General features: G+C 31.6%; 19 protein-coding genes, 1 non-coding gene and 1 pseudogene across 29 annotated transcripts; 10 read left to right on the forward strand and 11 right to left on the reverse strand.

Annotated features, from left to right (window-relative positions):
• Positions 1–3131: 3131 nt before the first annotated feature.
• LOC114419183 lies at positions 3132–7518 on the forward strand (annotated as a pseudogene).
• A 2500-nt stretch (positions 7519–10018) lies between these two features.
• LOC114417914 (telomere repeat-binding factor 4-like) lies at positions 10019–14247 on the forward strand. Of its 2 annotated transcripts, XM_028382971.1 has the most exons (6): positions 10020–10240; positions 10312–10526; positions 11711–11795; positions 12349–12435; positions 13544–13832; positions 13935–14247. In XM_028382971.1, exons 1-6 carry the CDS (start codon positions 10091–10093, stop codon positions 13964–13966), a joined length of 858 nt encoding a protein of 285 aa, XP_028238772.1. In that variant the 5' UTR covers positions 10020–10090; the 3' UTR covers positions 13967–14247. The 2 variants fall into 2 exon arrangements, with proteins under 2 accessions (XP_028238774.1, XP_028238772.1); XM_028382973.1 differs by lacking the exon at positions 12349–12435 and having other exon boundaries at positions 10019–10240.
• A 1167-nt stretch (positions 14248–15414) lies between these two features.
• On the reverse strand, positions 15415–18678 carry LOC114417915 (glycylpeptide N-tetradecanoyltransferase 1-like). 2 transcript variants are annotated; one of them, XM_028382975.1, is made up of 2 exons: positions 18529–18678; positions 15415–17056 (listed from the first exon to the last, which is right to left on the reverse strand). In XM_028382975.1, the coding sequence occupies exon 2, from the start codon at positions 17030–17032 to the stop codon at positions 15728–15730; it is 1305 nt and encodes a 434-aa protein (XP_028238776.1). In that variant the 5' UTR covers positions 17033–17056; positions 18529–18678; the 3' UTR covers positions 15415–15727. The 2 variants fall into 2 exon arrangements, with proteins under 2 accessions (XP_028238776.1, XP_028238775.1); XM_028382974.1 differs by lacking the exon at positions 18529–18678 and adding an exon at positions 18434–18466.
• Positions 18679–23318: 4640 nt separating this feature from the next.
• LOC114417916 (eukaryotic initiation factor 4A-10-like) lies at positions 23319–26621 on the forward strand. The gene is made up of 5 exons (XM_028382976.1): positions 23319–23474; positions 24187–24256; positions 24349–24455; positions 24961–25391; positions 25783–26621. Exons 2-5 carry the CDS (start codon positions 24189–24191, stop codon positions 26416–26418), a joined length of 1242 nt encoding a protein of 413 aa, XP_028238777.1. The 5' UTR covers positions 23319–23474; positions 24187–24188; the 3' UTR covers positions 26419–26621.
• LOC114420825 lies at positions 23850–23970 on the forward strand. Its single transcript, XR_003668456.1, has one exon. It is a non-coding gene; the product is annotated as a small nucleolar RNA snoR98 (small nucleolar RNA).
• A 2318-nt stretch (positions 26622–28939) lies between the features above and the next one.
• On the forward strand, positions 28940–29758 carry LOC114418543. Its single transcript, XM_028383958.1, has one exon. It carries the CDS (start codon positions 29108–29110, stop codon positions 29471–29473), a length of 366 nt encoding a protein of 121 aa, XP_028239759.1. The 5' UTR covers positions 28940–29107; the 3' UTR covers positions 29474–29758.
• A 2431-nt stretch (positions 29759–32189) lies between these two features.
• On the reverse strand, positions 32190–36329 carry LOC114417917 (casein kinase 1-like protein 1). 2 transcript variants are annotated; one of them, XM_028382977.1, is made up of 14 exons: positions 35920–36327; positions 35779–35819; positions 35312–35381; positions 35052–35200; positions 34874–34969; positions 34711–34781; positions 34090–34151; positions 33929–33992; positions 33768–33852; positions 33554–33680; positions 33362–33444; positions 33217–33280; positions 32867–33009; positions 32190–32744 (listed from the first exon to the last, which is right to left on the reverse strand). In XM_028382977.1, exons 1-14 carry the CDS (start codon positions 35993–35995, stop codon positions 32451–32453), a joined length of 1425 nt encoding a protein of 474 aa, XP_028238778.1. In that variant the 5' UTR covers positions 35996–36327; the 3' UTR covers positions 32190–32450. The 2 variants fall into 2 exon arrangements, with proteins under 2 accessions (XP_028238778.1, XP_028238779.1); XM_028382978.1 differs by lacking the exon at positions 32867–33009 and having other exon boundaries at positions 32557–32744; positions 35920–36329.
• Positions 36330–37133: 804 nt separating this feature from the next.
• Positions 37134–43859, reverse strand: LOC114417918 (probable phospholipid-transporting ATPase 4). 5 transcript variants are annotated; one of them, XM_028382982.1, is made up of 11 exons: positions 43590–43859; positions 40939–42875; positions 40686–40796; positions 40188–40464; positions 40015–40103; positions 39802–39889; positions 39497–39727; positions 39077–39202; positions 38480–38578; positions 38104–38295; positions 37134–38011 (listed from the first exon to the last, which is right to left on the reverse strand). In XM_028382982.1, the coding sequence occupies exons 2-11, from the start codon at positions 42756–42758 to the stop codon at positions 37349–37351; spliced, it is 3696 nt and encodes a 1231-aa protein (XP_028238783.1). In that variant the 5' UTR covers positions 42759–42875; positions 43590–43859; the 3' UTR covers positions 37134–37348. The 5 variants fall into 5 exon arrangements, with proteins under 5 accessions (XP_028238783.1, XP_028238780.1, XP_028238785.1 ...); XM_028382979.1 differs by having other exon boundaries at positions 40939–42954; positions 43590–43770; XM_028382984.1 differs by having other exon boundaries at positions 39497–39706; positions 40939–42954; positions 43590–43769.
• A 4488-nt stretch (positions 43860–48347) lies between these two features.
• LOC114417919 (tuberous sclerosis 1 protein homolog) lies at positions 48348–51086 on the reverse strand. 2 transcript variants are annotated; one of them, XM_028382986.1, is made up of 6 exons: positions 50988–51086; positions 50281–50390; positions 50033–50167; positions 49881–49949; positions 49614–49676; positions 48348–49427 (listed from the first exon to the last, which is right to left on the reverse strand). In XM_028382986.1, the coding sequence occupies exons 1-6, from the start codon at positions 51004–51006 to the stop codon at positions 48453–48455; spliced, it is 1371 nt and encodes a 456-aa protein (XP_028238787.1). In that variant the 5' UTR covers positions 51007–51086; the 3' UTR covers positions 48348–48452. The 2 variants fall into 2 exon arrangements, with proteins under 2 accessions (XP_028238787.1, XP_028238786.1); XM_028382985.1 differs by having other exon boundaries at positions 50030–50167.
• A 1600-nt stretch (positions 51087–52686) lies between these two features.
• On the reverse strand, positions 52687–55783 carry LOC114417920 (disease resistance protein RPP2B-like). The gene is made up of 3 exons (XM_028382987.1): positions 55394–55783; positions 52978–54049; positions 52687–52879 (listed from the first exon to the last, which is right to left on the reverse strand). The coding sequence occupies exons 2-3, from the start codon at positions 53890–53892 to the stop codon at positions 52766–52768; spliced, it is 1029 nt and encodes a 342-aa protein (XP_028238788.1). The 5' UTR covers positions 53893–54049; positions 55394–55783; the 3' UTR covers positions 52687–52765.
• Positions 55784–58753: 2970 nt separating this feature from the next.
• On the reverse strand, positions 58754–62225 carry LOC114417921 (coatomer subunit zeta-1-like). The gene is made up of 6 exons (XM_028382988.1): positions 62111–62225; positions 60816–60975; positions 59776–59923; positions 59606–59683; positions 59440–59524; positions 58754–59053 (listed from the first exon to the last, which is right to left on the reverse strand). Exons 1-6 carry the CDS (start codon positions 62120–62122, stop codon positions 58994–58996), a joined length of 543 nt encoding a protein of 180 aa, XP_028238789.1. The 5' UTR covers positions 62123–62225; the 3' UTR covers positions 58754–58993.
• Positions 62226–65504: 3279 nt separating this feature from the next.
• On the reverse strand, positions 65505–66969 carry LOC114417652 (polygalacturonase-like). Its single transcript, XM_028382753.1, has 3 exons — positions 66449–66969; positions 66111–66163; positions 65505–66009 (listed from the first exon to the last, which is right to left on the reverse strand). Exons 1-3 carry the CDS (start codon positions 66528–66530, stop codon positions 65773–65775), a joined length of 372 nt encoding a protein of 123 aa, XP_028238554.1. The 5' UTR covers positions 66531–66969; the 3' UTR covers positions 65505–65772.
• Positions 66970–70458: 3489 nt separating this feature from the next.
• LOC114417922 lies at positions 70459–71957 on the reverse strand. Its single transcript, XM_028382989.1, has 2 exons — positions 71825–71957; positions 70459–70999 (listed from the first exon to the last, which is right to left on the reverse strand). The coding sequence occupies exons 1-2, from the start codon at positions 71862–71864 to the stop codon at positions 70740–70742; spliced, it is 300 nt and encodes a 99-aa protein (XP_028238790.1). The 5' UTR covers positions 71865–71957; the 3' UTR covers positions 70459–70739.
• A 5628-nt stretch (positions 71958–77585) lies between these two features.
• LOC114419371 (IQ domain-containing protein IQM1-like) lies at positions 77586–82810 on the forward strand. Its single transcript, XM_028385023.1, has 9 exons — positions 77586–77703; positions 78195–78611; positions 79593–79710; positions 79971–80036; positions 80144–80232; positions 80341–80428; positions 81163–81393; positions 81631–81732; positions 82116–82810. The coding sequence occupies exons 2-9, from the start codon at positions 78205–78207 to the stop codon at positions 82512–82514; spliced, it is 1500 nt and encodes a 499-aa protein (XP_028240824.1). The 5' UTR covers positions 77586–77703; positions 78195–78204; the 3' UTR covers positions 82515–82810.
• Positions 82811–85858: 3048 nt separating this feature from the next.
• LOC114417923 (protein IQ-DOMAIN 1-like) lies at positions 85859–88800 on the forward strand. The gene is made up of 5 exons (XM_028382991.1): positions 85859–86127; positions 86211–86447; positions 87194–87409; positions 87519–87632; positions 87731–88800. The coding sequence occupies exons 1-5, from the start codon at positions 86062–86064 to the stop codon at positions 88397–88399; spliced, it is 1302 nt and encodes a 433-aa protein (XP_028238792.1). The 5' UTR covers positions 85859–86061; the 3' UTR covers positions 88400–88800.
• An 11635-nt stretch (positions 88801–100435) lies between these two features.
• Positions 100436–102403, forward strand: LOC114419195 (transcription factor MYB24). Its single transcript, XM_028384844.1, has 3 exons — positions 100436–100887; positions 101035–101164; positions 101308–102403. Exons 1-3 carry the CDS (start codon positions 100755–100757, stop codon positions 102101–102103), a joined length of 1059 nt encoding a protein of 352 aa, XP_028240645.1. The 5' UTR covers positions 100436–100754; the 3' UTR covers positions 102104–102403.
• Positions 102404–108557: 6154 nt separating this feature from the next.
• On the reverse strand, positions 108558–110545 carry LOC114417925. The gene is made up of 3 exons (XM_028382993.1): positions 110146–110545; positions 109691–109790; positions 108558–108997 (listed from the first exon to the last, which is right to left on the reverse strand). Exons 1-3 carry the CDS (start codon positions 110366–110368, stop codon positions 108925–108927), a joined length of 396 nt encoding a protein of 131 aa, XP_028238794.1. The 5' UTR covers positions 110369–110545; the 3' UTR covers positions 108558–108924.
• A 470-nt stretch (positions 110546–111015) lies between these two features.
• LOC114417924 (5'-nucleotidase SurE-like) lies at positions 111016–115214 on the reverse strand. Its single transcript, XM_028382992.1, has 10 exons — positions 114889–115214; positions 114699–114793; positions 114073–114140; positions 113933–113976; positions 113698–113775; positions 113460–113613; positions 112482–112631; positions 112259–112369; positions 111570–111635; positions 111016–111474 (listed from the first exon to the last, which is right to left on the reverse strand). Exons 1-10 carry the CDS (start codon positions 115113–115115, stop codon positions 111376–111378), a joined length of 1092 nt encoding a protein of 363 aa, XP_028238793.1. The 5' UTR covers positions 115116–115214; the 3' UTR covers positions 111016–111375.
• A 1977-nt stretch (positions 115215–117191) lies between these two features.
• On the forward strand, positions 117192–121234 carry LOC114417927 (protein MAIN-LIKE 2-like). Of its 2 annotated transcripts, XM_028382996.1 has the most exons (7): positions 117192–117438; positions 118702–118879; positions 119043–119150; positions 119254–119889; positions 119980–120144; positions 120222–120614; positions 120707–121234. In XM_028382996.1, exons 3-7 carry the CDS (start codon positions 119061–119063, stop codon positions 120914–120916), a joined length of 1494 nt encoding a protein of 497 aa, XP_028238797.1. In that variant the 5' UTR covers positions 117192–117438; positions 118702–118879; positions 119043–119060; the 3' UTR covers positions 120917–121234. The 2 variants fall into 2 exon arrangements, with proteins under 2 accessions (XP_028238797.1, XP_028238796.1); XM_028382995.1 differs by lacking the exon at positions 118702–118879.
• A 591-nt stretch (positions 121235–121825) lies between these two features.
• Positions 121826–126719, reverse strand: LOC114417926 (beta-fructofuranosidase, cell wall isozyme-like). The gene is made up of 7 exons (XM_028382994.1): positions 126517–126719; positions 126307–126315; positions 124823–125679; positions 124341–124499; positions 122868–123103; positions 122696–122786; positions 121826–122202 (listed from the first exon to the last, which is right to left on the reverse strand). The coding sequence occupies exons 1-7, from the start codon at positions 126677–126679 to the stop codon at positions 122023–122025; spliced, it is 1695 nt and encodes a 564-aa protein (XP_028238795.1). The 5' UTR covers positions 126680–126719; the 3' UTR covers positions 121826–122022.
• A 5825-nt stretch (positions 126720–132544) lies between these two features.
• Positions 132545–137432, forward strand: LOC114417928 (putative F-box/FBD/LRR-repeat protein At1g78840). Its single transcript, XM_028382997.1, has 4 exons — positions 132545–132862; positions 133739–134970; positions 135113–135302; positions 137154–137432. The coding sequence occupies exons 2-3, from the start codon at positions 133798–133800 to the stop codon at positions 135287–135289; spliced, it is 1350 nt and encodes a 449-aa protein (XP_028238798.1). The 5' UTR covers positions 132545–132862; positions 133739–133797; the 3' UTR covers positions 135290–135302; positions 137154–137432.
• The last annotated feature ends 3002 nt before the right edge of the window (positions 137433–140434 follow it).

A 140434-nucleotide genomic window follows, 5' to 3' on the forward strand; every position in this document is an offset into this window, starting at 1 on the left:
AGTAATGAAATCATTGAATCAATCAAATTCCAGCAAACACATAAGTTAAATAAATAATTATAGGTTTTAGAAATCAGATGAATTTATCCCAACCAAGCCATCAATGATCTAACACACAAAATCACGTTAATCAATTCTATAAAAACAATAATAACATTAAATCTAGATATATTTAAAAAATAGAAGAAAAATATGTATAATTTTTTAAATCTCAAAAGAAATTTGTATATATTTTTAGAAAAAGAAAAATATGTAATTTCATTACATCTCATGAAAAATCTGACAGGAAAGCTAAATTTTAACAGCGGATACAGTCACTATGAAAATCATTCCTTCTTTAATTCGATTACATGAACAAATGTGGTAACCTAAAAATATTATTGCTATAGGAATAGGAGCCATGTAGAATTACGGGCGAATTTTTAGAACCGAGGTCTGCTAGAAAGCCTACCCGGAAAGTCCTTCATAAAGGAGAAGTCTTAAAATTATCATTTCTTTATTTTTTTTATTTGTCTACTATAGAATATAATATATAGATTAAGAAATGTAATCACTGCTATAGTTTATGATAAAACTACTTTTAACTTTTTAATTAGCGTGATATTTACTATTATTTTTCTCCTGTTTTTATGATAAATATGAAAAATATTTAATAATTAAGAAAATAATAATTCAAAAGATAATTCTTAATGTTATCTTAAACTGTTTAAAAAAATGAGAAATATTTTTTTATAAAGTAAAAAAATAGAAAGAAATAAGTGATAAATAATTAAATAAATTATAGTTTTTAGTTTTAAAATCAACAATTATATATATATTTTTCCAAAATACGCTCTTCACTTTAATAAACTAAATCCTTATTTGAGAAAGCATTCATGCAAGCCTATTAATCAAATGGAAACTCTATGTTAAGCAGACAATTAATATTGTGGCTGTGCTCATTTGACCAACAGAAAAAAATCTTATTTCCAAACCATGACGGGGTCATTAATTAATAATTCTCCCACGCTAATCTTATGTTGGAAAAAATGTATTTAAAAAATGCAGTAGACTAAATAATAATTCAAAGTGAGCTCATTAGTGAGGTTTTCTTAATTTTATATTGTCATGAATACGCTCGAAATTTACTAGATTACGCGTTCGAAATTTTGATCTTATCCATCGATAAACTATATAAAATCCACACCCTAAAAGACACAGCTAGTTAAAAAAATATATTTTATCTGCAGCCCAATGAATGATCCTCTTCATGTGATCATATATTCAAATTCATGGTTGTAAGAACATGAAGTTAAAAAATATATCACCTGCAAATCTGAATAGGTAATTTATGGGAAAAAAACACCACGATCATATACAGTTTTGTTTATTACAAAATCGTACAGGATGTTTAACTTTTGAAGATTTGTGTTCTATAATAAAATATGAGGTTAAAAAATCTAACCAATACGCATGAGGTATAATTCCTTTTGTTGACCGCTTCTAATCGATATTTATATTGTATCACAAGAGCTTTTGGCACACACACGTCATGACACGTGTATTATGTATATAGTAGTAAATGTTAGATTAAAGAAATAGTTGGGCCAGAGATTCGAAGATTGTTGTCCATCTTGTCCAATAAGATTGTAATCCGGCCCAATATATTGTGAGAGAGATCTTTGGATCTCTCAATTCTTAACGAGCCTTTGTTCATATAACATTAAGCTTACTTTTAGAAAGGTAGTTGCTTGGGGCACCCATCATTTTTGTTGGAACACCCAGAAATTTCTGAAAATGCTGAAAATATCCTTATGGTATTTTCGGTTGTAAATATCAGGTTCAATTTTTTATTTCTGTAACGTCATTTTTTTACGTAAAATTTTTGTGACTTAATGTAAGCTGCTTCCGTTAAGGGTGGTTTGTAAACATATTTGATCTCTCGTGGTGTACATGCGTTTGTAAGGAGTATATAATGAATTTTGGTCGATTTTCGTCGTCGGAAAAGGAAATGAGTGCAAAAAAGAATTTGACGTGCGTACGGATTGACAATCTGTATGGTCATACGGATTGACAATCTGTATGAACCATACGAATTGACAATCTGTACAGCCAAATCATTTTTAATTTTTTTCTTTTAAATTTTACAATGATAAATTAAATCAATTAAACAAATTTAATTCAGTTATTGCTTAAAGCAAATCAATTAAAAAAATTTAATTCAGTTATTGCTTAAAACAAATCAATTAGAAAATTTTAATTCAGTTATGGTCATACAGATTACAAAATTTTGCATTGATAAAAGAAAACAATTTAAAAAATATTTTAATGATTAATTTAGTAATTGGTTAAATTTAACAATGATAAAAAAATTCATTTAGTCATTAATTAAAAATAATTTATTTCAAAAACATGACCAAATGTTTTCAAAAACAATGGGATAATATTGTACACGACAAAACAACTATTATATATAAGAATATTGTTGCAACAAATTTAGAATCAACACATGATAAAAAAAATTATTATAAAACAACTAATATATAATTAAAATGCTCATAATAATTAAAATGTTTAAAGTAATTAAAATCCTAAATTGCTCATAAATACGACCAATAAAGCACACGGTTAACATTGGGATCAATGAATTCAAAAACTATTTCCATGTCAGCAGTTAACGACAAGGTCTTGCAAAAATATTTCCATCCGGTTCTAATTTTAAGTATCTTCCTAAAATGATTGAACACGAGCCGACTTTCTGCAACGTCCTCCAAGTACAAATGCGTTCAGCCTTTGTCTATAAGAAAATAATACATGCTACTTGAAACGTCCTGACAAATAAAAAAAATGTTATGTCAACAATTTATGTTATGAAACTTAAAACTTGAAAAATAAAGAAATGTTGACAACTAAATTAGGAAGTTGCTTACCAAACTGCTACAGATAACTTTATACTCAGTGAGATAAACCTTTAAGGTGACAAAACCTAACACTTGATGGTATAAAGAGTGTCATCTTGGGAATGATCTGGGCAGGCAACTGGTCTTGAATATGGTAAGAAAAAAAATGCATTTTTCCCATAATGATGCAAGGATACTAGATGATCTCCGGTCAGCTGGTAAAAATTTCGTAGTGCTTTCCACCCTGCTACAATGGCTGGTTGGTCCAAATTTTTATTGTATACAACGTTATGATAATTTCCGTCTCTGTCAACCAACTGTCATACACCATCCAATACGTCATTCCACTTGACAGCATATACCTTACCAATTTCATCGAAAATCTACATGTCATATCACAAAATAAGGTTGATTAGTTATACAAAATGACAGAAAAATCAAATGTTAATTAAATCAAAATGAACATGACCTAGTCCTTGGCGTGAATGGTTTGGAAAAAGCCTCTGATGGAGCCGCGACATTCTGCATCATGTTTTCCATTTCCCTCCACTCTCTATGCTCTTCAATGGTTAATTTTGACATAATCAAGCAATTAACAAGCATTCAAACACAAAACAAAATTAACATTCAAGTAACTATATGTTAATTCTTACTAGGCACATTCGCCAGAAGCTGTTCCAGTTCCTTGTTGAGGTTGGTCCAACGTGATGACGACGCACGAGAGTGTGACATTCTGAAATATATTTGACAAAATAATATTTTAGTATTTTTGTTCTACTAACATTTTCCTGTTTTTAATCTAATTTTTCTTTCTGAAATCTAATATAATATAATCTAAATTGTAATCTAATCCTACTAACATTTCTTAGATAAACTGAATAAATAAATAAATCATTCATAAACAAACTAAAATGAATATAAATATTTTTCGTTATTCCTATTTTTTTTTTAAAAAATGATTTTTTTTTAAAAAAAACTCTTACAGATTAACAATCCGTATGATTCATAGACAGGATTTTTTTTATAAAAAAAAGTCATATGGAATTCGTATGACAATTTTTTTTTAAAAAAAAAAACTATACGGATTGTCAATACATATGACGAATTTTTTTTTTAAAAAAAAGGCATACGGATTGGCAATCCGTATGACAATTTTTTTTAAAAAAAAAGCTATAAAGATTGGCAATCCGTGTGACGGAAATTTTTTTTAAGAAAAAGCCATATAGATTGCCAATCCATATGACATAATGTTTTTTTTAAAAAAAAACAAGCCATACAACAATCTGTATGGCTTTTAACTAACAAAAACCACAATTTTTTTTAAAAAAATCATATACGAATTGGCAATCTGTATATGATTTTCGCAGAACACAAAAAAAAACGCAGTGAACACACGCATAAAACGCCAATGAAGGAGAAGACAAACTCAATGAACACCAAGAAAAACACAATCAATAAGGAGAACAAGCAGTAACAACCACAAAAAAATAACAACAACAAAAAAAAAGGATAACTTACCTCGAAGGAGAAGAAGAAGGAAGAAGCAGCAACAACACAACACGGTCACAGCGGCAGCAACAACGGAACCACGAATGGCACAATCACGGAGGCACGAAACGGAGGAAGGAGGAAGAGCACAAAAAAAAAGAAGTTGAATAGTGACTCTGTATGGACGAGTCACTATTTGGCTTTTATATGAAAGGGTGAAGGGCATTTTCGCCCTTTCACCCGGGTTGCTGAGTATCCCAACAAAAAACGCTAGGTGTCCCAAGCAACAACCTTTTAAAAAATATGATATTTTTTTCTTATCAGATTTCTCATTTGGTGTACTTTTTCTCTTTCTTCTTTTTACAATGTGCTGGATTCACTAGTAAGATAAGAAATTTTATGGTAAAAGAAAAATAAAGGAGAACGTATTTTTATTAGGTTTATTTAAAGAAAATATAAGAGGAAAAGTCACCTTACTTGTGTTGATTACTAAAGAATTGATGAGTGCAAATTTTCTTTATCTTATTTTCTGTAGGAAGTGGAAAAGGGAAAGTTGGAAAGCAAACATTTTTGGAAGGTCTTGTTACCTCCCTTCCAACCTTGGGAGCAGGCCAATCTGCATTCAATGTTCATTTTGAATGGGACAGTGACATGGGAATTCCTGGAGCATTTTACATTGAGAACTTTAAGCAAGTTGAATTCTTCCTTGTCAGTTTGACTCTTGAAGACATTCCTAACCATGGATCCATCCACTTCCTTTGCAACTCATGGGTTTACAATTCCAAAAAATACAAAAGTGGCCGCATTTTCTTTGCAAACAAGGTAATAAACCGTTTACCTAGTAAAGTAGTTAGTTTGTTGAATTTAAATCAATGAGAAAATTTGTTAAATATGTATAAATAAATGTAGACATATCTTCCAAGTGAAAAACCGGGTCCACTAGTGAAGTATAGAGAAGAAGAACTGAAGACTTTAAGAGGAGATGGAACAGGAGAGCGCAAAGAACATGAAAGGATCTATGACTATGATGTCTACAATGATTTAGGTGATCCTGACTCCAATGCCAGATTGGCTCGTCCAGTTCTTGGAGGATCCACCACCTTGCCTTACCCTCGAAGGGGAAGAACTGGTAGAAAAAAATCCAGGAAAGGTAAGGCTTCTGTTCTAATACTTAAACATTTTTTTAGTTCTTTTGCTGTGATGTTTACTTTATGGTATTTTATAGAACGAATGAAATTTTAAAATGTGATTAACATGTAATAAATTGTTTATTGGAAATTCGGTTTCTATTTTGTAGTTGAAAATGTCTTTTGTTGATCTAAACATTTTCCTTGCTATGATTAAAAAATTATTACTATTAACTTTTAATGTTACTCTTATAATCTTACCAGATCCTAAAAGTGAGAGTCGCAGTGACTTTTGTTTACCTTCCAAGAGATGAATCATTTGGTCACCTGAAGTCATCAGACTTTCTTGTATATATACTCAAGTCTGCATCTCAAAATGTCATACCTCAATTACAATCTGCACTTAGCCTGCAATTCAATCAGCCTGAGTTTAATAGCTTCTATGACGTGCGCGGACTCTATGATGGTGGAATTAAGTTGCCTACTAATACACTTAGCCAGCTTAGCCCTATACCATTGTTCAAAGAACTCTTCAGAACTGATGGTGAACAGGCCCTTAAGTTCCCAACGCCTAAAGTGATTCAAGGTATATTTGAAACATACTAATATTTAATTTCAAATAACAAAATAGGCTGATTAGTAGATCTTTTGGAATGTTCTTATTTGGAGCAGTGGAGCAGTCTGCATGGATGACTGATGAAGAATTCGCAAGAGAGATGACTGCTGGTGTGAATCCACACATTATTAAAAGACTTCAGGTAAATTTACTATTTTGCTGTTAAGCAAGTACCAAAAACTAAATATTTTATCACTTGTTAAATTTGCAGTTGATAACCTTGCCTCGTTGCAAGTTAAATTTATTGCTGGAGTTCCCACCAAAGAGCAAACTAGATAGCCAGCTCTACGGTGATAATACCAGTACAATAACCAAACAACACTTGGAGCCAAACTTTGGTGGACTCACTGTAGAACAGGTAAATCCACATTCTTTTTATCTTATGCAGAAACATTACTTCGAAAAATTCTCTGCAACATCCAAATGGGTCGCAAGGACTAAAATATTTTTAGCATGTTAAGAGGTAATCCTTACTATACAAGTTAACAAAATGCTCCTAAAAATAATTATTTTTAGCATAAAATGTGTTTCAAGTATGGTCAAAATTGGTTGCAGTCCCTACTTTTTAAAGATGCTGATTTTATTCCTCATATTTCTGAAATATGATGGATTTAATCCATAACTCTCTATGCTTCATTTTGACCCGAGGAGGGACCAAATCCATCACATTTCATAAAATACAAGAACCAAAACCATGGTTTTTAAAATACAAGGACTAAGATCAATGTTAAATTGAGGAATCTAAAACACATTTTGCCTTTATTTTTATGTTAATATAATCTTCCTTGCATTTTATCCAGAGGAGTGGCAGTTGAGGATCCAGCTTCCCCGCATGGGCTTCGCCTTCTGATAAAGGACTATCCTTATGCTGCTGATGGACTAGAGATATGGGCTGCTATCAAATCCTGGGTCCAAGAATATGTGTCTTTCTACTACAAGTCAGATGCTGCTGTTGCACAAGATGCTGAACTCCAAGCCTTTTGGAAAGAGCTTGTAGAGGTTGGTCATGGTGACAAGAAAAATGAGCCATGGCGGGGAAAGATGAAAACTCGCCAAGAGTTGATTGATTCTTGCACAATCCTCATATGGACTGCTTCAGCCCTCCATGCAGCTGTTAATTTTGGACAGTATCCATATGGAGGTTACATCCTTAACCGCCCAACTCTTAGCAGGCGATTCATGCCTTAGAAAGGATCCCCTGAGTATGATGAGCTTGCTAAGAACCCTCAGAAGGTGTATTTGAAGACAATTACAGGGAAGAGTATCAATATTTATTTTCTCACAACTTTTTTTCGTAACTTAGACCTATGAGAATCAAACACCTTTTTTATTAGTTTTATTTCCAAGTTTTGTATTTAACTCATTGCCTAGTAAGCAAAAAGTGTGTAAATTGCCAAAGATTGAATAAGTCCCTTGCAAAAACAATATTTGGTACACTTGTCAGTGACATAACACAATTTTCCTTTTTCATGCTTCAATCAAAACAAACATAGTCTTAGACTCTTAGGGATTATGATCGTGGTTTGAATTTTATTAATTAGATTATAGATGAGTTGAATTTGAATTGACAATGATGTATATTTTTTTTTGAACAAAGACAATAATGCATATTAATTATGCGAAAAACAAAATACAATCAATGTAATGATTCACGATGATCCAAAATGAGATAATATATTGAAAAAAATTGTTTGCACATAATTTTAATTAACTTTGGAAAGATAATCATTTATCAACTGAAATTGTTTTGAGATTTTTATTAAGTGTGAGGGTACTTGTGAGATTTGTGAATCTAAATTAATCCAAATCTGAACCAAACTGTCATGTTTAAGAAGTTCAATTATTTATTAACTCTATTAGATTTTGTTAATTTATCGTTATAAACTTTACCATATGTCAACTAGAACTTAGAAAATTCATAAAAGATATCAATAATTTTCATATTTTTTTCCTTATACGATATTGTATAATCTATTTTTGCAAATTAATAAATACAAGACAAAAATATCACTTTAATAAGACATCATTATAAACAATTTTTTTCTTATTATGCATAGTTATTAAGCATAATTTATTTTCCTCAATGAAAATATTCTATAATTTAAAACATATTTTTATACTTTTAGGTTTTGAGTTTAATCTTTGGCCATGTTCAAAATTTTACAATCAACTAATTATAAATTATTTAAAGCATTATGAATTTTACATTAATATTATAAAAAGTAGTATCTTCAATCCTATAAGAAATAAATTGTAATATTTTTTTAAGCCCTTTTATAAGAAACATATTAACACTTTTAAAATATATTAAGTACTAATTTCCTTTAATACTCTTAATTTATTGTAATCTATATTAATGAAATATTACATTTTTTTATGAAAATGGATGTATTTATTAATCTATTAACAATATAACTTATACTTATTAGTTGAAAAAATATTTCTTAAATTACGAGTAATGTTAATATATTTAACCATCACTCAAGTCAATTAATTTTATATGTAGTTTTAGAATAAAATTTAAATTTATAATAATATTAATATTAATTAAAATAGTTTAATTTAACAATTTGTATTGATTTTGATTAATTAAGTATTTATTTTTTATACGTAGAAGTAGAGGTAATAACTATTTTATCATATATGACAATATATGATTGAATCACAATATATACTATTAATAATTATAATTAAATTCTTAAGTTTTTATTTCCTTTTTACTTATTTACAATTTTTGCATTAAGAGTGTGTTTGGTAAGTTATTTTAATAGTTTAGAGCATCTCTAACATAGGTGTTTCATAACTTGTTTAAAATTAAGTAACACTAACTAACAATATTTTTACCATTGCAACGAATGACTTAACACTATATTGTTTAAGTGAATTTCTTGTATAAGCAATTGTTGCTTAATCATTCTTACCAATTGAATAACCATTTTTTAATTACAAAATTTGAAGTAACTTTGTAAAATTCTAACAAGTTAAATACTCATTCTAGTAACTTTAACATTGAAGTAAATTTTTGTGTAAATTTTTTAAATTTATATGACATTGTAAGACTCACAAATTTAAAATAAATAATCCATTTAAGCAATCACATTATAGATACTCTTATAAGTTATTTTGACTAGCTTATAAACTAGTTTCACTAAAATAATCAAGGTTACAACTTATAAATTAGCTTATGTTAGTTAAATTGACTTATAAGTTAGTTGAAGTCACTTACACATAGAGTGATTTATTAAATATATTTCACAATTTTCATATATGTGTAATAATTTATTTATTTTTGTTGGCAAATGTGTGTAATAATTATTTTTAATGAAATATTATTATTTTTATTTTATTATTAATTTGAAATATAAGAATTTAATCATCATGACAATATAAAATATTTTTACACTATCGTTTAATCATAATTCATTATTAATATAATTTTTAAAGTAATTATTATAAAAGTTAAAATTTATCATCATGGTAGGTTACAATTGAATGATAATGTAAATTTTTTACACTATGTATATTATCTTTTTTCTTGTATTATATTATTATTGTGTAAGTGAAAACCTAAAATGTAGAAAACCCGGAAATTTGTGGATGTGGTAAGATTAATTTTAAAGAGAAAAATCATGGGATATATTTTTTTAATTAATCACCATATGGGTTTGATTTAAAATGTAAATAAAATTCGATTCAATCTAAAGTGGTTCGAATTATATATTAATTTTCGACTTTACTCTTATTTTTTTTATAAATGTTAGATAAATGAAAGTAATATATTTTAATGAACATACTAAAACAAAATCACATGACAAATGAACTTAAAAAAAAAAAAATCACACGACAAGTGTTGGGAAATGGCAATGCAATAAAATTCAATTTAATAAAACGTATATATACAAGGGAGTTAGTAACTGAGTGATGAAGAATATCTGAAACTGAAAGCGAAGAAAGAAACAGAGTTAGAGAATTGAATGTGAATGGGGAATCAGAAGCAGAAGTGGACGCAGGACGAAGAAGACGCTCTCATAGCCGGCGTTGAAAAGCACGGCCCCGGAAAGTGGAAGAACATTCTCAAGGATCCCCAATTCGCCCCTTTCCTCACTTCCCGTTCCAACATCGACCTCAAGGTAACACCTTTCCCCCCCTCTTTCTCATTACATTAGGGTTAGGGTTCTTACAAATCCCCCCCCGTCTTCAGGATAAATGGCGCAATTTGAGCGTCAGCAACGGTGCTCAAGGCTCCAAAGAAAAATCTAGGGTTCCCAAGCCTAAAGCCTTCTCTGCTCCTCCTGCTACTACCGCCACCACCGCCACTCCTCAGAACGCTTCTCCTGCTCCTCAAAGCGCATCGTCTGATGCTGCTGTTGCCCCTGACGCTTCTCAGAATGACCAAGATGCCAAAAACCCTCCAAGGTATGCCAGTAATACTGTATATGTATTGTGCCCTTTGTACATTCACTCCAATTAACAGAAATTTGTTGTTGTATTACCAATTTACAGAATTTCACTGTTCTTCACATTCATTAACCCTCCAAAAATGAAATTTTGATTCTTAGGCTGCTTTGCTTTGGCTTATAGGTTGATAGACAGTTTACTTGTTGAATCCTTTTTGCCCTGTCTATGATGATGATGATGAGGACTATGTTGCGTGCGGTTTTGGCATCAGATATGAAAATTCCATATTTTTTTAAGGTTTAACGAAAAATCTTTTGTCCCTATGTATGCCGCTCGTTTTCAATCTCCCGACACCCTGTACAAAAAACTTTACCAATCAAGTCAGTATTGGTTACGTCGTGAATTGTGGTGTATTTGTGCATCATAAACGATGATAACCGATTTAGGATTTTTGTACTTCCTTCTCTTCGGGACAACTACAAAAATTTTTTTGGTCTGTATATATGGCGGCCGTTTTGAGCCCCCTACACAAAAAGCTTTACAAATCGAATCAGTATTGGTTATGTCACGAATTGTGCCGTATCTGTGCATGATAAATATTGATAACTGATTTAGAGTTTTTGGATTTCCTTTTCTTTTGGACCACTGTAGAACTTCTATCTGAAGGGAAGAATTGAAGAAGTTACAAAGGGACAAAAAGGATATGTTGATTAAACCAAATGTAAAACATAAAACTGTATAATGATATTAATGACAAAAAAACTTAATCTCTCTACCCGACATGTCTACCAAATAAAAGCCTTGGACGAATCCACATGCTGAGCAAAGAGATGCTATAAAACATTCTCATCTAATAACAAGTCAAAGGAGAGAGGTCCTAACTCCAAACTCTGGCATTCCACTGACTGCAGTGAAAAACATCAAATTTCAGATGACTGCTGAAGTTGAAATTTGAATAGAATAAATTACCAATTATTATAAATGTATGTGCAGAGATTTGTTATCCACTTATCAACTTTATTTTTTGATACAGTAAAATGTGATGTTGTAGAACTATTCATTTAGTTATTGTTTACACTTCAGCATTTCTATTTGACTACCATTAGTTTTTTTTGTTATAAATTTGATAACATGACAAGCTATTTGTTCCATTAATTAAGATCATATTATGAGGGGCTGTTGTACTTTCAATCTTTTATCAGGTATAATGCATTGATTTTTGAAGCTCTATCAGCACTGAAAGATAGTAATGGATCCGACATGAATGCCATTATTAAATTCATGGAGGTGAGATGAAGATCTTTATTACCTTTATGTTTCCATAATATTTTTCAGTGATATATTATAAGGATTTTACGTATCAACACCAAGAATGGAAATGCAGTTCACTTTCCATATATAATTCTGTGATCATTATTAAGCTTTATAGATCTGGGATTGAGTTTCAGCTGTTCATTAGGTTTTCTGATTTACCAGAGCTGTCTTATTTGAGAGTAATAAACAATTTTTTCTCTCTAAAGATAAATAGTTCCGGCTGGTAACAACAGACATTTTTGTAACTTTGTAACTTATCCATTTGCCATCTCCACTTTACATTTGGGTATTTAAGATCAATTCTTCAACTCCAAGACCCTCTTAGTGTTTTTTATGATAATGGTTCCATTATGATCTTGTAAAAGTAGTATGTGGAAGCCCTGCACCTTTTTTTATGGGGGTGAGGGGAGTTGGAAGATTAACTTGATTTGGATTGTCTATTGTTCATATTGTTCTTTATATTTAGTATTGTCATTTTTATTTTAGAATTTTAGAACTATAACAACCACTATGTGTAATACTGCAGCAAAAAAATCATCAGGTAAACCAAAATTTTAAAAGGGCATTAAGTACACGGTTGAGGAGGCTTGTTAGTCAAGGGAAACTTGAAAAGGTAATTTAGTCCTTCTATATGGTGATTTTACAGATGTATTGTATATTATAGTTGAGGGTGAGCCTTGGGACAATGGTGAAGTTGTTGTCTTATGACCTAAAGGTTACTTACTGTTTTAAATCCTGGAAACAATCTCTCTGCTTGTGAGAGTAAAACTATGTATATCTAACCTCACCACTCTTAAACCCAATCAGGTGGGAATCTCATGCATTGGGCTTTCTATTTTGTATATTATATTTATTTATTCATTTTTATTATTTCAACTTGTAGACATCATGCTAAGTTTTATCATTGAAGCACGCTACTTGGTTAACATGGCTTTAATGCATGTGTAATTAGTTATTGAATCATTGTTGTTCTTTTTTCTTCTTCAAGAGTAAGCACCCTCCTCTCCCGATTTCAACTAGTAGGCATCAATTTTATTTTCTTATTTCTAAGTTGCTATTCCCTTCTGACCTTTTGTTAGTTCATAAATTATCCTTATTCAAACTTGTAAATGTATTGTCGCTCTTTACTACATATCTGTATTCAAGAATCCAATTGGAGTTCCTCAAAAGGAAATTATATATTTTGTGACATGTTCATAGTAGAAAAAATACGTTCTAATATGGGTGGGGTAAAGATGATTACAACTTTTTGTTTTTTTTTTGCAAATTGTGGTTGTCATTTATAGACTATTGATGTGTTTATGTATTACCGAACCATTAGTATTTTTCTCCATACACATTAACAAATATTGTGCATTTATGTTTTTTTTTTTTTAAATTTACACATATTGATATTGTGCACATGCACACACACAAACACATATGCACACACTTTTGTAAATTGTAATAATCATTTATTGACTATTGAAATGTTTTTGTATTAACGAGCAATTAGTAATGTGAATGTCTATATATGTTGCACATTTATGTTTTTTTACACACATCACTTTGTTTTACTATGTATCTGGGCTTCCATTTTTAGTACTCTTTCTGTTCCTCTACTTCCAAGGCCCACCTTTCTATCGGGGGACATGGCACACAAGCTGAAATTTAACATTTAAGTTGAATGATGTTGAAGGTTGTTTTCATTCTAGGATTTCTCTTCTCTTTACCACCTACAGGTACCAAATGGTTACAAGGTGAAAAAGGAAGCCTCCTCGGGGACAAAGTCACCTTCACCAAAAGCAAAGGATGTCCGGCCTCCACAACCACAACGGCAATCTCCAGCTTCTCTCTTTATGACTAATGACACATTAAAGGAAGCTGCGGATACTGCAGCCTACAGAGTTGCTGATGCTGAAAGTAAATCATATCTGGCTGCAGAAGCAGTAAAGGAGGCAGAAAAAATATCATTGCTGGTTGAACATAGTGATTCAATGTTACAGCTAGCAAAAGATATATATGAACAATGTACTATAGATAAACGATCCTTCCTGCCTCTTATTTGTGAATTTTTCAATCTTTTATTGATTATTTTTAACTACCATTGATCTTGTGGGTCTATTCATGCAGGTTCCCGTGGTGAAATTATCCTCTTGGCTTAAGATGGTCGAAGTAAGGTCTATAAATAGATTCGTTCTGATGTTGGTTTCTAAATGTAAAATTTTGTTGATCCAATGAAATACTATTTTTACATATTTTTTTTGTATTTTATCAGATTCCTTTAACATTTTTATTCCTTAAAAGTGCATGGAAAGTCATGTTTATAGTAATATCATCGGTCCACCAAATCTTTCCGGATTTCGGATCCAAAGTGTAAGCAATAGAAACTCATTTGTGTTTTTTGGCGATGTAATATAGATCATTCATGTGTCTTGAGTCTTGACTCTAGTCTAGAACTCGATCCTTCCTATCCAATTCTTTTAATTAAAAGTGAAATCTTAACGTAACTGAGGGCGATATTAAAGATGAAATATAAATCATCAATGTGTTTTTTATCTAACAGTTTGAGCCATTGAGGTAAGGCTCAATGTTATTTTTGGTAGTGTTCTTCTGCTTTGGTCCATTACGTTTGTGAACGGTTTCGTTTTGCACTTTTTTTAGCCGAATTGTTAAATATGTTAACAGAAAAATGTGAAATGTTTGATAATGTTGTTTTGATCTTTTAAGATTTTAAAATAATTTCAATTCAGTTCATTTCCATTTACACATTTAATGTTTACTTCTGGTAACAGCCATTGGTAAATTCAACAACTTAAACATTAGAGTACTAATTATCCCCATCATGACAACAAATTCCATGACAAACATCTTTAACGATCTCCTACTACATATTAAAGAGTGTTGCAGAGTCAATTCTTCGTCTCTGCCTCGTAATAATCATGTATTTGAAACAGTAGATCAACACTGTATTAGAAATCAAAAATAGGTTGTGGTGTCAAGTGTATTGGTGTAATTTGACAATTAATTATCCAAATTGGTGGCTTAGCCTGGATTATGAATGTATTGGTCTAGTATTAAGTTTCTTGATATTCTGTGTTATGGTGATTGTACCTAAATTTGAAGTTATCTTAAGTAAATTGAAGTATTTTGAAGTAATGTGATAGTTTTGGTAGATCATCTTATACCAATAGTAGACATTGAGTATGTGTATATAAAATTGGCAGTACTGATATAAAACTTTTTGTAAGCTTAAATGACCAAAATAGAACCATTTAAAAACTTAAACTTAATTAGTATTAACAAACACATCATACTTTTCTGTTAATATACTTACATTCTGCTAAAAAAAACAAAATTCTTCAAAAATATAAAAAGATTAAAACAAGACTATTAAAACTTAATGGATCAAACAAAAAAAAAAATTACTAAAACATAAGAGGGAAATACTACGACGTTGTTGGCAATCATATAGGTCACAAGCTCAAAGATACACCAATACATACATTCAAACTTAATGCTACGACGTTGTTGGCAATCATATAGGTCACAAGCTCAAAGATAAACCAATATACACCATTACATACATTCATACTTAAAAGGCATCATCATTGTCAGCACACAAAAAAAAGGGAACACAATCATATACTTTGCAGAAAAAGAATGTTAGAAGACAAACATTCAAACTTAAAAGGACATCATCCAAAATTTGTAAACAGGAATTACCAATCTGTAAGTTATACCAGTTTGGGGCATTACTGACATTCCAGAATTGCCAGCGAGGACTATGTAAAACTTGTTTGTTCGAAAGGTAAAACAAAATTTAAGGTCTAACCGGGGATCACCACATAATTTGCAACCATACAATGTCTATAGCAAAACCATAATGAATCCCAATATAGCAAGACAAATTTCCAAAATTTAGACTACAGAAGCACAAGCCCAAGCTCTGATGGCTTCAATGCATGCCTTATTCGGTAGTTGTAAAGATAATAATGAAGTTTCCCATCACCTGGTCCAAACTTCAGTTCCCTCAAGAAGGTCTCATTCTGCATGACATCCAATGCATTGAAAACATCATAATCCTTGTGTTTTGCGACAATGAGAGCATCATTCATCAGCTGAAGCAAAGGAGTGACTGTGGAAACATTATAAAATGAATATGCTGCTTTCAAAATTTTATAATTTTGGTGGCCAAGGATAGAAGAAGGAAGTGTGTAAAAACTACAAAAGTCAGTGACCTCATGAGTCTCAGGACTTGCAACCAGATAGCTATCAATAACGCCATCCCTTGGAAGAAGCCAATGCTCGACATCATTTTCATCAAAATCAGGTGCAACAACAAAATGACTCAAATAATTCCTAATTAGCCTTGTAACTGCAGGAACATCATGAATTTCCATCTTCCTAAACCCTGGGGTGATTGTTGATTCTGGTAGCTTGTAAAGCTTGATGGTTCGACTCATTGTCATTCGTGCACCAAGCCGAGAAAAACCAACATCAATTAGCTTCTTGGGATTCAAAGATCTGTGCCAGTATTGACAAGTTGCTATAGGTGTAGGAAGAACTACTCCGGCAGTGTAGGCTGCCTGCCACATATTTTCCAGATGCACCCTCCTGGTGACCTCTTTGATCATGACAGGAGCAAGCCTCTTTGTTCGAAGCTTTTTATGGACACACAGAAAATTGATCTCTGCCATATGAACAACCTCATCATGAACTCGGATTCTAGCAGGAACACCTGTTATAAAGGCAACCATCTTTTTGGAACTTTTAACACGGACACCAATATGCCAACTCTTGAAATAACCAGGAGGTTGCAGAGCCCAGCGCAGAAATTCCTTTGAGTAGTTAAATCGAAACATGTTCTCATCATCCTCAACATAATTATGAGCAAGAAGGTTGTATACCTCATCACACGTCTCCTCAGAGTTGATGTCACAAGTAACCCATTCATAGTGGTCAGGAAGGTTGTATGGTTCTTGTTTGACCTCAGATAAGGGGATTGGAAGTTCAATCGGGCCTTCTGGCAAACTGGAGTCCCCTATATCCTTGAACTGCCCAACAGGTTGGGTTTCCCAGAATTTGTGTCTTTTTTCCAGAGAGAGAGATTCTTGAACTTTTTGGGCTAGATTCTCCAATGCAAGATCACTTTCAACAGGTGCATTCCCATCTGGGTTGGGATTTTGTGTTTCTTCAGGTGATCCAGAGGAAGGATTGCTATCAACCATTTGAAATGCTTTCAGAAAAGTAGTCTGAAATAAAAAATAAAGATTTTTCAGTAAACAATTGGTGGAAGAAAGCAAAATTTTTTCTCTTAATCCACACAAGTTCAGCCATAACTAGATCAACGCCTTGCGGCCACCTATGTCTACTTCTATTCACATCAATGAGAAGAAACCAATAGTGTATATTATATGAAACCAAACTTGATCTTTATGATACAATTATAAGCCAAGATTTTTGCAGGCTATCTCAACGAAAAGAAATACAAATATCTACAGGCTATGTCACATTCTTATTTCAAAAGGACTAAACATACAACTCAATTCTTATAGAAACTATGGTTATTGCTACAGTGTTCTTTAAAATGCAAGATACATTTTGAAACTGTATTTTTAGGTTAAACAAGCTACCAAACTATGAAATGCATATTGGATGGAATAAGAGTTGGACTAATTGATAATTATAGGTATTGATTTCCATATAACCAGTTAATTACTTCTGCAAATATTAAACAGCATGGGCTGTTATTAATTTACTTTGCACAGCCTCTATACACGGTTCTTTGAAGCAATGCTTACATTGACCTATTCTAGTAGGAGAACGGCTACTTCAGTGAAACCAGTACAGAATTAGCTTTGGCCTTTGGTATTCAGAGGATAACATAGTCAACTTGAAATTCAGCAAGTGAAATCTAGTACAGACCACAAATAGAACTAAGTGTATGATAACAGAATGCAAAAAAAAGAGAGTAAAATCTCCACTAATCATGTTATCAAACAGAATTAATATTTCCAACATTCAGCACTAGAAAACAAGATCCCTTAATCCAAAGAAAACTGGGTTTGGGATTTCGAGTTTGTTCAGGTGATCTAGAGGAAAGATTGCTGTCAACCATCTGAAATGTTTTTTAGAAGGGTAGTCTGAAATACAAGATGGAAATAAATTTGATAGAAAAAAGAAATTTTTTCCTTAGCCACTGGGTGGCTGCAAAAATTTTAGAAGTGATATTCATCTATATTTCCTCAGGGGGCAAAACACCTAGCCAAAATTAACCTAACTAAACCATATTTAATCTGTTGAATTTCGAAACAAGTTCATTCCATTTGTAATTCTTAGAATTTGGGTTTGTGCTTAATTCAACCAACCCTACCCTAAAAGTTAACTTATAGGATGAGAGTTGTCACTTTCCCTTACTTATTTTAGCTATATCATTAGTCAAAATGGGATCTCCAACACAATTATTCTATAAGGCAACCTGGTAACCACTCCTTTGGGGGCAAGAAACAAAAAAGCATGTTAAGGAAACATAGCCAAACAATGAAGTTTCGTTATCTACGTGCATCTGATATCTAAGCAAGTTTCAAGAAGTGAAAGGGAGTGAAAACGAGAGAAGCCACAGATCCAACCGTAATAATTATGCGCATCTGGTATATAAGGAACTTTGAATGAGTTTTGAAATTGAAAGAAATAGGGTTTGATGCTTAAGAGTGATTTTACTTACCTGAGACTCTGAGAGCGAGAGAGTGAAGAAGAAGAAGAAGATGGAATCAGTGAAACTGCGGGCGATCCGATGTTCTCTCTCACAATTCACAAAGGGCTTCTGTACGTTGGGCCATTGCCATACCTGTCCAACCGGCCCGGCCCATTGTCAACATGTCCAAACTAATGAAATAAGAATGTTTAAAACCTTTGGGTAGTAACAAATAGGATGCCACTTTTTTTTGACAGAAAATAAATTTATTTCATTTCAATTCATCAGAATGAATATTAGTAGAAATACAATTATAACATATGATCTTGCTACCCTCAGGGAACCCAGCTTCCAAATATGCAAGCTAATCATGGATCAATATCCTTGTTTTCGAAAATCTTGTCATTTCTGATTTTCCATATAGCGTACGTGATAGCAACATGGTTCAAAGGTGAGCTCCTTGAAACCTTCTGCAGAATCTACTTTGGACTCAATTAGGTGTCATAATTTTGCTTTCCTCCAATACTCCTTGGCTTTGTCAAAGGCATAGAATAGGTGCCACTCATTTTCGAAATGGTTAGAGCAATAACAACAATTCTCGTGATAAGCTTGTTTCTGGTTGGAAACATCCTCTAAGTGCCCTCCAAAGGAAATGCTTAATTTTTGGAGGGATGTTGAGCTTCCAAATTGCCATCCAATTTCCTTCAACTTTCAGGTGAGAGACATCCAAGATTTCTTCCATTATACTGTGGTAAGCATAGCGCACATTGTACATGCCATTATGAGTAAATTTCCTGATCTTTTTATCACTGTCCAGCAGATTCAACAATGGTGTTTCTTTAATAGCCACGACATCACATTATATGAAAATAGGATCTTACTTGATGTATTACAAAACAACATGATATCATGTAAAATAAGAGTAAACATAAATGGTGCGACATAATATTATGTGTATGACTTATATTCATTTGAATTGACAATAATTAAAAGAAGAAAAATTAATTTAAAGCTTATAGCTAGTTTGTAATGAATTAAATTAACTCATCTATCTTAAACAAATACTCATGTCCGGAATAAATATAAGATTGGTTATTTGTGGGAACTATTATATAACAGCTACGCCTGAAAAAATGTTATTGATTTTGACAAAAATGAAGATCATGGTAGAAAAAATGAAATTTAATGTAGATTTTATAATAAAGTAGCTCTTAAGATTTAACTTGTTCTCATCTTTATCCACTAAAAATGACTACTATAACAATATAGTTGTACATAATATTTTTGTTTAAATTTAAATTTAAAAATAATTTAAGATGTCATTAAAATGAATAAGCCATAAAAATGCTATGATTTATAATGAACTTGCCCATTATAATAAAAAATGTTAACTCATAAAAATGAAATAAATAAGAAAAATATAATAAATATATCCTTTAGGGATGGTGACAAAGCTAGTAGTTATGTATCCATCCTTGTCCGTCCTCATTTTGAAAAGTCAAGTAATATTCATACTCATACACGGTTAAAGTAAATATTCTCTGTCAAAGCTATAAAAAATTGACACAAAAAAAAAATCAATTTGAAACACAAAATATATTTATATTTTTAGAATACACTCTTGCATATAATCTTTTAGTAGTTGATGAATTTCTTTAATTTTCTTCATAGGAAATTAAAATCTTTAAATTTGATTTGTTTTTCACTCATGAAATTATAACATATGAAAAACTCACTTTTTGTCTTTTTTTTAATATATTGAAAAAAAAATAGAATGATAAAAATAAAATAACTTGGTCAAGAAATAATTTTTGTTTGTTAGCGATCAAGAAATAATTTTTCTTTTTTGAAAGCAAAGCCCAACTTATTATTGATTTGAGTATAGCACAAGATGTGCACATCACTTGATTAAAAAATAATAACCCATGTGTTGTGTCTAAGCCCCCCAATATGCTAAAGGAAAAACACCTCCCTATACAAACATCAACTACCATATTCGAGACTTCAACAAAAAAATAAAATAGTCATTGTCATATAGATGTATGGTTTGTTGCTGCATCATTCTGCATCAGTCTCTCATGCTTGTTGACTCTTCGCCTAATCTTTAAAATAACACCAAAATATTTCCAACCAATATGGGTTTAGTAACATGAAGTTCCACTTGTCTTGCCAGCTTGAAAACTTACACAGTAGCACCCAATAGATTTTTTACCTGATATTAAGCAACCAAGAAATAATGACACAATGCCTCTTAACATAATCAAAGGTTTTAAATATATCAATCACTGAGTCAAATATATTACTCACAAAATGAACTCCAATTGATAATTTTTTTTTGGTGAATAGTTGATATATTCAATCACCAGGTAATGCATATTCAACCCAATGTTTTTACTTTTGTTTCTTAGATACTGCATTTAAAAGTATATACTTTCAAAGTGTCAATTCGATATAATGCATAAGACAAATAGCGTTTAAATAAAACAAAATACATAAAATGACATATGACCCAATACATATGTGTGGCTAGAGTAAAATTCTTTATTCTCTAACTTGGTTTTTTTTTTTGGTAACCAATACATAGAACCGAAAGAATAATTCACTACAAGAGGGTATTCTTAACAATAGCTTAAAAGAAGATTTCATAGGGGAAACAAATGAAAGTTGCCTTATTAGACAAAAAAAATTAAATTAACTGTCTATACAATTAATGCTACATCAGTCTTCCTACCACAAATTGCTTTAAGTGGGAAAAATGAGTTTAAAAACAAAGGAAGAAACAAATGGTAAAACTCCTTGAGTTGTTCCAATAATTCAGATACTGCATCTCACTTTAATAAACTCCTTGGTATAAACGTGTATGTAGTAGTACAATTTCAAGCTTGCAAAAACTCACTCCAATTTAAAAACATGATACATATACAATATGCTATATATATATATATAACATGCAAGTCCATAGATTAACATACCCCCTACAAGTACAACACAAAGCTATAAATAGCATATGTAAATCCAGAACACAACTACACTTTACCACTTTTAACCATTATATCATGATCATGAAAACATCATAATGGTAAATGTGCCTTCATCTCAACAGTTTGGAAATACACACACCAAAATATCTCCTCGATGCAAGCCCTTCAAACCAGAGAAAAGCACACACACTTGGCTTCCAACGAAATATATGTTAATATTTCATATAAATTACTACTTCTTTATAATGCTTAAAGAATCCTTATTTCCAAGAACTGGATGTCCAAAACTTAGAATGAATTTATGAAGCCCAGATGTGTCCATATAAGAATACATAGATGAGCACTTCCAAAAAACTGTGCAAAACCTAGAACTTGTAAATAGAAATCAATTAAAGCACATGCCAATAAAATAAACTATGATTCAAGATTATATTGGTCTCTTATTATATAGCATAAGAATGCTCTCAAATTAAGTGATATGATAATATAATGTTGAAGAGGTTACTGGTAATAGGTTGAAGAGGTTGGAAGACTGTCTGGGAACAGTTGGCACAGTAGGATTCTGCTGTTATGATATAGATGGATCCTGTTGTGGTGTAGTGCAGCAGTGCTGACATAGGGAGTGGGGAAAGGAGGAAGAAGGAGTGGGTCTAGGGGGGAGGGAAGAAAAGAGAGGAGAAGAAGCAACTAAGAGAAAGTGATTATAAATGTAATCTCATTATTAGGGGTTTGGATTCTTATATTGATATTCATTCACAGTAGATTCTTGATTATTTATGTATCTTAATGATCATATACTATAATAAGTGATCTTTAACATAATTATCATAAGTTAATAAATTTATCTTATATGATTGAATATCATATATAATAATTTTTTTCTTCTTAATTATATTGTAATTTTGTTTTATTTACTTGGTTTATCCTTTTTTTATCATTTAAACTTTTGTTCTATCTTATTATTTTATTTATCAACCTAAGTTGGTATGAGTGGTAATAGACTCTTGCCTCGTAGAGTGAAAAAAGTAGATGGGAGTTCATATCTTAACTCTTTATTGTATGTTAAAAACAAACCTAATTAAGAGGAAATATTTTTATTTTATCACTTTTATTTGTTATTATTCATTAAAATTTATCTTTCAATATAAAAAATATATCTTTGGTTTTCAATTTAAAAGTTATTTTTTATAATCTTCTGGAATAATTGTGTTAAATGATAGTGTTTTTTTATATAGAAATGTTTTTTTTTTGAATTTTTTCTTTAACGAAGATATCTTTAACTTTTTTTTTTATCTCTTTCAATCTATTATTTTATTTCTATTTTTGAATTAAATTTTAATATTTTTTAAAAGATTATCAATAATTAAAATAATTTTATATTACAATAGTATAAAATATTTATCATTAATCTAAAATATAATTTATATACTTAAAATATTAATTTACTATGAAATTTGATTATAATATAATTTCTTTGTTTAAAAACATTTTTTATTTATTATAAATTTTATTTAAATAAAATAAAAACCTTTATGGATCGTGCATGATTCCATTGTGCTAGATTATAGGATTAGATTGTTAAAAAAAAAAGATTAGACTAGAGATTGTAAGAATATTCATACGAACTGCCAAGGAAAATTACCAAAAAAAATATATAAGTTTCCTTATCTTTTTGTTGTGCAAAAAAATTTCCTTAAATTTTCCTATCATATCAATATCATGTTATTTCATTATCAAATCAAAATAAAAATACAAAAAAGGAATAGGAAAGGATGTATTATATATTTGAATACCATAATTGATCCCATAAGGCATCTGAAAGGGTAAACGTGGAAACCTTTATTAATTGTTTTTGGTCCCTTTTTTCCTATTAGCCTTTCGAATATAACACTCCCTCTTCCTCTCTATTCGCCTCCCTTTAACTCCACGGTGCAGATCCGAGGAGTTACCCCTTAGCTTTTTCTCTTTCCTTATTCTATTTCAAACTTCCACCAGGTATGTCTCGTTTTTTCCTTTTCAATTTCGTAAATCACTGATTCTATTTCTCTTCTATGAATCTGGGCTTGATCTAAATTTTTTCCATATCAAATCGACCCAGAAGTTTTTGATTCGTTATTCGGTGGTATGTTTAGTTTCCCGTTAAAAGATCGTATTTTTAGATTTAATGGATTGTTGTGTATTGCTTATTTGATAGATTGATTTGCTTTTGGATACAGTGATATGTTATGCTCAACATAAGCTTAAGTTTTCAATGATCACTTTGTTTTTGTGTTTTAGTTTCACTTTGATTTTGGCACTGTTTAACTGAATCTTGGAGGAGTGGGCAAAGTGGGTATTTGACACTGAAAGATTTGTTTTTTGGTATGGCATGTATCCTTTTTGCCCTTTTGAATGTCTTCTGATCTTCTCCATACATCAAAGAGAAACAGAAGTTTAATGCTTGCACTTCTCTTCCTGTGTGGATTGCAAGTTTGGCTCTTCTGTGACATCTCTAGTGGAGGATGTGTTGTTCTTTTAATACATGGTTGAGATAATGAGTAGTATCTCTCCCAAACCACTGATGTGCTGAAGTATAAACTTATAGTGGATGCATTATTGATTTGGTTATTTGTGTGTTGTTTCTGAACGATTCCTTTGTTATCTTTTTCAATTTTGCCAGAGTACTTGAATGTATGGTCTCTTTTAACGGAAGTTTTGCTTTTTGCAGTGATGGCAGGTTTGGCTCCAGAAGGAACACAATTTGATGGTCGCCAATATGATGCTAAGATGAGTGAATTGTAAGTTCCTCTACAGTATTCTTCACCTGTTGAAATGCTTTTATTCATATACGTTTTTCTGTAATTTGATGTCTTGCAAATTAACTACACAGGCTTTCCACTGATGGGCAAGAATTCTTCACCTCATATGACGAAGTCTATGACAGCTTTGATGCCATGGGATTGCAAGAGAATCTTCTGCGAGGCATATATGCTTATGGTATGTACTGGCATATTGATCCCCATATTTTAAATGCTTATACATATCTGTTGCAGTGTCAATTGCTCTGCGAGACTTTAAAATTAAGTTAAAAGTATAAATAAATTCATTTGTGCTGCACTAACTGAAATTATTTGTAGTTTCATTAAAATATCATAAAGATTTATTGCTTTGTTATTATATTGGCAATTATTAAAAATTAGGAATGATTTAGGACATACCCGATAATGCAAATGTAAAATGAGCATCTACTTTTTTTCATTGCATGTATGACTGCAGTTTTTGTTTTTTAAATTTACCTGTGCATCAAAACTACTTACGTACTGGAAGACAATTAAACAAAGTGGACCCACAGGAAATCAATAATTTTTGGTAATTTTAACTGTTTTGAAACTTTTTACATATTTCATGAGGGTATTAGTGATGCACTTCAAAAAGAATAAGTGTTACTTGCTTTACTTTATCACAAAAATAATGTGTGATATGTTTTATTATTGTTCTTAAGGTTTTGAGAGGCCTTCTGCAATCCAGCAAAGGGGAATTGTTCCTTTCTGCAAAGGTCTGGATGTGATTCAACAGGCTCAGTCTGGAACAGGAAAGACAGCAACATTTTGTTCTGGAATTTTGCAGCAGCTTGATTATGGATTGGTTCAGTGCCAGGCTTTGGTTTTGGCACCAACAAGGGAGCTAGCACAGCAGATTGAGAAAGTTATGCGAGCTCTTGGTGATTACCTGGGAGTTAAGGTTCATGCTTGTGTTGGTGGGACAAGTGTTCGTGAGGATCAGCGCATTCTCCAAGCTGGTGTCCATACTGTTGTTGGCACTCCTGGGCGTGTGTTTGACATGCTGCGGAGGCAGTCTCTTCGCCCAGATTGCATAAAGATGTTTGTTTTGGATGAGGCTGATGAAATGCTTTCACGTGGTTTTAAGGATCAGGTTTGTTATTTTGATTACCATGTTTTCATATTTAGTGCACTAATTTATCCTTGGTTGTCTGTCCTATACTTGTTGACTATCCTATCTCTTATGTTGGTAAGTATCCTGGTTGTTTGAAGCATAGATTTCCTTGTGTTTATAAATCAAAAGAAATAATTTTCACTTTTGAAAACCTTTATGCTGTGAAACATTGTGTTAATATGAACTTCTTTGGGAGTCTCTAATATGGTATCATATAATTATTACATCCAATCTAGTTTAATGTGCATGCATGACATAGATAGGAGGGGGAGTTATAAGAAGAAATACAATATTTATTTATCTGGACAGGATACAAGAATTTCCCCCTCTTCCATGCTTGACATTGTGAAAATTTTGGTTGGTGTTGCAGATCTATGACATCTTTCAGCTGCTGCCATCCAAAATTCAGGTTGGAGTGTTCTCTGCTACAATGCCACCAGAAGCCCTTGAGATTACAAGAAAGTTCATGAATAAGCCAGTGAGAATCCTGGTAAAGCGTGATGAACTGACCCTGGAGGGTATCAAGCAGTTTTATGTCAATGTTGACAAGGAAGAGTGGAAGCTGGAGACATTATGCGACCTTTATGAGACTCTGGCTATCACCCAGAGTGTCATTTTTGTGAATACCAGGCGCAAGGTGGACTGGCTCACTGACAAGATGCGAAGCAATGATCACACAGTCTCTGCCACCCACGGTGACATGGACCAAAATACCCGTGATATCATCATGCGTGAATTCCGGTCCGGCTCTTCCCGAGTTCTCATTACCACTGACCTTCTTGCCCGTGGAATTGATGTGCAGCAGGTGTCTCTGGTCATAAATTATGATCTGCCAACCCAACCTGAAAACTATCTCCACCGCATAGGGCGTAGTGGTCGGTTTGGAAGAAAAGGAGTTTCTATAAACTTTGTCACGATGGATGATGCCAGAATGCTGTCTGATATTCAGAAGTTCTACAATGTGACTGTAGAGGAGCTGCCATCAAATGTTGCTGATTTACTCTGATGAGTTAATTTTTGTTCTCTGTTAAGTCATCAGGATCTTATTCTATTTGGCAAGTATTATTTGTTCTTATTTTTTCTCTATATATTTTACCTATTAGAGATCAAAGACATGTGATCTGATGCTATTTGTATTGGATTCTATAAATTTTGTTTAATCAATTAATTAGCAGGTTGCTGCTCAAGCCTGCATTTGCTTTCTTTTCTCATCTTCATTTCTTTTGTGTAACTATTTATTTTCCATTCTAATTCATAATCACGTGAACACACCCTGCAGTTACGAATCTTTTGCTTTGAACAGAGTTTTAAATATGTTTATAAAATTATCTTTGAAGAAAATCATCAACCATATTTTTAATGATAGGCAAAATTTTCAACAGGTTTCAATTTTTAAATTTCAGTGTTCGATTTGCAGACATTTTAAATATAGTCATGTGCAAAATATTAATATTAACTTGATACATGGCAAAGGAATTTTAATTGTTCTTAATTCTGCTAACTTGTCATTTTTGTGCAAGGGATACATATTTGTCTTTAAAATTATGTGAACCAAATCATCCGATTGGCCAGTTTGATCACCGATTTATTTGTTATAAATACTTTAATGTTATTTATTATTATTAAATGTCTACGTGATTTTCCTTCTTATCATAATGAATTAGAAGATGCAAAGATATTTTGGGGGATTTCAAAATCAAATCCCTTAGTGAAATAAGAAAGAGTCGCACTATTTAGATCTCACTTTTCAACTTAAAAAGAGGTATGCGTAACAATATTGCAACTTGTAGGTACTTTAGTTTAGAAGTTTTCCCTATTTTGAAATGTGGTATTAATCTCTCTTCCTTTTAAACACGAAACTTATAAAAAAAAATCCATTCAAGCATATTTTATACAAAGATATAAAGAAAATGTAATATCTATGAACCAAATACTTTTTTACTTTTTGCTTCAAATTTCAACTTAATTATAAGTTACTATTTTTTTTTTTTTTGTGTTTGTGTGTGTTGAACAAGTTTCTCCAAAGAATAGCAGCAGCCAACTCTCCATTCCATGGAGCTATCAATGTTCACTAGTGTTTTGGAAACATGTTAAAAACCGTTGTCTTAGAACATGATTTTATTCTAAATGTGAACCCAACATGCACTATAGCTGGAATACGTTCCTCGATTTTTTATTTTTAAAAAAACTCTTACTAATGATAAAGAACATATATAGTCAGAGGCTATACAATGTAAAAATTACTTTCAGTGCTGAATTATTGAAGTAAGGTTGAGAAAGACAGCATGCTGATAATCATCTTATCAATTAGTACTTCAAGTCTTCAAGTGGGGAGTTACAATTAGTTTGAAGAGGATTGCTTCATGTTAGGTACTACACTGATGGTACTAATAACGAATATTACTATGCACTTTCGACCAAAACATGAAAATAAAGTCTGTACAAAACTCCAAGAAATAAAATATAGTTACTTGTGGTATTGAAATCAGTCTTGTCTAACTATTTGGTGCTATGAAAGAACAGAAAACTAAGAAATCTATTAGTTTCGTGTGCGAATTTCCTTTGTTCTGATACAATAATTTCATTTTGGCTGGTAGCTATAATAAACCATATCAAAGTTATTTTTCTTAATATGATTTAAAATGCACTGGAAAACATTTCCCATGCCTTTGGCTTCTTTTGTGACTATTTTGAAGATTTTTTTTTCTTTTATATATAGATATAGAGAGAAGCAAAGGGGAAAGGAGCTAAAATTTTCATCTAGATTGCTGATTCCAAAGACACAAACATGTGGGGTGATCCATTAGGGATTTGGGTACTATTTAAGATGTGGAGTGTGGACCCCAATTAACTAAAAAATCGGAGTGTTTTGCTTTTTTCATGAACAGAGATTGATCTTAGAATTTTAGTAAAAAAATACAACCGAAATGGAGGGATGCTCCTCTGTCACACCTCCACTTTATATATACACTTGAATGTCCTATCTCTTTATTGCCCATGTTTTTTATCCACTTATTTGCATAACATCAAATTCAAATGCCATTAATTTCAATGTGAAAATTTGATCTCAATTCCCAAGTTTCTCAATCAGTGAATGATAATTTAGCTAAAATTATTTGGAGAAAATAAGATCCATATTCATTTAAGATCACCGGTAATCTATTGAAATAGTAAAGTTGGCTTCTTCATCTAACTTTGGAATTAATAATTTTGTAGAAATCATTAGTAACCCCAAGAATTACAAGAAGTTCCTGTGTTTATGCAATTTTACAAGTTTAGCTAAGAGGGTGGCACATTAATTTGTATTTTGTCAAAAAAAAAAAAACATTACTCCTTCCCTACCAGCTACTTCCATGCCATAACCAATTTGATCACTTCCACGTGTAAAAGTTGGTCAAACGGAAATACTTCACACAGTTATGCCATGTTGAATGAATCCTTCTCTGCCCCACTGACTCCATTAATGAAGACGACAAAACAAAGTAACATTAATATATTATCATTTTCAACTGTCTCCTATTCAAAGATTTGATTATATGAAGTAGTAATAAACAACACCAATAAAATACAACTAGAAGAAAGCAAAACCAACAGTCCAACAACCTACCATCTCTTTTAGCTTCTTTCTTTTCTTTCTCTCCTTAAAACTACACCCTTAGTTCTTCACTCTTGTATTTGAATAGTTTGTTTCTATAATGGAATTCAGATCAAAATCATGCAGGAATGAGAGTCTGCAGATTGAAAACTACAGTGGTGGAAGGGTGGCACCAACAAGCATGCAAGATCTGAGGTCTTATAGTTACAGTGCAAGCTATGCTGGTTCTGCTTATCCATACAAGATAGGTAAGGAAAAGGAAGTGAAGGTGGATAAAGGGAAAAGCACAGTTAGCAATAGCAAAGTATCAAAGAGTTGGAGCTTCAATGACCCTGAGTTGCAGAGGAAGAAGAGGGTGGCTGGCTATAAAATATATTCTGCGGAAGGGAAAATGAAAGGCTCACTAAGGAAGAGTTTGAGGTGGATCAAGAACACATACACTCAAGCTGTCCATGGATGGTGGTGAATGGAGATTAATTGGTATATAGTTATAAACTATATAGTAATATACTATTGTTTTTTACCTTTTTTCTTTTCTGTTGTGATTTACTTGTTTTGATATGGACTCTAAATCCATTCAAATCAAGTTACCTTCCTTAAAAATGTTAAAACTCTACTCATGTGTTGAACTCCATAACTTATTGGTATCAGACTCCCAGTTCCTCTAAGCTTTTAGGGAGGCATGACCTATAAATTTTAGCAAGTTGCTGCTGAATTTCCTAGTAGTAATGCTATTGGTTTTGAACTAGAATTTGGTCGATTGCTCCGCAATTTTATTTTGATCGTCTTAAAAGAAAACTAAAGGGGTGCTTTGGGTGAGTGACTCTTCCTCGTGAGAAATTATTAGATAGTTTGTGATCTATGGTACCGGTCAATCTCAATAGGACATGTAGTTGGCATTTTTAATTTAAAAAAAGAAAATAAAAATCAACATATAGAAATTTGTTAAAAATACTACCTTCAGTCCTTTATATGAGAAATAAAAGATAAAATTTTAGAACATAATAGTCTTAGAATTATATAATAATTTTTCCTTCTTAATTCCCATTAATAAAGTTCTGGTCCACTTTATGATTACCAGATGGAGAACAAGGATGCAATTATTAGTTTAAAGCTGTTCGGTTTTCACTAGACATATCCTTAATGCTTATTTCTATTATGGTAGTATAGGTGCATGGAAAGCAGACTTTAAAATTATAATACTAGCAAAGAAAGAGTATCAAAATTCTCAGAGGAAAATTACAGAGACATCAGTAGAGGCAATTAATTAAAGAAAGAATTGGCTGTCTTGCATTGCAAGTGATACCAACATAATCTCGAAGTGTTAGGACAAAACTTACGCATCTACAAGATCTATGTAAAGTGTAAACTAAACTGAAGAAGTATACAAAAGTTAAAATTGTTTAATGATAGAATGAAAATGGAACTTGCATTGAAGAGAGAGTACAACCTAATATACAAGTTTGGTTCAGTGTAATAGATAACTGTCTCACTAACTCACTTGGTGAGGCGATACACTTGATTTTGCTTTGAAATAGTGACACAGTCAGATGCTAATGTCTCTCCCTCTCTCATTATTTGGATACATAATAAAATAGAGTACTTAGAATATATAAGCGGTTTAAATATTTTTTATGTAAAAACTAATCATAAATAACATATCACTAAACAAATTCGTTAATTTTGACTATAATTATTTTAAATGACGTACTTGAAGTATTATATAATTAAGTGTAAAAAATTTTAGGATTAAATGCAATTTCGGTCTTTCTATTTTGTTCATTCTATAATTTTGATCCTTTTATCTTAAAATTAAGATATTTGATCCTCTTATTTTTTTAAAAATATGTAATTTTAGTCTTTCTATTTAAAAAATTCATAATTTTGATCAAATTTTTAATTTTATCTATAGTTTATTTCATTTCTTTTGGTTTAATTAAATCCTAAACCTAACATATTCATTTAAGGTAATATCAAAAAATGATTTAATTAATTACAAAAGTAAGAAATGAAAGAAATAAAACATAGTTAAAATTAAAGATTAAATTAAAATTATAGATTTTCTAAAATACGAAAGACAAAATTACAGATTTTTTAAAATATGAAAATCAAATATTTGTATTTTAAAATAGGGGACCAAAATTACGAATTTTTTAAAATAAAAAAATCAAATGTCTCAATTTTTAAATAGAAAGATCAAAATTACAAATTAAATAAAATAGTGGGAGTAAAATTACATTTAAGGCAAATTTTTATATTAACCGTGAATCAAAATTAAACTTATCAGTCCAAAGTTCTGAAACTTTTGTCTATGGTTATTTGAATAGGAAAGCAAAGGAGTTTTCACGCAATTCAATCTTAATTCCTTATTAAATTTCAAATGTTGAACACTTCTAATAGGACTAGCTGTGCTATTTTCCTTTACCGAAAATTCAGTGAAGCTTCGGTTTCAAAGTTGTTATGAAACGGCATTCTATTGTACATGTCTAATTAAAAGAGCCGGAGAATGAAATGACCTTGCAAATTGTGTTTGGATATACTATAAATATAAGTATAAATTAATATCAAACTTAATAATTTAATCATACATGATGAACAAAAAATACAAAAAAAAAATACACTGTGAATGCATTTTAATTAAATTCATATATATAAGCAGCTTACACGTAGCAATGATTTTACGAATCCATAAATAAACAACCAATAATAAAACAACGAAAAAAGTTGGCCTTAAGACTCATCCCAAGATGAGCCTTCTCGTTTTCGAATGTCTTTAAAAAAAAAAACATGATCCATCCAGCTCATTTAGTACATTATATAAATTTCTCCGATTTTTACAGCATATTTTAATGTTCTCTTATTTAGACCCAATTTGTGGTGCCTCTTAATACAAGCTGTTTTTTTTCCCTCTCTTTTATTTTCTTTTAGTGCCGTCACTCCGACAAATACCACCGACCATATCACGTAAGGATAAGAGCAATTAAACGCCAGTGTTTGTTCAAAGCAATAATTTAAAACCTTGATAAAGCCACACAACTCCGGTTCACATCTTGCTCACAAAATCTTACACTTCCCCTACTAATAGTTCGTCAATGATATGATATGTTCTTATTATCATTTATTCTCAAAATGTAGGATAAAAAAGCAAGAAACAAAAATGACTAAATATCGAAGCAGTCAGAGAAAAGGGTCGTAAAGGTGAAGCAAAACATTTGTCAGTATAACACAAACTGTATGAACAGAAGCCTTTTACAAGGCCAGTTTAGTTAGGAAGCTGCCTAGACATATATTTTTATTGTATACTTATGAGGGATAATTCCCAACTTGTTTGCAGCTTTTCTTCAACACAATGCATAGACAACATTCCACTCCTTAGTTCGTCAAAAAGAGTATAAGCCTTTTTAGAATTTACAAAGAAGAAAGGTGATCGAGAGTGGTAGCTGCTAATAATGTACCCTCTCGTCATTGAAATGCAGGCTCTCAATACCCCTAAGAGTTGTCTCCAAATTCTTTATGTTGGATGTGTTCCTGCCAGAGGATGTTCGGTTGTGCTCAGATGTCATGATAGCTGAACTTCTCAGAGCCCCAGGGAAAGGGATTTTACGAAATGCTCCCTGACTTGAATCCAAGGTCAGAGAACGAGAGGCCTCGGTCTCACTGCCAACTACATCACGGTTGCCTGAGACAGCACCTCGCCTTGCAGATCCACTTGGCCGGAAGAAATTAGAACTTGACAACTGATAAACCATGCAGAGATTCGTAAATAACATGAAAACTAATTTCCTAATAAACAGAACTTTCTGCAAGAAATATGCTGACTTCATAGAACAGATAATCAATTCACAAATAAATACACCACCATCGCATCTTTAGATCCATTTGAGTCATATGTAACTGGGCCTTTTTGTCTAGATAAGATTCCGTCATTAACAATAGGTCCAGAGTTTCTCCTACGAGTAGGATCTGATGAAGACCAATTATTAGGTCTACCATCCTCTCCACCTACATAGAAGTTGCCCCATTAAGAAATTGCAAGAGTTACATACCAACAAAGCATGAAAAGGATAAGTCAAATGACAAACTATGAAGGACAAAAGGCATCACATAATAGCTGACAGATTATTGAATGGTATGACACCACAATCTAACATCTCAATCAAGGCGAGTAAATGATAGATCAGAGATGTGAAGCAAAAAGAAAGATCATACCTAACTGTCCATCACCATTTGCAACCAGTGGTGGCACACCTGAACTTGGTCCAGCGGCCGGACCCTGCAAATGTCACTTCCACTAAATAATCTAAATCTCAACAATCAATCAGCTAATACAATAAGATAGCATGCTATCACTTACAATAGCACGGGCAGGGGCAGTGGCACTTGAAGATTGCTGATATTTCAAAATGGTCCAATCAAAGACATAATCAAACTGGAATCCTGGTGCAAGAAGTCAACAACAAAAAAAGGGAGAATAAAAAAACATAGCCAGGTCCCTAAAATATTCTTATCCCAATATAAAATATAAATAGAAGAACAAGGCTCAAACCTTCACGAATGAAAAGGTCACGTAGAAGTCTTTTCAAATAAGCATAATCTGGTTTATCATCAAACCTCAGTGACCGGCAGTAATGGAAGTATGAAGCAAATTCTGAGGGATAGCCACGACAGAGAGACTAACAAAGAAGCAATCCACAGTCAGATACAAATTTAAAAACAAAATATAGGCATATATGATATGAAACAAAAAAACTTCACCACACCTCAATAGAAGTAGAAACTTTCTTCTCACTAATCTTCTCATACTTCTGCTTCTTAGTACCAGCTTTCAATCCCTGCCAAGGTAGACTGCAGAACTACCAAATAAAAAAATAGTAGGTGATAAAAATAATAAATTAAATAACAAAGGAGAGAGGCTAATTACCTTCCTCTTAAAAAGTACATAAGAACATATCCAAGTGATTCTAAATCATCCCTACGGCTTTGCTCTATCAAAGCATGAAAATGACATTTTCAGTTCCAAATCAATGGTATTCAACTAAAAAATAAGAAAGGGTATTGATTAAAAGTGGCATAAGAGCATACCAATTCCTAGATGAGTATGCATACTAGCATACCTAGCAGTTCCAGTCAAATTCTTGTTCTCTCTGCAGAAGATTAGAAGGAAGTCAAATTTACAGAAAATCATGAAAGTACAGAATGACAACTTAGTGCCACAAAAATCAAGTTCTATCTTGATCTTTAAATGGATAATTCGAAAGACTATGTAAATTGATAATATAGAAATAAAAAATAAAAACTAATTACAAATCATTGCAGAGAAACTAATCAAACAACTCATGTAAGTAACAATAATGAGTCATGATTGATTAAAGAAACACATTCACAAATTGCAAGGACATAAAATGGCATTAATATTTGAAACACAAAAGAATAGAAGGTTCCAGTGCAAGCCAACTTAGTTTCACGTCTTTTAAGTTTTAATGGCATCAATTTTGAAGCTACTATTCTTTTACAAGAAAACTCCCACTATATAGAAACTTACTCACATAAATAGCTAGCAACTACTTTATAACATCCAGATATAGGATTTGCCATAATATTAGATACTGGTCCCAATTCCTAAAAGTTGAAACCAGTTTGAAATTGAACTTTACAAATCATAGTGAATAAAATCAGATAAAAGTAAAGATGTCATAAAAGTACCTGTAAGGAATATGCTGATGTGTAGTGGTGTCTCTATATTTCTTAGCAAGGCCAAAGTCAATGATATACACCTAAAAAGACGCAAATTTGAAAAGGATACATCAATTACAGGAGATGATAGAAAATAAATAAAGTTGAAGAAAACCAACAATTAAACACATACTTGATTCGCACGCCTCCCTAAACCCATGAGGAAGTTGTCTGGCTTGATGTCGCGATGTAAAAATGATTTGGAATGAACAAATTCAACTCGATTTAGCTGCACACAGTTCAAGACATTTAAAGAAAATAAGTGGAAGTAAGAATTAAGAAAGATGTCTACACAATGTGGGAAAACCTACCATCTGATCAGCAAGCATAAGAACAGTTTTGAGAGACAATTTCCGACTACAGAAGTTGAATAAATCCTCAAGGCTAGGGCCAAGTAAATCCATCACGAGCACATTGTACTCTCCTTCAACACCATACCATTTCACATTTGGAATCCCATCTGCCAAATAAAAGATGGCCAACCCAAAAACATTTAAGCTGAGGGAGTATCACAAAATCAACAAATTTTTTTTTCCAAAACACACAAATTCATCAAGACGAGAGAGATTACTTCCTCCTTGCAGTATTTTATACAGCTTTGATTCGTACAACAATTGAGGATGCTTGGTTTTGACACTTTCCTGAATCAAAACGAAAATAAAACAACAAAACATCCAATTAAACACCTCCAAGCCGGCTCTCAGTTTCAACTTTGCAGCAGAAAGAAACACAAGAATTCAACTGCCAAGCACTTAAGAGCAAAACTCAACCAACCAACTCCAGTGTTAGAAAACAAACTAAAAGCACACCAAAAGATATTCAATATCCCAATATCCCATAGCTCCAATCTCACTCTACAAAAACTACAACTATTTCTTACTATTCATCATTTCAATATCACTGAAAACATTCCGATTCCCCTAAATTCTTCAACTTCCTAATTTTCTCAGCAACCAAACAGGATATTTGAAATTTGCAAACATAAAAAGAAAAACTTTATTTTTCAAATTAGGGTAGGTCGTAGGTCCAAACACTCACAAGCTTAACCGCAACCTCTTCATTTGTCTGAATATTAGTTCCTGCAACAACATAGCAAAATTAACACACCGAATTCACGAAAACTAAGGAATTCCGCAGTAAATATGCAAAAAGCGAAAAGCAAGTGGAAGCAGAACGCACCGAGATAGATCTCCCCGAAAGATCCGCTACCGATTTTCCGACCGAGGCGGAACTTGTTCCCAACTCGAGGTTCCATTATTCGACGGAAACCCTACGGAGTTTGGGAAATTGGGAATTGGAAAAGCGAACACGGACTCGAGCTACGACTTCAAGTAGGTCATGGTAGAAGAAGAGGGCAAAATTGGGAAATGGGGAAAAAGCGGAGGGCAAAATTGGAAAAATAGAAACGGATAAAAGAGAACGGAGACGACGAAGAAGAGGGGACAGAGAAAGTGAGTGTGAGAATGATCGTAGTCTTCACACACACGCTCACTTACCCTCCTCGCGCTTTCATGTTTTGTTGAGTGATGAAACGACGTTGTTTTGAACTTTGTTTCGCAAATTAGGGTTTAGGGTCCGTTCGGTAGAGCCGAAAGAGATAAAAAGAAAAAGTGAATTAAGATGTAAGTTTTAAATTAAAATAAAGTGTGAATTACAAGTCATTTTAATGTTCATTTGTCTCAATTTTTCATCAGTTTTCTTTGCAATCAAAAACACCCTTAATTTCCTCTTTTGATTTGGGGAATATATATATATATATATATATATATATATATATATATATACTCTTAAAGACAATATTAGTGATTCCTATAGACTTGTCAAATTTGTTAGTAGAAGGTGAAAATTTGTTGCAAAAGAATTAAAAAAGACTCAAATAAATGACTCTCCAGTCTCCACCGTGATTCTTCGTCAACAAATACTTTTATAGTTATTAGAATTAAAATCAATTATCAATTGTGGGTTCTAAATAGGCAAAGAAACGTAAATTGCGCAAAATATAAATTGCTGAAACGTAAATAGCCAAATGAGATTCAAAGACTTGGGAAATAGGAAGGCTTCCATGACGCAAGTCAAGTTTATTGACCTTGTAACGTTGGGTTAGGCCTCTTAATGACATTTTTTAATGCCTACACAAGATTTGTATCCTGCAAATTTTAATTCGACCACGACAACTTAAATTATAGAAATATACCCCTCCCCTCCACCCTCCACCCACCACCCACCCAAAGGAAATTAATACGTACATGATACAGTCAATATGCAAAGAATTTGAATAGTATAATTAATAAACAATGGGTTTCATCCTTTTTGGGAGAAAATTTGGGAACCAGAAGTTCTAACCAAAATAAAACTATTCAAAAAACCCCTGGCCCAAGAAAAGAAAAAAAAAATAGTAATACAACTTAACTGTTTCATTTCTTGAAGGTCAATTGAATCACAACCATGTGGTAAGAGAATTACACACTGACACTTCTACGTAAATATGTTACATACAGCAGCTTCCATGCTTTTTCCGTCGAATGGGGACTTCAATTCACCCCCATTCAATCAAACAATATAATAAGCAACCCTAAAAATACCCAAAACTGTTAACTTATGTATAGTGTCACGATGGGGCCGAAATAGCCAAGGTAGATTGCTTCTTCTGCAATCTTCCCTTAAGTTGCCTGATCTTTGCTTCCACTCTTGCAGTGAACCCAATCTTGGTTTCCTGTCTGGCCTTAGAACGCTCCCTTGTCCACATGTGTTGATCTTCAATATCCTTTTTGTAGTACTTGATTTCTTGGATAATGTGATGGTCCATGGGATTGAAACATCTTTGGAAGGATATGTGGGCAAAATAAGGAAGATTGCATGTAACTGTAACTAAAAGGGTTGTTACCCAGTAAATGGGCGCAGGACCAAGAGATTCAACCAGTATTTGGTAGGCACTCCTGGAATATTCTGGAGAAAGCATTCCATACAAGGAGAGAAAGATGTACCAAGTGGCTATGCTACCCCATACAAACAGGTGCTGAATCCATGTAAAGTGGCTCATCGTAAGCGCAATCTGACAGTTGACAGTCCAGATGATGCAAGTGAACATAGTGGTCCCAACAGCAGCCATGTCAGCTACCTGGCCATCTGCACGGAATGCTTGGTCGTAGAAGATGGTGACGATGAGCAAGAAGATGATGAGGGAGGAATAGAGACCATTGCCCATCCATCCCAATATTCTATACCAGTCAAAGAACAAATTCTTGGGTCCTTGTTGATAAAGTGCAGGAAACTGCGAAGCACAACAGCCAACAGCTCATGAATAGGTTGGATTATTATTCTAACATGGATGAAACACATTGAAGACATTTCAAGAGAACAAACCTGTAAACAAACTTCTGACGGAACATCTTGCTCAAAAACACCGAGTGAAATGACGGGTAATGATGTCAGAACAACATTGAACAAAATCATGTACCAGTCATCATAAACCGATTGACCAGAGAAGCCTGTGAAGGCCTCAAAATAGAAGATAGTGAGGCCAAATGTAATATTCTTGTAGAAGAAATAACATATCTGCATGCATAACAGAATAGTTTAGAAAAGAAATACAGGAATCAATTCATAATAGAAAGATCCAAATTGCTAAAATATATTACATGATTCTCTATCCATGCAAACGATGCACAGCACACAAGAAATTGAAGGCAAGGCATCCAACGTGTGAGAATAATGATTAAGATGGTTATTAATGAATTACCATTTGTGCAATTCTCTTGTAACACCAATGTCCATGGACTACCAGGAGCCTCTCCAAATATCGAAATTGGGCAATTGCAAAGTCACTAGCCATCACTGCCTGGAAGGGAGTTGCAGGCTTGAGTCTATAAATTTTACATGATTCCGAACAGAAAAACACAATGTGCATTTTGTTGACTAGGAAGTATGAAAATGACAATTAACGAGCAAACATGGGCTAATTATAGTTTCTGACCAAACTATATTCTACATGAGATTAATGATGGAAAGTAAAAATCATAATGGAATCAAAGAATGTGGCCAATTCAAAATATCTTATATGAAGTACAGCAACAAATTAGTAAAATTTAAATACAGATTAGTTGATAATCCGAATTTCAGCCCATATTCAGAAGTTCGGAACAAATTGTCAGAGTGAACAAAGCTAGTATTTGTATTATTGTATTTACTTACATTTAATTTGGCTTTGTATATGAAACATAACACATTTGGCATTGTAATAACTTGCCATATTAAATGCTAAAATCAAACCACCATTCACAATTATAGTTTTATGTGGCATCATTTTGCTTAAGAGCCAGTCATGTAAGCCACTGACCTGCATACCTTCAACCCCACTGATTCCAACACCAATATCTGCTTCTTGAATCATGCCAACATCATTTGCACCATCACCTATTGCTAGAGTAGTCTTCCCAGAACCTTGTTTCACTAACCTGGTTACCTGACACCAAAAGATCAAGGAAATAGGACATCATAAAACAGCACACAAGTCACAAGGTTATTTCTCACAGTTGATATATCAACAGAGATTAGAAAAATGCTACCTACACAAGTGATGCAATGACTATTGCACATAACCAAACTCATGGATTCATCTGAATTTAACTTGATCTAATTTTTCCTATCTAGCTAAGTCATGCACAAATTCAACTCCAATAATCAACTACATAAATGCAGAATAAAATATTAGAAGAAAACCTAAAAATCACAACTGAAAAAGGTAAAAGGTCCTTACCAATGCCTTTTGCTTGGGAGACACACGACAGCAGATGACAGATGCACAATCAACAGCCAATCCCAAAAATAGGAGCTTCATATCATCTTCTAGAGCATATGTCAGAGTTTTCCCATCAATAATTAATGCAAATGCAGCATGAGGATCCTTCTCCAGTTTTATCATTTGGGAACCGTTGGTGATTTGATTTAAAATGTTGTCCTTGATGCCCTGGGGTGTTAAACAAAAGAACTAGGCCTAACATCAGATTAAACTCAAGTCCATAAAGTAAACTCATGTACTCTTTCTCAATGAAAAAAAGGTACCTGTTTAACATCAGTGGCTACAGAATCTGAAACAGGAGTAGTTATACAGATCTGCTTCATACCCTGTCGAAGTAAACTGCAAGCAAATCTGTACCACGGAAAAAAAGTTTCATCACACTTTTTACAGAGCCATTTTTGAACAAGTTAAACCTTAATTATTTAAAACAGAAATGAAATAGTTTCATGAGGTCAAATGATTTGTGGTAGACTGACCCAATGTTGATTGCAGTTTCCATCTTATCCCCTGTCAACACCCAGATCTTGAGACCAGCTTGAGCAAGATTATCAATACATTGGGGAACCTGCAGAGAACAAAAATTGAATTAGGTGGAATATTTGAAGCAGAAAAAACAGCAATGTTGACTATAACGAATGATAAGGCCCACCCCTTTCTGCAGTTTGTCTTCCACAGCTGTAGCCCCAACAAGAATCAACCCTTTCTCCATCATATCTGATACCCGCTCAAGCATTGAATCTCTGTCAGCCCCAACAGCAGCTTTTGCTTTCTGAAATTCATTGTTCCAAGCAGTGTATTCTTGCTCATCAAGCTTTCTATAAGCCAGGGCTAGTGTTCTCAAACCAGCTTCTCCATATTCATTTAGATGTCTGGTAGTAGCCTCCAAATAATGTTTTCCATTCTTTGACAATCGATCAAATATGATACTGTATAAACCAAGCAATAAAATAATGGATGTCAAAGTTTAAAGAGAGGTGTCGGAAATATCTCTGAGCATTCATATGGATGTGAGTGTGTTTTAGCAAGCATCTTTCTTTGGAAGCAGGAAATTGCGGTGACTATTTTGTATAATAGTGGTAAACAAGTTTAAACACAAGTTCAAATGTGATTTCAATTTCCTTTATTCTAACGTAAATTTTAAGCTAACCTGTCAGCCCCTTTGCAAAAAAGAAAAAGACTGCCCTCCTCATCACGCACAATCACTGACATACGCTTTCTTTTGCTAGTGAAATCCAGCAGATTCAAAAGTTTGTACTCTCTGTAGAATTCACCCAAAAGCACATAAATAGAGGACACATCATTTGAAAGAATTGAAAAGCAAAAGCAAATTTTGGAACCCATGATGCGGACTAACCATGGAGGGGGAGTAGAAGAACATAAGAGTTTTTGTGAATGCTTACCTTTCAACCACTTTCCTAGAAGCAGAAAATCTTTCATGTATGAAAATACTAGACTGAGTCCTTCTGCAAAACTCAAAGCCAAATTCTCTTGCTGCTACAAGAAAAGCCCCTTCATCAGGTGACTCAGCTTCATATGTATAAACGCCAGTCTCCTCATTCAGCTCAGGAATGGCAGTGTGGCAAACTGCTAATATTCGAAAGAACATCAAAAGGTCATCTGCATTGGGCTCTTGCAACCAATTACAATTCATGAGGCGGTCGTCTTCAAAACCAAATCCTTTTATGGCATGCTTTTGATCCTCATCTCCTTTGGAAGTAACAACAGTCTCCAGTTCAATTTCTTCAGCTTTTCTAACATTATCCCATGAAATGCGCGCTTTACTCTTAGGCATGGGGAAATTCGAGAGATCTGACTCCTGGTCCTCGTGATCAGAAGCCATCTGCTTTGCTGCAGCAACTTCAACTTCACTGGAGCGCACGCCATATGCAGTACCGGCAATGGAGCACTTCAAAAAGTCCATCTGGTTACAGGTCAAAGTTCCAGTTTTATCTGACAAGATAGTATCTACCTGACCCAACTCTTCATTCAAATTTGATGTCCGCGCATCGGCTGGAGTCCCAGTTTCTTCATCATACATTTGAATGTCTTGGTTGATGAAGGTTGCCTGTAAAACCTTTACAACCTCAATGGAAACATAAAGTGAGATGGGTATCAAATATCCATAAAGAATAAGTGCAGTAATCAGATGACTCATTCCAGCCACTCCAACCTTGTTGGGATCATACTGATATTCAATATTGTCGGGCCGTAAGTACCACCACTTTGGGGCTTGGTACTTTGTCTTGAAGATAAATCCTATGGAACTAATAACAGATATCAAAATAAGGACAGTGAAGAGGGTGTATATGATATAATCCATCTTCTTTTCTATTGTGCTTCTTTTTGAAGGGGATTTTGTGGAATTCTGCATGACTTTGCTGTCATGACCAGTGAAAATGGCCACCCCATAGATGTAATCAGTGTTCCTGAGCTTAGAATCTCGGAGAAGAATTTGACTAGGATCAAGAGGATAAATCTGGCGCTCATAATCTAAGTTTCCAACAAACGTATAAAGATTGGGGTTTGGGTCTTCACATTGTATTGTTCCAGTGAAATCTTTAAAAACTTCATCATTATCTAGAGTCATGGTGGCCTCCAATGATCTTTTCACCTTCAAGTTGGTCTCACCATCTAAATTCATAGTCTCCACATAGCAAATCCCATCCTCGTAACTTGATGACAGGAGAAGCAAATCAGCTGGAAAAAATTGATCCTTATTCACTTTTACCACATCCCCAACCATAATGTTCTGCCACGACCTGGGACCAAAAATACCATCGCCTTTATGGCGATTAACCTTCCGGCGATTAACTTTGACATCCTGAACAAACCTGCGTGAATCTTCCAATGCTTCCTTCGCCATACTAAGCCCCACAACAAATGCCAAAGGGGCAATCATGCTCAGTGGGCTGAAAGGTGAAATGGGAGAGGCTGACAGACATGCAGCCAAAAGGAAGTATATATTAGCAACCCTACGAAATTGTTCAAAGAGTGCCTTGGGGAAAAAGGTAATAACATTGTACTTGGTCGTGGATATATCATTTTTGCAGTACAATAGAGGCCTCTTATCGTGGAGTAGAGGCTGGTTGCAATACACAGTTCGCGAGAACCCGGGACCTTGAAGTGGATGAGGTGCCTCCTCAGTGGTAGAAGGCTTAAGGCAACCAAATGTGTAAAGATGGCTCCTCCGGAGCTTTGCCCTTATCCTCCCCCGCGTCATTTAACCAGAATTCAGCTCAACGTAGAGTTATATCTAACTTACTTAACACATACCCACCAACAAGGAAACCAAAATCTTTGGAACCATCAAACTGCCCCTTGTCCTCAATCCTAAAACCTAACAACACATACACATACCAAGAATAATTCGCTTGAGCAAATAAACACTGGTGATCATTTGATGCATACTATTGAATCTGCATAAGCATAATAAATCAAGAGCGCAAATAACTTAATACCAAGAAATCTAAACTCATGCAAACATTAAAATGTGAACCCCAAAAAAAAAAAAAAGAAACCATTCCAGCTAAAATTCAAATTCATGACATTCCTCGACATCATACTTTTTTATATAAAAGAATCTAAAAACTAAGACGAGAAAATAACAATAATGACAATAATAAATTAATAAAAAAAAAGAGCATGGAAACCAGAGATCATGTTACACACTAGTTCCTTTCCCAGGTATGAGAAGTCCGAGAATTCAAATCGATGAGCTAAACACGAAATGCAATGGTACATCACAATGTCTCAAACCAAAAAAAATGCGTTAAAAAAAGGTGAAAGAAAGTGAAACCAACGTCTTTCACGTTTTATAATTATTATTATTATTTTTCTCAAAATTTCGCTGACAACAAGAATGATCCAGCTAGAGGCGCAACCAATTATCAACAATGCCAGCGAAATGAGGATTCAGAGCAACCAAATCCACCAAATTGAATAGAAAAACAATTTGCAGTTTCTCACAATCCAAAGCAGTAGGAAAAGAAAATTCAAAATCACAACAGAGAGAGAGAGAGAGAGAGAGAGAGAGAGAGGAAAATGCACGCACCGAACGGGAGGGGCCCGTTCATGTCGAAAAAGGAACGTAGCAATGCAGCAAAAATGGGAAAGGGAAGAAGAGAGAGCAGTGAGAGGCTACGCGTGTTGTTGTTGTTGTTGCTTGTTGCAGATCGAAGAAGGAGACAAAACAAAAACGAAGAGAGAGAGAGAGAGAGAGAGAGAGAGAGAGAATGGTGAATGAAATGGAAAGGAGAGAGAAAGAGAGGACAGGGTTTTAGGAGAGAGAAAGAGAGGACAGGACTCTCTCCCTTTCGCTCCTCCGATGCCAGCAATTTCCGGGCCCTCAAAACAATTTTATATTTATTTTTCCATTTTTGCTTCCCAATGCCTTTAACTTTTTTTGGGTATGAGTTAGAAATAGAATGGGGGAAATTGGGGTTTTATTTTTTTGTTCTAGTAGTATTTACTATTTACTATCATTTTTCTAATTCTACCAAGGGCCACCTTGCTCTGCCACTGCCACTCACTGTCACTTAGGTCACCAACTGTTATATTGCCAGAAATTTAGGTGAAATAAATCACATTTATTTTCATTCTTTCAAATAACAATATGATATAACTAATTTTCTTTAAGGAGTATCTCATTCTTTCATGCACAATTTTTTCTTTACAAAGTCACTATCCTAAAGTCCTAAACTATTAAGGTTCACGTGACAAAAAAATTCTTATAATTTGGGTATGTTAGCTGAGGATAAATCTTTTGAAAATAGGACTACATAATTATGCTTCATTTACACCTAATTACATTAAAATAAGCAAAGAACTTGATAAATAAATGAATGAACAAGGCGCCAAGATTTGATCTTTATTCTTTAGAGAGGGACGTGGACGCAATAAAACTGTGCTTCGATCTGGACATGTCAAAAGTGCTGTTGGAATTTTGGTTTGAAATTTTAAAAATTTGTAGATTACGTTGTGGTAGGTAGTAGAAGACAGAACATGTTACGGGGTGGGACAATTAATATTTATAATGTTCTATGAGATGATTGTTGAATTACTCAAGTTGAGGACCACCATGCTCCCATTCCATGCCGCTGCCACGTGAACATATATGGTCAACTGAGATTAATTAACATTCATTAAGAATAAAAAAATGTCATTAGATCAATACATCCAGGGTAAACCTTAGATGTCAGCTAAGGGATCCTTTTGAGGATGATTAAGTAAATATTTAGAGTAACATCTGTTATAATATACTACTGCTATCATTGTTGTTATTATTATTATTAGTGTCGTAGCGTAAACTGATTTGTGTACAAATAATTAGTATATGTCAATATATATTTCTATAAAAATTTCAATTTCCATTACGTACCAAGAAAGAAATAAGATAATAAAATATTTAAACAACCCAAATATATGTTCACCAGCATTTTTGTCATATTGATCAGTACTGAACTCAAGCCCGCTTCAGCTAATGTTTACAAAGAAAACCATTAAACCATGAGCCATGAGGCATATATACAACCAAATGTTGCTAACTATATAATTAAGTGTTGGTGTAGTGTTATATAATGTAGAAACAATTTATTTACATGATAAAGTAATATTTTACGGTTTAATTATACATTATTTATTGCTTCTTTATTCGTCTAATGACAAGCTAATTAAGAGTTCCAATATACTACTCCGGTAGGATTCATTATATTTAATTAATTTATAGGAAATTTTAATTTTTGACTTTAGATACTGGTTAAATTAAGAATTCATCAAAACGGCAAAATTTCATTATATATTGTGATTTTCAATACACTGCTAACATTAACTTTGATAAAAACTATTTTATTTTTATTTTCATAACCCAAGAGCTACGTGTACCCATTAGCAAGACCCTTAATATACTTCTTTTTAATACATGTATATTACTAGTATCTTTAATTATTTGAGTTTTTCATGGGTCCCATAAACTCTCTTCTCAAACTTTTATTTGCTCAATTTCTGATGATTTTTATTTGAGTATTTATGTCTAATGTTTCCCGGCTTGAACTCCTTTATTTGCACGCGTGCAGACACACAAATACAGATTTTTCAGAAAAATAAAATTTAGAATCGATAACAAAAACAATTTAAAATATTAATAATTCAATTTGTTTTATATAAAAAATAAATCTATAAAAGCAACAACTAACACTTTCATTTCGTTAATTTATGAATTTTTTTTAGCAATAATTGTGATATTAATTGACATACTTTTAAATTTTGTTTATAAATATATTAAATAATTGTCCTATCCAGCTGTAACTATTCAACTTATTCGCATTATAAATCCAACCAATAAATCTAATAATGAAAATAAAACTAATGAATTAGTTGGATTATCGATTGTTTTTAAGAATTATGAGCACCATTCAACATTATTTATAATTCATTGATTTAAATAGTTTAATGTTCATTGATTGAGTATAAGTCTTTTAGGATGAATTCTAAACTCTACAACATTTCAGTATACATAAAAAAACTAAACTTTATTTTATAATTTTTTAAGTGAAATGTAATATACATCAAATGAAGTGAGAAAACATCCATCTAAAAAATGGTTAATGAATGGATAGAATATTTTTTTTTTATTAAATTGATCATAACTAGTTTTTTCTAAAGAAACTAATTTTTTATTATATTAATTTTTAACAATTCACAAATGAATTAATAATTATTTAACCTATTTATTGTAGTTTAATTCAAAATTATCTAATTCATCCGCTTCACACTTTATTTAATATTAAATGACCACTATATAGAATATATAATATAATATCAACCCCCCTCTTAAAAGACACACATATATATATAATCTCATCCATCTTATTAAAGTGTTTTTTGTCATTCCTAGGCTAGCGTATTGTTTAAGGATAAAGGAAGAGTAAGAGATGTGAACTAGTTATAATCAAATCCAAACTTTGAGATCTAAAAGCACAAAGGAGGCGAACCCACTTTTGTCTGCCAATACGAAAGGATAAAAGAAGAGTGATATGAAATGATCGATGTATCATTGTATATTTGTACTCCACCACCGTTTCTTAACGAGAGAAAATTAGAATAGGAATTATGATGGAGACTTAAATATCAATGGCATTAAACTTTTTGAAAAAAGTTGGTTAGCTTTTGGGTATGAATTTAGATAATAGTAACAAGAGTAAAGCTAATGATAAATTAAATGATAGTATATAATCTCATTTTTCACTAAGACACTTATTCATTACACTGGAAAGGTTTTACATTACACACAATGTTTTTTTTTATGCCTACACTAACTCTTTAATTATTTAAAAAATACTATTGCACTGAAATGTTTTATATATTACACTAACCCTTTTAATTATTTAAAAAAAAGTATTACATAGATTATCCTTATAAAAATTATTGTTGTAAACGATAATTAAAAGAGTTGGAGTATAATGTGTAATATGAAGAAACCTGAGAGGATGTTGTTGCAATTCACTACATTATTTAATGTATTTTTAAATAATTTTTTTATATGTTGTTAGTGATTGAACTGTACCCTTGTACTAATTAATAGTTTCCATCTTGGAGTGAAACTTAATGAGGCTTAAGGAAAGCTTCATTCAGACACGTTCGCAAAAGAGTAATTGTATATGTTTTAAATTAAATTTATACAACGTTTCTTATACGTGAGTGACAAAAAGAAAAGGAAAAGGAAAAGGTATTACCAGATAAAATGAGTAAAGTAATAAAAGAATTTATGAAAAGTTTTATAGAGAAAAATATAACTCTAGATCTTTTGCCACGACACGAAATGACAGGCCAAGGTTGTTTTCAAGCAAGTTTATACCTTCGTTGATAAGAAATGAAGGCACTATCAATAATTCTAACAGTGAAGTCTCTCATAACTTTAGTGACGCATTAATTTGGTCGCCTCATTATTGAATATTGATATCCTATCATGTGTCCACTTCTCTCTCATCTCTACATTCTCTGCTTTTCAACAATTTAAACTTAGCAAATTCTCTAATCTTGCAGGGTTTGGTTATAATTAAAAAACACGATTTTTTTTCCTTTATTTTTTGTAGTAACTTTAATTTCTGTACGATAAGATTTAACTTGTATTTTTTTCCTTATAAATCTTAACTTGTATCAATCTTGTATTGTTTGAAAACGTATTTTCATAGGTTAAGAAGTTAAACATAAAAATGTTTTATTACAAACCAATATTAGAGAAAAAAACTTATTATAATAGCAGCAGAATAATTTTTTATTACATTGAAATCGATCTTTTAAAATTTTCAAGTCCTTAACTTACATACTTGGTGTATATATAGGATAGAATAATCAATTTAATGAGTTTCGTTCATGATTTTATAATTTTAAATTAATAATAAATAATGTTAGAAAGAGTGTATTAAATAATATTATTTTACTAGAACTCCTTAGATAATAGCACAAATTAATAAATAAAATAAAATCAGAAAAAAAGGAAAAAAATAATACTTGGATTGAGAAAAGGAATATTCAGTTAGGTCGTGTCTGGTGGACTCTTGGATTTTCGTGTAGATCGTACTACCGTAAGAGAAAACCAGCAATGATTTGGATCATTTCTGTCTGCCAAAAATGCACTAAAAACATTTTCATTCTGTCTCTCCAGTAAAGGATAGTTTGTTCCAAAGAAGGTCAGGGTCCTTGTAATGGAAGCTCCTTCAACAAGTTGGTTCTCCAAGTATGCCAAAATGAATCTTCATATGCTTAGATAAAGGAACGAAAATATATTTTAACAAAAGAAATGTAAACAATAAAAAAGAATTACTGAAATCAATCATGTAAATTAATAATCGAAATGATTGTTTTGAGATTGTCAAAATGAAATAAATACAATAGAAATCAGTAAAAAAGACTCAAATTAAAATGGAGGGCTTCTCTTCATCTTTTTATAAAGCTCCTTCAGATTCTCAAAATCTGCATTTAAACCCGATCTCTCCTTGTCAAGTTCAGCATGATGTTTCATTGCCTTGCTCAATGAAGTAGAAACATACTTGACAGATTCAAGAATTTCTTGTTTATTGGCCAATTGCTTCGAGTTGGCAGTTTGGAGTTTAGTCTTCTCTTTGTTTAAGCCCTCGTTTTCTTGTTGAAGTTTCTTGATGGTCTCTTGGATCATCCTTTGGCGTTTTTCCACAGTCTCAATTTTACCCTTATTCGTTGCAACCACATCATCGAGCTTTTGAACTTTGGATTTGTAATCTTTAAGTTTATCAAAAGCTTTTTTTTTCTCGGCTTCAATCTTTTTTGCCTTCTCTTCATTCAAGGATTTGTCCTTGCAAATTGTCACTACTTTGTTGTAGAAATCATTAAATTTATTGAGTCCTTTGCTTTGGCTCTCAGATAGATCTCGAATATAATTATCAAGTTTCTTCAAAGTTACCTCAACTTGTTCTCTGTATTCAACTCGTTGAATGTTGCACAACAGTGACTGAGAGAAGGCCAAAGACCGAAGTTCTTCAAGAATGTTGGAAACTTTTTCAGTCGATCTGGACTGTTGAATTGTTGTTTCTGACAGTTTCGATGAAAGTGAAACATTGCTTGATAGGAAATCGAAGAGTGCAAAGGGATCATCATTGAGTTTGTTTAGATAATCGTCAATCTCCATAGGGGTGTATTCAGAAACCACCTTACTGCTTCCAACCTCTAGTTGATCTTTTGAAGAGAAAGATTCGCTTGAATTCTGAGCTTTACCTCGATTTGGAGAGTTTGACCATTTTTCTTGTTGGTTGAAGTCAAAGGAAGATGTCTTGTACAGTACCCTTAATGCATCCTTGCTTTCTTCTTCAGATGAACTTGAAGAATATGACTCTTCAGTCTCTTGGTTCAATATAGACTGTTTCAAGAGTGAAAGGAAAGTTAGAATTAACTTGATCTAAAAAACACCAAGAAGGTCTAGCATAGTTGGTATATAGCTGGTTCCTTAAGCATGTTGTCCAGAGTCCCATTCCTAAACATGTGGATGGAGAACACTTTGTTGAGAGAGAGGGTTTCTGAGTTGAAAATATGTGTTTAGGATTACCTCTTCCTCTTGGGGTTGACTTTTTTCCTGTGCTGGTTCAGAAACAGATTCCATGTCCACTTTCTGATATACATGAGATCAAGTTAGAATGAATAATAGTGTTTGGAAGCCATTGAAAAAGAAAGAACTACATTTGGGATGTGAAAGCTATAACTATTAATTTCTTAAAATTACATTCAAAACATAGAAAATCTCATCCTAAACTGTGGAACTAAACATGCTATAAGTTTTTGGACAAACTCAAGATTATATTTGTCGAAAACATACCTCGAAAGCTGATGGTAAAGGGCTTGGAATCTTAACTTTCACTTTCATTCTTTTATGAGATTCCTTGGGCTGTATATGAATTGAGGTCAGTTTTTCACAATAGAGACTTGAATAAAATAAATCTTGGACTGGAAAAGTAAGTCAATTACTACTTGTTTTATAGTTCCCTTAGCACCCGAACTTGAAGCAAATTTTGCTTCAAATTGTGTTGGTTCGCTACCATTTGCTGTAGTGGTAGATTCTTGTTCAAAACCTGTTTCTGGATGAACAGTTGAATAATCTGAAGACTGAAAGATGAGTTGAAAAGAGAATAAGTTAATTTAAAGAAGTTATCTTATATTAGCTTCTTGGATTTAGCCCTACCTTGTTGACAAAGGAACAATTTAAAAAGAGGCCTTACCTTTTTGCTTGTGACCAAACTCTTGGATTTAGCCCTACCTTTTCTTTTTCTCGAGGTCTTAAGAGATTCTTCATCATCACTTTCCCAATTTCTTCCCTCTTGAAATATACCTTTGGAGACAGTAAAACATTTTAGTCAATAGAAATCAAAGGTAAGTCAGCACAATTTAAGTTTAACTTCTTATAAAAATAATTATGCATCCAAATTTCGAATGTGGACATTTTGAATATCATAGCATATCCTGTAAGGATAGTTTCGGAGGTAAAAATTGGTGGCAGTATTTTTTTTTTTTTAAGGAAATTAGTGGCAGTATGTTAATACTCCCTCCGCTTCTTATATAAGGTATAAATTAATAGTATAGTTTAATCTCTATTATAAGGTTGAATATATTTCTTTTAAAAAATGTAATATAAAATAATTTTTGCATTAATTATTTTTCATAAAATTATTTTTAATTAAGGTCGCTCTAGAATGATGTGAAGTGACAAAAATACAATTTATTAATGTTTGTTGGTTTTAGAAAAAAAATAATCTTTGACAAATTTAATACTCTCAACTAAATTAACTAATTTTTTTAAACCTTATAATTAGAACCAGAGAGAGGGAGTATGATTCTTAAATAATATAAATAAAAAATAAAAAATAAAGAATGAAATATGTATAGATTATTATAAGAGATTGATGAAGGAGAGTAACGAGTTGCATACCGACTATACCATTTTCCATTGTTGATTCGCTATCTGGTTTCTTATGCCATTGCTTTCCTCCTCTGCATATCGTTCTGTTTCCCACTTCACTCCCTTCTCAAGGTCCTTTTTCTTATTCGAATCCAAGTCCAATTCTTCTAAAACACTCAGCACATCTGAAACTCTTATAAGGTTTATCCCACACTCTTTAATACAAATGGAGCCATCAACTTCCGCCTCATCATTTTCATTTGCAACACAGAACTCAAAAGAAACCTTTGGTTCATAATATTTGAGAATGCTGTCACAGTGGAATGGATCATACCATACATAAACATGATCCGAGTTCAATCCCCCGATATCACTACATAACCATGTTGCCTTTGTACCTTTTCCTGGCAAGTGGCATATACATTTTATCTTAGTGCCATGCTTCTTCATTCCACCAGCTGGAGAAAGAACCACCCAGTAAATGAAGCCCAAAAAGTTGGAACGTTTGGGAAGTTCAATGGAAATGGAAGACTTAGTGGTTCGATCTTGAATCTTCCATGGCACCCTGCTTCCTGGTAAACAAAGCTCAACACTGTTATAGTTATGGCCGTTGACAGCCCCACGGATTCTTACTAAAACATTGTCAAATGCAGCACTCATCATTGTTAAATGGAGGCTTTCCATTATAAGCTTGAGTGAAGGTCCATCCAAATTCAAGTTGTTCTTGAATGTAATGTGTTTGGTCATTCCCAGCATCTTTGTCGCCAAAGTGTTTAAGTTTGACACTGACACCAATGAAATGCAGTTAGTGGCACCTAAGTATTTGATGCGGGATGGAAGCGTTGGCAGGCACAGAAGTTCCTTGCAATTCTCCACCGACAGAATTTGCAACTCTTCAAGTATCTTAATGCTTTCAGGCAATCTTTTCACATTGCTTCCATCTAGCCTTAGTTCTTGTAATTGTGATAAGCCACTGATGTTATCGGGGAGTTCAACTAAGTTACTCATATCCTTCATATGCAGTATTTGTAGGGACCTTAACCCATCAAACAGGGTATGTAGTTGCTGTTTGTCAATTACTAGTCCACTATCAGAAAGCTTCAGCTCCTGGAGAGATGTCAAGCAAGATAGCTCCTTTAAAAGATGCCCTAGTCTTAAACCCTCTAGATTGAGCCATTTAAGCTTATGCATACGCCCTATTGATGTGTCCAAAGTTTGGATTCCGGTATTGCTCAAATCCAAGTTTTCAATTAAATCTGATGACAGGGCAAATTCCTCAAGACTTGAGCAACCTTTGACACTGATCTTCTCCAGAGATTTTAAATGCTTCTCACCTTTAACTCTCTTAAGGTTTGTACACCCATCCAATATCAAAGTAACAAGCGTGTCGGAGGACAGAACAGATGGATGAAGATACTGCAAACTTTCACAACAGGAGAGATTCACCCATTTAAGTCTTGGGGCCTTAGACAAATCTGGAACTTCTTCAAACTGTTTGCATTCTCTTAGCTCAATTCCCTCCAAATTGTCAAGTTCCTGTAAACAAAAGGAGACATCACAATGGAAAATCCTTTAAAATTAAGTGTAAACACGTGTACTTATATATCTTTTTTACCTGCATCCCCTGCCAGAGTCGTTTAAGTTTACTGTGTGGCATGTGAATCTCAGCAAGCAACTTAGCACAGAAACATGATGGAAGAGACTCGAAAGGGTATCCGATCCACTCCAGATATCTCAGTTTATCAGAAAATGGCTCAAGAGTTGCAGGAAGGTCGAGGTATGTACTACTAGAACGCTGACCCAAGGTGTTATTGAATTTCAGAAATCTCAAGTTTTTCATTTTTTTTGAATGTGTCAGCATGCAAAAGTAAATCTTTAATTTCAGACAAATCTAATGTTATGCCTTGAATTGCATCAGTTCCCTGACAAAAGACAAAAAAAAAAGTAAATAGTATCAAGTTTGCTACAATTTCTATATAAAAACATGTCTTATAAAAGGTCAGCGTATTTTTTTCCTTACCTTGTTTTTTTCAATCACTTCACGAGCTTCCTTATCCTTCAATCGAGTACGCTGTCCAGGATCTCCTTTACATTCTTCACGTACTATCTCCAGACCCATTTTTTGCATCAAGTCGTGCATTTGTATTATATTGCTATTTGAAACAGTTATCAAAGCTTTGTCTTCAAGAACTTCTATTCCACTAGTTGCCGCAAAATCACAGGCATCTAATATCCTTATGACATGATCTTTCTTTTTTTCTTTGAAAAAAAATGCAATGTCTAGAAATATATTCTTTTCTAGATCATCTAATCCAGTATAGCTCTCTTTTAACACGTTCTGAATCTTCTCGTTAGGATACTCGCTGAGTTTCTCTAAAGTACATTTCCAAAAATTGATATTTTTTGTATGAAGATATGAACCCAGAACTTTAAGAGCTAATGGAACCCCATCAGCATATTTAACTGCACTTTCTGAGAGACTCTCATAACCCTTGTGGGGATGCTTTCTCTTGAAGGCTTCTAAGCAAAAAAGCTCTAGAGATTCTGGACTTTTCAATTTCTTAACCTTGTATATACATTCAACTTTTCCGACAAGCAATTGCTTATCTCTTGTTGTTATGATGAGTCTGCTTTCGTGATGTAGGTCACCAAACTCTTTACATAAATACTCCAATAAGTCTAAACGATAACGCCCCTGATTGTCGACGTTACACATACCATCAAGTACAATCAAAACCTTTTTATTACTGAGTCTCCTCATATCAAATGTGGATCCTACAACCGTTGATGTGGAAACTTCCTCCTTCAATAGCGCAGAGAAAAGCTTATCGAGTGAATATTCTTTTGAACTGTCCACGAAGCAGACATTATCGTATTGGATGAAGAGTTTGGCAAACAAGAATTTAGCAATGGTTGACTTACCAATTCCCCCCATACCCCAAATTCCAATGACTCGAAATTTTTTCAATAATAATTCTACATTCTCACAAATTTTTTCAGTTCCGACAAGGCTTTTTAGTTCAGTAGGGTATCTCAGGTGTAGCTTTTGCAATACATCATTGACAACATTCTCGATGACGTGAGATTCATCCCTGACATAAAAATGAAACAATCGAGTAAAGAGGAATATTAACTTGAGAAAAGCAAGGAGAGGATGAGCTGAAATCATACTAAACTAGGTAGAAGGTATCACCTCCATGTGCACGCACAGGTAAATTAACTCGGCTATTTAAATTAAGAGCAGGGTTATCAAACTCTCAAGTTAACTTGCTAACTGTTACGAGTTTAGAATCCACTTGTTCTTGAATAAACTCTTTTTTTTAGTAGACTCTCGATAAACTCTAAGTAAACTCGGTAGACTCTCGAGTTTATCACCGAGTTAACGAGTTAGTAAGTTAAAAAAATAAGACTAAAATGTAAGTCATTTTTTATTGTTTTGTGTGTGTTTAACATTCAACATATCTTCATTGCGTTATTCTCAAATACAAAATTTTCACCTCTAATAATATCAAACCTTTTGTTCTCTAATAACATGAAATCCTCGGTGAGAATGATCTACTACTACTATAACTTCTACTCTACTAGTGATGTATTATTACTATACTTAATTATTTAAATATTCTGAACTTTATAATTTACTACTTTGCTTTATTATACTTGAAATGTTTAATTAGTATATTATTTAGAGATAATTTTTTATTATTTTTATATGAAATAGACTCTTACGAATCTATGAATTGAGTCTACGAATCGAGTTTATAAAACTCTCACGAGTTTATGTAAACTCTCGAATTTAATAACCTTTATTAAGAGGAATGGTACACATACTATCTCTACCTCTTCACTCTTTTTTTAACAATCTCCCCAAAATTAACTAAAATTTATTAAAAGTCACTTATTTTGGTGTGACCCACAATAAATGATTTTCAATTAATTCCAATTATAAAGATAATGTTAGAGAGTGTTAGAGAAAGAGTGCTAGCCTTTCTCTCAAATTAAAAACGATTAAAAACAGTATGATGAAATATACTCTTGGATGGTTATTATAACATTCAATTAATTAATTCCCAAAGATTAAGGGAAATAACCACAAATTAATACTTACATATTTGGACGACTTGTGTAATTAACAAAATGATAGTTTTTCGCTATGGCAATAATATTTAAAATTCTAAAATTAAAAACCTTCGTAAAGATGTTAAAAATTTTGTGATCAATTTCTCTGTGGTACAGTTGCATGAATCTTTAAATTGATTGATGGGGGTTTTGTTATCTTATGTATTTTGATAAATGACTTGATCTATGCTTTGAGTCCATGTTATCAACAATTAATTGAGGGGTCTCTCCCATGCAAGCAACGTTGAAAAATTACATCATTTAAATAGTGTTGCACGGGTTTAACATGACATGCTGAATTCTTTTGAGATAGTTGTTACCTGTGTGTGCGGGAGATATATTAGCTGCTTCTTTGAGAGCAGCTCTCCACCTAGAAACATGTTTTCTGTTGTTGGTGTCCCGCTCATGCTTTGCGAATGCCTCTTCATAACTTTTTCTTTGATTTCTTATGTCTGACGGATCTACTTTATAAAAGACAGGTATAACAACCTCTCTTCTGCATTCTAGTATCTTCACCAGCTCTCTCAAGCACCACGTGCGACTCCTTGATTGCTTTGGCAAGTGTTGGCCAAATATAGTCTCCTCTGTTGAGCTGCTGATCTATGAATGTTTTTATTGATTTTTGAGTCATAACACTGTAAAGATGGCTAGTGAAGTTAGTTCGGGTGTCCGCTCCTCTGTAGCTCACAAATACTTCGAACTTGTTGAGGAAGGAAGAAGACATATTCATTGCAAATGCAAGGATGGAGCCAACACAATCTTCTTATAGTTAGTTGACGAAGACCCACAAATTTACTTTAATACTCCGTTTTTTTTTTAATAAATAAAAAAAATTATTTAAAAATTAATAGAATTTTTAGAAATTAAATAAAGAAGAGAATTTTTTTTAATTAAAATAAAGGTTTTATAATATTAAAAAATAAATTGAGTAAAATCATGTTTTAGAAAATAAAAAAATATTTTAATTGGTTATTTATTTAATAAAAGAGTAAAATAGAATTACTTTTTATAAAATAAAAAATAGGATAAATAATAGGTTAAGTGTCCTTGTTACAAATAGAGATATATTAGGTTAGGTCAGTCTTTACATCTACAATATGTTTATATGTTTCTCATTCTCTCAAAATTCTCTCTTTTTCAATAGAACTCTAATTCCAGAGTCGTAATTCTATCACTACTACACTACACATGTGAGCCACTTAGATGAGTTTATCGCAATTGAAGTTAAAATGAACATGTGTAAGAATCCTTAGAGGATCAAATTATGGTTTATTTTTGGATGTTTACAAGATTGTAATTCTGCCTTTATGATTTAATCAAGAGATGATTTCTATGTTTGACGAGTCAATGGGTGCCCTTATGCAAATTAATTGATAAAATTGAGTATTCTTGGTGTTTTCGTGTTTTGGAACCTGTGATTTTGATTTCTTTGATTTTGATATGACTATGTGAAATTGTTTTAGGAGTTATATTTATTTGTGTTTTGGACAAAATTTACTAGATTAGCGTGAGAATTAAATTGTTGGAAATGTTCTTTGTCATGTTTTTGTCTCATAAGTTTATTAGGTGTTGATGATTATAACACATATATATGTATATGAATTTTTAAAATAAATTAGGAATTAATAGTTCAAATAATAAAATTAAATTGAAGGAAATTAATATATTAAGATTCAACGATAAATACTTTCAATACATTTTTAGTTTAATTTTTTATTAACTCTTTTTAATTGAAAATAATATAGTTCAATTTAATATATACATGTTTTGTGTCATGTAAATATTTAATATTATGTGATGTTTATATGATTCATGAGGTGTGATAACATGTTGCGTTGAAATTATAACATTGTAATTGAGATTGAGTGTATGTGTTGAATTCTAAGATACATGCGTATTGAGATTTTGTACACATTGAGTTGTGAGGTATGAATTGTACAATTACACAACAACTATAAGACTCTTTAAGGGCGACGGGTATTATGATGGTATCCACTCTGGGAATCCAACAAGTTAAATCACTTTGAGACGCGACGAGCTAAATCACTTTGAAAATAATTGAGTAGTTGTGTGTATTGCATAGTTCAAACTTCAGTGGCACATATATGATTTTAAATGCATCTTTTAATGAAATTATTAGTCATATGAATATAACATATTAATATTATTATTGTGTAATATGTATATGATGCATTTGGTGTGATAACGTAATGTATTGGGATTATGAAAGTGTGATGAACTTTGTAAGTGACAACTTAAGTACGTGTTAAATTGTAAGATCACATGTGTATTGAGATTATGTATGCATTAAGTTGTGAGTTATGAATCATATAATCACACACAACTTTAAAACCCTAAGGGCGACAAGTTAATGTATGACGAGTATTGTGATGAGATCCATTGAGAGAACTTGACGAGTTGAATCATTTTGAGTCGCGACAAGTTAAAATGATTTTGAGAATAATTGAGGAGTCATATGTTTTGTATAGTTCATAGAGTTTGCGTGTTAAAATGCTTTCCGGATAACTCACTCCTTATGTGTTGTTTGTGCTTGGATTGTGTGATAATTTCAAATCTTATGTTTGTGGGAGCAGATGGTGTTAGGTGGATAACTTTAAAAAACTTCGTGTTAGAGGACACTGAGACACAATGCTATGATAAGATGTGATATTGGAGCACGAGTTTATGTATTAATTGCATAAATTTTGAACATGTAATTTTTATCATTTTTGTTTCACATGCTAAGTCTTTAGTTTATTCTTTGGAGTTTTGGACAATTTTGTTTTGAGCCGAAAATGTTTTCATACCCTTAATTGGTAAGTTTTTAATTTGGTGATTAACACGAATGTGAACTCTTTACCCAAGTAAACTCCTTTAAGTTTATTGAATAAAATCATTTTATGTACTTATTTTCTTGTATTTTATTATATAAATATGTATATTAAGATAGAGAGTGTCACAATTAGTTGTATTGAACATGCTTAAATTATTATTTGTATTTTCTTTTGCATGATTAAATGAGATTGAATGATACTTGTGATGTGTCTTACATCCTTAACATCATATGTACCATAATTTTACTTTGAACCACGAGTTATACACATTCAATAACAAAAATAATTATTTAGTCAAAATGAGTACATTCATTATCCTATTAACAATATAAATCATAATTATTTGTGAGAAAAAAAAGTTACCTATTATATTATGAGAAGTATCATTAAAATAATCACTATTTAAATCATTTAGTTTTATAAGTATTTTTAAAATAAAATTTAAATTGATATTATTAATTAAATTTAAAACTAACTTAATTATTTTTATTTATCTTAATAAATTAATTATTTGTTTCCTATCTAAAGGATAGTGACACTAATTATTATTTTATTGTCTACTCCTTTTGAGTTTTTTATTTTATTTTCTTTTAAAGCGTCCTTTTGAGTTAACCACAAATTAGAAGAACAAATCTAGACTTAAATCACCATTTACACTTTAATTATGCTACTTAGTATCTTAATTATTTAGTTTAGCCTGCACCCGGCCACTGGTAATCACTAGATTAATACATATTAATGGTGTGTTTCATAAAACAAATGGAATTCACTAACAATGTATATGTAAGTGGTTTAAAATATTTAATATGATAAATTTAAAATATATTGATTAAAAAATATTTAGAATTTACTGTAAATCCTGGGGAACCAAATCTCAACCATAACTTGAATATCACAATATTTCGATCAATAACTTCTTCCACGAATTTGACAAATAATAGCTAAGATGCACGCGGAACACACTTTTCAGAAAAATGGTATGGTGCTCATTACAATAACTCGCAATGGGGGATGAAACAACTCCCATTAACAGACAAAAAATTGGATATTCGACTATAAGTGGCTCATTTTCAGTGTATGCAAACATCATTTTAAAAGGGTTCTTGTCAAATGTTCTCTGGCTGTAGCCCAGGCTTGAGTTAATGTCTGCAATATCAAAACTCACTGTCAGAATGAATAGCTAGCCATTGTTATTTTAAAATGTAATCCATCAAAAGTCATAATTGGTTCAAAATTGGGCTCGCAAAAATGTGTTTTAGAAAATTGCCATTAAGGGTGTGGTAACATAAGCTTGAGGAATAGCCTACATATCAGGTTTTGTGCGGTTTGCATTGTAAAATCCAATAGAAAGCACACGTTACTAACAGAAACTAGGGTGTGTTTGGATTAGCGTTGAAACCACGCTGAACAGAGAAATTGCATGTTCCAACGCAAAAATTTCAAATCAACTATGCTGTAGCTTTCATAAAGTATGTTGCGTTGGGTTCAATTGCTTCCCAAACACACACCAAGTCAAAACAGAGTTGCATTACCTGCTCTGACAAGGGGGCATCAGCATCCAAGCTATGAGAGGTCACTTTTTCAGCAATAAGAGGTCCATTTGTTTCAAGTATCATCCTTCAAGGAAAAATAAATACTATTAAAAAATAAATTAAGCTTATCTGGGAAAGAAAAATTGTGACAGAAATATATGCATACCCTCCATCAACAATCTCGTCAAGACACAAGAGAATGAGATCCAAGTTCTCAAGTGCCTCTCTTTTGTCAACATTGCTCCTGTAAAAGGCATACAGAGGAATAAACACAGAGCATGATCAGTAAAGACGCATCAGGTTTTAAATCCAGATAGCAAATACAACCAAAAATACCTCAACAGAAGAGTGACTGCATCAAAGAAACCTTGAAGAACTGATGCTAGAATGAGCTCATTTTCATCTTCACCACCAGTGACAAAAAAATGCAGGTCTTGTACAAATTTGTAAATAATGATATTGTTCTCAAGTAGTGTTACCTCAGCTGCAGATAATTGTAAACAATATGTTATTTTCAAAAGAAGCACGATAAACATGAATAATACTGACAAAAGTTTGTTCTTTTTCTTTAATAATAGATTCTATCATTAGTATGGTATGCTGAAAGGTGCTTTCTGTGAATTATTAGTTTCATGTTGATTCTAAGGTAATTAGGGATGTTCATCATATGTTCAATTCAGTATAACAGACTACTGTTATCACTTACTACCACTAGTGACAAGTTAATAAACTTTTCAATCTTAATGTTTATCAATTAATATTTAATACAAATCCAAGGGTTGAACCAAAATACTACATGTTTAGCATTACGGCTGACCAGGGTGAAATTTTCTATACGTCCAATATAATATTAGAAAAGATGTCTAAGTTATATGTAAGCACTTCAAAGTCCGGCATTGTCAGAGAGGAATGCACAACTAAAGAAAAGAATAGCCCAATCTGATTCTGAACTTGTTATGCAGAGACAGGAATGTCAAATCATAAGAATGTTCCAAAAGAATTCACTGAATTTTTGTATACTGATGCAAAACACCAACTCATGTATGTGAGACACAATTTCCAATTTCATCCGTGATATGAAAGAAAGGTCACGAAAACACTTCAATTTTTTTATTTTAGTCCAAGGTCTAACATTATGACCTACATTTTTAACAAGGTTAAGAAATTAGCTCTGTGGTGAAAGTAAATAGAATTCTAGGCAAAAATACCCACAAACAGAAGATTTTAAAGATCAAACCAAAATGCAAAATAGCGTAATCATTAAGCAAAAATCTGTTACATCAAAAGTCATGGTTAGATTGAAACAGCCACCCCTAGCACCTAATATTAAATATAGTGACTTCATAGATGCATAGTTGTCAAACTCTACTGCTTACCTTCTGTACGAGCATTTGTCTTAACAGTCTTGGTAAATACAAACTTCTCAAAAGCTAACTTTGCATTGTTTGTTGGCCAGTCATCTGAGTAATACTTGACTGCCACACGCTTCCCTTCAGAGTCCAAAAGAAGAATATTTTTTATCGAAGGACACAAACCCTACAGGCATAACAACATAGACACAAGTTGTTAAAGGAGCACTGTATTTATCACCAATACCTTGCACAAATATCAGAAGCTTCTCCTCCATGAAAGCAAATGCAAGCAGAATGTGTGCAACACAGCTTCATTTTCTCACACCATCCTTTATAGGAAAATAAAAATTGATAATCAAGATTTTTCTTTTATTACTTCCAATTTTTCTTTTATTAGTTCCCACTACCCACTAAGGCCCTGTTTAGATTAACTTCTCAACAAGCATTTATAGGAGGAGAAAATATGATGGTAAAACAAATTAAGCTTTTCCCATTAGTTAAAATTAGCTTATGCATAAGTTAAAATAAGCTTTTGGAGAGGTGAAATGAGAGAACGTCCATAAATTAACTTATGTATAAGCTAATTTTAACTTATGAGAAGAAGATTAATTCATTTTACCTTCTTATTTTCTTCTAAAGTGCTTATTGAGTAGTTTATTAAAACAGAGCCTAAGTTGCAATGTCGTCAAAACTGCTGATTATGGCATTTGACATTGGAAAACACACGTAAAATCCCCCAAGTCAATTAACTGTTTTACAATTAATAGAGTTCAATTCATACAGTAAAGTTCAAATATATTTTCCAGCACATTCACTAATCAGCAGACTTCAGTGTACGTGGAAATGATAATGAATCCCTTTTCTCTTAATTATCATCAATTCTCCCAAGAGCAGGTACCATGCTTTCAATAATTGATGAAAACCCAGTAACAAGTTCATACATTTATGTCGGAAAGTTTATTAGCTCAAAAGATAAACACTCATGACCAATGTTCTAACCGGATCTGAAACGAGATAAGGCATCTCAAATTGAAACACCCATTCACATGTATATCATTGTTCAAACTCCAGATCAGTTGATAATCCAACAAACAGTAACAAAATAAGAACTTTTTGGAAACCCAATTCTTAGATTTATGAGAATAAGCTCATGTGGCTACGGATCCATTACGACAGAAAAAGAAGATCAAAATTTCATCCATTTCATAGTTCTTCATATTTAGCTAAGGCCATTGAATTGCGATTTGTGTGCACATAACATAAGATAAGAAGTTTGAGATGAAGATTTTTCAGAGAGAGGGAGAGAGAAAGAGGCTTACTTGAGATGCCATGTCTGAGAGAAGAAGTTGTTTGCCTGCGCTCTGAAGTTTGGAAGATCTGTAATGAGAAGGAGCAAATAAGGAATTATGAATTTTTATTGTTAAGGGAGAAGGGCAATTCGGTAAATAGAAAATATGGCTCTTTAATTTAGTAAACTAATGATTCCTAATTTTCCCTATGGGTCTCAAAATCAACCCTCACAGTTCACGAAACCCAAACAAACAAAAACTGAAAATGTAGAATTGATTGTTTCTTATTTTTGAAAAAAATGTTTTCTAATTAAAAAAATATTGTTAGATATGAATAAATTTAGAAATACTAGTGTAAAAAAAGTTAAAATGTCAACCAATAAATAAAAAAATCATGACAAAATTGACTTTAAGTGAATTTGAAATACTATGCTTTAAAATGGCTTGCTTGAATATTAAATTTAAAGAATTTTTAAAGTGATCGGAATTTTAAAGGAATTTTTTTGAGCAAAATGAAGAAATTTCAAATAACACCTAAAATAAGCAAATTTCAAATAACACGTAAAATAAATTTACATTTGATAAAATTAAATTACTTTCTCTGAATAAAGAATTTGAAACCCAAGAAATCTAAATTTTTTTACTCAAACATAGTGTTTTTTTTTACATAAAATGTTTTAAAAATTAAAGAAATTTAATTGAGGTAATTAAATTTCTATACATTTTAAATTTTTTGAAATTTCGAAATCTTTTATCCAAACACTAACTTAAGATAATTATTTTAAAAAATTAACAAATTTAATATACATGATTATTTGTAATTGAATAAATTGTGTAATAAATTTTACATATAAAAAATTACTCTAAAAAAATATTTATTGTTTAGCTTTAAAAATTAAAAAATAAAATATTCCTAAAGTCATTTTAGTAATTTTCTTAACTCAATACTCTTAGTATTGGTTCTTGATTGTTTAGATTATTATTAGAATTAGCACGATTTGTGTATTTGTTCCTGACCTATTGTACGTTCATGTGGATCATAATAGAGCTTTAATTTTTATTTTATTTTAAAGCCCAACAATTTTTACTCTTAATGTTTAAAAGATTTTCCACATAAAAATCCTAATGCATCGTTTGCTAATTTGATGTTATTTACTTATATTTATTGATTACTCCTTGCAAATTCTTGTAAGTGACATTTTCTTTATTTCCTATTGCCTTGTTGGAATTTTCATTAAGGTGTGTTTCATCCTACCAAAAAAGTCTCACATTGTTCAAAAAATTAAAATCAAGGATATTTTGTAAAGATTATCCTCTTTTTAACCCCGCTGATGCACCTTTCTAAGTTTCTAAAGACAGCCGTGAAGACTCATGAGAGTCAAAATGGACAATATGTCAAATGTTGTTAACCTTACAATCGACACCTAACAATTCAATTAATTGTAGTTTACAAACACGAACCTCTCTCAAGTCTTAACCAACCGAGGCTATCGTTTTATTATTTATTTATTTATACATTATTATTTATTTATGTTTGAAGGAAGCTGTAACGCATTCTTCTCAGGATTTATGAAATTGTGTATGTGTGGCTGCCACTGTGCTAAATGATTTTATTTGGTTAAAACGAAGGAAGTAAGCTGTGCCAAAATAGGTGTAACAATAGAAAATTAAGATCAAGAAAACTGTTCAACACGTACATAGAAGAAAGCATTACGCATGTAACGTTTCTTGTTATTTTTGAGTTGTAAATATGAGAATGTGGGCTGTTGTTCCACTAGTATAGTAGACAAATTAACCGTTCAATAACTAAGAGAAACCAAAGTATTAATCTTCATATACAAAAATAGCAATTTGGACTCTGATTTATGTTCTGAGTCCATGCATTTTTCTTGTCTAATTTATTGTCTCACTTTCACATAAGTGGGTCCAAATTAAACAGGTTTCATATTGTACTATGGGTCACATTGAAGGAATGAGCTACAAAGCATGAATCTATAGTGCAGTATATAATGATGCCCTTAGGAGACCGGATTTTGAAGGGTGTTTGTGTTTCACGTGAATCCTAATAACAGGCCTTGAATCGTAAAATGTGCAGCTTTTAGTTCTGGAACTGTGTAAGGCTCTTTACATTTTGCCTTTGATTGTTTGGATTTGGAACATGTTTTAAGGAACTACCTCAGACAGTTAACCATACACACACACACACACACACACACACACATATATATATATATATATATATATATATATAGATGTAACATCTACCATCACTCTCCGCAGGTTTCACAATTAATTACTACTTATTTATGTGCGCAGCTTTTGGTTATCATGCTTCATGGTTTGACTATGTTTTAGTTTCGGTTCTGGTGCATACCTTTAGGTGGCAATGTTGTTGGACTCTTGGCTATAAACTTAGAGACAATAGCATATCATCATTTGTATTCAGAGCAGAATGGAATCAAGGTGCTAAGCTTTCATAGACTTTGCCTCTACCAAAAGGCTCCGTGTGTTAGAGAACAAAACCAGAAGAATTCTTAAAGAATGTGTGAGTGAAAATTGACTCATGGCTAAAGTAAAGTAACCCAAAATGGTGAAAAGGTCTGGTTTTCCTCTAGATTGTCTCTACTCTCTAGTTAAACTGGGGTTAGTTACGTATGAATAATGTGATCATAATCTTATGATATGCATGGGGAATTATTTTACCTTTTTTATGACAAAGTGCAGGTAACAATTTAAAACGGACTTTTGACATTCCTAAATGTGGTATTAAACCATTCCAAATGTTTCAAAATAAATTGTCCATTTTGACTGGTTCTAGGCAAAAAGTATGAGAAAGAAATATTATATTTATGCTGGATACACACTGTATGCAGACTTTGCAGAGGTGGCTATATATACACACACGTTAGCGTATGCCTCAGTTTCCAAAATTAGCAGTAAAAAATTTAGTTTAAATATTTTTATTGTAAAAATTTAGCAGTAGTACTGTCTGCTATAATTTTTTTTATCAATTGCAATAACTACTTTCAAAATCAATTTTAGACCCATCAACCAGACATAAGAATTGTTATTATAAATCACATTAATTCAAACGCCATATATGAGATAGGTAAGTAGAAAATGTAGTATGGTTGACAATAGGGCCAATCTGATCTCTTTCAAACTCCAATTATATTTGTTGTCTAGTTATTTTGTTTAAAGCTAGCACCACTGCTGCTAATTAGACAATAATATGAGCTAACTAACTGATAGGGGGAAGACTGAAGAGTGCCAAGATTGGAACTTGCAACCTATAATATAACTCCAATTCCCCTTATACGTATTTTTTTTTTTCTTTTTCGTTTCTTTTTGTCTTTTCGAGTTTGCAAAAAAGTTCAGATATGAAGTGCAAAATTAGAGGATGAGTGGTTAATAAAAAGTAAAATGACATAACGAATTCTCTAGTATTCAAGATAATGCTACTTATCAAATGCATCCATTCATGCAGAGAGTTTATATTTAAATGTTCTGAGATTAGCCGCCTATGAGATTATCTGCTCGGCACTGATTGTAAAGATAATGATGATATACGGAATCCTTTGAATATGAGGACTACTTCTACTAACTACAAATTAAAGGGATATCATATATGAACTTGAGAGAGATATATCATATCATTATATATCAACAATATTTAGTAGATATGAAAATGTTCATGGGCTATAGAAGGAAAGACCACACTTGCATTTCCAGCTCTCGGGCTCATAATTTGCATACTGGATTCCCAAATGGCTGCGCCTGGTGCTCGTGCTGGGAACTTGGATGGCTTCACATGGAACACAGCCATAGCACTTGTGCTCACAACTTGGTGGACTTGATCCTATTTTGCTCACTCCTCCTTCATATGCTTCCTTCATTGTCTCTGATGTACCTTCTATACCCATTAAACCCTTTAACATAGATACAAAACAGACACAGTGCAACAGTGTATTAGTCACTAGTACACCGACTAAACCCACCCAGTTCCAAACTTAGAGAGAGATAAACACACCTTTTTTGGTTCTATAGTATGTGGTGGTGGAGACTGTAGAGCCTCTTCTTTGGCTGAAAAGAAGGGTGAGAAGAGTTAACACATGAGAGAAAGAATGAAGCATATCAGCTGAAATATAATGAGGTAATCAAGATTCAAGAGTATAAAAAAATGTTCACTGAGCTAAAGGTTCTGAGGGCAAGCCCTTTGAATGCTATTTTGTTACTGCAAATGTTTGAAATTTTATAGAGAAATGTCACTGATAATTTCTAAGTTGCAGTTGAGGTATGATAAACCCACAATTGCAAGTAATAGAAAAAAGTCAATCTCCAAAATGGTCATGTGTAAGTGTAACTAACCTGGAAGAAACGGCTTCCTTACTGCAGAAACCAAACTCACTATTTGCAGAGCTAGCAGAAAACAGAATAATCTTCCTATCATTTTTCCTTCTTCAAAAGTGCAAATGATGGATGTGATGAGATGTTTGTTGTTGATGGTAATTTAGATGATTATGTTTGTTGTTGATGGTAGTGTTTGTGAGGAGGCGCAGATTTTGAATCACTCACAACACAAGTCACAACAAGTGGCTACTGGCTAGGCATGATTGCTGGAATATATGAAGGCTACCAAAGGAGCTTGCAAGCTTCAAATCCCAAAAAGCAGGCCAGGACCCCCAAACAAAATAAGGCTACACTTTAAAACCTATGCATTGGCCAAGAGATTTTGCTTCACAAGCAAGAGATTCAGTTTTCTTGTCACACAGTTAAAAACCTCAGCAACTTTCACCTTCATTTGACAACTCATCTAGGAACTCCAAAGACTAGTCTTTTTTCCACTGTCTTTCTGCCTCTAATTTTGGATAACTTACCTTTCAAAACAAGCCAAAGCTTTCTCTCAAACCAATCCAAATTAGTAGTACTTATGGTGGTCCACAAAATTCAGAATAACAGCATCCTTTTTAGGCCTGAATTGTCTGAAGTACTTGCAAGATAAGGGCGTTCAACATCAAATTAAATAGTTTGTAAACCGTCAATCCAATTAAATCAAAAATCATAAAAATAAAAAATCACATATATTTCGCGATTTGATTTAATTTTCAGATCTTGTTATAAAAAATTAAATCAAATCAAGCAAACAGTATATTATAATTATATTGATTTTTTGGTGATAATTAATAATAAATATTAAATAATTTATTACTTTTTATTTATTTTATAATCAAGATGTATATTTTATTTTTATATGTAAAAAAATATGTACTAACATTGTTAAAAAAATAATATTAAATATCAAGTCATACATAAATTATTATTATATTACAAAAGAGTTTGTGATATGATTTTATATTAATATTAAATATAAGTGAAAATATTAATTTTTAACTAAAATATATTAAATAAAATTTATTTTTAAAATTATATAATATATATAGCAATTATGTAACTTTATTAAAAAAATGAAACCGAACCAAATCAATATATAAAAGATTGATTTGGTTTGATTTGAAGTTAATAATATATTTAAATTCAACTACATCTTTATTTTATGTTTAATTTAAATGATTTTTTATTTAAAAATCCAACAATATCGTACCACAAACACTTCAGAACCCTTTATAAATATCGAATACTGCTTCAGATTAAAAAAAGAACCAAAAAACTTTGACGTATAGACCACACACTTACACAGCCTTTCCCTTTCCCTGATCATTTCATTGCCATATGGGGAAGAAAGAAATCAACAACAGATCGAAAGCTAGTTATTAGAAGTGGTAAAAAGCACCAGCCTCTAAGCACTCAGTTCTGCAGCAAAAGCAAAATTAATGAGTTAGTTAAAGAATTAAATAAGGTAACATTCTCAACTCTCTATGGATTGGTTGTTGGAGAACATACAAAATCTCCTTAGTACAACATCCAATCTGGGCTATTCCTTTACTACTTGGAAATGAATTTGGGGTCCCACCTCGCCTGCTGGATATTTTCCCACATTCAATGAAGAGCATATATTTTCCGGTTACATAATTTATTATGGTTCAAAAGGCACCATGGGTGAAAGAGCTTAAACAAGGCATGGGCAATTAAAAATAAGAGGGTTTAGTGAATTATAGGTGAAGTACTGGCCATTCAATATTACTCCATCTCCACTCATATATAATCTATATATAATATTCAATTACCCAATTTATTAAAAAAATAGTTAATTTAATCAATAGTAATAAATTTATCTACTTCTAAAACCATTCGTATCATTAATATTCATTTCTCTTATAATTATATTTATCAATACATTTTCTCTCTTTTTTTAATGAAGGATATATCTAGTCTAAAAATAATTAAAATAAGAAATATTATAGATTAGATTTATATAAAAAATATTATTTTAAACTTGAGTCCTATAAATAAGAATAAATAAATTAAAAAATGTTAACATGCACGTGGCATTGCCTAACAAATTAAAAAGAGTGATTTCTATTGAGATGCATGAAATTACATTATTCATGACTTTTGTTATGCTCTCTTATAATTTATATAATAAATATTTTTTCTTTTTTTTTAGTTGTAATCAATATTCTAAGATTACTCTAGTTAGGAAGACCTTAGAATTATTAGTATCTCATTGTTTCTGCTAAGCTCTTAGGCTTATTTTGTTGGTTGTAATTGACTGCAGCTAGTGCAGTTTGTGAAGTGTTTCATGGAGGCAAAGCAATAAATAAGGTCTGTGATGTTATAGAATAATATAAAGGTTAGTAAAAATGACATGAATAAATTAGTCATGTTAAAGGACAATCAAGGGAAGCACGGCTAAATAACAAATGCACCTATATACTATAGATTTGAATAATGATCCACGTAGTGTGGGTGAACACTATTGTCTGGGAATCATTATTTGTAGTTATGGGGCAGCTGAGTGACTTGAGTAAAAGGATATTTCATATGTTTGATGTGCTATATAGTCAAGGAAGCTGATGTTATCCACCTACTAACCTGCAGACAGTTGCCAAGAAAGTGACAGAAAAGACCCCTAGTAATAATATAGAGGTTAGGGCTGCTGAAAAGGAGTTAAGAAAAGACAATGAGGGAGAAAAAAGATAAGTTTTACGTGTTAGATGGCTTGCATGAATGTTTGGCTATTCCAGTAACGTTAATTGGGAAATGCAAGAGTTAGTAATGGTAGTAGATTCTTTTATTATATCTTCTTAGTACTTTATAAAGTACTATTAAATAAAAAACTGAATATATTTAATATCTGAAAAACATAAATTGTATTATTTTTTAATTAGTAGTAGGAAGATTGATTTGAAAGAAAATTTGGAATTATTCGAAATGAATTGTCAAAATTAACAACATTTTAAATAGGCTATCGATGAAACTAAAACAAAATATTTAAATAAAATATATGATGCTTTTCTGGACGGACGCTTTCAAGTGTTTTAAGACAGATAAACTCTGCTTAGAATTCAAGTTTCCTGGTGCGGCTTCTGTATAAACTACAAAGCTTTTCTGATCTTGTGCTCTATATTAATTTCTTTCGGGGAAAAAAAAGTAGGAATGTAATTAAACGGCAGTACTAAACAAATCAAGACTGATTGTGCAGATATTCACTTTTTAATCATTCAACGTGGAAACTAGTTCATGTAAGGATTGCCTCGATTTATCACTAAATAAACTATTATTACTTACATATTTTGTGTTGCTTATAGGATGTGCAAAATCCTACCAGATAATGAAAGAACAGCATAGCAGTTACGACTGCACTATCAAGGTGACCAGTAAGAAGCTTAAGACTCATAGTATATACAACTTTTTTTTGGTAAATAAAGGAAATACAATTAATCCAAAGAAGAAAAAAAAGGACTCATCTTATATACCACAAGGTGAAGTTTAACAGCTAAGAACTGGAGACAATATCAGCTCAATATATTGTTAATTAAAAGACATACATGAGAAACCATACTACCATTATCTAGTTTTCTAGCACCAACCAATAACTTGAGCCACTAGATCCCTAATTGATGGCATCATATTACCTTGCTCTATTATTGATACCAAACTTCAATACAAAACCATAAGTCAAGCAAACCTTCTTTGATCCTAAAGGTATTTTTGGGTTGAAAATTTTATGCAAGATCAATTTACCAGCAAGATCAGCTTTAACATTCTTGGGATGATATAAAATTGGATCAGCAAATATACAGATTGGCAAGAGGAAAATACGACACAAGATAGAATTGGCCGTACAAACTGAACGTAATTAAACACCAATATTAGTGTAATTCAATCCTAAATTTGTATTCCATTTACAGGTGACATGTGCATATAAATGTGTTGATCGGAGAAATTTAGCTGCCTATAAAAAAGAGTGAACATACTTTGTGAATCATAAATCCTGCTGACATACCAGATAAAGTTACAGATCAGAGTCTACAATAAAAACTTTCACATTGATAATGTACCACTCCAGGGATAATTAAGTTCTTTCTTTTTTGAAAAGAAAAGGACCAGCATTCAAATAAACAATTGAAAAAAAGAGGAATTTACTATTTATACAAGTTAGATAAATGGAGAAAACAAACATGATAGTTTTGATGGTTAACACCATTGAGGCAAGTCTTCACACTCTTTGTTACAAAATAAAGGCACATCCTAGACATCACTTTGGTGACGACACATCACGAGTGCCAGATTCAGATTCTTTCTTGGGATGAATGGCCTCAGCAACAGCTTCAATCTCCTCCTTCACCCGTTCAAACACACCAGGCGCTTTGATTTCATCAGGTGAAGTTCCCTCATCAATGTCATCACTTGTCCCATGAGTTTCTTTGTGATGGTGTGGCGATTTGTCGCGATGAAACACTGCCTCAATCTCCTCCTTAGCTCGCTCAAAAATGTTTGGAGTTTTCACTTTTTTTTCTTTCAAGAAACAAAATACAAAGGACTTCAATCTTTAATTTTTTGAAGAGAAAAAAAAACTGTCATATCATGAAATTTGTCCACATATATACCAAGAACTTTGAACCAAGAGTAAATTACACCAACAACCTTGAGGTTTTTTCAGATAGCATGTAATCCCGGGCTTTTTTAATGTTTACAACAACCTCCCTTGTATGGATACTCATGTACTCATGAAATGTGTAATGTATAAAGGGATCTCAGGGTAATATTTTTCAAACGATGGAGTTAGTGTAGGAATAGAAAAAAGGAAAAAGTATGTATACAATCTGAAAAAAGTCTCAAAGAGGTGTCATTATAATTTACTCTGGAACCCAAAATTCCAACATAAGAAATCAAAAACCTCCCCCATCTTCCCTTCAAGTACATAACCAAAAGGCAAAGAAATTTCAGCAATAGGCATGCAGAAGAAACCCATAAGAATTAAAAAAAAAAAAAAAACAAGGGTCATAAATGGATTCTTATGTTATGGGTAAGTTAAGTAGTTACACAGCTTTTGATATAAAAACAAGGGCAGTGATATACAGAGACAAAAACTAATTTCCTCTATTCTCACAGTTCCCTCCAGATACGTTCTAATTGGAGAACTCAAAGGGTATTACCAAATTGAAATTGTAATCAATCTCAACATGAACGTTTGATAGATCAAGCAATTTTTTGAAACTATGGTCACAAAATTAGAAATGGTAACAGATGAAAGATCAAACCCCGTGATAGCACAACGCTAAGTATTAGAATTTTGTTAACGAGAAATATGAAAAGATGAGAGTTTTTGAACGACGATACCTGAAGGCGAGTCTTTAGGCTTTGGTTCCATATCCGCCATTAAAGTGACTTCAGACACGGTTGAGATGAGGGTGTAATCAAGTATGGAAAAAGGAGCCCTTCGTTGTTTTTTTTATTATTAAAAAAAAAACCATTTTTGTGTCTCTATGCGTAAAGTGTTACATAAATTCCTTTTCGAAAAAATTTAAATTTAAATTTTAGCCTGTAAAAAAATATAATAAATTGATCCATATCTTAATTTTTATAATAATTATCCACATGTTACTAGATAAAATAAATTAAAATATCAATAAATTTCCATTCCAATAAAATGTTAATAAGTTTTTATTAGATTAATTTATAAACTCAAATTTTATTTCATTTAAAGATAAAATATAATTTAATCTTTATTTTTTTCAATTTTTTATCATTATAAGTATAATATTACCATAAACACTAAAAAATGGGAAACAAACATAAGTTAGAATAATTGATTTTTAAAAATTAACTTAATGGTTGTGTATTTTTTTCATTAAAAATTAACTTAATGACTCATTTTGATTCAATTTATTCAGCAGTTGTATTGTCAATTATGTTTGTGATATTTTTTATCCTTCGTAAACATTTTTATTAACCAATACTTTATTATTTTTAAGAACTAAAATATGAATTTTCATTGGAACGAATTTGTCGACACTATCCTTGTGCATTCAAAATATTATTTTTTAAGTGAAAACTATTTTGCTATGAGTTTCACTGATTTTTTAAAGAAATTTTATCTGATGAAAATTGATTTTTTTTTTGTACATTAATAAAAGAAAAAAGTTTGAAACACATATGTGTAAAATATTACATTAGTTAAAGAAATAATTTTTAATAATTTTAAAGATAATTATTATAAGATGTATATAAAAATGGATCATGAATTTTAAGTTGTATGGAAAATATACATGTATATGTATTTACTATTATAATAATCTTTTAGTTTATAATTTACAACCTTTTATATTATTATATTTTTAATATGTTTTTAATGTATTTTTATTTTATATATGTATAGAGATCAGATTTTTTAGATATTCATTACATATTGAATAACAAAAGTGTAGCACGGGTGATGCAGGTTCCCAATTTCTTTTCTTAATAAATTTTAATTATTATTATTTTATATGTTTAATTATTATATTCATCATTTATTACATTTCAGTATATGCATGTCCAATAAAGATAATAACTTAAATATTATACATGCAACAATTAATTTGACAATTATATTACTCAAATATAAAACAATAACAAAAACAAATGCATTTGATAAAAACAAATAACAATGCATGAAGGACTATAACAAATAAAAAAGTAAATTATCATTATAGTTTCTTAAAAAGTATAGCCTTATTAAATTAGTTTCAGAAACTAAAGAAATTTCAAACAAGTATTTGAAAGTCTAATTTGTCCATTTCATTAGTTCAAAATTAATATATATATATATATATATATATATATATATTGTTCAAGTGATAATATTAACATATGTTTAAGACTAAAATAAAAACAAGTGAGTAACTTTAAAGGCTTACGTGAAACAATTTCGAAAATTCCAAACTTATTTAGAATCTTCTTAATTTTAGAGATCAATATAATAACGCATTATACTTTTAAAGACCAAGACGATAGTTTACTGAAAAAAATGTATGTTATGTATTTTTTCTAGCTATTATTTATTCATAAATTGATAAAAGCAATTTTTCATTGAGAGATTTTCAAATGGATTATCCAATTGGGCCAATATGGGTTAAGACATGAAGAAGGAAATTTCTTCCTGTACCCCTCTTTGCTTCCTGCACCCCAAAGAACCAGGATGGGAACGAATATCCCTCCCTAAGCATCCCTGCACCTCCACCAACCCCTTCTCCACTAATGTCACCTTTGTCCGTGCCGTCAACAAATACTTCGAGTGATCCTCACAATCTACACCAAATTCATTCTTGTCTTCATAGCCAATAATGAAACAACGACAGTGTTATTCCTTTGGGTCTGCTTTACATTTCCAATTAGGGTTAATTTTGGTTTGCCCCTTGACTCAGTTGGCATCGTTGAACATCTTCACTGACATTGTCAATCTCATTGCTAAGAGTATCATGTTGATCAAAGATATTTTTGCCGGGTTTTTTCTACAACATAAATGTGGTTCTGTGTGCTTTCTATGGAAAGTGAGGCGAAGGAGAAGGATAAGTTTGTAGGGTTTTAGGTTTGGGGATGGGGTTGATTTTGTACGAGGGCCGAGAATGGGATGGAGGTGGGTTGTGGTTGTTATAGAGGTGGGCCGCAATTGTGGTGTTTGGCGATAGGGTTTATGGTGAGGGGTAATTTTGTCTGTTGGGGTGCAGGCAGCAAAAAGGAGATGCATGAAGCAATAGCCGAAGAAGAATCTTAGCCAGATCCATTTTGGACAGGAAATCCCTGAGCCCAAAATGGAACAATGACATGCTATTGACGCCGTTTAGTTTTCTCAGGCGGAACAATCAAACAACTTACAAAATTATTTAAGCTTTTCGCACGTAATTTGATTTTTCTAAATTTTTGGAATTTTCTATAACATTTTTCATTGATGCAGAAGCTTCAGTACTAATATATGTATACCATCGCAATCAAATTAACATTAGACCTTAGAATTGACCTTATGACCTACTCACAGAAACAACATTTAATGAAGTAATGTAGCTGTAACTATCAATTACTATTCAACTCTGTGTGCCTATTAAAAAAAAAAAACTATTCAACTCTGTATTATTTTTGTTTTACAAATACTAACAAGTGTTCTTAAGATATTAATTAAAAAATTAAAAGATTTGTTTTTGAATCAGAATATATAAAATTATATTATTTATGCTATTTGTGATTTTCATAATAAATTATATTTTTTATAATTCTTTGATTAATATCCAAAAAACACAAGTTAGAAAGATCCTTTTTGATTTGGTAAGTTCAAATCCTCATTTTAATGCATGTAACATATTTTGTTTCCGAAGTTGGGGATCAAGATTTGTGCACAACATGGATCACACGAAATTGTGGATCCTGAAATGGATGAAAACTGAAAGTGATGAATCACGACAGGGTATAGAAGTCAACGTGGGAGAGTCACGCACACGCAGTTGAAGCTAACAAGTATATTAATGAGGGGGATTCAAGACACGAAGAACGGTTCTTGATGACCATGAAAGACGAATTGCATCGCGTTGAAAACTCAACTCCAGAGGGGGGAAACAACTGAAAAGAAACAAAAATTGTAGTTTTCAATTTCATGACTTGGACTAAAGATCACATCCCAACCAAATTCCACGTTTGAAATATCAATTCAATATCATATATGCTGCGCAGTTTGCGTCGGTCCACTCCCAGGAAACACTCGCGGGACGTTTCATGCTATTCTCATTCATATTTTCTTATTCTTCCTTCCCTTCTAGTATATAAATTAAGTTACTAAACATTACTTTGCTATTAAGCTTTGGAGTTTTTATTTTCACTAGCAATCATACAACTTCATTTAGCCATGCTTAATTTAGTTTTCCATAACATAATGAGTTAGTATATTATTCGAGTTAAATCATATAATACAACTTAGCCCGTTTTAGAAAATTAAATGGATCGAGCTATTGATTCAACCTATTTTGATATCTCTTCATCTACATCATAGATTCTAATATTTTGTTTGTGTGTTAAATTGTAATGGTAATCACATAATTAGTTCATTAAATGTGGTCATTGAACTAATAGTTTTTAGGAAGATAAACTGCGTTTAAGTTGAATCTTTAAGTGCAAGTTTGAATTGTACCGTGAAACAACATGAGACTTCGTACGGTCACAGTTAAACCGCAAATACAAACACACACAGAGCAGTTATTAGAGCTTAATTGGGTCAAACTTCAAAGAGCATTGTTGTTATACAAAGTATCGTTATTGCAATGCTCTAAAAAATTGTTCGTGGCATTTATTTCACAAACAAAAATTGGGGCGCCGTGTAGAAAGAAAGATGATGATTGAATGATTTAAAGAAATTGTAAGCAATGAGTAAACTTGCGTTGCTATCAGTTACACGTTTCTGTGGATTTTGCCCTGCATTTCGCCGACAAACACTCCATTACGGGGAGTGAAGTGAAGTCACTCTATATATTTCTTTTCATTCTTTTTATGAGAATTAAGAGTACATTTGATAGCGAATTAATATAAGATTGGATATAAGAATAGATATCACATCTTCTAAAACAAAGGACATGACATAAAAATAGAATTAAAGTAAGATATAATACGATAATAGGATAAAAGTGGGATGTGATAAGAGTAAGATAAGTTAGAAAACATAAAGTTAGGATAAATTAAATGTTATTAATTAGATCAAATAATTCCGTTAATACTTGTAAATTAGTTAACTAATTCACAAATAATAACAAATACTGTAGTTAACTTAGTTAACATTAAATTTATCCAAAGTTTATATTTTTTCAGAATTATTCCTAACATTAATTAAACATAATTTTGAAATATTTTTATTGACTTTAATTCTTTTAATCTGTCTCGTTAGTAATATTTAATTTCAAATATTTCTTTTAATCTTTCCAAATCATAATAATATGTACTTCTTTAACACGTGAAGAAGCAAAATAATGTTCCCAATTGAAATACTCTTGCAAAGTTAAAATCTCAAAGAATCTGAAACATTAATGTCTTATGTATTAAATATTGGCTTAAATATACTAATAGTCTCTTATATTAATTTTTCAAACTCATTCCCTAACTTTAAAAAATTCTAAAATAATCTCTTACTGGTTTAATTCATCACAAGTTAGTTTTTTTTTCCTAAAATTGATATTTTTTTTTATATTTTTTAACATGATGTTGAATTCTTTTTTAATAAATTGAAGATGTGAAACATATGAAAATTATAGAAATACTAATGTTTGAAACAAAAATATCATAAATTGCGTGAAAAATGAGTCATTAATAATAAAAGAAAAAAATGTGATATTAAATTTTTAAGTTTTTGATTAATCATGAGATTCACTTTTCATGTATGTTTTCATCTTGTTTAAGTCTTTTTTTATTCCAACATTAATTGATTTTCATAGTTTTCTTATAGATAAATTTAATTAAACAAATTTTACGTCTTGAATTAATTGAAAAAATATTTAAAATTATGCTTAAAATGGAAAAAAATAATTTTTCAAAAAGAATAACTTATATGAATTAAATAAATAAGGGGACCATTTTAAAAAAATTTAAAATTAGGGAACCAATTTAAAACAAAAAACAAGTAAAGGAAGCATTTGTATATTTTAGCCATTAGATATTTTAAAAACTAAAAAAATGTTAGTTTTGAAAATAGTTTTTAAGACTACTCTTGTATAATAGTAGTTTTTTTTTTAAAAAAAAAGAAAAGAAAAGAACATGTCCTTATTAATATGGCGTTTGATAAAGGGACCCGTTATAAGAATAGCATGCTTTTGACTGATTCTGTTTCTTTCACATCTCCGAGTGTAAACTTTTCACATACTCATGTAACACTTTCTGCAAGTCACATTAGTATCATTTTCCAAATTCTGAATTCAAAATAACCCATTTATGGGACTCGTTGGCCACATAAAATTTCCTTATTTTCTATTCAAACTAACTGGTTCATAAGGTAATAAAAATTCCAAAGGGTCACATTTTTCTGCATTCTCTGTCTCTTACGTATTTGAAAGTACCTACATATATAAGATAAACTTCCACCCCTTTTCATGTCTTCAAAACTCGTGCCTTATAAAAGAGAAGGGAAGTGCCCATTTGAAACACTAAAACTCAAGTGTTGTTATATCTTTGCATCATAAAGGGAAGAAGCTGACTTCGTATAGCTTAAGGTGACCCTCTCTTTCCGGCACTTTTCATCATTCAGTTTTCTGTTGGAAAATGCCTTTGACTTTTATGAATCACATTGAAAAAAATATACATAATGTGTTTACAAGGTTATGTTATGTTATGTAATTAGTATATATTGCTCCTTTGAGTTATTTTGTTGCTTTTTTAATTTAAGGATGGAGTAATTTATCGATGATTCATTTCAGGGGTAGGAATTGGTTTCAAGTTGGGGTGTTGGCGTGGCACGTTGTTAAAAGCATTTTTAATGGTTGACTTGGTCTATTTCGATTTTCTTTTGGTAGTGCTATAACTCTCTTTGGGGTAGTGAATGTTCATGATCTTATGATGACTTTTTTGAGAATCTCATTGATGAATTTGATGCATTAAATGGGTGGTTACACTGGTGACAAGGATAGGTCTTGTCTTCTTAAATTGTCACAATTGCTTGTGAAACTCTAACCTACCCCTAGTGTTACTCATTTGTTTAAAGCAGAGGTGTGCAAATGGTAACAGTGGAGTATGAGTCAAAGGAGGGAGAGATCACATTCAGAACAATGAGCTTCAAGAAGTGCAGAACTTTGTATAAGCCTGATCATGAGTTGGATGAGGTTATTATTACTGAAAAAACTACAAGATCAAAGAGGAGGAAGGTTGGGAATCTGAAGCTGCAAACTACATTTTCCTTCAACTATCTACTTTCAAATAACTCTGGTAATTCAGAGGAAGTTGGTGGTGGCTTGTTCAATGAACATAGTAGCCCCACAATTGAGTTGCCAAAACCAGAAATCTTGTTTTCACCAAAGTCCATTGGGGAGCTTGATGTGGCTGCAATAAAGCTGCAGAAGGTTTACAAGAGCTACAGGACCAGAAGAAATCTGGCAGATTGTGCTGTTGTTTGTGAGGAGCTATGGTTTGTTCAATATTCATGCTTATGATATTTTTTTCGTGCCTAAGGGATTTGTGTTGAACTTAATTTCTATACACAGTCACTAGAAGATAATAAACTTATCATATCTAACTATTTCTGATTAGATTACACTTTTACCATATAGAATATTTTCTCCAAATAGAATTCATTGATTAGTACCAGTACCCAATCTATTTAAATATTAGTTATTTATGTTTCTTTCGCAAAATATTTTGTTTCCTTTTATAGTATTGAAAATAATAATATTTTTTCCTCTTTTTAAACAAAATATTCTGGTGTTATTTATGTTCCTTATTAATAATTTTTATCTTTTATAATTTATTATTGCTAAATTAAAGACTTTAAAAAATATTTACATTACAATAAAAGAATTAACAACTTGGATTTTTTTATCAAAAAGAAACTTAAATTTTAAGATATATCAACATGTATTATCTTTTTATTACTATTTTAAATTATTTTTTATTTCTCTCATCTCATATTTATTTTTCATGTTATTATTTAGTATAAAGATTACTATATAGAATATATACAATAAAATATATGAAGAAATTCGTCCGCCTCTTACATATTTGATGACCTCTCCAATAAAAAAATTTGTAATACCTATTCCATTCCGAATTGCATCAATTATTTTTTTATAAAAAAAAATTGAATTTTACTAACTTTCTTACACTCATAATTAAAGAAAGATATATCATAGGTTTGAATGTACTTCTAACTTTAAGGTTATGAGTATAAATTAGAATTTATGAGTGTAAATGTAATTGGGTAAATTATGGAAAAATAAACTAAACATCAAATTGTATCAAACATTCGTCAAAATTTTGCTTTAATGAATTCTTATAACATAATTGAATTTTTTTTCTTTTATATAAAAATTTACAATTAATTGGTCCGTCTCAGATTAGTGTTTAATTAATTTTCCCTGAATGAGAGTTTTCTTTGAAATCTTAATTACAGGTGGAAGAAGGCCTTAGACACTGTTGCTGTTAGTCGGTGTTCCACGTCACGTTTTGACTATGGTAAATCAGAAACAGCTCTTTCAAGATGGGCAAGAGCTAGGACCATGGCTGCTAAGGTACCCCTTTTGTGTGGGAAGCTAGAATCTTTGAATAAATATTGTGTTTGCCTTAATAATATTTTAGCCATTAGTTTCCAATTAGATGCATTAGTTGCTTGAAATATAATTGACTTGACATAATCTGGCTTTTGCAATTATATATCTTTGACTGGGACCATAGAGACAAATTCAAAGTTTTCATTCTCTTTCCGATATTTTTTTTCTTTTGGGATTTTGTTATCAATGTACCCTTTTTTTTTCCTTTTTGCCATTGGTAGGTGGGAAAAGGTTTGTCCAAAGATGATAAGGCGCAGAAATTAGCTCTAAGGCACTGGCTTGAAGCTGTAAGCTTATATGTCCACATCTTGATTAATTTCAGAGTTTTAAATTCAATTAGGAGTACAATTAAGTAGATTAAACAAAACTAATTAGATTCCCTTGTGTTTTTCAGATTGATCCACGTCATCGTTATGGGCACAATCTGCACATATACTATGCTGTTTGGTTTCATAGCCAGAGTTCACAACCTTTTTTCTACTGGTAACATTATTTACAATGTAATTAATAGAATAATATTTTGTATAAAAATTTTAGCACACTTTTGATTTTAATTTTCTAATTTCATAATTGCATGTTGGTGACATGAAGGTTGGATGTTGGAGACGGGAAAGAAGTAAATCTTGACGAGTGCCCAAGAAGTGAATTGTATAGGCAGTGCATAAAGTATCTTGGACCCGTAAGTTATTTTCACCTCATCACTTGCCACATAATATATATATATATATATATATATATATATATATATATATATATATATATATAATGTGACTTTTAAAGGATGCACATCTGGTGTGCTAATAGTAGATAATTGTTGAAATTTTACTATGTTAATAATACTTTACTTACTCTGTTATTCTGTGAAAATCTGACAGAGGAAGCATAAAACAAAAAAATGGGATTAAAAAATTAATGCATATTGTATTTATTTTTATTTTGACGATACTAAGGATGTTGTATGCGTGTTTGAGCGTACGTATTTGCAATGAATGTGTTATATTATTCCTATAACATCAAATTTTTTGATCCACCAATGTTTTTATGCATTTTTATTTTGAGGTAATAAGGACTTGTATAGTTACTATACAATGCTTGGTCAATTTCTAGAGTGGCAATGGTGTATGCCTAGCTATGTTGACTATAAAATCAAAATTTAGGCACAAAATCCATTGATTAGTTTGTATTTAGTTCCTTTCAAAAAAAAAAGTTGGTATTTAGTAAAATAAACTACCAACGTGGCATTTGTACATGTGCATTCAATGCACTAAAGACTTCACCTATAATTACGAATTCTATGTTTGGGGAAATTATTCTTTATGCTTTTCAATAGTTTTGACTTTAGAAAATATGAGCAGCCACCACAATATTGTTTATTTTACGAGTGTTCATTTTGTTGTTTGCTTGCAAATGCAGAAAGAGAGGGAAGCGTATGAAGTGATTATTGAGGGAGGAAGGCTTGTTTACAGAAAAGGCCAGAACCTTGTACACACTGTTGAGGGATCTAAGTGGATTTTCGTTCTTAGCTCATCTAGAATTTTGTACGTTGGGGAGAAAAAGAAAGGCCATTTTCAGCACTCAAGTTTTTTAGCTGGGGGTGCTACTATTGCATCTGGAAGATTGGTTGCCCAGAATGGAGTTCTTGATGTATGTCACACGTGTTTTAATTATACTACGTACATACATACCATTGATTATTTTTAGGACAATATGAAATGAAATTATTCTCTATTGCTATTACAATTTTGTAATTTTGTGATAATGGGAATCGTTTTAGGCAGAGGAATATAAAATTTCACTGCACCGAAAGATTAATTAAGGAAAAAGTTTAAAAGCATTTTGCTTCCCTTATATGCAAATTGATGTTCATTTATTCTTATTCAGGCGATATGGCCCTACAGCGGTCATTACTGTCCTACAAAGAAGCACTTTATGGAATTCATTGGCTTCTTGATAGAACATAATGTGGACTTGACAAATGTAAAGGTGAGCCCACCAATTCAAGGCATTTTTCTGTATAGATTCTTTATTTAGATTTTACTTGGGATAACTGACATATTATTTTGGATAAATTTTTCTATAAATATTTATAGGTAAAGAAAATAAGAATATAAAAAGTATTAAATTTTTTTCATAAGTTAAAATCAATTTATACATCTTTAACTTTTAGAGATATTAGTTGAGAAACATTTTTATAAAAATTAAATGCATAAATTATTAATTTAAGCTTATGAAAAAATTCAGTTTATTTTACCTTTTTATTTTATTTTTATATAAATATTTATGAAGAAGTTTATCTGAACAAACATAAACCTCAACCTGTTGAAACAATGTGTGACATTTTGTAATTTCATGGTTCCCTTATGCAGAAGTATGCAATTGATGATGATATCCCACCTACAAAACCTTTAGATGAGGAGCTACAGTTTGAGTCCCAAATGGCTAACAATGTTGGTTCAAGTGACTTTGCCACTGCCAAAAATTGCACTCAAGACAATATGGCTCACTCTGGCGCCAATATGGAAAGTTCACAACTTAAAGAGAGCAAGCCATTGTCAAGAAAATGGACAACTGGAGTTGGTCCAAGGATTGGTTGTGTTAGAGAGTACCCTGCAAAACTCCAAGTTAAGGCACTTGAACAACTCAATCTATCACCTAGAGTCAACCTTGCAAAAATTGCTTCCAAAGCACCAATTCCCTCACCAAGGCCTAGTCCAAAAATCCTCCTATCCCCAAGGCTTGTGCACATGGGAATTCCTAGCCCATGATTAGTTTGCCCAAAATCACACACCAACTTAATTAAGGTGTGAGTTCAATATTTTAATTGCAAGGCAATTAGGTGCATTAGGCACTGCTTTTAGAATCTAGGATAAAGGTCACACCACACAACATCTAACCCCATGATTTATTTTTTCATTTAGTTTTTTCTTGGTCAATTGTTTTGGTCATTCAGCTTCTGATGGATCATTTTTTTACTCATTTGTTTTACTCAATTGTATTTTAGGAGTTGGGTCAATCTTCCATTCTTGTAAGTCAATAATATTTATAAAAAATGAATACTTTTCTAGTTTCTAACACTGTGTCTCCCTCCTTCTTTCTTCTTCATTAAGTATTCTCAACCATTGACCAGTCATCATCATGGTTTGGAGATGTGGCATTGCGTCAGTGATGAGTGAAATTGGTTATAATATTCCACATACAGATAACATGGACATGCTCAAAGCCATGCTGTGTTAGCCCATAATAGAGTGACATGTAATGCCGATACCACAATTGGTGATAGTATTGTACGTTTGCAATTTGATTGGCTAGAGCATTTCAAAGTCAAGATTTGGCTTGTGTTAACAAAAGAAAAAACACAGACGGAAAAGGGTCAAGACTTGGTTTGGTTCAAGGACATGAATGTTTCCTAGTCACGAGCCAAATTGACCAAATTCCACCAAGTAGGTATTGATTTATACTTACAAGAGTATATTTTCTATGATAAAGATTGAAATTTTCGTCCATATCATATTTAACTGGTGAGAATTTTACTTGAGCCTACTCTATTCCAAGCTTAGGGAAATGAAGCCTAATGATTAATGCGCCAAACAAAAATTAATTATTTTCAAGCTCAACTTGTGCACGGAGAAACCAACTAAAAATCATTGTGACTTTCATGAGTCGGTTCTGTAAAACTTAATAGCGCAGCATACCAAATACAACTTGGCCTACCATTATATTATCTTGTCAAATACTAACGAGTCTATCTTTGAATAATTGGTTAAAGAAATAAAAAAAATTATTAGAATATGTAAAATTATATTATTTATAACTTTTTTTACTCTCTTTTATAATCTTTGGAATAAATATTTTTTTTTTAATTTCTTAATCAATTTCTCAACGACACTCATTAATAAGATTCTACTATCTTTAATAAGTTTTTGATAATTTTCTTTTTCTTCATTTGTTATAATATTTCCCCCTAAATAAACATGTGAAATTTTTTTCATTTATCAAATAGACTGAAATTTTGGAAAAGTTATAATAGTATTTGTTTTTTTTAGACAGATAAAGAAGGCATCATAGAGCATCACCTTAGGGACAGTGATCCCAAATAGGTTGGCATCCCCACTCCTTAAGATCCCATGCCTCACACCTTCAAATTCATTGACAAGAAAAGGATGAACAAAACACTTGGGGGGGGGGGGGGGGGAGGGCTAGACCTGACCTAAGGAAAATAATTATGAAAAATACAGGCAACCATGGAGAAAAATTACAAGAGGACAGCAAAATAGAACTACATATGAAAGAAGGATTTAAAATGAGGATTGATGAAACAATTTGAAAACGAAGAGAATGAAAAGTAACGTTAGGCCATAACATGATTTTCATTAACTGTGCCTCAAAAAGACGATTTTTTCAGTAATATGCACAAATTCTTTTTGTTTCTCTACTGAATATGCACAATTCCCAAGTTCTAATCTTAATTGACACTATTGTAAAAAAAAAAAAAAAAAACATAATACTCCAAATGAGCAAGTCCTAAATTGCTACCCAATATCTCGCAATTGGAGCTGAAATATGAAATATGTTACTGGTATTTATATTTGTATTATATAAGCTTAAATATGTTTATTATATATCAAAAATAGGTTATTTTTAATTTATTATCTAAAATTTATTTTAGGTTATCTACGTATTTAAATATCTTTTATGTTTTAAGGTAATATTTACCGTTAGTTACATTATACTAAGTACTTGATAGATGCAATAGCATATTATCAAAACTAGTCGATAACACATAACACATATGAGTCATATCATTTATTATTATTAAAAAAAAGTATCTTCTCCTTCTTCCCCGCAACTCCTCCATAGCAACCTTGATCTGATCCTGCACCAGTTCCAACTCCAATATGTGTTGCTTCCTCCATTTCCCCACCTCCAAAACTCAAATTCATAAAAGGCATAGGGTTCAAGTTCAACGAAAACCCTCTCGCTCCCAGGGCCCTTAGATCTTCTCCACGAGTCGGCGAGGACGATGATGGTGGTGGTGGCGGTTGGCGTCGAAATTGGAGGGTGACAGCGAGAGCGGTGGAGGGAGAGTGCACGTTTTTTTCGTCGTCGGGCAAAACGTTGTCGTCTTCTTGGCGGAAAACGGCGTCGTGTTGTTGATAAGCTATTGAGAGAGGATTGGTTTGGTTAGTGGTTGTTAGGCCAAGCAAAGCAAGAGTGGTCTGAGTCACTCACACTCACCTTTACTTCTGCTGGTAATAGGAATCCGAATAAGGAGAAGAAGGGAAGGGAAAGAAAGATGATATTTTTCAAAATAATGTGGAATTCATATGTTATTATTAGACTTGATATTTCGTTTCTCACCTCATCGTTTACCAATTTTAAGTAATAACTTAAAAATAACCTATTTTTGAAATATTTAAATCTATTATATATTAACAAAACAACCACTAACAAAAAAAATAAACATATCAAAACAAACTCAATAAAACCCAATTAGACTCGTTAAAGTATCAGAACTCCAAAGGTACTCCTCAATATGAGCTGTAAAGAAAGACTCACCTTCCCTTTTAATCGCATTAATGTCTTCGTTTATATTTTTCAAATTTAGAGTCTCATTTTTTTCTGCTTTTCACTTTTTCAAACTCCGCCAACTGAGTTCCCAACCAACCACATTTAAAATTTGTGAAACTAGACGCTTAATTATGTCACACGGTAGAAACATGTCCAAAAACAAATGATGAGTTTGTTTAAACTTAAAAAATAATTTTTGAATAAGTATATTTTACATAAGTGTTATTTCAAGAAGTAGATGGGATTTATTTCTTAAAATAAGTAAAAAAATATTTTTTTTAAGTATAAATAGTTTAGATAAATATAATAAAAATCATAAAATTTCTTATTTTATTAAAATAAATACTTATTTCGATAAATAAATTTAAATAAACTGATCCAAAATCTTTATTTGGGCTTTGTGCTTACGGGCTTCGATAATACAAATGATAAAATGGGCTTGATAGGGTCCCATATTGAATTGACAAGTCAACTGTAAGTGGGGACATGAGAACATCAGAAAAAGCATAAAAAGTCTTCGTATCCGTTTATGTACTTTCTCTGTTCATTCACCTTTTCCTTTTCTTCACGCACATTTCAAATTTCAAAACGCCTTCTTCCTCTTCTTCTTTTTCTTCTTCTCGTTTTACCTTAATTAAGCCAAGCAAAGCAGCAACAACAACAACAGCTTCAAACTCAAACTCACCTCAACTTCCACTTGCTGTTTTCCACGTTATCCTTTCCAAAAACCTGTTCTTTTCTCAAATGGGTGGTTCAGGAAGATGGCTCAAGTCCCTCATTTCTCTCAGAAAGCCCTCCACTATTGATCAAGTTTGCAAATTTTTCTTGGGATTTTTTTGCTTGCTATGTTTTCCTGTGGAGATGTTTACTTAGCATATTTCTGCATTTTTCAGGAGAAGGGTGGTGACAAGAGTAAGAGAAAGTGGAAGTTATGGAAGAGCACTTCAGAAGGGTTTGGGATTGGATCATCAATGCAGAAGGGGCATGGTGGTGGTGGATCCTTTGTGGTGGACGATGGAGCATTTGCTGCTGCTTTGGCTGCTGTGGTCAGAACTCCACTCAAAGACTTTATGGTCATTAAGCAGGAATGGGCTGCCATTCGAATCCAAGCAGTGTTTCGAGGTTTCTTGGTTAGTGGAACTCTTTCCTACTTGGTTAATTTAATTCAACCTTTTGCATTATCGTGATGCAGCTTGTTTTCTCCTCAAGGATTTATTTATTTTTTTAGTTGTTATGAGTTTCTGGTGTTGAATTGTTTGAGAAGCAGAAGCAGATACTCCATTCTATACTTAAGACAGGGAATTCTGGATAGAAGAATTAGTGCTAGCCTGCTAGGCAAGATTCCATGTTTAATTTAAGATCAGGACCTCCTAATCATACTATCACAGTATGGACTTTTATAGAAGATTTACAAATAGGTTGCATGGTGCTTTTGTTTTGTTAATTTCACAATTTTGAAACGAGCCAAATCGTGGTGAAACTTCAACTCTTCAAGCAGTTAGTATTACTAAAGATAAGCTTTTGCTATGAGTTATGAAGTTCACTACTTCACTTTGACTTGCTATGGTTTGTATGTAATTTAGTGTTCAATCAATAATAGTTCACTATGATAATGTAATTTAGTGTTTAATTCATAATAGGAGTGTTGGACATCAACCTGCAATGTTTATAGTTTTCTAAAATTCTCTAGCCCTGTGTAGATGGGGGTTGATTACAGAAGGATCTGCCACTCTTTTGGTCGTTCATTCTGTTGTGTTGGGGGTTTCCTATTAGTATACTTAAAAGTATGTCCCGTGTGTTATTGTGCTTGCACATTTTTTGTCAAGTTTTTTCTCCATTTATTTGTTTCTTTTGAACTTTTGTTATTGATTTGCAGGCAAGACGAGCTTTGAGGGCCCTGAAGGCAGTGGTGAGGTTGCAAGCTATATTTCGTGGTTGGCAAGTTAGAAAGCAAGCAGCTGTTACTCTAAGGTGCATGCAGGCTCTTGTGCGAGTTCAAGCACGCGTCAAGGCAAGGAATGTGGGGAACTCTCAAGAAGGGAAATCTGCGGGTGAGCATTGCAATGAAGCTGATCCTGTTAAGCAAGCTGAGGTATCATAAGTTTTTCACAATTTGCCCCAAGGTTGTGTAACATTCTGTAATGTTGATGCCATGGTAAAGAGATGTTAACATTTAGCATAACTTGCCTTGTTATTGCCAGCAAGGGTGGTGTGACATTCCAGGAACTGTAGAAGAAGTTAAGGAAAAATTACAAATGAGGCAGGAAGGAGCAATTAAGAGGGATAGAACAAAGGCATACTCTCAGTCTAAGAAGGTAATGGAGTAGAGAAAATCTACCATATTTGTGGTGAGAGTCAGTAGTGAAATGATTACCAAAATACATGTGATTCAATAAACTTTGCTTGCTTTCAGAAATCAACAGAGAGAGCGAGTTCAAATTCAAGAGCTGCTAAGTCAGTAATTCCTCTCAAGAACCGCAACCTAGACAGCAAGAGCTCGGGATGGAACATGTTAGATCTCTGGATGGCTGCAAAGCCATGGGAGAGCAGGTCAATGGTAGAAATGTATTTGGACTCACCTGACATGACTCCAGTGACCAGTAAAAGTGATCATCTTGTTCTTCCCTTTAATTCGGATCAACAAAATGGCTCAGTCAAATCAAGAAGCAATGGTGTGACAACCAGGATTTCAACTAATTCTCTTACAACTAGTCAATCAACTCCATCATCTTCAGCCATAAGCTCTGAATGCATGCATGATGATAGTCCTATGTCAACCTCATGCACATCTGGATCACCATCTCGACCATCTAACAACAATGTTACGGTGGAAGCAACAGAGGAAAGAAATGCCTGTAAACCAAGCTACATGAATCTGACAGCATCTACCAAAGCTAAACTGAAACCCTATAGGTGTTTTTCTCAGAATGCGAAGAGAATCTTTATGGATGATTGTGTGTCACTAAGTGGAGTTACTAGAAGCAGTTCTGGTTTCTATCCTTCTGCTAATACATGGAAGAATCTCTATGCAACACCTCTAAGAACAAGTTATCAAAAACGATATACAATGGAATATAAGTAGTTGCTTCATGACAATAATGTTCTATTTCAATTGGCCCAACAGCTTGTTGCTCATTGGTACCTTAATGTCATCAGATGAATGTGTGTACGGAAGTCACAGATAATTGCTAATTGATACTGTAGATAACACAAGTTGTTTGGTGTGAAGATGGAAAGCACACCGTTTCAATTGTAATGTGTTTCTACGGCAATTTATAAATAGTATCCTCTTTGTTTTGGGGTATATTCTGTATTCATGTTGATTTTTGGAGGAACATTTATAATTAGTAGCTCTAAGTTGTACTATCTGAAAGACTGAAGTACAAAATATGAGCTTTACCAAGAGACTTGATTTTGACTTAAGCTTTTGTTTGAATGCATGTTTGCATGTTAAATACAAGGGCAAGTGGTTTGTATGCGGAATATAGCACATTAGTTTCATTGGTACGGTGTTTATGTAAAATCTGTAGAACAGCAAAGGAGAGGCTTTTTTTTAAGAATTGATTTTCTTGTGATATTAATGGTAGGAAATTGAATTTTGATATTAATGGTATATATAAACCGAAGCTGACTCTTAATGGCAGAAAATTGCATGAATGTAGCTGCGTGTGTTAAACAGAATCTACCTTGAACTGTTCAGTATCGCTCTTTATAAAAAATAAAGAAATGATTATTTTCCACACACTAATACTAACATGTTTATGAGAACTAGAAAAACTTATATCATTGTCTCAATTATGGTAACTAGAAAAGCTCAAATCATTGTCCTAATTACAGTAATTGTCTAAACTATTATCCCAATTGGCCAATTGCAACCTAAATCATTGTCCTAAATTCAATAATTAGAAAAGCTAATAGTTATAACAAATCAACCTTACTTATTAACAATGAACTACTATAAGTTTGTTGTACTATTCAACATCAGAAAAATGCTCGTAAACCCCTTCATGATTGAATAATTTTGTCCAAGTGATAAAGTATTTGAGTATGAATTCGTGGTATTGATTTTAAGAATCACCAAGTCACATTCAAGGAAAATTAAGACTCACAAGTAGCTTTCTGGCATGCTTTTACCTGTTAACCTTTATTTCTCGTCTAGATCAGCAATATTAAATCAGCTGTCACGTTTGTAGCTATGCATAAATATTAAACAATCAAGAACTACAGTCCAACAAACTGACCCCCACTCATGTAGAGTATAGACATATATACAATACAAGTGTACAACATGTTAATCTCAAGTTTTCGAACATTAATTGAGTAATTATTATATGATTTAGCACCACTATGTGTTTATGATTTTAATTAATCTTCACATGACATGTAATTAATTTTTTTAATTTATAAAAAATAGTTAATAAAACTCGTTATATGTTATGTGGAGACGGTTCAAAACCGAGATAATTACTGTGTAAATGCTTGGTAACCAATTGACTAGGATACTACGGTCTGTATTTTGATACTGTGGTACGTCTACCATTATATAAATATATGTTTTTCGCTGATTAAAAAAAAATGTCTTCAATCTATACCAAATAGTTATTTTCATTTTCTCCCAACCTTTTTTTTTTAATTTTTTGTTTGTTTTACTGCTTCCACCAAAAAATTTGTTGAGCGTTATGAAATTTCAACCCAAAACAAGCCTGTAGTAGTAACGGTCAATATAAAGAGAAAGATGCGAAATCCATCAATTCAAGATTAGAATGACAAAAAGCTTTATTACACACGTCTTATCTACTATTAAGTAACAAGAGAGTAATCAATTGGAAAAATCTTGTGGTCCACGATGAAATGATAATATGCAATGATGTGACAGCTAGAATGGTCCATTTGGTCCAGTCTTGCATGCTCTAGAAGGACCATAGTTATCGGCTTCACCAACACTAAAATATGTGCGTCACACATAACAGTTGAACATCAAAAAAGAAGATTGATGGACACAAATAATTTACTGATAAAAATATTTTCGGGTCCAAATAGACCAATCGATGAAATGGTTCATAGGTCAATTTCAGAGCTATGGACAAAAACTGGTAATAAGACTTTAAGGCAGTATCTTCAATGCGTTAAAGTTTGACTTGTGTCTACTGCATGGCCTACGCGAGGGTTGTCATTTGGTTCACAGGATTCCACGTGAGAATATGCGCTAAAAATGGCAAGAAATCAGGATGCCACCAAAAGACGAAATATTTTTTTAATTGTTTCTTAAGTGAGAGAAGCTAGCTTTCTTTAATTTGAAGTATGCAAACTTCCTTTCTTGAGGGGTTGCTATGAATAGAAGGAAGATGAAGTGGGGTTTCATAGGACTATAGGAGGGGATACTTTCATAGTTTTTGTTTCATTGCCATACATACAAAGAGTATTATCTCTGTTTTCATTTTCCTTTACATTCCTATTATTTACTTCAGTAATACTGATAAGACCAATATGGCCATTTTTTTTTCATAGAGATATCCCCTAATGGATAGTTAGAGACTAATTTCTTCTGAGATATAGAGACTAATAAAGTGAATTTTATCTCTTCAAATAATTATTTTTTTTCATACACATGATCATGATCAGGAATTAAACCCTTGACATCATGCTAAGTTACATATATCAGAACCAATTCTTCATTGGACTCATCAAAGTTGAAGCATAAGTTTGTTGATTTTCTCCTTTTATGTTTATGGAAGTGTAAATGGCAATTGTCAAAACTTGCGTACAATTTGATTGTTCCCTTCTTAGTGTGCAAGTGTGTAAGCAAAGTAAGTATTTATTTCTAGGATAGCTCAGATACTATTGTGAATCAAATCAACTTTTGGTTCCATCACTATTATAAACATCAATCCTATATCCAATGAAAAAATCATGTATGCAGTGATTCATGAATTCAACATTGTTCAGTTTCACTATAGTTCTGCTATCTAGAATATTCTAATCGATATCATGTGGTTATGTAGCAAGGTATCATATGTGGCTTAAAGATAAGTTTAGGTAAGCAATTCAAGAAGCAACCCTACTTTCCTGTTTTGGGACTTGTATCCCAAGGGAGAATGTATATTGATATTTCTTTCCTTATACTAGTAAAAATTCAATTCCCCACTCTCTCGAGAGAAGAATAAGAAGAGGAAATTAATAGTATTTTTGACTGAAAATGACACATACCAAAACCAATCTGGACTCAGGACAGGACAAAGAATTGCTAACATAGCATTCTTTCATGCACTTGTTATGATTTCTCCATAAGCAGGGAAAAAACAAAACTCTGACAATTACAGTGTCCACTGATGGCTCAACAAATAAAGAAAAAGGGCCTGGTTGTATTAAATAGGGCATGTGCAACAATTAATATCGAATCTTGTTTTGTACTACCCGTTTCTTCTAACACAAGCATTCTAAGCCTCCACTTTTTCTCACAAAAGCAACACATTAACAGGAACTCCTAGATGCTTGCCACCTTTTTTTGTTTTGTACAATATAGATTTAAATTTAAGATCTGATATAAATAATTCATAGTATGTTTAGACTTTAGATTAACAGTGAGGACCTAAAATCACGATAATATCATGAAAAACTGGAAATAACTAAGTTACTTTGTGCGTATTTGGATTAACTTTCAATTATATTAAAATCAATTTCAAAACTACGTTTGGAGGCTAAAACAGCAAATAGTTATTTCAACTTTTTCAATTCTAATTTTCCAACCATACTATTTGTCTTCAACGTAGAAAATTTGAATTGATTTTAACAAAAGCGAAGCCAAATCAAATAGGTCAACCTAATAGGTTTGCCACCGACTTTTACTGCAAGAACACTTGTACCTTTTAAATTTTAATTATCTCATGGTATTAGACACATGTTTTAATTGAGAATGATTCTAAAAAGGAAGGGAATAAATTGACTCTTTCCGGTGCTCTGAACGTTCAAAAAGATTAATTTCTTTAGTATACTTTGGCACTAATAAATTACGTCAACTTCAGCAATAGAAGAATAATTTTAATATATTACTTCTCTAAAGCATACATTCTAAATGATGAAAACAGCGCAGGAGCATGACACTGAATAGTGAAAGAACAGTGAGCGAATAATTAACAATAGTATCCAAACAAACATATATAGAAAGACAAGGTGATCAATAGAATAAATACGGCACTTGTCCTTGTGAAATGTCTGAGGCCTGTCTCTTATTAGACCTCAAGAAGATTTTGTTAAAAGTCTATTAAGCTAAGAAAGGTTTGGCTTTAAAGTTAGAGTATAATAGTGTCAATCAATCAAAAATCATCTTAATACAAACTATAAGATAATTATTTAAAAAAATAACAAACTTAATATATATATATATAACACCAAATGATCTTCTCTAAAAAAATATTTTAATTAAATGATAATATAAAAAAAATCTTTACAATATGAATGCATATACTAGTATTTATTTTTAAAGTGATTCAAACATTTTTTTACTAAAAATTAATTCAAACATATTTTATGCATAACAAGTAAGTTTATTTAAGCAGAAGATAATAATAATAGTATATTACATTTTTATTCTAATATTTTGAAATGATATATTTATTGACCTATTTAAAAAGTTTAAAACAGTTAGCCTATATACTTAAATGTAAGTTTTTTTTTTTACTTTTTTAGGATTTTTTAACTATTTAATATACTTAAATTATTATATAAAGTAAGGTTTTACATAAGTAAAGGTGTTTACGAGTCAGTTAGATTCACTTCAGGGGAGAAAAAAAATCTGAACTCATCATAGCTCGGGCTGGTGATTTAATTTTCCATGTTCATCAAATTTGTTGTAATCAATGAATATTTTTATACATATATGTTTAAGTCAGATCAAAATTTTAAAATAAGAAAGAAGTAAATGACAAATTTAGTTCTTAAAATTGTCATCTGTTGTGATTTTAATTCAAAGTTAATAAAATTAAAAATGTCTTGAAACAGCAATCCATTACTATTTTAGTCCAAAATTACATATACCATGTGACTTAAATTAGTTTGTTAGTTTTATTATAATATCAGTGGGAAAAATTTGATCCATAACCTCTCCTTTCTTTCTCTCCAACTTCAAGTCAATCTTATAAGTCTGATATGACTTAAATGATAAAATTAACATATAATATATGATAAGTGAATTATCACATTGTCATCCGCATATAAGATCTTAATTGAATCATTCATTTTTTATAAAAGGAATTGAGTCGTTCATATACTTGAATAGAATTAGAATCAAGTTCTAAAAAAATATCATATCAAATTTAAATAAATTGAACTCCAAATTAAATCAATTCTTAATAAGTGATATTAGACCAAGTTGGACTAACTCATTTCTACTTCTCCCGAACCTATTGTAATATTATCACCCTTGTTATAGCAAAGGTCTTCAAGAACTGAATAAGGACACGTAAAAAAGTACATGGCTTACACTCGGATTTGGTATATATGTCACAGAACACAATTAAAAAGAAAAAAAATTGGGCGGTGGAAGACACGAAGAAGAAAAAAATGGGATGCATAAATTAAAAATTGACTAGTTGAGTTTATTAAAGTACATTTTTTTTATCAGAAGATTATTGGAGCACAATGATTAGCCGACCCAGTAATTTTTTAGCAGTATGATTGATGGAATCCCTAAACAGAACGTAAAAGCATAATTTTCTCCCTTTGCTTTCCATCTATCATAATGAGATGCTCTACTGCTGCTAAACAAAGTTGCTGGCTATCAGATTCTTCTTCTAGTTCCCATTACCCTACTATTGTTATGACTTATGAGTATTTGTAGTGAAATCTAATTTGAATTCTCTTGATTATTGTTCATGCATTTGTTTTAGTTTTCTTATTAGTTCTTATTTAAAGTTTTATTATACTACTATTTAGACGAAATAACTAAAACTAATTATCATTATTAATAATTACACATTGCAAAATATTAGCTGTATCAATATTATAAATGTCAGCTAGGTTGTAACCTCAAATCAAAGACAATAAAGTAATAAAGAAACGTGCTTGTTACCATTACTATTTAAAATGTGTTTGTACATAGGTTTACATGACATCCTAGGTAACTGGCATGGTTATATATATATATATATATATATATATATATATATATATATATATATATATATATATATATATATATATATATATATATAATGTGTTGGCACAAGATGATTTTCTAATAAAAGAATCAATTCTTCTTAAAAAACCCTTTTTTTAAGTTTTTAGTTTTTCATGTGTTATTTCAGCTTTTTTTTAATTAGAAATTTATAAAACTTAGGGAGTTTTTTACTTACACTTTTATTTTTTATTTTCATTTTTTGTTGTCACTTTTTAATTACAAAATTGAATCATTGTTTTCAGTCTATTTCCTATTTTTAAATTGTACATTTATATTGAAAACGGCTTTTTTTTGTTTAAATATAGAGAGTTTTTATGGTATCTCCAATAATTTGAGAGTAAAAGATTTTTTTTAAAAAGTATTGAAAGTAATTAAAAATATTTTAGATTCATACTTCTAAAGTTATTTTTAATCATATTTTTTAATTTTAAAAAGTTACAATTTTAAAAATTTTAAAAATAATAATCAAGAATTAATTTAAAAAACAATAATAATTAATAAGAATATAACATATAATTTATTAGTTAAAAATTTAATGATATCAAAACCTCTAAATTATTTAGGACACCGCAGAAACTCACTTTAATATATTGTTTTCTCTCTTTTTACTCTCTTTTCTCTTAATTTTTTTAAAATCATCAAATCAACTTTATATTTTTCTAAAATACGTGGGATTAGGATCTGCTTGCCTCATTATCTCGATCTACTCCACGAATGTAACAGTCACAGACAAAAGTGACGACAAAACAGTATACTTCTCTTTCTTTCAAGGGCAGATCGATGCAGACACTGATGTGTGTATAAAAGATGTCGCATGAATTAGAGTCATGGCAAGCCAATTGTGTTTTTTTCAAAACTTAAAGAATTAAGTTGAATATTTTAAAAATAGAGTATTGAATGATTTAAATTAGAAAAATCAAAACTAGAATAAATTTGATTTGACAATTATATTATTTGTAAGAGTCTAGATTGCATTTGCCAATGTAACAGTGATCATGTCAACTCGTATAAATTTCTAAAGGAAAAGTTTCACATACAAATGTTCTATTTAAGGACCAATGACTTGTTGATTAAAACTTATAACGCTCTCTTTTTAATTTATTTGGTGGAGATATCTCTTAAAAGATTAATAAGTTCTAGATTTTATAATTAAAAAATATAAAGCAGAAGAAAACTTCTGAAGTAATAATCATTTTCTGCAATTGTACAATTGACAAAATATAAAAATAACATTTTTATTAGAAATAATGTTTATCTAAAAATATAAATAATTTTAATATTAAAATATGTTTGATGCCTTTTAAGTTAAGGGTGATGTGAACCTAACGAAACCATCTTCAAATCACTATACGTATATGCAATTATTTTCAGTTGAGTAACACAACAAAATTCAATGCTTACCTTTTCAGAAAGCTATGATTCAAATTTCAAGATGTTAACTATTTTCAGTTGAGACACATTAAAAAAATCTAAAAAAATAATCCTGGGGTGATATTATTATGATAAGACTTGTGTTGTCGGTACATGAGAAAGCTAATAATTGATATATATATATATATATATATATATATATATATATATATATATATATATATATATATTATTTTATTTTTCATTTATTTCTTATTTACACACATCTTAAAATTAAAGAAATTATATTTTTGTTATCTAGTTTTAAAAGTTTAATTTAAATACACTTTTAGTATAAGTATTTGCATACCATATCAATTAATTACAAATTAATCAACTTACATATAATTTTGAAAGTACGTATGTATTACAAAAATTATTTTTTTACGTTATAAATCTATTTGTTAACAAATTTAAAGGTAGAACAATAAGTAGTGTTAGGAGGGAATGAGAAGTGATAATCGGTCCCTTCCAATATACAACCTAAGGCTGCATTTGTAGCACGCCGAAAATAATAGATTTGTGTTAAAATTGAAATAGCTATTTTATCTTTTAAGTCATTTTAAAATCTTATTTATTGTTATTTTCTTATGCAAATTATTTATCAATTTGAAATTTGAAATAATAATTGATTAAATCCAACTTGTAAGTAACAATTTTTCAAACCAAATTCCAAACATGAAACCCCAGTTTGTTTTTTTTTTTCACCAAATATTTATATTATTTATATTTTCGGTACTAGCAAAAAATATAATAATATTTCACCTAGGAAATTAATTAATTATTTGATCATATTAAATTCTCTAATTTAATTGATCATCAAATATTAAAATAATTTTCTTAACAGATATTAGATCACTCGTTAATGTTCGAATAACATGAAGTAATGTTACTTTCAACAACCATTAGAAAAATAGTATAATAATTCCTTTCATCTTTACTGTTTTGGGTTGACCGGCTCTAGAGTATGATATCACTGGTAAACTTTTATTTTTTTTTAGTTAACTTATAATGACTTAAAAAATTCATTTCTTCTTTCATCTAATTTTCCTAGTCAGTATAAAATTTTGTTCATAAAGCTCAAACTCATTACCAAGAGTTGATGGATTCTTTCTTGATTAATCATTAATTCTATTAGTGTTTAATGATATCCAATGTACATTCAACAAGTGCTTTAAAGCATTAGGTGTCTAGAATCAAAACATAACAAATAACTTGTTAATTACTATGACAGTCTCAGGTAAAAGAAAACTATTAAATCTCTTTTTGAAAATTTTCTATTGACGTTCATTAATCTTTATCCAATAAAAATCATTACATATATATTGATCTATCTGAATTATCGATGTCTTGTTCACAATAATCCTATAATAAAAAATAATTTAGATTAAAATTATAAATGACTTATTTCTCATTATCATGATAACAAATATCTAATTTTAATCAAGGACTTATCAATTTAATAATTTAATAAAAGAATAAATATAATAATTAAATAAATAATAATTTTTTACTAAAATTGATCACAAGATAAGTTAGATCTTAGACATACATATTTATCTCATATATATATATATATATATATATATATATATATATATATATATATATATATATATATATATATATATATATATACACACACACTCACTCACACACGAAGCTAGTCACATGTAATATATGGGTTGAAGTTGTACACCAAACCATTATGTTAGGAAAGAAAAACTTTGAAGAGTGTTAACTCGTTGGCAAGTGTCTTATGCCTAGGATGTATGATTTTATGATTTTTCTTTACCAAGTCAGGTGATTTTATCCTACCCACATCTATTCATTTACTTGTCCCTGATTCCTCACGATGACAAATCTATTTTATTTATCTATCTCCCAAATTCCTTTGAAAAGATTCAACAAATAAAATGCATGAAGTATAAATTTTAGATGTTCGCAAAAATTCATGGGCATAAAATTATCATTCTATGTCTAGCAATGACTTTCTTATGAAATCCTTTCTTTTTGTTCTATTAGAAGTTATCCTCTTTCGAGCATCTAACCCCCAAAACTAATGCATGCATATTTTCTTTTAAATCATATTTAGAAGTTATCCTCTTTCAAGCATCTAACCCCTAAAAGAATGAAAAGACGAATAATGCATGAAAGATAAACAGAAAAGATAATATGATAGAAAACACTTGATATTGCATTGATAAATAGTGAAGAGTACATCATACATCGTTTTGGTTTTTAGGCCTGTCAGGCCCTAACTAAGGGTTTAGTCACTCATGGCCATGAGGACTTTACAATGAGAAGGGGTGAAATAAAGAAAGGGAGGATTTCCCCCATTTGAGATACTCAGGCTTAAAATATATTCATTGTAGAGCTCTGAGTCTCTGAGGTTGAGGGGGTGGTGTTTTCCCCTTAGCCTGACTCTCTATTTAATTATAGTTGTTGAAGTGGGCTTTGGGTCTTTGTAGGCTCGTTTAGCACGTCCTTCCTCGCTTAGCGCACACTGGATTGCATGCTTAGCGAGCTCCTCTTGCTTAACGCGTTCAGTTTCTATTGTGTCCGCTTAGCGCCTATTGCCCGCTTAGCACAAGTGCTGAATCTCGTGCTTAATGTCCTTGCTTAGTGCCTGTGTCTTCAGTCCCGCTCAACGCAAGCTGCACGCTGAGCGAGGCATCTGAGCTGGGTCTTGTTACAGATTTATTCTTTTCTTTGTTATTCCTCCACTTTTTGCTTTTAGTATCTCCATTTTTTATATCTGCAGTCAAGATTTAACAAAACATTAATTCTTTAACACTTAAGCGCAAATAACTGTTAAATAATTATTTTTAAAGATAATTTTATTTTATTTTTTATTATCAAAGTACAATTATTTAGCACTTATCAAAGAGTCATTTCTCAAAGTTATCAAATGCTAATATTGACCTAAACAAAAGGAGAAAATCATGGTTTATCTTTTTAGTCATCACAACAATACGACCATTAATTTTATTTTACAGCCAGATAAATTTCCATTGTGGGACTGTTGTATACAATTTAAAAGTTTTCATAAGGTGATCAACTGTGTAAAATGATGAGAAAGGAGAGGGTACGTAATCTAATGTTGATAGATTAGTTAAAATATTGAAGTTCTTTAATTCAAATAATAGTAGATACACTTGTTATTTTCTCAGTTTATAGATTTACTCACTTTAGAGAATTAAGGATAAATATTTACCATATTAGGATTCTTCGTAATTAAAAACAAAACAAGAAAACATGAGGGGAATATATATCAGTTTGTTTAGTATATAATTTATTTATTTTATCTTTGATCGGAATATTTCAAATTTTCAATACATCGACTCTCTTTAGACAGGTGGTACTGAAGTAAAAAAAAATGTGAGAATTTTAAATCAAAATTAACTATATTTATCCATAAAATTAGGCACTAATGCTGAGATTTTACCGGATGTACAAAACCTTGGTGCATGTACCCCCTCTTTTTGCAAAGGAAATCAGACTTTATACATGAAGTTACTCTGGAAAAGGTACGGAAGAGCACGCTTTTGCGGTAGTAAAGATAAAATAATTAGCAAATTGTGTTAGGCCCTTGACCACTCTATGTCTTCGACTTAACTCCACCTTTAATTAATTAGGAACGATTTTCATGTGAGATCTTTTGAAAATACGTACATGCATGGAGACTTTCAATAAAAGAGACATATTTCTCGTAGTTAGCACCTCATCATTTTTGTTCTTTCTTAAAGCTATATGTCTTTATGTTACCTTTAATTAGCTTACTACAGTCAAACAACATTAAATTAACCTGAAAGAAATGATTTGACGAATTCCAGTAGTTGGAAAAGTGATCCATATCAAATCATTTACTCTTCCAAATCAAATAACGTATCTGGCCAATTATGTATGCAACTAAAATTTACTCAAATCTCAACCTTTCATTAGTTATTAATATGAGAAACAGATTTAGACGTTACATGATCATATTTTTATTATAAATTGTTATATGTATATATATATATATAATAATAATGATTATCTTAAAAATTATATTATTCATAATTTATAATTAGATAACAATATTTCATCAAATTTATTTTATACCGTCATACATTAAGTCCATTAATGTACTGTACCTAAAGAGAGAATATATATGACGTACAAATGGTCTAAATTTTAACTGCAAAGAAAATCCTGCTACTAACGCAGGAGATGCTCATGATCCCTTCCAAACACAATCTCATCGGTTAAAACCACACACTTTTTTTTTATTCTAATTGTTACCATTTTCAAAGGACAAAATTGGCAAGCTAAACCATCAGCAAAATATATCAAGTTTCACCAATATTTATGTTTAAAAAGCTTTGTTCGTCTGCACATAATATATGTCCAATTAAGGTGGGACCTGCCACCACATAGGGTCCTACCACCTGCATGTGTGACACGTGTACACCCCATTAGTCCAGTGAGCAATGAAGGATCCTTTATAAGACATACAACTCTTGCAGGGTGACACAGCAGCTTTTAGCTCTATTCCACAAAACCTTAACTGGGCCACCATATGTTACACCCTCCACATTAAATTCACCACCTCAGTGTACACTCACTTCTGCTTCTGCATCATATCATCCATTTCTCTGTGCTAAGTTTGCATTCTTTTCATTGCTATTTAATGCAACCTCTTTGTGAGTTCGGGCTAAAAGCTAGAAACTAGAGCTAGTTTTCCTTTGTCCTCATTATCTCACCTTTTCTTTTCACAAATAACATAAAAACTGATATTGTTGTTGTGTCCATTGGATGTATTAGTACTTTGAGACTAAAAATTCAGATAGGGAGAGAAAGAAAGAAAGAGATGGGGCATCACTCTTGCTGCAACAAGCAGAAGGTCAAAAGAGGGCTATGGTCACCTGAAGAAGATGAAAAACTCATCAACTACATCACAACTTATGGACATGGTTGCTGGAGCTCTGTCCCAAAACTTGCAGGTATATATATACATATATAATTAACAAGTCTACCCTACTATTAATATTTTTTTCAGCACCCTTTTGTTTCTCAGTTTATTCATTAAGTAGGTCTTACAACTTTGAGTTTCTTATTAATTATGTGTTCATTTCATGATGTGTGCCTAGGCCTTCAGAGGTGTGGAAAGAGTTGCAGATTAAGATGGATAAATTATCTAAGACCTGATTTGAAACGTGGAAGTTTCTCTCCTGAAGAAGCAGCCCTCATTATTGAACTCCACAGCATTTTAGGGAACAGGTATAACCATTGCTAGTCACATTCCCCTTCTTTTTCTACTTTTCTTTTTTGTTCTATTCATGTGCATCATCATCATCAACATTATTATCAAAAGTTTGCTTTATCTACTTTTTTCTCAACAAGAGTAAACTTTTTTGGTACAGGTGGGCTCAGATAGCCAAGCACCTACCTGGAAGAACAGATAATGAGGTGAAAAACTTTTGGAATTCAAGCATAAAGAAGAAACTGCTTTCTCATGATGTTATTCCTTCTTTAGCCACATTTTCTGATTTTCACAGCCCCGGCAATATTGGTTCCATGGAAAGTTTATTCCCTTTTACTGCAAACCCTAATGTGATCCTAAACTTTCATCATCACACAGACCAGCTCTACCTTCCCACCACACCATCTTCAATCCCACAAGGTTTTGATCATATTAATAATGATGTTAAGTTAGACATTAACAATTACAATGCCAACAATTTCCTTCATATTCAGAATATTCCAACACCAGAAATAGTACTACCATCTTCCAATGATCCATCCTCTTATAATGACACATGGTCATTGGATTGTGTGGCTCTGCATCTCAATCCAAATCAAGAAAATCAAATTACCAAAAGTGATGATACCACTTTACATTATGTTGTTGACAAATTCATCAACCCCATGGTATTGCAGCAATATGAAGGTCCATTAGTAGAACCAATTGTCCCAAAAGTCAGTAAGAGCATTGAGGATTATGTTTGTAGCATCCCATACTCATCTACTTCCCAGGAACAACATGAGGCTACTACAACAAAATTTCAGTGTTATCCAGAAGATCTAACTGTGGCAGCAAATCAATTAGAGTACGTTGATGCCTTCATGTCATCGTTGCCTTCTTCAACAACTTCATCATCAGCATCAAGCAACCAAATAGTTTCAAACCTTATTATTCCTTCAGGATGGGAGCCTTGAAAGTTGGTACTATTTATCAATATAGATATAAATTTAATTTTATCTATTTATAGTACATTTGATTTAACGGGGGGAATCTCTTTAATGATCAATGAGCTCAATTATTTCCATGCATTAATTATTTCTTGAACTTTTGCACAAAAGGTGTAGATTTTTTCTTGTTGGTAAACCTGAACCTTGCTAGTTCAGGCGCACTTCTATTAAGCGATGCTTGCTGAAGTTCCATAAATATGTCTAGGTTTTTTTCACATATTTGTCACCTAATACTATATATATGAATTATTGATGCAGAGCTACATATTTCTGGTTGTGTACTTTAACTCATTAATTGTTCTATTGCTTCCTCTCACTCTCTTTCTCCCTTTGTGTGTGAACATTAATAATGGATGAAGATGTCGAACAAAGACAAAAGACGTACACATCATGGTCAACTAGATCGAGGACAAAGTGTCCTTAAGTGTGACCTAGGTAGGAGTCCATGTATCATGCATATACTTTTACTTTATGGAATGATAACTATCTTACAATCAAAGATAAACATTTGTTAATAAAGATTCCTCGACGTTGATTGGTATAAAACTATGCACTTATAAAGTTAAGAGTTATATACCAACAAAATGGTATCTGTAGTTGCAACTCCATATCTAAACTAAGAATCGAATTCCAAACTTTGATTAAGAAATTTAAGACTTATACCAACAATTTTTTATTTTGTCCTTTGTCTCAATACACCAAAACTCTCGTATCTTAAATTTGAATTTGGGATTATCTTAACTTTAAAAATTAACTTAAAAGTTAAATACTGTCTCTTATTTATGTGATCTATTTTACTCCGGTCGTTAGTCAATATGAAATTTCCAACATTACTTATAATAAACTTTTTTTTTATATTCTTTAGGCTTAACTTAACTTAATGTTTTCTTAAAAGCAGATTAACTTAATGTGAAAATATAAATCCTTTTGTAACCTAAAAGAGGTCAAAAGCATAGATTAATTCTAAACGTTGTAATAGCTATAATTGAAAAAAAAAACATTTTTTATGAAATAATATATAGTATATTATATTTATGATTATATATATAAATGTTATAAGATTTATTTATACATCTATATAATAAGTAAACTATGGCCTTAGCCTTCCTTTTTCTTTGTCAATAAGCTTAGCTTTCTTAATTAATATGTTTCTTAAAAAATGTTTAATTCTTTTTTTTTTAAGAAAGCACAACAGTTATTTTTTATGGAAGAAAAATCAACTAAAATTAAATAGAATTATGAATGATAAAAATTTTCCTTCAAATATTTAACATAATTAAATAATATGGACTCGGAATTTAAACTCATAGATTTAATTTGATCAACAAAATTTTAAATTAATAATATGAAACTATCTTAAAAGTCTTATCAAGATCTAAATAGCTGGTCTTTTTTAGCTGATGGAGATCACAGTAAATGAGTAAATAAGCTATCTTGTTCTCTTTATTTTGCATTGAAGTGAACACTCATACTCATTTTTTAGAAATACTAGTAACACACTTTCAATCACATTATTTTTAAGAAATATTAAAAATACATTATTTTTAACACTTTTTTTTATGATCGGTTGGTTTTTGTTTTATAAATTACAAAATTGTATAGTTTCATTTCTTATTTAATGAACTCCACTTGTCACTTTATAATTTTTAATCAATAAAAAAAATTATATAATAAGTGTGTTTTTTTCTTGGAAAGCATGTTAGAATGTGTACTATCACGTGTTTTTCTTTTTTCAATTGAATTTCTTCCTACTCGGTTTCTTGCAGTAAACTATTAAGCCATTATTATGGACAAGTTATAGTACACGTCCGTGTATACACGTTAGAAAGATTATGTATGCAAATGTAGAGCTCAAATGTTCCATTTTCTAAAAAATAACAATGTGTTGCTTCTACTTTGTTACCCTTTGAGGCGATCTAAACAGAAAAATAAATATAGCTTTGATAGACAATTTGCATGAAAGTGATTTGATTTACAATTTGCATGATGATTTACATGTTATATTTGGGTTGCTGAACTTGTACGATACGACCATTACATTATTAAAAATGCCTCGAGCAAGATCAATTAAACCATTAGTTTCTTGGGTTTGTCATAAACGCTAGATTGAGTGAGATAATGTCGGGGATATTTCAAAATTCGGAAGATTGGAAGAGTTCAAGATTCCAATGATCTTTTCGTGTGTTTGATAAATTTTAAATTCTAAGAATTTTAAATATTTTAAATGAAATTTTTTTATTTTCAAAATTTTGTATTTGAATAAAAAAAATTAAAATTTTGAGGGTGAAAGAAAATAAATACATATAAAGGAGAATATATGATTGATGTGTTTCAAAAGAGAAGAAGATTGATACGGCATGGAAAATCGCAGGGAACCCCAAAAACGACAGAGTTGTACACTGCCACACCCACCAAAACTTTTTGAAAGGTTCTTCTATTAAAAAAAAATTAATTTCTCACCGAAAATTAAAATTCTATATTTTTAGTTATTTAAAATTCTTTTTTAAAATTCTAAAAATTTAAATTTTTCAGAAAAAAAATCTAAACAATGAATTTTATATTAAAGAAATTTAAATTATTTGATAAATTATTTTTTTCAATTCAAATTTTTTATCTAAACACACTTTTTAAAATTAGTCACCTTTTGTGTTTTGTCTTCTTGTGGGTTCTATATACTAATTGTTACGGGTGTTTGGTTGACATATAACTTTTTTAGTCCGAAAAATATTATTTTTAGGAATAAAATATGAAAATATTATTTTTGAATATTTAATAAAAAAATTAGTTAATTATAAAATCAGTTGAAAATATTTTTTATATTTTTAGGAATAATTAAAATATATGTTTGGTTAATTTTTTTACAATATATATCATAGTTACTAAAATATTTTTTTTTCATAAAACAAACAATTTTATTATAAGATCAACTCTTATTTTTAACTCTAAACGATTTGTTACTTAGAAAAAAATTGTATTTTTACTAATTTTATAAATAAGAATACACATATTTCATATATGAATAGGAGTTTGAAGAAGGGGGGAGTCCTCGACCCACACTAGATAGAAGATGATTTTTTTAATCACATCCTTTGGACTCCTAGAATATGGAGTTCTTGCGGCTTTCTATTTTATTGTATTGAAAGACTCAATGAATTGAGATTTTCCTATTGGATCACGTCATTTCGGGGCAAGCGGATCATTTATGATGAAGAGGATGAGCTTCAAGACAATGATTAGAAAATTATATCCCTTCAACAATTTCTGTAGAAAGAGGAGAATTGGAGGAAAAATAAAAAATTATTGTACATAAATTCATGAAATTGATTAGTTCATGAACAAAAATTTTAAAAGTGACAAAAATTAGATAACTTAATTGAAGAGATTATTAATAAGAGGAGAATGTGGTAGTGAATAAGAAAAAAATATGTGTATTTTTTTCCTCACAACTTTTTTTTTTGGTCCCTTAAGAATAAATATTTTCTAACTTCGTTGAAATTAAATATTGACGGAAAGTAAAATTATTATTTAGTAAGATAAAAATATATCCAAAATCAATTATTTTATAAGGTGATAACAAATATAAAATTATTTTTCTCTTGTATGTATTCGAGACTAAAAATATCTATCCGTGAAACAAAGGTCGACCTCAAATACTTTTTTTTTTTTTTACTTAGTATGTCCTTTATTAAAGAAACAATATTATGCAGAAGAAAGTACGGCAAAATTTGGAAGAGGGTGATTATGCTTGCCTTCTCGTGGTTCTATCTTTTTAATTAAACTCCGTTCCTAATTAGACGTTAAAAAATAACTTGGAAAGAAATGAAACTAACTAATTTATTATCTATTATTATTATTATATTATATAAAAAAATATTTTTTAACTTAAGCAAATAACACTTGACATTATCATATTCGTTCCCACTAAATTATAATTACATAATCATTAATTATTATATTTTTATTCTAATTATAATAACCAATCGTAATTAAAATATTCTAACTAATAAATAATTATATTTTCTAATTCAAATTAATTAATAACACAAATTTTTTTTGGTTATAATTTAAATTTAAATTAAATTAATACTAATACATTTTTTTGTAATTATGGTAACTTTTCTTACTATCATAATTTTATTAAATTGTCATAAATATTTATTATAACGATAATAATAAAAATAAATTAATTTTATCTTAATAAATAATAATAATAATAATAATAATAATATGCAATTTTTATTAATCAAAATGTAATAATTAAATACATTAAAAAGTTATAATTGTAAAATTAATATCCGTGAAAGACACGGATATTTAACTAGTTAAGTTCTAAACATAGATGAGATTGATAATTACATTAATTGATTGTTTATTGTTGACGGGAGAATCTGATTATAATTTCCCCCTATACCCAAAAACAAATATTCCCCCTATATTGTTTAATTACTGTCAATATCATGGAGTATTAATTGATTTAGAGATTCCATGTGTTAACCAAGCAGAGAAGGCAATTTTAACCGCGTTATTTTCTGTACTTCCCTGAGGTCTTCAGATGAGAGCATGCATGTTTCATGAACATTTCCAAAATATGATTATACCATAACATTTTTCTTTAAAAAAATCACTAAATTATTAGTGATAAAAAAAAAAAAAAACTCGTCACTGAATTTTATCATTAATATATAAATTATTTGGTGGCACATAGCCCTGGCCCTTCCAATAATAAGCTATTTTTTGTTTTGGGAGGGGGGGTTGCAAAATCATAAGCCTATTTTATGCATACCCCATTTGCTTTCTGTTATTTGTGCTGATTATTATCTTTCAAGTTTCAATCATTCATCTTTGCAAATTGCACTGAGATAAAGCATTTGGAAATCCCACCAAAGTCCTCGTACGGACAGCTACCGCGTATGCTCCATAATTTTCCTAAAGTGGGTTTGCCTTTCTTTTTTGGGCCGGGTAGGGGGGGCACTCCAATAAGTTTCTATAACAGTGTTGCAGAAACTTTAGCTTTCAGATTCATTTCTTATTCGTGCGCCTTTTCTTCACATGGAAGTCAATTACAAGAGGACAAATTGCTACAAAGATATTTGTATTTAATTTTTGTTGTTAAATGAAATTAGTATCATTTATTGAGTCTCATTTATTTAAATTGAAAGTGTTTATCTCATTCTATCATTCAGTCACCAAAAGAAAAAGTAAATTGTATTCACAAAAATATGTTAACGAGTATGTTATTATTATCATTTCTTACGAAAGGAAAGAGTGAAAAGATTGTGGCATTGTATAAATTCTCTTTTAGTGATTTAAATTGAAACGAGCTTCCCTAGTATATACAGTGTTATGAATATCAAAAAAGAACTTTATTCAGTTTATTGTGCCTTATGAATAAAGATAAAAACAAACTACCCAACTTTATGTTTGACCTAAGGACTTATTTACTAAATAAATTATGTCAAGGCTTTTTTGAAAATATATTTAATTCAACTTATTTCAAGAAAATAATTATCCTTAAAATGAGCCTTGGAGAATTCAAATAACCCGTATACTTAGTCTTGATTTCTAAACAATGTAAGACTTTTTCAGTATACCAAAATAATAATTCCTCTGTCGATGCTATAGAGGTGTAGAGGGCTTAACAATTCCCACGTGTCTCCGTGTAAAGGTATTTATAAACTACCATTTACTTCAATTCCAAAACAATGTAAAACTTATTTTTTTTATGTAGTAAAATAATATACATACAAATACGTAGTCATGAAACACAAGAATGATTCCTTGAGGATAATAAGGTTGATGACACATTAGGCTAAGGAAGGAAATTAGAAAAACTCATAAACCGATTCAATTCAATAAAAATGAGAAAAAAACATACATTTATTTATTTTAGTTGGTCTATTTAAATGTAAGCCTATTAATTTATTTAAAACCTACATTATAAAAAGTTCTTGAAATAAGTTTTTCAATCAAATCAAACTTTTTAAAAGGTCAAGTCAAATCATTAAAAAAAAAAAGAAGAAGCTCGTATCAATAAAATAATGTAAGTTCGATCCTTATGTTGAAATAATGGGTAAAGGTTGGTCACGATTCAATTCAACATAAAAATTAAATTGAACTAAATATGGTTCTGCCATACTAAACCAAGCCTGTTGTATATATTTAAGTCTAATATAAATTTTAAGATAAGGCTTTTCTGGACTAAGAAATTATCTTTTACTATTTTTATTTTTACTTTCATTCCACTTTTTCTTTTCACTTTAGGCTTGATTGTTTATCATTATCAATTACCAATGCTAATGGACATTTGTGCCAAAGAAGCAAAAACTTTCCTACACAGAAAATGCCTTATAATTTGTGCAAAACGGAATTTGGAGTTAGCAACGCGCAAATAAAAACAATTATTTTGCTGCATCAATCTTAGTTTTATCTATAAATCCTCGTAGGCCAATGAATTGACATAAAAGTTAGAACTCATAACAAGCACAAAGAATTTACACCCAGCAAGCTAGATTATTCTGAGGTGCTCGACATAAAACTAATACTAGAGTTAAAAATTATTGGAACTACAGACGAGAATTTCAAATAGTCAATAAACAGAATGTGAACATATCCATACACAATGGTCTCAAAAAGAACATATCCATACACAATAGTTGCCTGGAAAATTGTTCATTGCAGACTGTACTCACAAAAACTCCAACCAACCAAACCCTGTATCACTGGGCCTTACCATGAAGTGCACTAAGTTTCTTGATTGAATCTTTAACTCCAATGTCAATGCAATGATACTAAGCTGTGATCCTAAACCGGCCCTTGGCCAGTCTTCGAGCAATTACTCTTCTGCCACCCTTGGTTGCTTTCCTGCTCATGTAAAAGAAAAATTATGTCATCTACACAGCATAGTTCTGCTTTGGAGATTACAGATGCAAATTTGCATATAAGCCATATACAAATTTCACCGGTTCTATCCAATTAGTTACAAGCGAGTATGCTAGACAACTTTGTAGTGGAGTAACTTGAATCCCACCCATATTATATATACAAGAAAAAGAAGCAATGGTCCTTGGGCCAACAAGGATGCATTTCATATGCCACTTTTCCTGGTCATAATCCAAACATATAGACGAATAGGCAACACAAGGAAAGATGGCTCAAATGTATAGTCACATTCAACCAAACAATCTGTTCATAACTAAGGCATAGGTTTTGCTTTTTATTAATTGAAAAGGTTTTAGAATATTCTTGGCTATTTCTATGTTATCTATTCACCTATGCCAACAAGCTAAGTGAAAGCAATAGAAGGTATAACGAAATTGTATGACACATCAAGAATATTTGATCATCTAATTTCTTCTAATCCTCTATATAAATTATGTCTTTGCACAGTCATAGAGTATGCTGCAGAATGGTGACATTCTCCGCAAGAGTTTTAAAATTTACTAAGTTTGACACTCATGTAGAGGAAAAGGAAGGGTTAACTACTAACAAGCCATCTTTTCTACTTCTTTTTCTCATGATAAATGAGCATATAACCAAAAAAGATAAGGGATTAACCGAGCAAAAAATCCATGGTTCCTCTTTCGTCGAATAACGCTTGGTTGATATGTCCTTTTGGGGAATAAAAGCATAGGATCATCTGACGAAGGAGCTTCCCCTGCAAAACAATGATAAATTCTAATTAAAATGTTTCTGGGAGGAGGACAAATGCTTAAAATTCCATACAACACCTTCTCATGTTGAAGCTGCTTCAGAATGATCACAAATGTATCCTAAAAAAAGTTCATTTTTTTTCCTCAATATCACATCTTTTATATGTAGAGTTTATCTATATTTACATTTGTATTACACACATATACACAAACAGAGATGAATTGCAGGAAAAGTAAACAAGTTCCCTTCAAAATCAACTACACTTAAATTAAGGGGTGACAGAACATGAAACAGATATCAACAAGTATGGTGAATCAATGAAGAACTGAAAATAGTGGACACGCATCACAGCAATGTACCATGAGGTAAGAAGAAGCGGAGAGAGGGGAGGCCACAGGGGTAGAGAAAGCCTTGTGTGTGGGGGAATTCGGCGTCGTTTTGGGGAGAAATCGCACCGGGGAGTCTAGAGAGAGAAGGGAGTAATAACTGAGATTGAGGATTAGGGTTTTTGTTGGAATGAAGAAGAAGCGATTTCGAAAGGCGATTCAACAACGAAGAAGCTCCACTCCTCAGAGACGCCATTCTTCTTCCTTCGTGTTTGACTCACTCCAAGCTCCAACCTCAACGTGGATCGGAGTTTTGCCTCTTTTCAAGTTCGGGTTTTTATTTCCCGACCCGGAAGGTTTCCTTTTGTTGTTCCATCGTCAGTACCAACAACTTCGTCACCATGTCTAACAAAATTAAAGAAAAATATCGACTTGAGTAATTATGCTAGTTATCATAATGTAATTTTTATTAATTATTTAGCTTTAAACCTATGTAGCTTTTATTACTTCTAATGACACAGAAAAATATATTGTGTGACTTTAGTTATTTTCACCGTTTTTTCTAAAAAATATTTTAATTATGATTTTTTATCTTTATTTTTCGTAATATCAATCTAGTCATTATTCCGTTTACCTAAAAAACAAACTAGTTCTGTACTAATTAGGTTTTGGGTTTTAACTTTTTATTTTAAAAAAAAAAACTCTTTTTTAACTTGTCACTGCCCAAAGTCTAATTCAACCTGTCAGGTCATAAAATAGTCTTACTGTTGCACTCAAAATATGTAATTTATTCTAGGAACTTAAAAATTATATAAAGTGAAATTAACTAACATATGTTTAACCGCAAGTGGTGCAGTCACTAATATTCAGGAATCTTTTAACCAATTTCATTAAACATTTTAACATTAAAAAAGATATTTTGAAAGGTTGAAATCCATAAACAACAATTTGATTACAATGGCACGTGCACCTAGTTTTGTAAGTTACAAAACAGACGAAATGGCATTTTTAAAATATGCCTAGGAGATTACAGGAAGCAAATAACATCAGAAATAACTAGCGACCAAAAGAAATGAAACAATGAAGAGGGGAATACAAAATATCTTACACACACATACAAACATAGAGTACAGATTGATGATATCAACTATAGAATGGGTGTGACAGACGCTTCTGCTCCACCTTTGCTTTCAAGAAGAAAATAGAAAAGAATCAGAAATCTCAAATGTACATAATCACGCTGAAGCTGAACTCTGTTTGAGGCTATTGTTCACCAGGAAACACAGATGAAATCCAATCAGAAGCTGCCATTTGAATATTGGTCTCAGTATGAGGAGATAGAGAGAGAGGAGTAACTGCAACCTGTTCATTCAGAGGAAATAAATAAACTTGACTGCATATATAGTAACAGCCCAATGAAAAACATGCTTAAAAATAAATTTAATTCTCCAACTTACAAATCCACTTTCAAGTGCCCTGTAATCTAGATCGTCATCTATATCTTCCAGCTGCTTCTCCGAAAACTGCAGATACAAGTATAGTATAGCTAAGTTCACTTCTAGAAACAATTTAAAATAATTTGTCTCACAAATCTAAAGTAGAAAGGCACTGAAGCCATATATAACTAATTTGACAATCATTTTTTGGAAAAAAAGAAAAATTCTCTTTGCAGCAATGACAAAGTTGATGAAGCTTTTCCAAATATGCTTTCAAAAATGATCGCCAAATTAGACAAATATTGGCCAGTTAGTTATTCACAGAATGAATTGCCGTTGTTCTGGATCCATGATACAAATTAAAGTTGTTTGAGTACTTCTTTAACAAGAATTTTGGAAGTTCATCTTTCATTCAAATGAACAATGCCAACACGTGATGATCGGTTTAGGTATATAGGTACCAATTGGGTATGACTATGTGTCTGAATATTAAAGTTGCTAACTGCAACGGTATGGATGGGTTCATGATCAGTGTAAGGGCATAATACTCCTGTACCCTCCCACCCCATTCTCATCCTTGTACCAACCCACCCCTTTTATGTTCATTTCTAGGCAAGTTGTTGGCCTTCACATTTTCGAATCCATTTTCTAAAACAAGTCAACCTTCCCTCCACCTGGGGTGGGACAGTTTGACCCATATTGCCATTTACCTCTAGCCTGAAGTACTTCTTCACCCTGTTGGAATCAGGTTTTCCAGCAGCTCCAATTGATTCAACAATCTCCAAATTCTTTTTCTGTGTAGTTAATCTGCGAGCTGCACCCTGAAGTACACCAAAATGTGAAAGATGCTATTATCAGCATCAATTGAAGCACAAAAATGACCAGATTACACAAACAGAATGCACAAAAGATGGCATTATTTAGGACACTTACAGCAGCAGAGGCATCTCGGCCAATCTGTGCAAACTGAAGACCAAAGCCTTGTTTACTGGCCAAGAAATGACCAGGAGGATACCGGCTAGTTGAAACTGCCTGCCAGTTTAGAGTGGATCTCCACATACTTTGCTTGGTTAATTTGAAGCCCTGTCAACAAAACAAGACCACAGCAGCCATATTATATCTACAAACCAAAAAGAGTTCACTAAACAGTAAAGACAGTGAAACAAAATATAAGAATGGTGAAACTAAAACATATTGCCTAATTAAGAAAGGGGACAGGGAAGGAAATAGAAGTTAATCACAATGTTAAACTGTCAAGATTCAATATCCTCTTAAAGAGGAAATTTCCCAGAAAAAGGGTTCATGTATCCTTATAGTTACTGTTTCTATGAGTATTAGTATTGTTATTGTTGTTTCCTATTTTTTTTTTTTTGCTCAGCGTTATTGTTGTTTCCTATACAATTCAATTTTTAAAATGTGAGAACAAAGCTTCCCATCCTGCATGCCATGTTTTTTTGTGCAACTTATTACCAAACTTCCATGGGAGAAAAGAAAAAGAACAAGAATAATCGTGTAACTAAAAGTTGCAAACATTTCAACCCGAGCTGAAAAACAAACAAGTTCATTGAAATCAAAGCCTCTTCAGGTTCCTTTATCTGAGACATTCTCATTACTATGTGAGTACATGCAAGTCCCGACAAATGTATGTCAACTTCCATTATAAAAAAAAAAAAAAAAGACAAATTCCCATAAAAAGGGCAACAAGAAGTAAAAAGCAGAACCTAAATACAAAGCACTTATACCTAAAGGCCTGAATGCAACATGATAATTGTGAAGAAAAATTTATTTGATTAACAGCCAAAAATCTCATCCATATTAGATTTTGTACAATATATAGCCCAAACTTAGAAATTCTCATATTGCAGTAAAATGCTTGATATTATTATCCAAATTACAATAAAAATTTTATACCTTACAGGTTAAAGGCGATGTAGGAATTTCTATATTCAGAAAGCAACTTTTGGTGAAAGTTCCGTTTACAACATCCCTGATAGCAGCAATTATTAAAGGTAAACAGAGTACTACTGCATCCTTGAAATCAGTCTCTTGACTTTCATCCTTCTTCCTGCAGCGGGATATGGTGCTAATTCATAATCTCCAGAAGGAAAATACAATTCAAACTGGATACAAATAATAATAATCAGCGTACCAATTTAATGATATTGACAATGAAGGTACACCACATAACAACGCCTCTCTTGCTCCAGCAACAACACCTGAGTAGAACCTAGTGAATTTTAAAACATGAAATGAATTTCTGTTCATGCTTAAGGGCGCATGGAGGTTTAATAAGAAACCACAATAAAATATCATGAGAGGGAAATGGGGACTGTGTACTATTATAGATTTATAAATTTAATTCTATGCATAATTGAACAACTTACATGTGATGACCACAGCTTGATCCCCGGTTAATTCCACTAATAACCTAAAATTTACACCATGTTCATTCTTAAACCATTAGCATTTTGTTAATGAGAAGCACACTAGTTATCAATTGTATGTGTATGATATAAATGCTAACCAGCATAGGTTTTGACCATGAAAACAAGGCCCCAGATAACGCTAGTGAAACACAATCCACAGGAGTTCCTGAGTAATAAATTAGAAAAGAATTAGAAATCTATGCAAGTACCATTACCCACAACTATGACAACAAAACCAAAAACTAAGCATTTCCCAACTCTGGATGCATTTTATCAGTAATTAATTACAACAACAACCACAAAAACAAAAGCTTTATTCAAATAGGTGAGATCGGCTACATAAATCATTTGGTTTAGTTAAATATCACAACTTTTTTATCCATACAAAACAAGAAACAAACCAGCAAACCCACATCACCAATGAATGAAGTTTACATGAACTTCATAAACTGAAAAACAGCTTTTTTATGTAAGCAACTAGAAGCAAGGCACTAAATTCACATCATCTACTCACCAAGTCTACACGAACTTCATACACATCGGACTAACAAAATAGAAAGAAACAGTGGCAAACACAGAACAGTAAGTAAACGACAAAGCTAAATTCCTCAAAAAAAAAGTAAAGATTCCAAAAATTAAGAATCTGAATCAGTATTCAGTATCATGAAAGAAGAGTAAAAACAACATAGAAGTTTAAAAAAAGGTGATATAATTGAATCAAAACCTGAAACTTCAAAGGCGGTGGCGCCATTAATTTGTGCCGAAAAAGCTTCAACGGTTTCTCCGCGAGTGACAGAGTGGGCCGAAGCCGATTTGTCCCTGAAGCAACCATTTTTACGAACTAGATATCAAAGAAAGCCAAAGCAAGGAAGTGTGCGATGAAATAACATTTGGAGAGGAATGGTGGGACCCACGATTGAGGAACGCAGACATGGACGTCGCAGAGGCCCTGGAGCACGAGGGCTTCGACGAGGTGAACGAGGCCCGGAGACTCAATGCCGTCACTGTTGGTGACCAACACGATGGGCTTCGTGTTGGAGTTGGAGCAATCGTCGGCGGAGGAAGAGGGTTCGGCATTGATGTTGGGTTCTTGGAGGCCTGGGGGCATCGCGTTCTTCACGGAACCGGACGACGTCGTCATGGGCCAGAGAGGAAAGAGATGGATTGGTACTGCCAGGGATAGTGTTTGTTTGGATCAGACTATGGACTTTAATTAAATATTTTTATGCGTTTTATTAATCCCAACACAATTTATTCTAACTAGGACTCCAATATGTATTATTTGGTAAAAAAAGACGATGACAAGGGCATACTCTTCCAAAAAGATGGTATGAATAGATATTTGCTGCATGTTTGGCTCCACGTCTAACACTCCATATGTGCATCAAAAACATGAAGAAATAAAAGCTATATAAAGTTGCTTCTGCTTGAACGTGAAAAATAGATGTGTGTTGCCTTTGATGTGATGCTAAATCAAAAACCAACTTAGACTGTAACCACATATAAGTTATTGCTAACTTATTTTACACCTCCTTAGTTCTAGATCCTCTTTTATCAAAAAAAAGGAAGATGATGACTCAAGAAAAACCTATGAAGGGAGAGAATAAAATTTAAAGATAACAACATGATATAATAAAGTTTCTTCTCTTTTTATCCAAGAAAGACATGATGACTCTTATAGAAATTGAGAAGTGTAAAATGATGAAAAAAAAAATAAAGAATGTATCATACCTTAATTTTGTTCGGGTCAAAAATAAAAAAATAATAAAAAGGAAAAACAAAACAAAAAAAAATAAAGAATGAAAAAGAAAGGAACAATAAAACAAAAGAAAAGAAAGAAAAAGAAAGAAAAGGTGAAAAAAAATGTGTGACCTATTAGGATCATAAGAAAAGCTCATTATATCAAGAGAGGAGCACAACTCATAAAAGAAAAAAAGTCTATGCAAATAATACACAAAGAATACATGGATCCCAAGAAAAGAAAAGAAAAAAAATGTAAAAAAGCACATAGAAAAAGAAAAAAAAAAGACAAAAGTGTTATAAGACAAATGAAGGGATATGATACATGAAGAGTTTTAAAACTCAAATATTTCCATAACTTACATATTTTAAACTGACTTATCACAATTTATTTATCAAAGGGTGGGTCGCAATCCTTAGATTAAAACATTAACTGGCAGAGTAACTCCAATAACATCCCTCCCTCCTCAAAAGGGGTTTACAAGCATAAGGAGGATGATTATATAACCAAAAGCTAGACTTATCATATCTTAAAACTTAGGATTGTACAATCATGATACTTTTAAAAAAAACTTAAATATATTTTTTGTACTTGTAAGATAACTCATTTTTTTTTACTATCCAAATTTTATTTATTTTACTAACTGAAATTTTTTTACATTTATTTTTGTTACTTGTCATTAGTCGCAATTTCTTAATATAATAGTGTGATAATGCGTCAATCGGTTATATCTGAAATTAATCAATAATATAATATTTTATTAATTTGTCACATCATCATATTACATACTTTTAAAATTTATCAAATTATACATAAAGTTTACACTTTGAACAATTAATTATTCTTTGTTAACTTCCTATTGAAAAAACTTAACCATTTTTTTTACCTTAAATCTTCATTATTCATTAATTTAAAGTTAAAAACAATTAAAGAGCTCAAGCATGTAAATAATAACTCAAGCTACAACTCACCACAAAATTACAAATTTAATGCAAAATAGTAAACAATTAAAATTATTTTTTCATTACAAAATTTATGTTTGAAAAAATATTTTAGTTAATTTTTAATTTTTTTTACTAATTGAAAATTTTGTTTGGCGGTTAAATAAACAATTTTTTTAAATAATTTATAGTATTATTTAAAATACTACATGAAGAAACAATATTATTTAACACATTAGTTTCTAGTTTTTTATTTTTTTTCATTTTTATCTTTAATATATTTATATAAACTAATTATCCTTTTTAAATAAATTATAATTTTATTATTTTTATGTGATTTGATATTTTTCGATCAATTACAATTAATTTCATTTAAGAAATAATTTATAAACTAGCTTTAAGTTTTTAATTACTAACTAATTTTTCAACTTCTAATGAACAGTTCAATTAATTTGATCGAACATAAGGGTCTACCTTAATTAGTTAGAGTTATTATAAAGTCTTATCATGTTTTGTTTTAAAGAAAGAAGAGAAAAACTTAAAAAAAGAAAAAACATCAAATGTGTGTGGTTCCAGTTTTTTGGGTGGCAAAGTGGCAGCTGCTGCCAACAACGTCAATCTCCAGAACCGAATTCTATTTTCATTCTCGTATTAGATTATATACTACACATGTTGTAGGCGTTTCACTTTGTTTCCTCGTACTCTTCGAAAATTCGGTGACTCACTCGCTCTCTCATCGACTTGGACGATATTTCGTGGACAAGAGTTCCACTTTCCCGCAGGTTCTCTCTCTCTCTTTCTTTATTGTATCAATGTATAAATTAACGTTTTTTCTTGGTTGGTTTTCCATTTTGCCTTGAATTTTACAATTGCCTGCTAGGATTCCACTTTAGGGTCTACAAAAAACTGTCACGTGTTGATGGGCATTCTTCATTTAAGGTTTGAAAGATGAGACATGTTTTGAAACTTGAAATTTATCAGACTCTAATGGGCAATTGAAACTTTGTACTTAGAGAACTGGTGAGGATTATTTGATTACCAGCAACATGTAGCAATTTTCATCCTTTTGTGTGAGTAGGGAAATGAATGGGGAAGGTAGGGTAAGTGTGTGAGAGCATTGAACACTTACTTACCGGGGATCAAGAGTTTATCAAAGGAAGTTGGGTGGGTGCCATTAAGCTATAAGCTGGGTTCTCTAAAATTCTGCTTTATGCAACCCTGTTTACTATTTTCATGATGGAAGGAAGACCTTTTGTAGGAAAAAAATGGTGGTCTCCATTTAGGTTTGGGTACTCTTGTCTTAACCGAGATAGAACATAGAAGTTACCGTTCCAAGTTCGGCAAGGGTTATCTCAAGCTGAAAATAGTGATAAATTATCACTACCGTGGATGATTAAGCTAATGATTGTCAAGGATGGGAATTATAAAAGTTGAATTGTGGGCATTTTGGAGTTGTAGAGATAAACTTTGAAATGAAAGGGTTTACGGTTATATAAGAGTAAGACAGTATAGAATGCATTATGCATGTTTGGCAAGGCACAAGTTAGCAGTGTTATTGGGGATCACATCATATAACAAGTTGCACTGTTTAGGTATCTCGGGTCTATCTTTTAAAGTGATAGGATGGATAAAGTGGAGTTTGGAGAAATGCTTCAAGTGTAATTTATGATTGTAAACTGCTTATCAAACTCATTGGAAAATTCTATTGGACAACTATAAGACTAGAATGTTCTATGGTAGTGAAATTTGCAGTGACAATGGAAAAATGGATCATGGGTCTGTGTGGTTTATAATGCCAAAAGAATTTGAATTCCTTTGCGTTGATTTATTAGACCATAAAGTTTAAAATCAAAAGAGAAAGCTACAGAAATAAAATAAACCCCTATATGACTGCTTTAATTTAAATGCAGTGAAAATTTTGTGGTGCTTATTTCTAGTGGATTTCTAAATATGTTTTGCAAGCAGAGCTATGTTTTTTGTTAAACTTATAGTGACAATAGTCCAAGATTTATAACCTAAATGTGAAAACTTTCTTTTTCACCTAGGGGGTGGTGCAAAATAGTGGGATAAGTTGGAAGAAAGGTCTTTGGCCCATTAGTTTTGTGGAAGCAAGTCAAGCAACTTTAACCATGCTTTGATCCTCACTTAAACATAGCTCAACCGTATATGAATGATGCAATTTCCAATTGGCAAAACAGATATCAAACTGACACTTAATCTAAGGTCAACTCCAAAATAATTAGTTGCAATTTTGATATGCTCCTGTACCATGTTATTTGATCTTTCCTTAAGGAAGAATGGTAATAAGTTTAATAATATACTATTGCATCAGAAAGTGGGCTGATTCATAGTTATTTCTTTTTTGTGATTATTGTATTTTGGACAGTTCTCATTTATTTCCTAAATGGAGCTCAATGAAGATCCTGGACCAATTGATAATTATGTTCTTTATGATCAAGATAATCATGTATCTTCAGCAGTTTGGGATGGACATGTAAGTGGATATTATTTTATTTATAATTTTTGTTAAGTCATATGAAAATTTCTCAATATTCATATTATTGGATATGATGATATTATTCATACCAAATCCACAGGAGCGTGGTGTACTTAGATGCCATGAACACACTTCAATGCTTGATCAGTGGAAGCTCACACCTAAACAGATTAAGTTGGTTGAGAAGGCTGGTTTCGGTCACCTACGATTACTTCCTGCTATGAGTCTTGACAATGCATTGATAGCAGCTTTGGTTGAGCGGTGGAGGAGAGAAACAAATTCCTTCCACTTAACTGTTGGAGAATTGACGATAACCCTTGAAGATGTATCACTACTACTTGGATTGGCTATTGACGGAGAACCTGTGATAGGTCCAATAAGTGCACCAAGTTCAGTTTGTGAAAAATTATTAGGGAGAGTACCAGAGGACCTGAATGGTGGAATGGTGAAGCTTACTTGGCTCAAGGAGTTCTTCTCTGAGTGTCCTGAAGATGCATCACAGGAGGAAATTGAACGATGTACTCGTGCTTACCTTTTATACCTAGTAGGCAGTACAATATTTTCTACAACAACAGGGAACAAAGTCCCTGTTATGTACCTTTCTTTGTTTGAAGACTTTGACAAGGCTGGGAAGTTTGCTTGGGGTGCAGGAGCATTGGCATTTTTATATAGAGCACTCGGCAATGCTTCTCTTAAATCTCAAAGCACTATTAGTGGCTGTTTAACTCTAGTACAGGTTATAACAATACTTCCCTTTACTCTCTTCTTTTGCGGATACTTTCTGTTTCAATACTGACTGAATAATATTTTTTTTTTTTTTTTTTAGTGCTGGTGTTATTCTCGCCTCAATGTTGGACTGCCAAAATTTAATCAAGAACCTGATAATAATTGCTTTCCCTTTGTGCTTAAATGGAAAGGGAAAAGTGGTGCTCGGACAAAATGTAATGTAGTGTCCTACAGAAAGGCTTTGGACTCTCTTAATCCATGTGATGTAAGTGTTAATAATGTGGATTATTTGATGAATTAAGTAGAACAAAATAGTAAATCTGTGTTGGTGTTGGTACACAGGTCCAGTGGCTACCTTACAAGGACATGGACTGTACAGCCATACCAGAAGATATAAAAGCTAGTCTGATTTTACGGGCATCTAGGACTATGTTATTGTGTTTTGACAAGGCAGAAAGGCACCTTCCCGATCGTTGCTTACGTCAGTTTGCCATGCATCAAACTATCCCAAAAGACGTGGAACGATGGGAGAGGAAGAGTCGTATAGTGGATCATGGGGTAGACTTGATGGGAAAAATGGACTTGGCTCTCAAAGAGTGGTCTGAACGTTGGGTTCATGTTGTTGAAGGTGGTGACATTGTAGATGAGGGTGAGTACATGCAGTGGTATCAGAAGATTACCCGGAAATATATTGGGAGAGTCACATCATCCCTGGAGTCAGAGTATCAAAGAACAGTATGTCTTTTGCTTAGTTATCATTACTTATATTTTACTTGAATGTATGTTTTATGAATACTTGACTACTACATGCTTTTGCTGTTTTACAGGTTACTGCTATGAGGGAAATTGCAAATATTGCTGATATAGTCTCAGCAGAAGGGTTGGATTCTTATAATAGAGAGTTGCTTGATGAAGTGAAAAATATTGTGCACAAATGTTTAACAGAGCAGTTTGAAGAAATACCAAACGAGAAAGTTAAAAAGAAGGGTAATCGGAAACGTAGGCAAAAGGACCACCTGAGTATGGAATATGAATAGCACCAGAATAGAGCACTGTCCAAGCTAACTCTGATCTTAGCCCTACTGATATTTATAACTTCAGGTTGGTGAAGGACGAATGTATATAATTAAATGGTCAACACCGCATCAAGAACATATTCTATAGAAGAGGATGGCATATTTTTTAAAAAAAAAAATGGAGACATTCGAATGCAGATAGTTTGTAAGTATCTACTGTAAAGCTCCATTTGATATTTGATCCTTTTTAGGCATTTATTGGATCTTCTCTCTTCTTGTAGATGTATGGCCTGGTTTTTAAATGTTTATTATATTAGTATGGGGCTCTTCATCCTTTTACTCGTCTTGCAATTTGGAAATATTTGCCTTCATGGTATTCTAATAGTTGCTTCATGACCTCCCCACCCCCAATGATGCATAATACAATGATATTAATTTAAAGACTAATAAAATTACAATCTTTCTCTTTATCTGATAAACTAAAGTATGTTTATACTTTAATTTAAACCAGGCAAAGTTTACGCAAAATGCACTGGAAGGAGACAAAAACATCCAAAACACATTAATATTCACACTTTTGCAAAGTATTAGGGGATAAAAACGCCTGCATGATAATTTACTTAGTTGTGAAAAAACAACTTCACTGTAATGACGTGAAAAATATTTATTATAACCATAGACGAGTCTCTTAGGTACAACATCTCTCTTTTTGGAACTTTCAACATCATCAAATAACTAGTTTGATAATTTAGTTGTGCTTAGTTTCAATTTATTTGTGGTTTCTTCTATGCATTCTGCTTTGTTTCAATTTATTTGTGCTTTGTTCATGCTCCAAGCATTCAGTTTTGTGATCTTGACATCAACAGTTCCATTATTGAAAGCTAAAGTGGTGAGAACAAATAGTAAAATACGTTGGTGGCAAGTGTCAGAAGATTATAATGGCATCATTCTTCTTAAATATATATTTTTTATTTTGTCAACTTATCAAATATTAAATCTGAATAAGATGAATGACAAGCATATTATTGTTGTGCATCAATGATATTTAGAGGCATTAGTAGAAGAAGTCAAAAAATTAGTCATCATGAACTTTTATGGTTCTTCCATTTCTCCCATTCTGCTCGGTATCAATTTATCTGTGCTTTCTTCATGCTCCAAGCATTCAGTTTTGTGATGTTGACATCAGCAGTTCCATTATTGAAAGCATATAGTTGTGCTTCATCATTGATTGCTAATGTGGGATAAACTCTAGCCGTGATGCAAGCCCTTCCTTCTCCTCCAAAACTCTCCACGACAGAATGATCAATCTGTGGAAGGGACAAACTTGTGCATTAGTAGGAGCATTGAAGATCATTTGAACAAAAAAAAAAAAAAACTAAGGATGAGAAATCTTATAGCTCTGACTTCTAATATTCACTCATAATGCTTTTTGTTTTTATCTCCATCAATACTACTACCTCCGTTTGTACATAACAACCTTTCTATTTTATTTTATTTTTATAAAATACTCTTTTAATTATTTAGTGTATTAATCATTTGTTTTCTATAATATTTTTAATTAATTATATACTTTCTCTTATTAGGATTGGACAACAGAAGAAACAACATTAATTAATTAATTGGGTGAGAAACAATTAAATGAAAAAAAATGAAGGATAATCTTAAAAGAATAGTATGAATTAAGTTAATTATTTTTCTTAAAACACATGAATCAATGAAAAAAAATCTTGTAGGAAAGATGGAAGCATTAAAGTTATTTGTTTACAAATAATATTTTTGTGCATAAATGTTGGAACTTACCAAGGTTCTCAATGATAGCTTCTCATGAAGAGGGTCGACGTCCACAAAAGTTCCATAACTGGTCAAATCATTGTCTTTGTTTAAGGAAGACCTGTCATGCGTTTGTATATCAGAAGAGTTTGGAGAGAAGTTGAGTTGATGGAAATAACTAGAGAACACAAACAAAACGAACCTGCTTTGATCACTGCACAAGAGCACCAAATATTTGTGTTGGTGTCTGAATATTCTGAAGAAAACTGATGTATACTCTTGCAAACCCTCTGAAGCAAAAACTAACAGACCAAATGGGCCCAGTCCACTTTTGATGGATGAACCCTTTTTACTACACAGAATTTGGGGGTCTGTCCAATAGTCCAATACTTCAGCCTCTCTCAAATTACTCACTTCAAATGAAATTTCAACATCGGCCTGCAAAGAGCAAAGGACGAATGATTGCTGTTAAAACTTCAAAGTTAAAACAATAATATTCGTTGGTTTTTATTATCATTATCTATTAAGACAGATCACTAAAGAAAGTTTTATCAATAAAATCTTTCTATTTTTAGTTACTTAGAATTACAAAATCAGTTTAATATAGTGAACAATTTCTCTATATTCTATCTAAATTTGCACTTTTAATATAAGGATGGTTTAGTGAATTTTGATATAGAATCTGAAAATCAATTGCTCTAATGTATCATAGAAGTTATATTTTATTAAGCGTTCGTATGTTTAACATCTAAGGGTACCAGTAACATATTTTTTCAACATTTTTTTTCTTCGGTACATTCTTTTTTATTAATTGAAATTCATGTAGGTCTCATCATTTTGGAAAAGAAAAGACCTAGTAAATAAAAAATGAAATCTACGTATATATTTACTATACATGAATTTCACTTAATAATTAAGAGAGAATCTATGGAAAAGAGTATGATAAGTTAAAAAGTTTGTTCATGTTAACCACAGTAGCATAACATTCAATTTTTTTTTTTATAAAAAGAAAGAGGATCGAAATTATTTTTGGTATAAATTTAAAACATGTTCTATTGAAATATAAAAAAAAATCAATCTTTATCTGAACTCCTGTGAGTAGGAAAAATCATTAATTATAAATCTTCTTCATAAATGAATAAAAAATAGATATATATTTTTAAGATATTAAATGTATTCTCATTTTTACTTTAGCACCTATAGTTTTGCATGCATACCTATCGATCGGTTCTATTTAAGTATTCTAGATTCAAATTCTAATACTTCTCAAAAAAAGATTAAACTTCTAGTTATGAAATCTAGAGTCGGCTTCAAATTGTTCCCAAATATAAATAAAATAGTTCCCAAAAAGATTAAACTTCTAGTTATGTATATCACAATACATAGTATACCAGTGTATATCTCAAAAAAAAAAAAAAGTGTATACCAGTATAGTATTTTTAAACCATGAATCGTCAGAAACCACAATTGAGGCTGCGATATTAAAAATTTTGTGGTCTTCAAAACCATTTTGCGACCGTAAATTATGATTGTATTAGGCGCATTTGACCCTAATTTTCAGCAATATTATAGTATATATAGTCTTTTTAAAATTATTGCAAGCATGATCCTGAACATAATTTAGAACCTTGATTATAATTAGTATTTTTACTAGATTGTAGCAAGTAAAACTTACCTGTGTTGCTGTGACACCATTAATTGGAAGCAACTTGCCTCCTTTTAGCACTTGGGGGGGCAAGTTGACTGGGTATGCACGTAGCTTTTCAACTTCCACCACTGGCCACTGTACCAACTGTTTACCAGACTTATGCAGCCACAAAGCCCTTGGAATTGTCTGCAAAATACATGTGCATTTTCATTAAATCTCATCCCCACTGTTTTCTAGCACTAGGTCAACTTCGTTTTCTAAAGGAAAAAAAAAAAAGAAAAAACTGTGGAGCCTCACTCTCTCATCATGGTATGAGCTGGCTCATGTTACTACCATTATTATTTAAACTATATTCCATCTATCATAATTTCATTAACTGTGCCCGAAAAACAAATCTAATTATTTGAGCCTAGAGTCAACACTTTTTGGTTTGATCAAGTCATGTCTTCATTTTAGAACATGGTGAGCAAACTAATAATAAAAATATTAAAACATTGCAATGAACTTACATGGATTCCAGACCATCCCTTCTTGATATCAGCAGCAACACTAGAGGATTCATTAGCCCACCCTAACAAAATCCTTCTCTTCTTCCCATCATCAAAGAAAGTTTTTGAGGCATAGTATTTTCCATAGTCATATCTTAAAACAAATTCATTAGACTCTTCATCCGGGATAAATGCATCCTTGGCAGCATTGTAACTCCCAATCATATAGTAATCATGTTTTTTGTCATCCAAGCTAACCTTGAGCACGTGCCTAACATCATAACCATTCACCGACGTGTCAACACCCAATTGGTCATTATTCAAAACAGGGAAAAAATCAGGACACTCCCACATGCCACTTCCTAGGATTGAATACAAAGGGTGTTTGGCTTGAACCCAATTAACAAAGTCTTTGCTCCTATACAAAATTGCGATTCCCCTAGTTCTTCTTTTGCTTCCAACAAGTACCCTCCAATGCCCATCTTTGCCTAGCCAAGCAGTGGTGGGGTCTCTAAATGAACTTGAATTGATCTTGTTAGCACTAGTTGGTGCCATTAGAGGATTTTTGGGGGACTTGACCCATTCCCTAAGAAATGGGTCAGACAAATTTTTGGGTTGGGCCAAGTTTTGAACTTGCTGATTCAATAGGTCAATTCCAGTGTATAGAATAACTGGTTTGTTCCCAGGAAGTAGTGTGGTTGATCCTGACCAACAGCCATTTATATCGGACGGTTGAGATGGAAAAATGGCAGGATCTAGTGGAGTCCAATTCACAAGATCCTTTGACACTGAATGTGCCCACACAATATTTCCCCAAACTGCACCTTTAGGATTGTATTGATAGAATAGGTGGTAAAGTCCTGCATATCTCAATGGTCCTATATTCCAATTATAAAGTCCCAAGTAAGAACAATTTTTTTATTTTCAGCCCAAAATAATAAGAGATAGAAAATTAATGGCACGTATCAACTTGTGATTTGTGAATTCTTTAAAACTATTATTGGATTCAAATCATGAGTCCTTTGTACCCGTATCATTTTATATTTTTTAATTAAAAAAACACGTAACGACACTTTCTCTCCTAATTATTTTTGTTAGCATGTTATATTTTAATTGGATATAAACATAAAGAAAGATAAGTAGTTTTGACTTCACTATTATCCACATGCATCAGTTTATTATATCATACAAGAAAGCCGACCTAATGGAACAAACTTCTTAATCAATGATGTGTTCATTTATTTTCTTTATAGAGATCTAGAGCAATATATTTACGTTATATTTTATTTCCACGGCATTGTAAATGCCGTTGAACAAACTTTCGAGAAAATTGTAATTTTCTGCACTCTTTCTTATATTACATTTGAACATTATTTCAACCATTTTGAATTTCCAGAATTTCTGAAATGATTATAGGATGATGACAATATAACATGGATTGAAGGAAACTACAAAAAGAATGTAAAAAAGATGCACAGGGAGATTCATAAGAGAAGAGAACTAACCATTGGGATCTTCAAGTCCAAATACACCCACGTTTCCATTTCAGGATATAACATGTCAAGTGACAAAAACAAGAAGCAAAAGAAGAAACTATATACATTAGAGACATAAAATATTTGACAAAAAAAATGAAAAGAATAGAAAGAAAGAAAGGAATAAAGGGTACATGAGAAAATATAAGACGAGTTGAAGGAAAAATGATATATATATACCATTTATCCAATTCTTGGGAGGTTGGAAGTGATAAGCAGTTCTGTAAGGTTGGTTGGAGGAATCAGAAGATAGACTCTGAAGATTTCTATAAACGTGATGAGTAGCTGCACTGCCATAAATGAAAGAAAAGAAAGTCAAAAGCAAAATAGTAGACATAGCCATGGTTGTTATGTGGTAATGTTGTGGGGAGAAGCAGGCGAGCTCTACTATCTATTTATATAGATATATAATACTGCCGTGGATATGGTGGAATATTACGGATGGATCAAAAAATATAAATTAATCACTGCTTACCGAGTGACTTGTTTGTTGAGTGAAAATTCAAAAGCATAACAGAAGTAAAAGGAAATAAAAATGAGTATTTTAAGAGAAATTAACCACGGCTTACATGGAGAATCAAAACCAAAAAGATATTCACTAACAAATATGGTTAATCTTGTTATCCTTAATGTTAGGAATCTTATAAAATTTGAAATCTTCCATTAGTCAACCTAACCGTAAATTTCCAAAAATAGCATCCGACGTCTATTCTCACTGGAACCACCAACCATAAGGCCTCTCCCATTGTTGTACAATGAAACAATTTAATGATTTAGCCAAGTTTTATATGCATAGATTTTTATGAGGAACAGTACTGTCAAGCTTCTCCGTTCAACCTCTCAACTTGTGTTACACTAGTATTTGCTTATTTTTAATATTCAGTCTCATCATGGTTTCAGAGAGTGTATTGATTACAAAACAAAATAATTTAATTTGATCATGCAAAAGTTGCTAATTTGCTAAGAACAACATGTTGCTAATAAGTAAATGAACTAAACTTTTTGTAAAGTTAAATCAACTTAATTATATATCTCATCAACCTTTAGAGGAGTTAAATGATGAAATTTATATAAAAACTAAACTGAATGAATTAATTTTAATTTATATAAAAAAATTATTTTCTTTGATTTCCTACTTAGGAAGACTTCATCACACATTCATTTTTTATCAAGTGAATATGCCTGGATAAGGGGGAGGGGTGGATAAGGGGGAGGGGGTAGAGAGGATGAAGCAGTTACTATGGATTTAAACAAGATTTGTGATTATATTGATTAAGGATGATTTTTTTTTAATTTCATAAGATCTCTCAAGTTAACAATAATATGGTTTAACTCTTGTTAGGTTGTTAGTAAGTATCTCAGTATCTCTCACAACAACTACAGTGGACTTATCCCTATGATTTGGCTGCGGGTTAACCACCTTAAGAAGTATCTCTCACAACAACTACAGTGGACTTATCCCTATGATTTGGCTGCGGGTTAACCACCTTAAGAGTATTGGAAAGGAGGATCAAAATAATATTAAACAAAATTTTTATATTTTTTTAATAGAATTTACATTTTTTATTTTTTTTATTTTTTTTTATTTTCATTCTCTAAATTAAACACTATAGGTCTCAGCAAAAAGGTATCAAGCAGATTTATGAATGCCGTACCATCCTTCTAGACATTTGTTCAAGAAATTTGTGGTGAATTTGGCTAATAATGCGTGCGTCCAACTCATAGTATATCTTGTGCTTATCTATATTTAATATATACTATCATTAGTTAAGTCACATACATGCAGAGTTTGTGGGTACGTACTTCGCATGAACTTGATCGATCATGTTCTTCCACTAATTCAATTCATGTATATCCGTTTATAATACAAAGTCTGTTAAGTTTCTCGTGACTTCAGCAGCAAAAAGGAGAAAAAGTTTTAATTTCGTGACTTGATCACTTCAAGGTTGTTCATTGTTTCAGAGAATTTGAATTGATTTATTTGAAAGTTTTTACATATGATCCCTCGTCAACATGATAACTGCATGACCAAATGAAAGTCCTTTCCTCTACTTCTCCATTTCTTAATTAAGTTATTTTTTTATCAGTACCAATATTTCTTAAGTTACATGGTTGTGGCCATTGTCATTCACTATTAACCATTGTAGATGTCTTCATGACAACTACAAAGAAAGTATTTTTGATGAGTCACAATATCCGCTAGAGTACTGAAACATCAACATTTAGCATAAAGGCAAATGGATTTTTTTTGGTAGTGGACTGATTTATATTTCCTCCATAATATGATGAACTTAATGCCGGTTTGGAATGACATCTAGAATGCACATAAACATGTAAATTTATGCCCGAATGAATATAATACACAATTTATAAAAAAAAAATACATAAACAAACCAATTGGGTCAGATCTAACAGAAAGAACTAGTTTCATACAACGTAATCAACTAAAGTTCGAATTTTCACTAGAAAAATGTATATCCACATTTAGTATCTGATTGCGTGCCTTAAATATGGTTGTCTCTAGAATAAAAGACATATAAGAAATAAAATAAAATAATTAGATGGACATGTAATTAGTACATGTTGGTTGGGATTGTTTATAATGACTCTATAGGAAGAATAGCATACACAGCACTGGCTAGAATTAGGTTATGTTAGAATCAAAGTTAGAAACGTGCTATTGAAAATTTTAATTTACTTTCTCAAATTCACAAAACAAATAAATAAATTTTTTTGTTTTAGAAATAAAAATATTTCCTGCGTCTCCGTCTAGCATCTTAACAAATAAAAATATTTTACATAGTGTTCATTTACATTTTTAGAATTTTTTGTTGTTTAGTCTTTAATTGAACATGGTTTTAAGTGTAATGATGAGACTAGTTTTCTAATAGGAAATCGGTGTTCATTTGTATTAACGTCTAAAAAAAATAATTTTTATTTTCTCAAAGATCACTTCATCGTTCACACAATCAATTCCTAATTTATGCCAAATGCTATATTCACTCTCCTTTATTTTTAAGTACACTCCCCTTTTATTTTAATTTAAATTTGTTTACTATTATTAATACTCTTTATAGCCTATCGTACTTCTTTTTTCTTAGAAAATACTTTCTGGAAGATTTTTACTATTGTTAATACTCTCTGTACCTAAAATTTTTACTACCATTAATGTTGTTTTAGATTTTGTGTTCTATAAAACATTTTCCAGAATACAAAATGTAAAATAGTAGTCTCAAAACTACTTTTGAAAATTTAAAAACAAATGACATTTTAAAGTCACCATATCAAATTTAATTTTTAATTTACACAAAAAAAGGAATGCAAGCGTACCATGTTTAATAGCTTGGAGGATGAAAAAACCTAATGTTAAACAAAGAGACCCAGCAAACAAGGAATATCAAAGTAAGATATTGAATTGGAGATCATAAAGGGAGTGGTAGAGGGAAACAATTATAATGGAAGAGAGGGAGGGAGAGTGTGCAATTGTATGAGGGAAAGAATAAGGTTTGAAAAAAGAAGGTCATTTAAGTCATAAGCAAATTAAAATAGAGAAGGGATGTACTTAGAGAAAACGGAAGTTGATATAGCATTTGTCCAATTGATTGATTAAAATCAAGTGGCAGTCCAACCCACTCACCTTATCCAGAATAAGTTGGGCCTACGTTAACGTTCACGGTCCAATCTACACCATATAACATAAGCAACTTTTTTCTTTTAACCAAGTATCCTTCGGCGGAATCATCTTCATTATATTATTTTTGTATATTGCATGTAACATTGTACATTTTTTTCATTGGGGTGACATTGCATTTTAAGGTATGGTACATCTTTATTATTAGTAAGATGAGGTAAAGATGGGTTATATAATGAAGATGAGGTTTAAATTAGAGTTAAAAATAAATAAAAATTGAATGAAAAATAATATTTTAGATGAGATTTAAATAATATAAATAGTAAGATAAAAATAAGACTAAAAAATAGGAGGTATAAAATAAGCCTTTACAACATTAACGATACTGAAAATGTCTTTCCATTATAGTTTATTTAAGGGGACATATTTCTTTTCAAGTCTTATTTTGGATAAATCTAAGATGTATCCTAGTCAAAAGCTAAATACTAGGTACTAAAATTCATTTAAGAAGATTACCTCTCCCAACAAATACATTTCCTTGCACATGGATCCCGGTGGTTAAATCTTTTATTACATACTTAACAGACATAATTATCTCTCAAGCATATCATATCAGTTGCCATTTTTTTAATATTCTCAAGTCTACTATACTCAAATGTAAACATTAAATTTTAAAATACTTAAATATGTTTTTTATCTTAAAAATATAATAATATTTTATTTTTTAGTGCCTAAAAAAATATTTCTTAGAGTTTGGTCCCTTCAAAATTCTTTTTTTTGGGGGGATTTAGTCCCTATTATTTTGTTTTAGTTCTTCAAATTTTTTTAATCTCAATAATATGTAGATTATTTGATTTTATTTCTTATTAAATGTTTTTTTATAAGGAATAATTCAAAATAAACAATATGAAGTACATTTAATGATCCATTGAACAATAATATATAAATTAATACTCTCTTCGCTCCAAAATGATCGTTGTTTAAGACTTTTTTTTCATATATATATTAAGAATGACAATAAATAGTTAAGTTACTCATTAAAAGAATTTTACCAAAATGTCCTCATTTTTTTAAAAATGTGTTACTTGTAACTATTGGGTCATTAATGGTGGTTGTTGAAAAATTAATAGGTACAATACTGAAAAAATCATTAAATTAGTGTATTTTATTTGAAAACATACAAATAAAAGTTTTAATATTTTTATTAAAAACTAAAAAAATCATTCAAGATATTTTTTAAATACTAAAATATTAGTTATTTTGAATAAGAGGAAGTAAAAAGTTTTTCATTTGAAAAAATACATTAAATAATTAAATGTTGAAATTTGGATACATTAATTGCAATCTTAAAAAATTAATATATTATATTTTTAACAATTATTTTCAACATTTATTTATTAAAACCAGAATACATTAATTATTACAACGTTCAAAAATTCAAATAAAATCATAATACTTTAATTATCACTCCTTATGTGGTATTATACTTATCATGTAAGGGAAAAAAATTATTTTAAAATAATTATCATTTTAGTTTTTCAATGTAACAATAATTATATTTTTTCACTTATATCTTTTATAATATTAATGGTAGAAAATAAAATTTATAAATAAATTAATAATGATATAATATTAATTTTGCAAATTTTTTCTCTTCCATGTATTTGATGCTTTTCCTTCCTTTGTGTAAAACAGAGGACTGTTATTTTAGGGGAGAGAGAGTACAACATTTATTTATTAAAATCAGACTAAATTATTTATATTTTCAACTAAAAATTCATATGAAATTCATCCAAAAAATAATTTATTGGAATCTTTATGATCTTAATTACCAGTAAACGTTTCCTAAGTTGTAAACATTATCAATTGAATATCACCGAACTTCATTGTTAAAAAAAAATTCTAAAAGATTTGATTGAATATTATAAGATTTCTTTTATTTTATTTAAAATTTATGATTGAATACTATAAGATTTTTTTATAATTTTTTTAAAGTCATTTAAAATCTTAATTGAATACACTCCTAATTATTACTACATTAAAAACTGAAATAAACTCCGAATACATTAATTATTACAACATTTCTTTATTAAAACCAAAATACATTAATGAAAAGAGATTTTTATAATGATTATTTTAAAAGTTATAATATGTTTATACCTATTATAAGAATTTATTTTAATTGTCTTCTATATTAATTATTTTTTTTTATCAAAATATCCTTATTTATTTTAACCCACAACGTTACTTTGAATTGTATATTTCTCTTTCCTATAAAAATGAATACATTCTTAATAATATTAAAGGCAAATTAGAAGGAAAAAAAATCATTTAACAAATTTAAGTTAATGCCTAAATTTAACAAATGCAGTGCATACTACAATTTCTGATTAATTGATTTTTTTATACTAATAATAAATAAATATTAAACTCATTAAATAAATAAATGTGTACATTATTCTACAAGAATTCATGGAAAATAATCATAAGCATGCCTTAATTGTTACTTACAAGGGGTGAAGAAGGATTACCCTTTCTTCTTTTTCTCAGTTCCCATTACTGGAAGAATGAAATGAAAAGATAGAAACCCCAAAAGGCCAAAGAAAAACATAAATTGAGAGAGAGAGAGACTTTGGTCGTAGCTATTGCGTGGTACAAAGAGGCAATTAAACTATTGAATTGGAAGCTGAGTTAGTAGTAATTTAAGAGAGAGAAAGAGAGAGTGAGAGAGGGAGACTCATCCACTTCTTCCATTTCCACACCTTCACACAACACAACATAACACAAAAGCGCTCTCTCTAATATCTAGAGACAGGATTTCCAACACACTCACCTCTCAGAGCGCGTGCCCTTCAAACATGATCATCATCGTCTTCTTCCTAGGACCTGTTTCAGGTGCAAAAACCCTCTTCCTTTTTTCAACTGCTTATTGATTTCTCTTTTCATTTTTGTTTTTAATTGACAATCTGTTGGGGTATGCCTTTGTGTGATATCTTCAACCATCGTATGGTAATTTTTTTATTTTTTTTATTGTTACTGATCACTTGAATTTAATTGTTTGGGGAATTTTACTTATGGGGTTTTTGGGTACTTTGATTTGGGAGCCAAGATTCAAACTTTAGTGTGTTTGGGGATTGAATTTGAGGAGAAGATTGTAAAACAAGAAATTTTGGTGTAGGGGAATTGTGATAGTGTATTTTGATGGGCATGGAAAGTTATTTTTACTGTCATGTTTTAATTATTGTCAGAGGTTGTGTTTTAATTATGGGGTTTTTGGGTACTTTGATTTGGGAGCCAAGATTCAAACTTTAGTGTGTTTGGGGATTGAATTTGAGGAGAAGATTGTAAAACGAGAAATTTTGGTGTAGGGGAATTGTGATAGTGTATTTTGATGGGCATGGAAAGTTATTTTTACTGTCATGTTTTAATTATTGTCAGAGGTTGTGTTTTAATTATGGGGTTTTTGGGTACTTTGATTTGGGAGCCAAGTTCAAACTTTAGTGTGTTTGGGGATTGAATTTGAGGAGAAGATTGTAAAACGAGAAATTTTGGTGTAGGGGAATTGTGATAGTGTATTTTGATGGGCATGGAAAGTTATTTTTACTGTCATGTTTTAATTATTGTCAGAGGTTGTGTTAAAAAGATTAACACAATTTGTCTTGATTGTATTTCTAAGATTTTTTTTTTTTGGTATTTCTAAGATGTGTGGATAACTTCTCTTATCTGAACAGACTGATTTCTTTTTCTCATTATTTTTGTTGTTTTTATCAGATTCTTCGTAGAGGAGTACTAGGGCTGATCACTGGATCTTTCAAATTTGGAATGATTTGATGGGGAATATGACTTGCAGCTTCAACAAGACTGATTCAATTGAGTGCTGTGAAGCTGAAATGCAGAAGGCTGATTCTCAGGAATCTGGTCCTGCGTTGAAGAAGTCAAAAACCAAAATTTTGGCCTCTCAAAATGTAGATAATTGTGAAATGGAAGAAAGTCAGGATAGACTTAGTGACATGCCGGATTGTCTTATCCATCATATTTTGTCATTTATGGAAACAAAGGATGCAATTCAAACTTGTGTTTTGTCGAAGCGGTGGAGGTATCTTTGGGCTTCAGTTCCCTGCCTGAGTTTCAGCAGCAAATCATTCATGCGTTTGGTTAACTTTAAGAAGTTTGTGCTGTGGGTCCTAAACCATCGCGATTCTTCTCATGTCAAACTTCTTGTTTACTACCGTTTTGGGGTAGATTATACGACAGATCAAGGTCTATTGAATAAGGTTATTGAGTATGCAGCATCACATGGGGTTGAAGAAATCAAAATCAATCTCCGGGCAAAAACCGCTGGCAGAACCTCTGGCAGTCCGCCAGTTGAAATTCCTTTGTCTCTATTTACTTGCCAATCTTTGAAAAAGCTCGAGTTAACAGATTGCCATCCTACGAATGGGTCATCCCCGTTAGGTTGCACATCATTGGACATGTTGCATCTGGAACAGTTTTCAATGCATCCTGCTGCAGCTGACTTTTCGAATCCATTTGCAAGTTTGGCAGAACTATTTGGTTTTACAACATTGACAACTCTGCATCTAAATAACTTCATTCTGTGTTATACAGGAACTGACTGTTTGGATCCATTTGCTAATTGTGTCCATTTGAAGAATTTGCACTTAAGTGAAATGTCCTTTAATTCAGATTTGAACTCTAAGGATTTTGTGATATCTGCTCCTAAGCTGAGTAACTTGAATCTGATGTGCAACCGCTTTAAATGCAAGATTGTAGTTGCTGCACCACAGCTTTCCAATTTCATTTACTTGTATTCTACACCTTGTGCCTTTTTTGAGTTTCGTCTTCCTTCTATGGATGGCTTGATCATTGATATACATGAACCACATTATCGATTTGAAAAATGTCGTCGAAGGAAAAGAAAGGAGACTTTACATGGTTTGATCAATATGTTACGGGGACATCATAGTGCAGAAGCTGTTAAACTATCATTCTCTACAGTTAAGGTAGGGAGAAAATTCTAAGTTTATATATATGTGCATATGACAGTGTGTGTGTGTGAGGGAGAATGGGTTTCTTCATTGAATTGTCAAATGAAATATATTTTGATGGCCCATGTTTAATTTTTAAAAACTTTTTCAATTTCAGGTTATTTGTGGAGCTTCAGCCCTTGTGAAGCCAGAATGTTTGCCTTCTAGTAAATTGAAGTCATTGAACTTTGGAGTTGGATCAACATATAAAATCTTCATCAACAACCTTGACCATATAACAGCCTACTTCCGCAATTGTTCTCAGCATGCAGACTTCGAGATTGTGACTGTTTAGAATGTATTCAAAGGTATTTATAAATCTTCTTCATTCTTAAATAATTTATTCTCTTTATATTACTATGATAATAATATTCCAATCTTATTTCTAATGTTAATTATATTCTTTATTTTGTTTGTCATAGCTGATCATATATCACTGTAAAATAAAACTAATCAAATGATTGGTTAAAGTTTTTAATCAGTGCATGATACTAAACCTCATCAAGTTTCTACCAAGTCTTACATTTACTTTGATCATACAGTTTTATCATGACTTGAGACTTTTAGACAACAACTGTATCTGTTGCCTTTAATTTTTGTATGTAGTTGGGATTTACTGATGTTCACTTTTTTTAGCATGTTCAAAAGTTTGATGAACTATTTAATATGCTCAATGCTATTTGTTTGCTCCATCTCTCTTTTCAGTGCTTGTTCTGTGGCCAGGGCTTATGATAAGAAATATAGGATAGGATCATCAGGTATCCTATCCTATTCTAATTCCATTGTTGGCGAGCCAATAGGATAGAATAAGTTTATCTTATTCAGCTTTTTAGTTCAAAATTTATCATGTGGCTGGGCCTGGATTAAAAAAGTAGGATAGGATAGATAAAAATCTCCCCCACTCACCCTCATCCCCAACCTTCTTCCTCAATCTAATTAGTCTCCCCTTTCATTGAGTTACAGTAGCATTTCTCTCCCTGCCTAACAACCTCCTCAATGAAACAATGATTACAACACTTTTTGCTGTCTCAAACTGAAACTGCCACTGCTTGTAATTATTTTGGGCTAAGTAGTCAATAGTGCTGCATAAGTGGCGAATTGCGGACAGCAGGAGCGGATACTGAACATGCAGGTGCAGCTGCAGTTTGTGGTGAGATAGCAACGGATGCATGCATGAGCAGGCACAATTTCAGCATTAAAAACTTGATTTTGCCCATGAATCTTGTCGTTTGGATTTGGGTTTTTTATTTGTTTTTATCTTTTGTTATCTTTTTTTAATCTGCTATATCTTTTAAACCTTTTCAATACTGCCCCTGTTAATTGTTGTCGGTTGCTTTTCCCATTGTAAATGTTTTAAATCTGTTTTATCTTTTAAGCTTTTCAACAAGACACCCTATTAATTGTTGTCGGTTGTAGGTGACGGTTACTTTTCCCTATGTAACTTACAAAACTGACCCTAATAATGTTTTTTCTTCCGACTTTAAGTGCCACTCTTTTATCTGAACTCAACGTTTTTAAGTCCCTCTATTAATTCCCTGTATTAATTATGACTAACTATGCCTTTACTTTTTAATTTTGTGTATTTTTCTATTTTCAGTATTTTTCTGTATGTTACAAAATTATAAATCATGCATATTATTTTCTAGACTTCACAACAGAGATTATCCCATTACCTGCTATCCCGCTATAGCGTTTTTTGGGGTGGCTGCTATCCGGGGTTGGCTACTTGGATTTTGGGGCTCCAGTTTCTTGCATTACAAAGACTCTGTCTTGGTTTAGAGTGGCAGTTCTTTGAACCTGTACCCAAGGTGTTGTTCTGGGCCTTCTGCATAGGATGAACTACAGGTTTTAGATCCATCAGCTGTGAGAGACAAGTAGAGTGGCAAGGAGGTGCTGGGAGTGGTTGTTGGGATGAGATTTTCGAGAATGGTGACTGAATGTCTGTATAGCTAAAATACTGAGGACCTTCTGATAGGTAGTCTTTATTTTGAGCGGAGTGATGGTTTGTGCGATGATGAAGTAGTTGCAGCTTGCTGGTATTGATAATTGTGTTACGGAGGGGCATTTAAAAATGAACGAATGTGTCTGATTTTTCACAAAAGTAATCTTGTGCATTTCTCAATTAGTTTGCCATACTTATTTTTTTCTTGATTTTGCAGTATACTTCGCGGAGGAGGTTTGGCTCATGCTGAGGTCGAAGTTAACCCCGATACTTGGATCCTTATGATCTAAAACAAGAATTAGTGCTTGGTATAGTTTGATTGGGAAAAAATTGGATATCTTCATATATATGTGATTGATTTTTGAAAAACAGGCTATAGTGAAATAGAAATTCAAATACATTTTGCAAATTTGTATCGTGAGTTCGAGTTCTTGACTCTCTTTTTAGGATTAAATATACTTTTGGTCCCTGATAAATACATGTTTTTTGCATTTAATTCCTGATAATTTTTTCTTTCGAATTGTGTTTCTAATATTTCAAAAATTGCTTTAGATCCCTATCGTTAGTTTGTAATCGTTAACTACCTACATCGCTCTTAACCGATCCCGCAGGTGTTCTACATCGATGTCACGCGTGATTTTTCTCTAATTGGAATTACACGTGAAAAAATATTTTTTTTTTAGTACAAAATGATGTCGATCTGCATGTTAAAAGATTTTTTTTTCTTTCTTTTCCCAATCTGTTGCTCCTTTTTCTATTGAGCCTAAACCCCAATCTGCTCCTACTCATTGTTGCCATCGCAAAGGTGTGCATCTTGCCATTCATTCCAACGGTCCTCAGTTTCCTTCATCTTCACGTATTCCTTTTTCCTCGCAGCTTCAGCAACCTCATTATCCGTCATCGTTGAATCTGCCATCTCTCATCTCTGAACACCAACAATGATATCAAAACCCCCTAATAATTACAATGGAGAGATTGGACAGAGCAAGAGTGCTAGTCAAGGTCTCTTTCCCTCATTCGAATAATAGAGGAGGAGAAATCACAATCTAACCATTGTTTGTGTTGGGCTATGGAAGCAAACTGAATCAGCCAACAACGAAGCATCCTTAAAACAAAGTTTGGAAGATGTCGAAATATGATACTCATCCTCGGAATGCTCCTTTTGCTGAGAACGATGCCAACAAATGCCCCAGATCTAGTCGGTACGGATTTTCGGTAAATGGTCCTAGCTTTTACCCAGTGGTTAATGGTGCAAAAGACACAAAGGTTCACCAAAGGGGGAAAGTCGTGCAACCTACAGGCGGGGTCGTCGTATTAGAGACGCAAGTCCATTTTTGAGCTATTGGAGATGGTGAGGGATTCTGGCAGGGGAAGATCAACGGGAAAAAAAAAAGGGTTTAGCTCAAGTTTGAGGGAACAAGAATGTTAGTGAAAAGGTGGATCCTAGCAGGCGGGGTCGTTTTGTACTTTTTTTTATAAAAAAAAAAACCCTTTTTCCACCTGGAATCCCAGTCAGATAGATAACATGTGTCACCACACGTGATATGCGTCTGTGGCTGGTTAATGGCTATATAGGCAGTTAAAACTAAAAAATTTGAAATATTAAAAATTTAATCTAAAATAAAAATTTATTAGAAATCAAATGTAAAAAATATGAAATTAAAAATATATTTAAATCTTTTTTTTATAGTCATATCTTCCCCTTTCTCCCAATGTCTAAATGCAGACCTTTTATTTTAAAATAATTGAAAAATAATGTTTAATGAGATTATGACAATTATTAATTTTTATAACAATTACCTTTATTCTTGTAATAGTAATCTAACCATTTTAATTATTTATGAATTAAAATCAATTTAGGCTCTTTATCTTCCCATGAATTTTTGCTTTCTTTTGATGTCTTTAATTACTTTCTTTCTATTTTTATTTATATCAGAAGAATTATAATTAGATAAAGGTTTGATTACTCATTTAGTCCCTATAGTTTTAACATTCGTATTTTTTTAGTCCCTATAGTTTAAAAGTAGTTTTTTTAGTTCATGCAGTTTATATTTTTAGTCCTCTTTTGGTTCTTATCGTTTATATTTTAATTTTTTTTTAATTTCTGTAGTTTGAGAGTGATTTTTTTAGTTTTATAATTTGTATTTTAATTTCCTTTTAGTCCTTACCATAAAAATATGATTAATACTATTAATTACAATTAACTACAAAAATATTAACAAGTAATTCGTAACTAATTTATTGCAATATAATTTATAATAAAAAAATAGTTGATAATTTATAACTAATTTGTAACTAATTATTTTTATATTTTTTTGGTACTAAGGACTAAAAGGTATTTAAAATACAAATTTTAGGGACTAAAAAAATTATTTTCAAACTATAGAGATTAAAAGAGAATTAAAATACAAAATATAAGGATTAAAAAGACTACTTTTAAACTATAAAAACTAAAAGAGAATTAAAATGTAAATTATAGGGACTTAAAAAATCACTTTCAAATTATAGAAATTAAAAATATATGAATGGTAAAACTATAGAAATCAAATGAGTAATTTGATTTAGATGAAATATATAAATGAATAATAAATGTAAGTGTATGAAAAAAGAATGTTGAAAACAGGAACAAATCTAATTCGGCTATCATAAAATTGATTATGTGAAGTTTTAACAACCAGTTTTTAAACATTAAATGATAAAAACAAGCAAAATAAAGTAATAAATTTACATGAATACACATATGAATATATGATCCTTGAATAAATGAAAATGAGTTTAATCGCACTTGAAAATTCTTTAAGTTCTCAAATCTATAAGGTGAAAATATCAAAATCTTTAAATAAAGGATATATTTACAATCCTTTTTAGTTTTTCCCTTTGCTTCAAAAAGAAGTGTATTTGTCCACCTTGGAAAAAAAAATTCTACCACTTTCAATTCTTATGCATTTTTATCCTTGTGGTAGAGTGTGTTATTTGTCAAATATATTATGTAATAATATGTTTAGTAATATTAAGAGATGAGTTTTACAAAAGAAAAAAGAATCAATAGATGTTGAAATATTTATTAAATTTGTAGTTAAAATAGTATAAATTTGCAAGACATAGTAATGTCGTTATAAAATCATGAGTTGGCTTCCTGGTCCTTATATATTTAATTGATTGAATACAAGATGCAGCTATAGAAGTAAAAGAAGAATTCTAATATTTTATAATTGAAGCCGAGTGGGTATTTTTGTTTCTAAATGTATACATTAGATGAGTTGTATGTTTAAAAAATAGGTAAATAGTCACTTTTGTTTATGAATATGTAATTCATTGATAAATGTGTTTCTGAAAGATGAAAATATAAAATTTAGTTCCTGAAAGTGTAAAAAATGCGACAAATATATCTGGCCGTTAACTTCCATATGTCACCCTTAATAAAATAGTCTATGTGACACAAAGAGACAAATTTGTCACTGAAATGATTACCAATGTGACCATCTCTAATGGTCAGTG

The sequence above is a fragment of the Glycine soja genome, chromosome 7 (genome assembly GCF_004193775.1).
Source record: "Glycine soja cultivar W05 chromosome 7, ASM419377v2, whole genome shotgun sequence".
Taxonomy (NCBI): Eukaryota; Viridiplantae; Streptophyta; class Magnoliopsida; order Fabales; family Fabaceae; genus Glycine; species Glycine soja.

Coding starts and splice junctions, on each gene's coding strand:
- LOC114417914 (XM_028382971.1), top strand. CDS start 10,091: ATGGGGAATCAGAAGCAGAAGTGGACGCAGGACGAAGAAGACGCTCTC. Junction 10,527..11,710: donor GATGCCAAAAACCCTCCAAG/GTATGCCAGTAA, acceptor ATCTTTTATCAG/GTATAATGCATTGATTTTTG. Junction 11,796..12,348: donor CCATTATTAAATTCATGGAG/GTGAGATGAAGA, acceptor GTAATACTGCAG/CAAAAAAATCATCAGGTAAA.
- LOC114417916 (XM_028382976.1), top strand. CDS start 24,189: ATGGCAGGTTTGGCTCCAGAAGGAACACAATTTGATGGTCGCCAATAT. Junction 24,257..24,348: donor GATGCTAAGATGAGTGAATT/GTAAGTTCCTCT, acceptor TTAACTACACAG/GCTTTCCACTGATGGGCAAG. Junction 24,456..24,960: donor GCGAGGCATATATGCTTATG/GTATGTACTGGC, acceptor ATTGTTCTTAAG/GTTTTGAGAGGCCTTCTGCA.
- LOC114418543 (XM_028383958.1), top strand. CDS start 29,108: ATGGAATTCAGATCAAAATCATGCAGGAATGAGAGTCTGCAGATTGAA.
- LOC114417917 (XM_028382977.1), bottom strand. CDS start 35,995: ATGGAACCTCGAGTTGGGAACAAGTTCCGCCTCGGTCGGAAAATCGGT. Junction 34,152..34,710: donor CATCAGCATATTCCTTACAG/GTACTTTTATGA, acceptor AATCTTCTGCAG/AGAGAACAAGAATTTGACTG. Junction 33,681..33,767: donor AAGTTTCTACTTCTATTGAG/GTGTGGTGAAGT, acceptor CTTCTTTGTTAG/TCTCTCTGTCGTGGCTATCC.
- LOC114417918 (XM_028382982.1), bottom strand. CDS start 42,758: ATGACGCGGGGGAGGATAAGGGCAAAGCTCCGGAGGAGCCATCTTTAC. Junction 39,890..40,014: donor GAAACTGCAATCAACATTGG/GTCAGTCTACCA, acceptor TCCGTGGTACAG/ATTTGCTTGCAGTTTACTTC. Junction 38,579..39,076: donor GTGGGGTTGAAGGTATGCAG/GTCAGTGGCTTA, acceptor ACTCCCTTCCAG/GCAGTGATGGCTAGTGACTT.
- LOC114417919 (XM_028382985.1), bottom strand. Junction 49,677..49,880: donor CTTTACCATCAGCTTTCGAG/GTATGTTTTCGA, acceptor CATGTATATCAG/AAAGTGGACATGGAATCTGT. Junction 49,428..49,613: donor GTCAACCCCAAGAGGAAGAG/GTAATCCTAAAC, acceptor CTCTTGAAACAG/TCTATATTGAACCAAGAGAC.
- LOC114417920 (XM_028382987.1), bottom strand. CDS start 53,892: ATGGGGGGAATTGGTAAGTCAACCATTGCTAAATTCTTGTTTGCCAAA. Junction 52,880..52,977: donor AAGTGATTGAAAAAAACAAG/GTAAGGAAAAAA, acceptor GTCTTTTGTCAG/GGAACTGATGCAATTCAAGG.
- LOC114417921 (XM_028382988.1), bottom strand. Junction 59,525..59,605: donor GACGAGATTGTTGATGGAGG/GTATGCATATAT, acceptor TTTTCCTTGAAG/GATGATACTTGAAACAAATG. Junction 59,054..59,439: donor ATGCCCCCTTGTCAGAGCAG/GTAATGCAACTC, acceptor TTGATATTGCAG/ACATTAACTCAAGCCTGGGC.
- LOC114417652 (XM_028382753.1), bottom strand. CDS start 66,530: ATGATAGGAAGATTATTCTGTTTTCTGCTAGCTCTGCAAATAGTGAGT. Junction 66,164..66,448: donor AAGGAAGCCGTTTCTTCCAG/GTTAGTTACACT, acceptor CCTTCTTTTCAG/CCAAAGAAGAGGCTCTACAG. Junction 66,010..66,110: donor ATACTATAGAACCAAAAAAG/GTGTGTTTATCT, acceptor TCTATGTTAAAG/GGTTTAATGGGTATAGAAGG.
- LOC114417922 (XM_028382989.1), bottom strand. CDS start 71,864: ATGGCGGATATGGAACCAAAGCCTAAAGACTCGCCTTCAG. Junction 71,000..71,824: donor GCCTAAAGACTCGCCTTCAG/GTATCGTCGTTC, acceptor GTTTCTTGAAAG/AAAAAAAAGTGAAAACTCCA.
- LOC114419371 (XM_028385023.1), top strand. CDS start 78,205: ATGGTAACAGTGGAGTATGAGTCAAAGGAGGGAGAGATCACATTCAGA. Junction 78,612..79,592: donor GTTGTTTGTGAGGAGCTATG/GTTTGTTCAATA, acceptor TCTTAATTACAG/GTGGAAGAAGGCCTTAGACA. Junction 79,711..79,970: donor CTAGGACCATGGCTGCTAAG/GTACCCCTTTTG, acceptor TGCCATTGGTAG/GTGGGAAAAGGTTTGTCCAA.
- LOC114417923 (XM_028382991.1), top strand. CDS start 86,062: ATGGGTGGTTCAGGAAGATGGCTCAAGTCCCTCATTTCTCTCAGAAAG. Junction 86,448..87,193: donor CAGTGTTTCGAGGTTTCTTG/GTTAGTGGAACT, acceptor ATTGATTTGCAG/GCAAGACGAGCTTTGAGGGC. Junction 87,410..87,518: donor ATCCTGTTAAGCAAGCTGAG/GTATCATAAGTT, acceptor TGTTATTGCCAG/CAAGGGTGGTGTGACATTCC.
- LOC114419195 (XM_028384844.1), top strand. CDS start 100,755: ATGGGGCATCACTCTTGCTGCAACAAGCAGAAGGTCAAAAGAGGGCTA. Junction 100,888..101,034: donor CTCTGTCCCAAAACTTGCAG/GTATATATATAC, acceptor ATGTGTGCCTAG/GCCTTCAGAGGTGTGGAAAG. Junction 101,165..101,307: donor CACAGCATTTTAGGGAACAG/GTATAACCATTG, acceptor TTTTTGGTACAG/GTGGGCTCAGATAGCCAAGC.
- LOC114417925 (XM_028382993.1), bottom strand. CDS start 110,368: ATGGCGTCTCTGAGGAGTGGAGCTTCTTCGTTGTTGAATCGCCTTTCG. Junction 109,791..110,145: donor CCGCTTCTTCTTACCTCATG/GTACATTGCTGT, acceptor ATTGTTTTGCAG/GGGAAGCTCCTTCGTCAGAT. Junction 108,998..109,690: donor AACCATGGATTTTTTGCTCG/GTTAATCCCTTA, acceptor TTACATGAGCAG/GAAAGCAACCAAGGGTGGCA.
- LOC114417924 (XM_028382992.1), bottom strand. CDS start 115,115: ATGACGACGTCGTCCGGTTCCGTGAAGAACGCGATGCCCCCAGGCCTC. Junction 114,794..114,888: donor CATGTCTGCGTTCCTCAATC/GTGGGTCCCACC, acceptor TGGTTGCTTCAG/GGACAAATCGGCTTCGGCCC. Junction 113,977..114,072: donor CATGGTCAAAACCTATGCTG/GTTAGCATTTAT, acceptor TGTAAATTTTAG/GTTATTAGTGGAATTAACCG.
- LOC114417927 (XM_028382996.1), top strand. CDS start 119,061: ATGGAGCTCAATGAAGATCCTGGACCAATTGATAATTATGTTCTTTAT. Junction 120,145..120,221: donor ACTCTCTTAATCCATGTGAT/GTAAGTGTTAAT, acceptor GTTGGTACACAG/GTCCAGTGGCTACCTTACAA. Junction 120,615..120,706: donor AGTCAGAGTATCAAAGAACA/GTATGTCTTTTG, acceptor GCTGTTTTACAG/GTTACTGCTATGAGGGAAAT.
- LOC114417926 (XM_028382994.1), bottom strand. CDS start 126,679: ATGGCTATGTCTACTATTTTGCTTTTGACTTTCTTTTCTTTCATTTAT. Junction 124,500..124,822: donor AGGGATGGTCTGGAATCCAT/GTAAGTTCATTG, acceptor TGTATTTTGCAG/ACAATTCCAAGGGCTTTGTG. Junction 122,787..122,867: donor TTGTGCAGTGATCAAAGCAG/GTTCGTTTTGTT, acceptor AACGCATGACAG/GTCTTCCTTAAACAAAGACA.
- LOC114417928 (XM_028382997.1), top strand. CDS start 133,798: ATGGGGAATATGACTTGCAGCTTCAACAAGACTGATTCAATTGAGTGC. Junction 134,971..135,112: donor TATCATTCTCTACAGTTAAG/GTAGGGAGAAAA, acceptor TTTCAATTTCAG/GTTATTTGTGGAGCTTCAGC.